Source organism: Mobula birostris, chromosome 8, assembly GCF_030028105.1.
Source record: "Mobula birostris isolate sMobBir1 chromosome 8, sMobBir1.hap1, whole genome shotgun sequence".
Classification (NCBI taxonomy): domain Eukaryota; kingdom Metazoa; phylum Chordata; class Chondrichthyes; order Myliobatiformes; family Myliobatidae; genus Mobula; species Mobula birostris.
The window spans coordinates 141,759,215-141,903,393 of NC_092377.1; the positions used below are offsets into that span (position 1 = coordinate 141,759,215).

At 42.6% G+C, this 144,179-nt stretch overlaps 1 protein-coding gene and 1 long non-coding RNA gene across 2 annotated transcripts; both read left to right on the top strand.

Moving 5' to 3' along the window:
* The first annotated feature begins 12,936 nt into the window (after positions 1 to 12,936).
* Positions 12,937 to 101,332, top strand: LOC140202074 (scavenger receptor cysteine-rich domain-containing protein DMBT1-like). The gene is made up of 16 exons (XM_072266934.1): positions 12,937 to 13,131; positions 30,154 to 30,286; positions 52,197 to 52,229; positions 52,861 to 53,175; positions 75,882 to 76,196; positions 77,506 to 77,799; positions 78,202 to 78,346; positions 84,407 to 84,594; positions 92,787 to 93,104; positions 93,516 to 93,715; positions 94,642 to 95,023; positions 95,111 to 95,176; positions 95,273 to 95,584; positions 99,400 to 99,489; positions 99,909 to 100,016; positions 101,241 to 101,332. Exons 1-16 carry the CDS (start codon positions 12,937 to 12,939, stop codon positions 101,330 to 101,332), a joined length of 3,186 nt encoding a protein of 1,061 aa, XP_072123035.1.
* A 5,306-nt stretch (positions 101,333 to 106,638) lies between these two features.
* On the top strand, positions 106,639 to 108,155 carry LOC140201793 (uncharacterized). Its single transcript, XR_011886962.1, has 3 exons — positions 106,639 to 106,790; positions 107,226 to 107,357; positions 107,939 to 108,155. It is a non-coding gene; the product is annotated as an uncharacterized lncRNA (long non-coding RNA).
* Positions 108,156 to 144,179: the final 36,024 nt, after the last annotated feature.

Genomic DNA, 144,179 nt, shown 5'->3' on the forward strand with positions numbered 1-144,179 from the left:
TTGAACTAATTGAGGCACCTGATGCTCGTTGGGGCTGGCTGCACAAATACCTTCAGAGACCCAGGCGTGGCTGCTGGATTGTTCTTGTCCTTACTCCTTGTATTCCTTCCTCTGCCTTCTGTTTCCTCGCCTGAAGCCCTGCCTTGTCTTGCCAGTAACTCTTGCCTCGCCTGAAGTTCTCGTCTCGCCTTGCTTTGCTAGAAGCCTTGCCTTGTCTTTCCGGTAACTCTCACCCCTCATCTCGCCTGCCGTCTTGTCCTAGAGCCACCTTGTACCTAGCTCCCTTCCTGTCCCTTACCTCTGTCCAGGTAAGCCAGGCCGTCTTGCCCTAATCCGGGGTTGATTCTGTCCCTTCCTGTCCCTTGCCTCCGCCCAGTTAAGCCAGGCTGTCTTGCCGTTACGTGGGGTTGGTTCTGTCCCTTCCTGTCCCTTGCCTCTGTCGGGTGTTGATCTGTGCGCTGCCCAGGTGATCCGTGCCCCGCCCAGGTGTAACACACTCTGCCCAGGTGAACCGCGCCCTGCCCAGAAGGAGCCCAAGGCTTGCCTCAAGTCTCCTGCCTCCAGCCTCTAGCTTCGCCTCGTCTCAAATCTCCAGCCTCCAGCCTCGCCTCGCCTCAAATCTCCTGCCTCCAGCCTCGCCTCGCCTCAGGTCTCCTGCCTCCAGCCTCCAGCCTCGCCTCAAGTCTCCCGCCTCCAGCCTCGCCTCGCCTCAAATCTCCTGCCTCCAGCCTCCAGCCTCGCCTCAAGTCTCAAGCCTCCAGCCTCGCATCGCCTCATCTCCTGCCTAACCTCGAGCCTGAAGACTCCAGCCTCCTGCCTAGCCTCAAGCCTGAAGACTCCAGCCTCTAGACTGTAGCCTCTTGCCAGACAAAGCCAAGTCTCTAGCTCTAGCCTCTAGCCTCAAGCCTCCTACCTCCTGCCTCCTGCCAAGACAAGTCTCTAGTCTCTAGCCTCAAGCCTGAAGATTCCAACCTCGTCCTGCCTGCCTGCCAAGCCTCGTCCTTGCCTAGTTCTGGGGTCCGAGCCAGAGGCAAAACCGAAGTACTGGGTTCTTGTCCAGTCTCTGGCTCGGAGTCCAAGCCCGGGCTTCTAGCTCACTTGTCCAGTCCTGTTCCAGGTTCCTGGTTTTCCTGTCCATGTCATTGCCATCGCCCTGTATCCTAGTCCTGTCCCTACTATTTCAGTGTCTGTGTCTTGCACCTGGGTCCGTTCCCAGCCACCGTCCATATGACAGAAAGATCCAGCCAATCATGGACCCAGCGACACAGACACTGTCATTTTCCTCTTGCCACTGGGGTTCCTTTCTGTTACATACCCTCCCACCCGCCCGGATTGTCCATAGTCTGGATACCCTGTTTGGTCGCCAGGAGGCTTCCGTAGTGGGGGCGGGAGGGGGGGGGGCGTGGTGTTGGTGGTACTATCATGGTCCGGTCCGTGAAGGCCATATTCCGGTTCACGATCCGGTCCATCAACCCTTGCTCCAGGTTTTCCTATCTATCCTGTATCAGTTCTTGTTGAGCTAATTGAGGCAGCTGATGCTCGTTGGGGCTGGCTGCATAAATACCTTCAGAGACTCAGGCTTGGCTGCTGGATTGTTCCTGTCCTTGCTCCTTGTATCCTTTCCTCTGCCTTCTGTTTCCTCGCCTGAAGCCCTGCCTTGTCTTGCCGGTAACTCTTCCCTCGCCTGAAGTTGTCGTCTCGCCTTGCTTTGCCAGAAGCCTTGTCTTGTCTTGCTGGTAACTCTCACTTCGTCTCGCCTGCAGTCTTGTCCTGGAGCCACCCTGTACCTAGCTCCATTCCTGTCCCTTGCCTCTGCCGAGGTAAGCCAGGCCGTCTTGCCGTTACCTGGGGTTGGTTCTGTCCTTCCTGTCCCTTGCCTCCGCCCAGGTAAGCCAGGCTGTCTTGCCATTACCTGAGATTGTTTCTGTCCCGTCCTGTCCCTTACCTCCGTCGGGTGGTGATCCGTGCCCTGCCTAGGAGTGCCACCCCCTGCCCAGAGGAGCCTGCCAAACCTTGCCTCAAGTCTCCTGCTTCCAGCCTCCAGCCTCCACCCGCGCCTCAAGTCTCCTGCCTCCAGCCTCCATCCTCGCCTCAAGTCTCCTGCCTCCAGCCTCCAGCCTCACCTAAAGTCTCTAGCCTCCAACCTCCAGCCTCGCCTCGCCCCAAGTCTCCTGCCTCCTGCCTCCAGCCTCGCCTCGTCTCAAGCCTCCAGCCTCGCCTCACCTCAAGTCTCAAACCTCCAGCCTCGCCTAGCCTCGTCTCAAGTCTCCAGCCTCCTGACAAGACTCGCCTCGTCTCTTGCCTAGCCTCACGCCTAAAGACTCCATCCTCCTGCCTAGCCTGTAGCCTGAAGACTCCATCCTCCAGCCCAGCCTCTAGCCTGAAGACTTCAGCCTCCTGCCTTGCCTCTAGCCAGAAGACTCCACCATCCTGCCTAGCCTCTAGCCTGAAGACTTCAGCCTCCTGCCTTGCCTCTAGCCTGAAAACTCCACCATCCTGCCTAGCCTCTAGCCTGAAGACTCCAGCTTCCTGCCTAGCCTCTAGCCTGAAGACTCCAGCCTCCTGCCTAGCCTCTAGACTGAAGACTCCAGCCTCCTGCCTAGCCTCTAGCCTGAAGACTCCCGCCTCCTGCCTAGCCTCTAGCCTGAAGACTCCAGCCTCCTGCCTAGCCTCTAGCCTGAAGACTCCCGCCTCCTGCCTAGCATCTAGCCTGAAGACTCCCGCCTCCTGCCTAGCCTCTAGCCTGAAGACTCCCGCCTCCTGCCTAGCCTCTAGCCTGAAGACTCCCGCCTCCTGCCTAGCCTCTAGCCTGAAGAAACCGCCTCCTGCCTAGCCTCTAGCCTGAAGACTCCCGCCTCCTGCCTAGCCTCTAGCCTGAAGACTCCAGCCTCCTGCCTAGCCTCTAGCCTGAAGACTCCAGCCTCCTGCCTAGCCTCTAGCCTGAAGACTCCAGCCTCCTGCCTAGTCTCTATCCTGAATACTCCAGCCTCCTGCCTAGCCTCTAGGCTGAAGACTCCAGCCTCCTGCCTAGCCTCTTGCCTGAAGACTCCAGCCTCCTGCCTAGCCTCTAGCCTGAAGACTCCAGCCTCCTGCCTAGCCTCTAGCCTGAAGACTCCAGCCTCCTGCCTAGCCTCTAGCCTGAAGACTCCAGCCTCCCGCCTAGCCTCTAGCCTGAAGACTCCAACCTCCGGCCTAACCACTAGCCTGAAGACTCCAGCCTCCGGCCTAGCCACTAGCCTGAAGACTCCAGCCTCCTGCCTAGCCTCTAGTCTGAAGAGTCCCGCCTCCCGCCTAGCCTCTAGCCTGAAGACTCCAGCCTACGGCCTAGCCTCTAGCCTGAAGACTCCAGCCTCCTTCCTAGCCTCTAGCCTGAAGACTCCAGCCTCCGGCCTAGCCTCTAGCCTGAAGACTCCAGCCTCCTGCCTAGCCTCTAGCCTGAAGACTCCCGCCTTCTGCCTAGCCTCTAGGTTGAAGACTCCAGCCTCCTGCCTAGTCTCTGGCCTGAAGACTCCAGCTTCTTGCCTAGTCTCTAGCCTGAAGACTCCAGTCTCCAGCCTGAAGACTCCAGTCTCCTGCCTAGTCTCTAGCCTCAAAACTCCAGTCTGTTGCCTCTACCCTCTTGCCAAGCCAAGCCAAGTCTATAGCCTCTAGCCTCATGCCAAGCCAAGCCATGTTTCTAGCCTCCTGCCTCCTGCTAAGGCAAGTCTCTAGTCCCTAGCCTCAAGCCCGAAGATTCCAGCCTCATCCTGCCTGCCTGCCGAGCCTCGTCCTTGCCTAGTTCTGGGGTCCCAGCCAGAGGCAATACCCAGGTACTGGGCTCTTGTCCAGTCTCTGGCTCGGAGTCCAAGCCCGGGCTCCTCGCTCTCTTGTCCAGTCCTGCTCCAGGTTCCTGGTTTTCCTGACCTTGTCCTTGCCATCGCCCTGTATCCTAGTCTTGTCCCTAGTACTTCAGGGTCTGTGTCTTGCACTTGGGTCCGTTCCCAGCCACCGCCCGTATGACAAGAAAATATCAAGAGAATCCAGAAAAAATGCCGCACATTGCAGGATTCTACAACAATTTAGTTCATTCTTATTAGTTACACAGGCACAAACAGGTGGCAAACATTATTCACCGAAATATGCTTTGATATTCAAACTCTAAACAGAAGTCATACCTTACTATAAATACAAACTTGGTACTCTTTTTCAGCAAGAGTCCAACAAATTATATTACAACTGATCTGCCATGAAAGAGAAGACAATCATCAATAGTATTTGAAAGTCATTGAGCAAAGTTTACACTGTCTTTTGACTCTTTGAAGTGAATGCAGTTACATAATTAGATTTCAAGTGGGCCAGACTATTATAGCAATATCTTCTGTTGCTTTTTTTTTTAAATGGGGAAACTGGAAGTTCAGCAGAATTTCCTATTTTGCCTTTATATTCAAATCACATTCATAATCAAAGAATGTATAAATTATATACCTTGAAATTTCTCTGCTTACAGTTGTCCACAAAGTAAGAAACCCGAATAAGCATTTTTTTTTTTAATAGACCAAACGTCTTTACGCAGAAAAAGAGAAAGTGATGGTAGCGGTGGGGGTGGGGTGGGAACATGCATGATGCAGATAATAGATGCAAGTGAACGGCATCCCGCACCAGATTGAGTCCTAGGTCTGCTCCTGGAGCAGGGAGAAGCTTCGATCCCCTGTCATCGGAAAAGTGGGCAAAAACGCGCAGGAAAGCAAGCGAAATCATCCCTACCCTCGACTGCGTACTTGACCGTCGGGGTTCCAGTCCATCTAGGCTGTTGTTTCAATTGTCAACACAAAATAATCTGCAGATCCTGGGGTCAAAGCAACACGCAATACACGCTGGAGCAACTCAGCGGCTCGGGCAGCATCTGTGGAAACGAACAGTCCACGTTTCGGGCCGAGACCCTTCGTCAGGCCTGAAGTGGGAGGGGGCAGGTGCCCTATAAAGAAGGTGTGGGGGTGTGGGAAGGGGAAAGCTGGTAGGTTCCAGGTGAAAAACCAGTAAGGGGAAATATCTAGGGGTGGGGGAGGGGAATCAGAAAGGTGAAGAAGAAATAAGGGAAAACACAATTGGTAGGAAAAGGAGGCGGACCATGAGGGAGGTGATAAGCAGCTGGAGGAGGGGGCAGAGTGAAACTGGGATGAGGGAAGGGAGGGGGAGGGAATTAAAGGAAGTTGGAGAATACAATGTTCATGCCAAGGGGCTGGAGAATACCCAGACGATATATGAGGTGTTGCTCCTCCAACCTGAGTTTGGATCCGCCTTCTTTATAGGGGCCCTGCCCCCTCCCTCTTCTGTCTTGACGAAGGTTCTCGGCCCGAAACGTTGATTGTTCGTTTCCACGGATGCTGCCCGACCTGCTGAGTTCCTTTTGCGTGTTGTGCATGTTTCAATTGTCCAAACTCCGAGTAGTGCCACGTTGGAGTACATGGATCCCGGCCTCCCGATACGTTCACGCCGCGCAGCCGGGAGACGTTCTGCATCTCACCAGATCGGCTCTGCGCTTGGAGCAATCCAACCACCCACCCGCGTTCGGTGTCCGGGTATGGAAACTCTCCCGGATCAACTCTTTTCCAAATCGCTCACTCCATCTCCGGTGCGATACGATCTGCGTCTGCCACCCCCGGCGGCTCGAAAGCGTTGCTCGAACTCGCAATGCCCCAGCACGGCTCATCCCCCAAACCTACCTCCTCGTCTTTTGCGACGATAGTTCACCAAATTTTGTTTCTGAAATGATGTTATAAGTAATGTTTTGGTCGAATCTCTTGCCTTATGTTTTACAAGCCTGCTGTCGCCCATCTGTGGAAGCGCCATCTTAACATATAAAAGCTTATATATTCATAATTTTTCAGTTTTACAAGGAAATTCACCACTGGCACCTTCACTGAGTTCAAGATTATGGTGCAGACTAACTTATTTTCACTAATATTCATTTTTTCCAAATTTGATTAGCAACAGCTGTTGAGGTCTGTGTTGAAAGTCCACATCTATCCTCATCTTGCGAAGAATTAAACGGCATTTGTGTTCTTGTGGGTCAAGATCAGCTGCTGGGGTTTGACACTGATTACCGTCCACCTACCAGACTACGTAATTTGGATAAGGAATTGAACTGTCCAGGACAACCGAATAGCAAAATGAAACATGAGTTGAATTATTTGTATTGAGTACAAATGCCTAGATTTACGATTTCAAGCAATTCTGCATATTTATGAATTGTGAGTGGCAAGTGAATTCTTTCACCTGCAGTCTTAATGTGCATAACATAGGGCATGAATAGCATCTTGCTTCACAAACAGAAGACATGTTCACTAAGAAACACACAAGACGCTGAAGTCACCCAGCAGATCTGGAGGCTTCAGTCAATCCAAATTTTAATGGCTCACGGTATGTAATACACCTGTAAAATCACCACATCTTTCAAAGTGTACACATAATCTCACCTCCTTATTGTGTTTCTGCTAATTATTTTAGTCTCCATCCAATACTAAATGATCTCTTGCTGTAGGAATAACGTCCCATTTTCATTCTACGAATGATCTTGCGGGTTAATTATACCTTGGATTATGGTACTCAAAACCGAACAGTTCCCATTCTGACATACCCATCCAGGGGGTCCTCTACTGTTGCATTGAGGTCACATTCCGGTTGGAGGTGCAACATCTTATATTCCGTAGGGTAGCCTCCAACCTGGTAACATGAACACTGGTTTCTCGAACTTCCGCTCGTGTCCCTCTTTCACAATGTCCCATATCCTTTTGCCCTCTCACCCGATCTCCTTGCCTGCCCATCGGCTCCTCTGGTGCTCCTCCCCTTTTCGTTCTTCCTTCTTTCCTCTTATATTAGATTCCCCCTTCTCCAGCCATTTACTCTTTCACCAAACAAATTCCCAACTCATTACTTCACGATTACGCCACCCTCCCGAATTCACAAATCATCCTGTGTTTCTTCCTCCCTTCTGACCCTGTTTCCTCATCTTTTCTCTCCAGTCTTGCTGAACAGTCAAGGCCCAAAACGTTGAATGTACTCTTTTGATAGATGCTGCCTGGCCTGCTGAGTTCCTCCAGCATTTTGTGTGTGTTGCTTGAATTTCCAGCCTCTGCGGTTTTTCTCTTGTTTATGTCATTCTGATGAATATTCTCTGCAGTATTTTCCGTGTCTTCATATTGGAGCAGAAGAGTTTCAAGGACACTTTATCTCATGTTCTCAGTATTTTTCCATTGCTACTTTACTATTATTGCAATTTATTTTTGTTCTCAGCCAAAGCTTGTGAAACCTGAAGTAAGTGCATCGCCAGACACACTGATTTCCCAGCTTCTGGAAATCCTCAGACTAATCTAGTGGTGATTATTATTGCAGTTTTCTAATATAAGCCTATAGACATTGTTGTGTAGCTTTAATAACCATATAACAATTACCGCACGAAAACAGGCCATCTCGGCCCTTCTAGTCTGTGCCGAACTCGTAACTCACCTAGTCCCACCGACCTGCACTCGGTACATAACCCTCCATTCCATTCCTGTCCATATATCTATCCAATTTAACTTTAAACGTCAACATCGAACCTGCCTCAACCACTGCTGCTGGAAATTGGTTTTACACCGCTACCACTCTCTGAGTAAAAAAGTTCCCCCTCATGTTACACCTGAACTTTTGCCCTTTAACTCTCAACTCATGTCCTCTTGTTTAAATCTCACCCACTCTCTATGGAAAAAGCCTATCCACGTCAACTGTATCAAGCCCCCTCATAACTTTAAACACCTCTCTCAAGTCCCCTCTCAACCTTCTACGCTCCAAAAAATAAAGACCTAACTTGTTCAACCTAATGTTTAATGCTATGACTTGAAATTTGACCAGCTGTAGATATTACTTTCAGGAAAACGTATAGCCTGTTCATGTTCCAAAGCCTTTCAATTTCTTTTTTTTTTTTAAATTCAGCATATTGGTGGTGTTTTTCACTTGTTAATTTTGTAAGTTATGTGTGTTTGGAATGGCTACATCCATTAAGTAAGTTTTCCTTGTTTGCTTATCCCATGTTATTATCTCCGGATGTTTGTTTTATTTTCTAATATCTGTTATATTGGATTTGAGGAAATATAATCTGTGGTGTTCTGACTCTAAAAGTGGATCAGACTTGTATTTATAGGACCAGATGATTTATTTTATGAGCTTGTACTTTGAAGCAAGATTTTGGTGAATAATGATTGCCAGTTGATTGTGCCCATGTAAAAAAAAAACAGATTGCATAAACTGCAATATGTTGGATTGTTAATCATTTCCCTTGACATTTACTACATTTATCATATTGAATTGTTGGAGTTTTATTACGATTTTTGTTATTTTTGTGTTAACCTCCTGGTCCTGTATTGCTACAAGGAACCCTTCCGTCTTTGGGAAGAAGTCTCCAACTCCTACCCAGGTGAACGACACTTCCATGTCATTATCTAGTCTGCTCAGATTGTCGGGATATCTTTCATGGAGGGCATACTCGTTTCTTTTGGTTAACTTTATTTTTTTTTTCTCTCCGCGTAAGCTGATAAAACATGAGATAGATGCATAACCAAGCAGACACATTTGTCAAATGCTAGGAATTTTCGGACTATTCCAGTCGTGTTTAGTATTGTGGCTTTCTGCAGATTTACAAAGACTTTAGTTTATAGCCCAAATTATTTAATGCTATTGTGTAGTGCCTTTGGGATGACAACATCTGTAGTTATCACTATATAGACAATATATACATTGTTAATGTTACAAAGTGTATCATTTTCCTCTTTTAATTCAGCATATTTCTGCTGTGTTCTCATTTATTGATTTCTGTAAGTTGTGTGTGTGTTTGGAATGGTGATATCTATTAAATAAATAGTCAATCCTTGGTTATCATTTGTATTTCGAGTAAGGTGTCATCAATAGATGTATGTACACAGCTTACACCCTGAGTTCATCAGTGACAACCAGGAAAGACTGGGTGACAACCACGAAAAGAGTGGTGATGACCGGAGAGTTAGTGACAGCCCGGAGAGATGGCAACCGGGGCAGAACGGGCTGGCAACCCAATCTGCGTCCTCTAAGAGGAGGACCCCGACAAAAGCTACAATGAATCTAAGGGAAAGATACCCCCAGGGGTGCCCGAGAGGGGCGGGGGAGGATGAGCACCCCTGTCGGATGGACACAACGACATCAGACCCAGGCAATGAACAAACGACGATGAGGAAGCAGTGTGCATGTGGCAAAATCTGCAAGAACGATCGCGGCTTGAAAATCCACCAAGCGAGGATGAAGTGTTTGGCGGGAGCAGGAGCAGCACAACGCGCAAGTGTCCAACCTGGTGAGATGAAGGAGGGGCCAGGCCCGGAGTCACCCCATAGTTCCAGGAACCTCCAAGTGTTGCAAACTAATCTCTCTAACATGAAGTCTAACAGGAGGTGGATCAAATGGCCTGCAGCTCACATGTCTTCACTGTGGAAGCCGTTTGATGTAGATGTTAACCAAATTCTGGAGGCAACGGCGAAAGGATGGGTTGATAGGAAGCTGCAAGCCATGACAACAATTATTGTCAGTATCACAGCTGAACGGTTCGGAGAAGAGGAGAAGGAAGGCTCCAAAACATCTTACTCAATGAACCAAAGAGCTGACAGTCCCATGGGAAGATAGCTTGGAAGAGGCCTTTGAAAGGAAGCTCTCCAAATACGCAGGACTGGTCAGCAACTGTCAGCAGTCTGGATGGAGAGAGAGGTGTCTCCCAGTGGAGGTTGGTTGTAGTGGATTCGTAGCCCAATCTTCAGTTAGAGCCTTCGGCATTTTGGGCATCAAGGGAGAGAGGAAGAGGAAAGCCATCCACAGTACCATCGATGCGGCAGAGAGGGCCTCAAGATGGCTGTGGCTCAAAAGAGGGGAGCCATGGAGTCATAAGTAGCTAACCATCTGGACACAAGCTGGGGTCTGATCAGCCCCGGCTGGGTCACCTGGAGGAGGTTGTATGATGTTGAAAAACCCGAAAGACCCGATGATTCCAGGAACATCACTGAAGATGTGTCCATAAGCATCAATAGATGTATGTACACAGTGACTGTTCAGTTAGAATGGATAGGACAATCCTTAATGGCCGACCGAATATAATGATACCGGATAAACAAGCGAGACCATCTTAGTTAATAGATATAACCATTCCAAACGCACATAACTGAGATATAAATCAATGTAAAGCACGAGAAATGTGCTGAATTAAAAGAGGAAATTGATATACTTTGGAACATGAACAAGATATACGTTGGCCCGATAGTAATATCTGCGACTGGTGTCACGCCAAAGGCTCTCCACAACAGCATTAAATAATTAGGGCAACACAGTGATATCTGTGTCAATGTTCCGAAAGCTACAAGACTAAACACCAATTGAATAGTCAAAAGTTCCTAGCAATTGACAAATGAGCGTACTTGGCTATACCCGTCACTCAGCTTTTACCAGCTTGAGCTGAGAAAAAATAACGAGAGAAACCGGAGGCAATCCAACGCATTGCAGGATCCTGTAGCAGTTTAACACAATGTGATTACCTGTACTTATACAGACACCATCAAGTGGCAAACATCATTCAACAAAATCTTGCTGTACAATACAAATTCATAAATGGAATCACACCTTACTCGAAATACACGGGACAACCAAGCATGGATAATTTATTTAATAGATATCACCATTAAAAACACACACAACTTACAGAAATCAATGAATGAGAACACAGCAGAAATATGCTGAATTCAAAGAGGAAAATGATACACCTTGTAACATGGAAAATGTATACATTGTCTACAGAGTAATATCTACAGCTGTTATCATCCCAAAGGGACTGCACAAGAGCATCAAACAATTTGGTCTATAAACTAATATCTTTGTAAATCTACAGAAAGCCACAATACTAAACATGACTGGAATATTCCGAAAATTCCTCGCAATTGACAAATGTGTCTGCTTGGTTATGCACGTACCTCAGGTTTTATCGGCATAAGCGGAGAGAAAAAAAAAGTTAACCAAAAGAAACAATACCTTTTTAGTTATTGATTTTGTTACATGTGTTTGGAATGGCTAAATCCAATAAGTAAGTTTTTCTTGTTTGCTTATCCCATGTTATTATCTCCAGATGTTTGTTTTATTTTCTAATATCTGTTATATTGGATTTGAGGAAATATAATCTGTGGTGTTCTGACTCTAAAAGTGGATCAGACTTGTATTTGTAGGACTAGATGATTTATTTTATGAGCTTGTATTTTGAAGCAAGATTTTGGTGAATAATATTTGCCAGTTGAATGTGCCCATGTAAGTAACCAGATTGTGTTAAACTGCAATCGCACTATGCAGTATCTACAATATGTTGGATCGTTTATAATCCCTTGACATTTTCTACATTTATCATCTTGAATTTGTTGGACTTTTATTACGATTTTTGTTATTTTTGTGTTAACTTCCTGGTTCTGTATTACCAGAAGGAACCCTTCCGTCTTTAGGAAGAATTCTCCAACTCCAACCCAGGTGAACAACGCTTCCATGTCAATATCTAGTCTGCCCAGATTGTGGGGATATCTTTCATGGAGGGCATACGCGTTTCTTTTTGTTAACTTTATTTTTTTCCCCCTCTCCGTTTAAGCTGATAAAACCTGAGATACTAGTATAACCAAGCAGACATTTGTCAATTGCTAGGAATTTTCGGACCATTCCAGTCGTGTTTAGTATTGTGGCTTTCTGAGGATTTACAAAGACATTAGTTTATAGCCCAAATTGTTTAATGCTATTACATAGTGCCTTTTGGATAACAACAGCTGTAGATATTGCTGTCTAGACAATATATACATTGTTCATGTTACAAAGTGAATAATTTTCCTCTTTTAATTCAGCATATTTCTGCTGTGTTCTCATTTATTGATTTCTGTAACTTGTGTTTGTTGGAATGGTGATATCTATTAAATAAATTGTCCATGCTTGGTTATCCTGTGTGTTTCGAGTAAGGTGTGGTTCCATTTAAGAATTTGTATTTTAATGCAAGATTTTGTTGAATGATGTTTGACACTTGATGATGTCTGTGTAAGTACAGGTAATCACATTGTGTTAAACTGCTACAGGTTCCTGCAATGCGTTGGATTGCTTCTGGTTTCTCTCTTGTTATTCTTTCTCAGCACAAGCTGGTAAAACCTGAGTGACGGGTATAGTCAAGCACACTCATTTGTCAATTGCTAGGAACTTTTGACCTTTCAATTGGTGTTTAGTATTGTAGCTTTCAGAACATTGACACAAATATCACTGTGTTGCCATAATTATTTAATGCTGTTGTGGAGAGCCTTTAGTGTGACACCAGTCGCAGATATTACTATCGGGCCAACGTATATCTTGTTCATGTTCCAAAGTATATCAATTTCCTCTTTTAATTCAGCACATTTCTCGTGCTTATAATTGATTTACATCTCGGTTACGTGCGTTTGGAATGGTTATATCTATTAACTAAGATGCTCTCGCTTGTTTGTCCGGTATTATTATATTCAGTCGGTCATTGAGGATTGTCCTATCCGTAATAACCGAACAGTCATAATATGTGATATTCTGACTCTAAAACTGTATTTGTAATTGTAGTAAGCTATGACTTCAATCATAAATTTGTATTTTAAAGCAAGATTTGATGACTAATATTTGACAGTTCATTGCGCCCGTGTAAATATACTGAAATGAGTTGGTTTGTTTCTGTGCTTTTTCGGCATTTTTTCCTTCCTTCCGACATGATGGCGGCGCAACTCGTCGCGGCGGCTTCTACGGGGTTAGAAGAAGAGCTGCCGCAGTACGTAAAAAAAAAATACGTGTAACCATCGCAAGACCCTGCTGTACATGAAGAACACAAAGGACTGCAGGTTTCCACCATCAGCGAGTCGTTCGCTGCCGGAGATAATGACGGGGCTGCGCAACGTGCTGCCGCATCAGTCGATGGAGGCTCAATGTCAAACAGCGAGTGGCCGACTCGTTCACTTTTCTTGTGATCGCAAGAACCATTTGAACATTGTTCATCTGGTCCGCCGCAAGTTCGATTCGCTGATTTATTGGATGCGATCAGGGGCGGATGGAGGGGCCTTGTCCTCGGTCGAGGTGAGAATTAGGCCTGAAACCACGGTGTCGCCTGTTTACAGCCACCGGGAGTGAGAGGTGAAGCCGTTGCCGTCCTCGGGTTTCGTTTGGCAGAAGGCAATCCCTGTTGTGGCCAACTGCAGATATTTTAGAGACATTCAATCGACACGGGCCTCAAGCTGCGATGTCGCTTGCTTTCAGCTACCGAAGGTGAGTCGTCAGGGAGGGGTGGGACGCGGTTGAAGCGACTGAGGGTTTAAAATGGACTGAAAGGACTGGACTGTTGTCTGGTTGTGTTTTTACTAAAATTCTGTATGTGCTTGTGTATGCGAGGACTGGGCCTTAAAGTTACGGATTCACCTGGCGGGTGTCAGGGCGTGGACTGGGCCTCAAAGCCACAGTGTCGTCTAGAGATCGTAAACACAAAATACGCTGCAGATGCTGGGGTCAAAGCAACACTCTGGAGGAACTCAGCAGGTCGGGCAGAATCCGTGGAAACGATGAGTCGACGTTTCGGGCCGAGACCCTTCGTCAGGACTGTAGAGGGAAGGGGCAGAGGCCCTATAAAGAAAGTGGGGGGAGGGTGGGAAGGAGAAGGCTGGTAGGTTCCAGGTGAAAAACCAGCAATGGGAAAGGTAAAGGGGTGGGGGAGGGGAAGCAAGGAGGGGATTGGCAGGAAAGGTGAAGAAGGCATAGGGGAAAACACAATGGGTAGTAGAAGAGACGAAACCATGAGGGAGGTGATGGGCAGCTGGGGGAGGGGGCAGAGTGAAATAGGGATAGAGGAAGGGAGGGGGAGGGAATTACTGGAAGTTGGAGAATTCTATGTTCATACCATCGGGCTGGAGACTACCTAGATGGTATATGAGGTGTTGCGCCTCCAACTTGAGTTTAGTCTCATCATGGTAGTAGAGGAGGCCATGTATGGACATATCTGAATGGGAATGGGAAGCAGAGTTGAAGTGGATGGCTACTGGGAGATCCTGTCTGTTGTGGCGGACGGAGTGGAGGTGCTTGACGAAGCGGTCCCCCAATCTGCGTCGGGTTTCACCGATGTAGAGGAGGCTGCAACGGGACCACCGGATGCAGTCGATGACCCCAATAGACTCACAAGTGAAGTGTTGCCTCACCTGGAGCGATTCTTTGGGGCCGTGAATGATGGCAGGAGACAAGGTGTAGGAACAGGTGTAGCATGTACGCTTACAGGGATAAGTGCGGGGTGGGAGATCCGTGGGGAGGGACGTGTGGATCAGGGAGTGGCGGAGGGACCGTTCCCTGCGGAAAGTGGTGAGTGGTGGAGAGGGAAAGATGTGCTTAGTGGTGGGGCCCTGTTGAAGGTGGCGGAAGTTGCGGAGGATAATGTGCTGGATCCGGAGGCTGGTGGGCTGGTAGGTGAGGACAAGGGGAACTCTGTCCCTGTTGTGGTGGCGGGGGGATGGGGCAAGGGCCGAAGTGCGGGAAATGGAGAAGATGCGGGTGATGGCATCATTGATGACGGCAGAAGGAAAACCACGATCCTTAAAGAAAGAGAACATTTGAGACATCCTGGAACGGAAAGCCTCATCCTGGGAGCAGATGCTGCGGAGGCTTAGGAACTGGGAATAGGAAAAGGCATTTTTGCATGTAGCGGGGTGGGAAGAGGTATAGTCGAAGTAGTTATAAGAGTCAGTGGTCTTGTAGAAGATGTCAGTGGACAGTCTGTCTCCAGAGATGGAGACCGAGAGATCGAGAAAGAGGAGGGAAGTGTCCGAGATAGACCAAGTAAATTTGAGGGCTGGGTGGAAGTTTGAAGTAATGTCGATGAAATTGACGAGCTCAGCATGGGTGCAGGAAGCAGCACCAATGTAGTCGTCAATGTCCCGAAGGAAAAGTTGGGGAGCAGTACGAGAATAGGTTTGGAGCACAGATTGTTCCACATAACCAACAAAGAGGCAGGCATAGCTGGGAACCATGCGAGTTCCCATAGCTGCACCCTTATCTGAAGAAAGTGGGAAGAGGCAAAAGAGAAGTTATTAAGTGTGAGAACCAGTTCCGCCAACAGGCTATCATCGTCCAGGCTATCCCTCGAGGTCGAGGATGATGGTCTTCATTCTGAAGAAATGGCCCACAGAGTGAAGATGCCTGTGCATGTATTTGTTTAACGTGTACTTGATGTTGCACTCCAAGAACCACACGATAGTTCACAAATCAACCAACTGATTCCAATAGCATGGAAACCACGACGATTGGAGTTGATGCATTTGTTACAGCCTTCATCCGCCTTCACAGCCATTGAGTTCAAAGTAACTTTGTTCGCCTGTTCCACCGTTTGAGGTCCTGGTTGGATTGTTCTTTGTCAGGGACCTCACCCTCGACCTTTCCGCCATGGGTGAGCCTCCCAGGAGTATAGCTCCAGCCTGCATTGCTCCCGGGATCGTAGGACCACACAAGCTTCTCCACCATGATAAGGTGACAATCCACAGAGAAGACACATTAATATAATTACAGTGAAAGTGTTTATTGCCTTTGCAATAATTTTATTGTTGAGCTCTGCTTGGCAGATTTTCTTACCTTGAAGTGAATTCTGTCAAAAGATTTTCCTTTATCATGCTATGCTGTGATATAATTTCTTCTTGATATCCCAGATACCTTATTTCATATTCATCCATCAGTTCCATTGTATCGTGCTATTCATTTTTACTTTAATTCTATTAGCTTTATTGCATCTTTCTTTGTGTTGAATGTTCTGCATTCATCCTGTCCAAAGTTCATCTTTCTCTTTTGAAAATAGTTCTAGTATTTGAATTAATTGCTTTAACTCAACTGATGGAGCATATCAATTCAAATCATCCAAATTAGATCAGCAAATTTGCTGATGATACAAAGATTGTAGGTTTAGTGTACAGTGAGGAAGGTTTTCAAAGCTTGCAGATGGATTTGGACCAGTTGGGAAAATGGGCTGAAAAATGGCAGATGTAATTTAATACAGACAAGTGTGAGGTATTGCACTTTGGAAGGACAAACCAAATTAGAACATAGAAGGTAAATGGTAGGGCACTGAGGAGTGCAGTAGAACAGAGGGATCTGGGAATACAGATACAAAATTCCCTAAAAGTGGCGTCACAGGTAGATAGGGTCGTAAATGGAGCTTTTGGTACATTGGTCTTCATAAGTAAAAGTATTGAGTATAAGAGTTGGAATGTTACAATGAGGTTGTATAAGACATTGTTGAGGCTGAATTTGCAGTATTGTGTGTGGTTTTAATCGACAAATTACAGGAAGGATATTAATAAGATTTAAAGAGCGCAGAGAAAGTTTACACTAACGTTGCCGGGACTTCAGAAACTGAGTTACAGAGAAAGGTTGAATAGGTTAGTACTTTATTCGCTGGAGGCTAGCAGAATGAGGGGAGATTTGATAGAGGTATATAAAATTATGATGGGTGTTGATGGAGTGAATGCAAGCATGCTTTTTCCACTGAGGGTGGGGGAGAGAGAGAAAAAACAGAGCACATGGTTTAAGGTTGAAGGGGGGAAAGTTTAAGTGAATGTTAGGTGGGGGCTTCTTCACACAGAGAGTGGTGGGAGTGTGGAATGAGCTGCCTGAAGAAGTGGTGAATGTGGGCTCACTTTTAACATTGAAGAAAAACTTAGACAGGTGCACCAATTGAATTTAAGGACAGGATTGAAGTTGGAGGCAAAGTTGTTCAGATTGACAAGCTCAGCATGGGTGCATGAGGCTGTGCGAATGCAATCGTCAATGTAGTGGAGGAAAAAGAACATGATATAATGAGATAAACAGCCTTAAAGTGAGATCTTTGGTTGTAGGGACATTGCAATGATGGGGCATGTGAGTGAGGATACCCCGTTTAGTTTAAGTGCCTGATGGTTGAGGGGTGGAAATGGTTGTTGAAACTGAGGTAGGTACCCCTTCTACCTGATTGCAGCAGTGACAACAGACCATGATATGAGTTCTGGGGATCTCGGATGATAGATGCTGCATTCTTCTGACAGCATTTCATGTACATGTGCAAATGGATGGATGATTTTTACCCATGATGTACTGGGCTGAATCCATTACCTTTTGTGTTGTTTTGCATTCAAAGGCGATGTTGTTTCCATACCAGGCAAAGGTACCACCAGACAATAATCTCTCCACTACACTACACTACTTTAAAAAGGGTTCTAAGAGTAAACCTAGCAATTATCAGCCTGTGAGTTTGATGTCAGTGATGGGTAAATTGATGGAAAGTATTATTAGAGATGGTATATAATCTGTATAGACAGGGTGTGATCAGGAACAGTAAACATGAATTTTTGCATGGAAGGTCATGTTTGACAAATGTTACTGAATTTTTTGATGCGGTTACTAGGAAAGTTGACGGGGGTAAAGCGGTGGATGTTGTTTATATGGACTTCACTAAGGCCTTTGACAAGGTTCCACACGGAATGTTAGTTTGGAAGGTTCAATCGTTAGATATTAATATCGAAGTAGTAAAATGGATTCAGCAGTGGCTGGATGGGAGACGCCAGAGAGTAGTGGTGGATAACTGTGTGTCATATTAGAGGATAGTGTCTAGTGGTGTGCCTCAGGGATCTGTACTGGGTCCAGTTTTGTTTGTCATATATATTAATGATCTGGATGATGGTCTGGTAAATTTGATTAGTAAGTATGCAGATGATACTAAGATAGGTGGAGTTGTGGATAATGAAGTAGGTTTTCAAAGCTTGCAGAGAGATTTAGACCACTGAGAAGAGTGGGCTGAAAGATATCAGAGGGAGTTTAATGCTGATAAATATGAGGCGCTACATTTTGGTCGGACTAATCAAAATAGGACATATACGGTAAATGGTAGGGCATTGAAGAATGCAGTAGAACAGATGGATCTGAGAATAATGGTGCATAGTTCCCTGCAGGTGGAATCTCATGTGGATAGGGTGGTGAAGAAAACTTTTGGTATGCTGGCCTTTATTCATCAGAGCAATCCAGAGTTCTTGGATTTTCAGAAGGCCTCTGTACTGGGAACAAACTGCCGCTGTAAGAATAGATGGAGAAGTGAGTCAGTTTACGAAAATCAAGAGAGGCATTAGACAAGGGTGTGTTTTCTCCCCTGATTTATTTAGTGTGTACAGTGAAAAAATATGTCAAAAAGTAAGAGACATCTTGGGAATCAAAGTTGGCGGTGAAAACATCAATAATTTCAGATATGCAGATGACACTGTGTTATTTGCAAGTACGCAGCAAGAACTACAAAACTTAATAGATATAATTGTTGAAGAAAATGCAAAAATTAGTCTATCTATCAATCGCAAAAAGTCAGAATGTATGGTGATATCCAAAAGGAACGAGAATCCTATCTGCAGGCTGAGAATAAGCAAGGAGGACATAAAACAAGTACAGATCTTTTGCTACTTAAGAGGCTGGGTGACATCAGATGGCAGGTGCAACATGGACATCAAAAGAAGAACAGGGATTGCAAAAGATAACTTTACGAGAATGAAGAGTTTTCTGACCAATACTGAACTAGGCATGATAACCTGCCTCAGTACTGAAATGTTATGTTTATCCAGTTATGTTATATGGCTTAGAATGTTGGACAATAATAAGTAACATGAGGAAATGAATTGCAGCAGCAGAGATGTGTTTTTAGAGGACGAAGCAAAGAATATTATGGACAAAACAAATATCGAATGAGGATGTCATGAACAGAGCAAACACAAAAAGAAAAATAATGTATCAGATCAGGAAAATGCAACGTAACTTCATTAGATATTTGATTTGGAAAGAAGAGTTAGAATGCACGGTAATTATACCTTTGGGAATCCAACTGCTATTCCAATGCTGACGACTGGAGGGCAGATGTGAGCCATGAATGCAATGCTGATAACATGGTCTGAAGCAAAGATTGATTCTTCCAGAAGATGTTATATTAAACTACAATATATGCTTTGATGGCACAGCCTCCCCAGCCCCACATTGTACATGTTCAATCCATGTGTTCCAGATGATACAACTGTTCCTCAGGAGTTCTCGCATTGATCATACGTTTCATGGTTGCAGACTCTTAACAGAATTTGCGGAAGCTCCGTTTGCCATGGGTAGAAGATCTCATCAATAAGACTCATATTAATGACAATTCTGTCATGTTCCCTCTGACACTGCTGTGCTACAAGGAAGATAAGTACCACCTGTATACCCTCTGTTACAACAGAAATATTCTAACCCATGTAACATCATGGTGAGGCTCATCTTCATCCCCTCCAGTGCATTTATATTCTTCCCACTGTGTGGTACCAGGCTGTAAACAAACTTCCAGCTCTACTGCGAATTTCAAGACATTGGAAATTCAAACCAAGGTCCCTTTGTTCCTCCATACTTCCCATTGCCTGACAATTAATGTGTTTCAATGTCATTGAACCTCACAACATGTATCAGTCAGTCCGAACAATTTTCTGCCAAAATTACCAGGTGACTTATACTTTTCTGTAAGCAAAGATTAGACTCTACAATTTCAACAACACCAAGCATTTCGGAATATCCTCAAAACATTAACAATGTATCTTTCCTCTTACACAAGCTGTATGTACATGATTCAGTGTAGGGTGAGAGGAAATAGAGGCAAGTGGGACTAACGTTCTGCTGTGTATCTATTGAATACTGCCATGGAATTTGTGACAGGGCTTGAATGCTGTCACTTCCGCCAAAGTGAAACCAAGTGACATACTGTAGGTCACAATGAGGCTGCACCCCTAGATGAACTTAATACCTTCTATCCTTGCTTTGTCCATCAGAAAATGGAGGCACTTTCATGAACTCACAGAGCCCTGAATGACTCAGTGGATTGAGTCTCCGAGGCTGACGTTAGAGCATCCTTCAGGAGGGTGAATCCATGGAAAGCATCTGGCCTAGGTGTTGTACTTGGCAGACTGCTAAAGACTTGTGCTGATAAACTGGCGGGTGTATTCTTCGATATCTTTAACCTCTTGCTTTGGCCTGAAGTACCCATCTGCTTCAAGCAGCCTTCAGTTATACGGGTGCCTAAGAAGAATGTAGTAATCTGCGTCAATGAATATTGTCCAGTCTGTCTATTATCCACTGTGATGAAGTGCTTTGTGAGGCTGGAGGTGAATTACACAGTATCAAATCCTTCCTGAGAACTGACTTTGACTACTCCAATTTGCCTATCATCACAACAGGTAAGCAGCAGATGCCATTTAATTGGCTCTTCACACAACCTCGAACATCTGGACAACGAAGATACATAAATCATGATGCTCTTCATTTACTGCAGCTCAACATACTATGATCCTCTCAAACTAATTAATAAGGATCAAGTCCTCGACATCTGTGTCTACTTCTGCAATTGGAGTCTTGATTTCTTCATTTGCAGGCACCAGGCAGTCGGAATGGAAAGAATGTTTCCTCCACAATCTCCCTCAACACAGGGGAACCACAAGGCTGGGTGCTTAGATCCTGTTCTGGTTGCTGTATGCTTTTGACAATGAAGCTAACTACAGCTCCGATGCCATAGTTAAGTTTGCCTATGACTCTACCCTTATTGGCAGAATCAAAAGTTGAGACGAATCGCTATATAGGAGGGAAATTGTAAATGTGACTGCGAGACACCACGGCAGCAACTTATTACTCAATGTGAGCTAGATTGAGGTGGAGAGGGTCAGTGACTTTAAATTCCTCGGTGTTATCATTTCAGAGATCTGTCGTGGGTCTAGCACATAAGTGCAATTGCCAAGGAAGCAAGGCAGTGTCTCTACTTTCTTCGTAGTTTATGAAAGTTTGGCATGTCAACTAAAACTTTGATGAACTTCCACAGATGTGTGCTGGAGAGTATACTGACTGGTAACATCATGGTCTGGTATGGAAACATCAATGCACGTATTGAAAAACCTATGAAATGTAGTTAATATGGCCCTTTCCATCAAGGGTAAAGCCCTCATCACCATTCAACATATCTGTATGTATCACCATCGCAGGAAAGCAGCATCCATCATCAAGGACTGCCACCATCTAGGCCCTGCAGCCTTCACACTGATGCCACCAGGAAGAAGGTACAGGAGCCTCAGAACCTGAAAGACCAGGTTCAGGAATAGTTATTACCCCTCAACCATAAGGCTCTTGAACCAGAGGGGATAACTTCATTGAAGTTCACTCACCAAGTCACTGAATTAAAAATTCCAGATTTAAAAAGGGCAGAAATCCTGCTTCGGGTTTGATTCGAAGAAGGAAGTCTGAGAGTCGGAGCGGGAGTGCGGAGGAAGACATTTTTGAAATTGTCGTTTTTTTTTCCTCCATCGGCATTCAGAGAGGCGGGACTGCACAGACGTGTGACGTCGGGCAGTGCAGCGCGGCAGATTTAAAAGGAACAGAGCCTCATACAGCGGGCAGCGGAGTGAGCCGGGAGCAGAGTGAAGGCTTAAGGGCTTCAGCTCACCGGGCTTAGGTGAAAACGGGCAAGGGGAGGAAGGATTGGCATTCATTTTATGTTGTTATTTGAGGAGAGGGGCAGTATGAGTGTGAGGGCAGTTTGTTGTTCTCGGTGTCGGATGTGGGAGGCCCTGGAGTCTCCAAGCCTCCCAGACGTCCACATCTGCGCCAAGTGCATCGAGATGCAGCTCCTAAGGGACCGCGTTACGGAACTGGAGCTGCAGCTCGAGGACCTTCGTCTGGTCAGGGAGAGTGAGGAGTTTATAGAGAGGAGTTATAGGCAGGTGGTCACACCGGGGCCATGGGAGTCAGACCAGTGGGTCACGGTTAGGAGGGGGAAGGGGAGGTGTCAGGTAATAGAGAGTACCCCGGTGGCTGTGCCCCTTAACAATAGGTACTCCTGTTTGAGTACTGTTGGGGGTGACAGCTTACCCGGGGGAAGTGACAGTGGCCGTGCCTCCGGCACAGAGTCCGGCCCTGTAGCTCAGAAGGGTAGGGAAAGAAAGAGGAGGGCAGTTGTGATAGGGGACTCGATAGTAAGGGGGTCAGATAGGCGATTCTGTGGACGCAGTCCAGAGACCCAGATGGTAGTTTGCCTCCCTGGTGCCAGGGTCCGGGATATCTCTGATCGTGTCCAAGATATCCTGAAGTGGGAGGGTGAGGAGCCAGAGGTTGTGGTACATATAGGTACCAATGACACAGGTAGGAAAAGGGAAGAGGTCCTGAAAGGAGAATATAGGGAGCTAGGAAGGGAGTTGAGAAAAAGGACCGCAAAGGTAGTAATCTCGAGATTACTGCCTGTGCCATGTGACAGTGAGAGTAGGAATGCGATGAGGTGGAGGATAAATGCGTGGCTGAGGGATTGGAGCAGGAGGCAGGGATTCAAGTTTTTGGATCATTGGGACCTCTTTTGGCGCAGGCGTGACCTGTACAAAAAGGACGGGTTACACTTGAATCCTAGGGGGACCAATATCCTGGCAGGGAGATTAGCGAGTGCTGCTGAGGTGACTTTAAACTAGAATGGTTGCGGGGTGGGTATCAAATTAAAGAGGCTAGGCGAAAGGAGGTTAGTTCACAACAGGGGGATGGGAACCAGTGAAGAGAGACAGGGGTGTAAAGTGAGGGTAGAAGCAAAAAGTAGTAAGGGGAAAAGTAAAAGTGGCAGGCCGACAAATCCAGGGCAAGCATCAAAAAGGGCCACATTTCAACATAGTTGCATAAGGGCTAAGAGAGTTGTAAAAGAGCGCCTGAAGGCTTTGTGTGTCAATGCCAGGAGCATTCGTAACAAGGTGTATGAATTGAAAGTGCAGATTGTTAGTAATGATTATGATATAGTTGGGATCACAGAGACATGGCTCCAGGGTGACCAAGGATGGGAGCTCAACGTTCAGGGATATTCAATATTCAGGAGGGATAGACATGAAAGAAAAGGAGGTGGGGTGGCGTAGGTGGTTAAAGAGGAGATTAACGCAATAGAAAGGGAGGACATAAGCCGGGAAGATGTAGAATCGATATGGGTAGAGCTGCATAACACTAAGGGGCAGAAAACGCTGGTGGGAGTTGTGTACAGGCCACCTAACAGTAGTAGTGAGGTCGGGGATGGTATTAAACAGGAAATTAGAAATTTCCTAATGTGTGCAATAAAGGAACAGCAGTTATAATGGGTGACTTCAATCTACATGTAGATTGGGTGAACCAAATTGGTAAAGGTGCTGAGGAAGAGGATTTCTTGGAATGTTTGCAGGATGGTTTTTTGAACCAACATGTCGAGGAACCAACTAGAGAACGGGCTATTCTAGACTGGGTTTTGAGCAATGAGGAAGGGTTAATTAGCAATCTTGTCGTGAGAGGCCCCTTGGGTAAGAGTGACCATAATATGGTGGAATTCTTCATTAAGATGGAGAGTGACATAGTTAATTCAGAAACAAAGGTTCTGAACTTAAAGAGGGGTCACTTTGAAGGTATGAGACGTGAATTAGCTAAGATAGACTGGCAAATGACACTTAAAGGATTGACGGTGGATATGCAATGGCAAGCATTTAAAGAATGCATGGGTGAACTACAACAATTGTTCATCCGAGTTTGGCAGAAGAATAAATCAAGGAAGGTAGTGCACCCGTGGCTGACAAGAGAAATTAGGAATAGTATCAATTCCAAAGAAGTAGCATACAAATTAGCCAGAAAAAGTGGCTCACCTGAGGAGTGGGAGAAATTCAGAGTTCAGCAGAGGAGGACAAAGGGCTTAATTAGGAAGGGGAAAAAAGATTATGAGAGAAAACTGGCAGGGAACATAAACGCTGACTGTAAAAACTTTTATAGATATGTAAAAAGGAAAACGCTGGTAAAGACAAATGTAGGTCCCCTACAGACAGAAACAGGTGAATTGATTATGGGGAGCAAGGACATGGCAGACCAATTGAATAATTACTTTGGTTCTGTCTTCACTAAGGAGGACATAAATAATCTTCCAGAAATAGTAGGGGACAGAGGGTCCAGTGAGATGGAGGAACTGAGCGGAATACATGTTAGTAGGGAAGTGGTGTTAGGTAAATCGAAGGGATTAAAGGCAGATAAATCCCCAGGGCTAGATGGTCTGCATCCCAGAGCGCTTAAGGAAGTAGCCCAAGAAATAGTGGATGTATTAGTGATAATTTTTCAAAACTCGTTAGATTCTGGACTAGTTCCTGAGGATTGGAGGGTGGCTAATGTAACCCCACTTTTTAAAAAAGGAGGGAGAGAGAAACCGGGGAATTATAGACCGGTTAGCCTAATGTCAGTGGTGGGGAAACTGCTGGAGTCAGTTATCAAAGATGTGATAACAGCACATTTGGAAAGCGGTGAAATCATCGGACAAAGTCAGCATGGATTTGTGAAAGGAAGATCATGTCTGACGAATCTCATAGAGTTTTTTGAGGATGTAACTAGTAGAGTGGATAGGGGAGAACCAGTGCATGTGGTATATTTGGATTTTCAAAAGGCTTTTGACAAGGTCCCACACAGGAGATTAGTGTGCAAACTTAAAGCACGCGGTATTGGGGGTAAGGTATTGATGTGGATAGAGAATTGGTTAGCAGACAGGAAGCAAAGAGTGGGAATAAACGGGACCTTTTCAAAATGGCAGGCAGTGACTAGTGGGGTACCGCAAGGCTCAGTGCTGGGACCCCAGTTGTTTACAATATATATTAATGACTTGGATGAGGGAATTAAATGCAGCTTCTCCAAGATTGCGGATGACACGAAGCTGGGTGGCAGTGTTAGCTGTGAAGAGGATGCTAAGAGGATGCAGGGTGACTTGGATAGGTTGGGTGAGTGGGCAAATTCATGGCAGATGCACCTTAATGTGGATAAATGTGAAGTTATCCACTTTGGTGACAAAAATGGGAAAACAGATTATTATCTGAATGGTGGCCGATTAGGAAAAGGGAAGGTGCAACGAGACCTGGGTGTCATTATACACCAGTCATTGAAAGTGGGCATGCAGGTACAGCAGGCGGTGAAAAAGGCGAATGGTATGCTGGCATTTATAGCAAGGGGATTCGAGTACAGGAGCAGGGAGGTACTACTGCAGTTGTACAAGGCCTTGGAGTATTGTGTGCAGTTTTGGTCCCCTAATCTGAGGAAAGACATCCTTGCCATAGAGGGAGTACAAAGAAGGTTCACCAGATTGATTCCGAGGATGGCAGGACTTTCATATGAAGAAAGACTGGATGAACTAGGCTTGTACTCATTGGAATTTAGAAGATTGAGGGGGGATCTGATTGAAACGTATAAAATCCTAAAGGGATTGGACAGGCTAGATGCAGGAAGATTGTCCCAATGTTGGGGAAGTCCAGAACGAGGGGTCACGGTTTGAGGATAAAGGCGGAGCCTTTTAGGACTGAGATTAAGAAAAACTTCTTCACACAGAGAGTGGTGAATCTGTGGAATTCTCTGCCACAGGAAACAGTTGAGGCCAGTTCATTGGCTATATTTAAGAGGGAGTAAGATATGGCCCTTGTGGCTCGGGGGATCAGAGGGTATGGAGGGAAGGCTGGTGCAGGGTTCTGAGTTGGATGATCAGCCATGATCATAATAAATGGCGGTGCAGGCTCTCTGTTTTCTATGAATAGTTTCCAAAACCTGTGGAGTTACATTTGATGTTTCTTCATCGCTTCATCTCATGTTCTCAATATGTATTGCTAAGCTATCTATTTATTTGCATAATTATTTTTATTTATTTTTCTTTTTCTTTATTTTCTCCTCAGGCTGGTAAAACCTGAGGTACGGGCAGAGTGAAAAGCACTCATTTCCCAATTGTGAGGAACTTCTGGTCTATTGTAGTGGTGTTTAGTTTTGTGGCTTTCTAAAGGTTTATATAAATATTGCTGTATGGACTTAATTGTTTAATGCTATTGTGCAGTGCCTTTGCGATGATGCCAGTTCTATATAATACTAGCGGGACAATGTTTACTCTGTTCACGTTCCAAAGTCCTTCAATTTTCTCTTATAATTCAGCCTATTTCTGGTGTTTTTCACCTGCTGGTTTCTATATGTTGTAAATTTGGAATGGCTATATCTATGAAATAAGTTGCTTTTACTTGTTTATCTTGTGACAGTTTATCTGGATGGTTATTATTTAATCTCTAATAGTGGATTGTTCGTAATATCATTTGAAGGACTCTGCCTCTAATACTGGGTCAGGTTTGTATTTATAGTAAGGTAGGTTGTCATTTCCCGAGTTTGTATTTATTGTAAGGTAGGGTGCCTTTTCTGAGTTAGTATTTTAAAGCAAGATTCTGTTAAATGATTTTTACCTCTTGATTGTCCCCATGTAACTGCTGCAGGATCCTGTAATGTGTAGGATTGTTCCTGTTTTCTCTTGGTATTTTCTGCATTCATCATCTTGATTTGTTGTTCTTTTAGTATGTATTTTTGATATGTTTTTGTGTTAACTACCTGGTCCTGTATTGCCACACTGACCTACTCTTGTTTCTGGGAAGCAGTATCCAACAGGTGTTCAGTGCTTCCCTGTTGATATCTATTACTATTAACAACTATTATTGTTATATATTTTTTCTCAGCTTAATCTGAGAAAACCTGAATTGCAGACATAACCAAGCACACTCATTTTTTAATTGCAGGTACATTTTGCAGTATTCTAGTGGTGTTTAGGATTGTGGTTTCTGAAGATTTACAGAGAATTCCTTTGTCACCGTAATTGCTTAATACTGTTGTGTAGTGCCTTTGGGATGATAGCAGTTGTAATATTACATTTTTGACAATGCATACCCTGCTCATTTTACAAAGGCTTTCAAATTCATCTTTTAATTCAGCATATTTCTCGTGTTTTTCACTTACTGATTTCTATAAGTAATGTATGCTTGTAGTGGCTATTTCTATTAAATAAGTTGTGTTTGCTAGTTTATCCTGATTTTTTATTTCCAGACAGTTAGTATAATTTGTCCTATCTGTAATAATCAATCAGGCAAAGGTAATTTTCTAATTTGATTATCTTGAATTTGTTGGTCTTTTATTCTGTATTTTTGAATTTTTTATGCTAACTGGTCCTGCATTGCCACAAGGAACCTCCTGTCCCTGGGAAGAGGTCTCCAACTCTGAGCCAGGCATTCTATGCTTCCTTGTCAACATCGAGTCTGCTCAGATTGTGGGGATGTCTTCCGTGGAGTGTCATGCTCTTCCATTGCTGAATGTTTCCTTCAATAGTGATAGCTTCTTCATTTTTCTGGGTGGTGTTCTCATTTAACTTTAGAACTGTACACTTATCAGAATTGCATTTGCTCACATGGAGTGCTGAATCCACTTTTCGTTCATTAAAATAGCCTTAGAAGTTTAATATGACTGTTTTGTAGATTTTTAATTTCTACAATTCCTCTTCCGCTCCTAGGTAGTGTTAATCTATGAGCATTCGAGTGTACATAATGTTTCCTGAAATTCATCATTTCAGTTTTTATTTTTCTTTGCAAATGTTCCAAATCAGTTTCAGACCAAGATATTATGCCCAAAGAATTTGATAATATAGAGTAGGTATAGGGAAAGTATTTATTGTCTTTGTAATATCATTACTGTTGAGCTCTCTTTAGCTGATTTAATTAAGTCTTTAAATAAATTCTGTCAAAGTTTTTTTCCTTTATCACACTCTGATTTATTTTCATTGCTTCTTGATATCCCAGATATCATATGTTTCAAATTCATTTCTCGGTTGTACTGTATTCTGCTGCTGTTCTTTTTGTTCTATTAGCTCTTTTGCTCCTAAATAAATGTTAGTATTCAGCATTTATCCAGACCAAAGATTATGTTTGCATCTTTTGAAAATAGTTCCACTATTTGAATTTATTACTTTAGCTTTACTGATGAAGGGGCTTCAATTGACTGTGGTGATCTAAAATACTTTAGCATTTAGATCTCCCATGACAATAACAATATCTTGAGATTTGCATCCATTCTTTGCTTGTTCAAGCTCTTCATAGAATTTATCTATATCCTTATTTGTTCTATCTGTCGTTGGTGCATATACCTGTATAATTGCTAAATCAAATAGTTGTCCTGTGAATCTAACAAGGAGCACTCTATCTGATATTACCCAATGTCCTAAAACACTTTTTGCCATGTTTTCATCCATAAGAATTCCTGCTCCATTAGTATAGGATGTTCCACAAGAATAAATTAGTGTTTTATTTCTATTCTGACAGGTTCAAGCAGCTATCCAATGAACTTTGCTAATTCCCATGATGTTGATCTTTAGTCTTTCCATTTCATTTATCATATTGTCCAGTCTTCCTGCTTGATATAGGGTTCTTACATTCCATGTGGCAATAATTTTCTTTTGTGTTAGTTGAATTTTATGAGCAGTAGCTTGATGATGGTCGGGGATCCCCTGCTGACCAGAATCAACCCTACTGAGCGAGGCATCTTCAGAATTGTCTTGATGCATTTGATAAAGTGAAGCACAATAAGTTATTTGAAATATTACAGAAAACTCCAGATCTAGATTCGAAGGACCTCTGCCTAATCAGAAATCTGTACTAGGAACAAACAGCGGCTGTAAGAATAGATGGAGAAGTGAGTCTTTTTAAGAAAATCAAGAGAACTTTAGACAAGGGTGTATTTTCTCCCCTGATTTATTTAATGTGTACAGTGAAATAATTTTATAAAAAAAATAAGAGACATCTTGGGAATCAAAGCTGGCGGTGAAAACATCAATAATTTCAGATATGCGGATGAGTCTGTGTTAATCGCAAGTATGGAGGATGAACTACAAAACTTAATTGATATAGTTGTCGAAGAAAGTGGAAAAATGGGTCTATCTATCAATTGCAAAAAAAGACAGAATGCATGATGATATCCAAAAGGAAGGAGATTCCTATCTGCAGGCTGAGAATAAACAGGGATGACATAAAACAAGTACAGAACTTTTGCTACTTAGGAAGCTGGGTTACATCAGATGGCAAGTGCGACATGAACATCAAAAGAAGAATAGGGATGGCAAAAAACACCTTTATGAGAATTAAGAGTATACTGACCAATTCTAAACTAGGCATGACAACCCGCCACAGAGTACTGAAATGTTACGTTTATCCTGTTATGTTATATGGCTCAGAATGTTGGACAATATCTAGTAACAGGAGGAAACAAATTGAAGCACCAGAGATAGAGTTTTTGAGGAGGATGCAAAGAATATCATGGATGAAACGAATATCTAACGAGGATGTCATGAACAGAGCAAACACAAAAAGAGAAATATATATGAGATCATGAAAAGGCAACGTAGCTTCATTGGATGTGTGATTGGGAAAGAGGAGTTATAATGCACGGTAAATATTGGAAAGATTGGAGGGAAGAAAGCAAGAGGAAGGCAAAGACCAATGATGTTGGAGACAGCAGCCAGAAAACTGGAAATGAATACCAATGAATTGATCCACTTGACCCAAAACAGGAGTGTGGGGGCCACGGCAGTCATAACTCAAACTAGGCACAGTGCCTGATGAAGATGATGATGATGATCTTAAATACAACACGCAATCAACCTTTAGATAAAAAAAAACACATGGAAGGCACCAAGATTTTCTTGGCTGTTATCCGTACAGCTAAACTGTTCTAGTGTTACCCAGAGAAGGAATACTGTGCTCTCTCATATTCTTGAGTTATGGGGCTCCTAACAGGCCACATATCTATGCATCTGTGACACAGCTAGTAGAGTGTGCATCAACATAAATGGAGCAAATATCATCTTGCACTCCACCGAATTGTCACCAGGTGCAGGCATGACCCAGGTGTGAGTGAGAGAATGAAGCACATCGATATTTCACAGACTTGAATGCAAACAATGTAAAAGGAAAAAGAAAACAATAAACTCTAGGCCAAACAGGACCACAACCTAAAAGTCTCAAATGGTGAACAAAGCCTAAACTGTGCTGAAAAGAACAACTGAGAATAAAACAAACACCAGTCACCTTCAGAGACAGTTGACCTGACTATCCAGTCTCTCAGGCAATGCGGAATGCAGGCATCAAAGTGTTGCTCTGTCTGTGTCCAAGTCTCGACACAATACGACAAAATGAATGGAGTTAAATGCTATCAGAATGAAGTAATAATCAGTTGACACGTGCATATTCACAAGCACAGTTGCCGTACCTGCTGCGCTGCCGAATCCGTGGTTGTGACAACAACCCCCTCCCAGCCCCTGAGGCACCACAGATCTGTGTCCTCTGGAAGTCCCGAATGAGGGACCTGTCCAAGATGTCCTTCAGTGGTGCTGGTAGGTAAGTGCCATGGCATGCCCTGCCAATATCGGAGCCAAAGACTTCCATGTAGAGACAAGAGCATAGACAGAGGTAGCTCGACCAACTGACACCATGAGACAAATCATTCTGAAAATGAGGATCCTCTGATTGGGGCTAATCCGGCATCTCCTTCAAGAAGAAAATGGACACAGAATCTGAATTTATTAAAGTAAACTGAAAGCACCAGCAAACCACTTAACATAGAGCGAATCGCTCAAGAAAATTACAAGAAACTCTAAAACCATTAATAACAATTAATCAAAAATTAACCATTTCAGCTGCTCTAAAAACCTCAGAGCCCAAAAGCTGTCTGAAGCCCTGCACAGCCCTGAAGGAGTCACTGCAGGACCATCCCTCTCTGACACTGGATGGCCCTGGAAGACCTGAAATCTCGAGATCCAGGGAAGACTTGAGACACATGGGGAACTTAAGAGGGAGGGAAGGAGAACTTGAGAGGGATGGAGACTTGGGGATCCAGAGAGGCTGAGACCTGTGAACCCCAACACTGATATCAAGAAACCTCAGATAGGGCCAGGAGGGAGGCTTGGAAGTCCGAGATGGGGAGGACATTGAAGTACCCTAAACACATTGAATAAGCCTTGGAAACAATCAGAAAAATAAATACCCTGGGACATATAGAAAAGTCCTTGGGAAACATTGACACCATAAAACTTGAAACCTAGAGAATCCGTGGTTATGACAGAACCAATTAGTTTATATTTGCATCTCAGTTTAGTTAACGCTGCCTGGCCTTCTGAGTTCATCCAGCATTTTGTGTGCATTGCCTAATGATTGATGTGGTTCTTTCCATTGCAGTTAAATTAATGTTAATTATGATCCTGTGTTGGGAAAAGTGTGGTGATTAAACAATATCCACTACTTTTCTGACATGGCTGATCTGCTAGAAATGATTAAATGCTGAAGTCGGCACTTATTGGACATTGTGAATGAATGTACTCCATATGTTTTTGCAATATGCATCATAACCTACTGGATGCAAACACAAATATTTCTCCTTTTTCAAAGTAAGGTGTTTCCCTTCCTCCACCATCAACTGTCCTCAACTGAATCTCTTCCATTTCACGCATGTTTGCTCCTACCCCATCCTCCCAACCTACCAGGGATAGGGATTTTCTTGGGCTCACTTACCACCCCACCAGCCTCTGCACCCAGCAGATAATTCTCTGAAACTTCTACCACCTTCAATGGGATCCCACCATCAAGCATGTCTTTTTAGCATCCGCATTTTCTGCTTTTTGCAGTGATTGCTCCCTGCACGACACCCTTGTCCATCATCACTCCCACTGACCTACCTACTGGCAGTTATTCTTGCAAGTGGAAGAAGTGCTACACCTGCCCCGACACATACACCTTCACCATCATCCAGAGCCCTAAACAGTCCGTCCAGGTGAGGTGACCCTTCATCTGTAATTCTGTTGAGGTGACTTACTGTGTTCGGTGCTCCAGGTGTGGTCTCCTCTTCATCGGTGAGACGCAATGTAGAGTCAGAGCCAGCTTTGCTGAGCATCCCACAACAAGTGAGATCTCCCAGTGGCCACCCATTTTAATTCCACTTCCCATTCCTGTTCCGATATGTCCACTCATCTCCTCGTCCACTGTTGCGATGAGGCAACACTTAAGTCGGAAGAACAATACCTTATATTTCATTTGGTTGGCCTCCAACGTGATGGCATGAAAAATATTTCTCAAACTTCCGGTAATGCCCCCCACTACATCCCCACCCCAACACTCCATTTCCTATCCCCTTTTCCCTCTTTCATCTCATCCCCTTGCCTGCCTTTTGTCTCCCTCTGGGGCTCCTTCTCCCTTTCTTTCCTCCATGGCCTTCTGTCTCTTTCACCAATCTGCTTTCCAGTTCATTACTCCATAATTCCTATCCAGGTTTCATCTATCACCTGGTGGTACTCCTACCCCTCTCCCACCTCTTAAATCCACTCTTCAGCTATTCTTCTCTGGTCCTGCCGAACGGGTTTCGGCCCCAAATGTTGACAGAACCTTTTTCACTGATGCTGTCAGGTTTGCTGAATTCCTCCAGTATATTGTATGTGTTGCTTGGATTTCCAATATCTGCAAATTTTCTCTTTTTGGTGCTTCTAACTTGTTCAGACTTGTTTTCAACTTAAGTAGCCGTATTGGTGTTTGTTGTCAGATATGTAAAGTTCTAAAATTCACAGAGAAAACAGTAATTAGACCTCAAACAAAAGTAACTGTACTGTCTTTCCTTCAAGTACATGAATGGCATTTTATGCGAAGGAGTGGTAATATGTTTCAGAACATTCTATTCCTTGCTTCTATGAGGGAGTTACCCATCAATTCACTGGCATTAAAAGCAATTCAGCTTTGCATTTCTTTCCAGCAGCAGTAGTTCCATTGAATATAATAGTTATGCTCAATGGTTTATCTCTTGGACTTAAAAGTGGCAATACAAGTGGATTTTGAGTCAATGTTGGAGTAAGGTGGTGAACAAGGAAAACGGCATGCCTTCCTGTAACAGATGGCACAATGAGTATAATAATTGGGAATTCATATTGCGGCTGTATATGTAAGACGCCACATGTGGAATACTCTGTGTGTTCATGCTTGATGGATTGCAAGATGTATATGGAGGCACTGAACGGGGTGTCAGAAGAGGTACAGCAGGATATTGCCTGTACTGTGCAGTATATCTTCTGGTGAAAAGTAGGGGAAAAATAAATTGTTTTCATTGCAGCCTGTGAGGCCGAGGGGTGACCTAATGGAACATCATGAGCGACTTGAACAGAGTAGATGGTCAAAGGTTCAAACACTGGAAAGTTCAAAATTCAAAGTAAAAATTATCATCAGAGTGCGTACATGCCACCACATATAAAACTTCTTTTGCAGGCATATTTAGAGAAATGTATAGAACAGTAACTTTGTAGATTCAAAATTCTTATTGCTGTGCCCAGGATTTTATTCCATGTTTATTTGTTTTCTTGAACTACAATAGCACAAATGCAGGAATACGATATAAAACAACATTCTAGGCATGTGGACAGCAGCCACACGATTTAACGAATCAAAGAGTAAGGCTGGGCAAAACTTATTTTCCAAGGATGGAAAGATTCCAGAGTCTGGACTAAACATATCTGCTACGAAGCATCAATGCCAGCTGAGGAAGTACTGCACGAGATACTTGAAATCACCCAATATAATTTTATTATGTTGATCAAGTTTCAACTTTAGCTTCGACAGCTGAGTAACTATTCTTTTCAAATATGAAATCATATGGGGGTGGGGGGGTAGGGGTTACATCATTATTAAAGAATGCAGAGCTGGGATGGGCAGATCTTTCTTTCAGTTCAGCATTTGAAGCTTGTCACAATTTACAACACACCATTCTTTTCACAACAAACTTAAATTTCCAACATTGGCCTTTTGGATTTAGTGTCTGGATTAGAAATTAGACCCATAAATTTCTTAGTCAGAACACAGCCAGCTGCGAAGTATAGAGTTGGCATATCAATGCAGCAGAGGAAATGATAAAATGGATGATATTTTTCAGCATACGCCATGATAGCAGGTGTTTCCTGCCAGCTCAACAGATAAACAATGTTTGCAGAGACCTTCTTGTATCAATGCAGAATGTGGCAAGAGATTTTCATATACATGGAAGAAAATATTCAAAGCATTTAATGGTCACTGTCTCAAAATCCCCTTTCTAATTGTTTGTAAGAAAAACAAGATGCAGCTCACTTACATTGAGTGTGAGTTTATATTCTCTAAAATCTGTGGCAAGTCACCCTGAATACTCAAAAAGAACATGATTGGTTTGTTGCTCTGTAACAGTTGAAGGTGTTGACAACTGGGAAAAATCTATTGCAATGTCAAATTGTATAATTCATACAATATTGGCAAACAGCCAGAGCACACGGCACTCAAAGGTTGAAAGGTCCCAAGGTCAAATTTAATGTCAGAGAAATGTAAACAATATACATCCTGAAATGCTTTTTTTTTGCAAACACCTACGAAAACAACCCCGAAGAATGAAGAACAGTTAAACGTGAGAACCCCAAAGTACCCTCAGCTCCCCCTCCCGTGCGTACTCGAGTATAAAATCCAACAATAAACGAAGAGCTCTCTCCAAATGAATAATTGCAGCTCAACTGTCTGAGTTGTTATATTTCATCAACAGAAAAAGCCTGCTTCTTCTTGAAGTGTTATTAATACCATAAAAGCTGGTAGCATTATTTGAATTTTGAGCAACACACACAAAATGCTCGATGTACTCAGCAGATCAGGCAACATGGATGGAAATAAACAGACAGTTGATGTTTTGTGCTGATACTCTTGTCATCTGTTGCTGTGTGAAATATATCTAGACGTTCCATTTATGTGCAAATTAACGAGTATATGGTGTAGAAAAGAAAAGCTATGATATCCAGAAGTTGTAAATATAACTATAACAGGTGTTTCAGAAATGGAGTTGTGTGATAATTTTCATTATGAACAGCGGTGATGTGGAAAGTGTGTATAAGAGGCATGCTGAGATCTGGGACATGAGGTGGGGAAGTCTCCAAAAAAAGAAACGTCAGGATCAGCGCCTGATCTATTTGTTTGGCTCGTTGCAGTTTAATATGTAAATCAAAATCAAATTTACAAATGTCAGTTTGCAAATGCAGCTCAACTTTTCAGATAAAAGATGATGTTCATAATTCTATAGGTTCTGATCTGTCTTTGTTTGCCCATTCCTGAACTTATGTTTACTCTTCACTTTTCATTTTCCATTTACTTTATATTAGCACTTATTTAGAACCTTTTCACATTGGTCATTTTTTTGTGGTGGAAGCAGAAAGTCATCGGACAAATGCAACATTAGTTCTAAGCCAACAACTGCGATATGGCCTATTGAGTGCTTCTAGTACTTGTCACGTGATGTGGTTTCCTTTTACATTGGAATGACGTTCAGTTAGGCTCCGCACATCTCTCTTTTCAATTTTTGGATTTGACTCTGCAGCTAGCACTGTGACTCTATATTACCCAATTCTAATTTCCAGAGAAATGGTAATGTCTATAATATTGTTTTATACCCCATCCCTGCAGCAGGAATTAACAAGATGAAGAGTCCTTCAAGTGAGATATTTGGTTGTGAAAACACCAGAAACAGATGTTTTGTTCTAGAACCTGGTGGAGCGAGTCCTGAGGCACTTATACCTACCTGATGGCAGCAGTGAGAAAAGAGCCTAGCCTGGTTGGTAAGTACCTTTGATGATGCCAGTGCCTGAGAAGAATAATGTGGGCAACCTTAATGACTGTTGCCTGGTGGCACTCACATCGACAGTGATAAAATGCTTTGAGACGTTGGTCATGACCAGACTGAACTCCCGCCTCAGCAAGGACCTAGACCCATTGCAACTTGCCTGTCGCCACAATAGGTCAACGGCAGATGTAACCTCAATGACTCTCCATACGGCTTTACACCACCTGGACAACACAAACACTTACGTCAGTATGCTGTTCATCGATTATAGCTCAGCATTTAATACTATCATTCCCACAATCCTGATTGAGAAGTTGCAGAACTTGGCCCTCTGTACCTCCTTCTGCAATTGGATCCTCAACTTCCTAACAGGAAGACCACAATCTGCAGATTGGTGATAACATGTTCTCCTCGCTGACGATCAACACTGTCACACCTCAGGGGTGTACGCTTAGCCCACTACTCTATTCTCTTTATACACATGACTGTGTGGCTAGGCATAGCTCAAATACCATCTGTACATTTGCTGACGATACAACAATTGTTGGTAGAATCTCAGGTGGTGACTCTAGGGCTTACAGAAGTGAGATATGCCAACTACTGAAGGGAAAGATGAAAGAACACATCCCAATCCTCACAGAGAGATCAGAAGTGGAGAGACTGAGCAGTTTCAAGATCCTTGGTGTCTAGATCTCTGAGGATCTAATCTGCTCTCAACAGTTATAAAGAAGGCAAGACAGCAGCTCTACTTTATTTGGTGTTTGAAGGGATTTGTCATGTCAACAAATACACTCAAAAACTTCTACAGTTGTCCCCGTGGCAAGCATTCTGATCTACTGCATCACTGTTTGGTATGGAGGGGCTACTGCACAGGACTGAAAGAAGCTGCAGAAGGTTGTAAATCCAGTCAGCTGCATTTTGGATACTTGCATAAAAAGTACCCAGGACTTCTTCAGCGAGCGGTCTGTCAGAAAGGCAGTGTCCATTATTAAGGATCTCCAGCACCCAGGTCATGCCATTTTCTCACTTTTCTAATTTTCTCATCAGATAGGAGGTACAGAAGCCTGAAGGGACAGACTCAGCGATTCAGGAACAGCTTCATCCCCTCTGCCATCTGATTCCTAAATGGATATTGAATCTTTGGACACTGCGTCACTTTTTTTTCATATACAGTATTTCTGTTTTTGCACTTCTTAAAAAATCTATTCAATATACGTATACTGTAATTCATTTACATATTTATTAATGTTTGTTTTATTTTATTTTTTTCTCTCTGCTAGATTATATATTGTATTGAACTGCTGCTGCTAAGTTCACAAATTCCACGTCACATGCTGGTGATAATAAACCTGATTATGATTCTGATTTTCGTGTCAATGAGCTCAATGGTTGGAAGGTGTTTGCCCGTAATGTACGATTACCTTTTGTAGGATTTTCCACGCAAACATATTGGTATTCTCATACAGGCCATATTGAAGCCTTTCCACCACAAATCTACATATGTTTTCTGGAGATTTGATGCCATGTCGAGCCTCCGCAGGCTCCTGAGAAGGGAGTTACTGCCATGCTTTCATTGCAATTATATTTACATGATTTGTCCAGGAGAGCTCCTCTGAAGTAGTGGACCTACTGAAATTGAGCTAGAGGTTGTTGCTATTAAACTACTCAGCCAACTTTTCAAGCTCTGCCCTGTATGTCAATTCATCACAATTTGGAGGTAATCCGATCTAACAAAGACAGCAAACTGGTGAATCTATTCTGTACCCTGTATAAAATACCCACATCTTCATAATGGAACCTAGTGCTCCAGATACCAAGCAAATGTTCTGTACAACTGCATCATTAATTCCTGTATCATGAAAGTCATGGGTGCCAAGCGCTATCCTTTGATGTCCTTCTCCATTCTTCATGCTTCCTCAGTAACTGTGACATGAACAAACTTACAAGAGAACCCATGTGTTATATCACATACAACTGAGCTCTCAGCACCAATCACTGTGGAACACCACAGAATACTCTCTTCCTGCGAGACTATTACCTTTCAATCACAACCCTCTGTCATTTAGGGGCAAGTCAGCTCTGAATCCATTCCTGACCAACCCACCAGAGGGACATTATTAAACAGGTTACTAAAGTCCATGTGTACAACATCCACTGTTCTACTGTTATCAACAACTTTGATCACATTCGGAACAGCTATGTGCCGTTGGTGAAAGCTAACTTGTCCTGCAAAAAACCATGTAGTCTGTCCTTACCATATTATTTTGATTTTTAATTCCATCATATTAATCCTAACCCTTCGAAAGTGAAGAAAAAAATCTCTACCACAGATGTAAGGCTCACCAACCTCGAGTTTCTTTGATTAACCTATTTGCTTGTTTTTGGGTAGACAAGATCTTCATCAAAGTCCCAACAATCTTCACCTTTGCCTCTCTCCCTAAACTGGGATAAATCACATCAATCTCTGGAGATTTATTCACATGAATGCTCTTCAAAAATACTCAACATTATCCACTTCTTGAACTAAAAATGTCCATTTGTATTGGAGTTACTCATACTGATCCTATGTTCCTCTATGAATTCCTCATTTGTGAATAGAGATGCAAAATACCAGTTGTCTCCTGAGTCACCCTCTTGATCTGATTTGATGATTCTGACCCAGATAAGGATCCTCCCTTACTGATTGCCTGCCAATATTGGTACATTCAAGACATCCACTGTAGCAATATTGGATCATATAGATCTTTCCATGGGGATTTTAATTTTCCATACATTGATTGGGACTCCCATACTGTTAGGGGTCTAGATGGTTAGAGTTTGTAAAATATGTTCAGGAAAGTTTTCTAAATCAGTATATAGAGGGACCAACTAGAGGGGATGCAATATTGGATCTCCTGTTAGGAAACGAATTAGGGCAAGTGACGGAAGTCTGTGTAGGGGAGCACTTTGGTTCCAGTGATCATAACACCATTAGTTTTAATTTGATCATGGACAAGGATAGATCTGGTCCTAGGGTTGAGGTTCTGAACTGCAAGAAGGCCAAATTTGAAGAAATGAGAAAGGATCTAAAAAGCGTGGATTGGGACAAGTTGTTCTCTGGCAAAGATGTGATTGGTAGGTGAGAAGCCTTCAAGGGGGAAATTTTGAGAGTGCAGAGTTTGTATGTTCCAGTCAGGATCAAAGGCAAATTGAATAGGAATAAGGAACCTTGGTTCTCAAGGGATATTGCAACTCTGTTAAAGAAGAAGAGGGAGTTGTATGAAATGTATAGGAAACAGGGGGTAAATCAGGTGCTTGAGTATAAGTAGTGCAAGAAAATACTTAAGAAAGAAATCAGGAGGGCAAAAAGAAGACATGAGGTTGCCTTGGCAGTCAAATTGAAGGATAATCCAAAGAGCTTTTACAAGTATATTAAGAGCAAAAGGATTGTAAGGGATAAAATTGGTCCTCTTGAAGATCAGAGTGGTCGGCTTTGTGCAGAACCAAAGGAAATGGGGGAGATCTTAAATAGGTTTTTTGCGTCTGTATTTACTAAGGAAGCTGGCATGAAATCTATGGAATTGAGGGAATCAAGTAGTGAGATAATGGAAACTGTACAGATTGAAAAGGAGGAGGTGCTTGCTGTCTTGAGGAAAATTAAAGTGGATAAATCCCTGGGACCTGACAGGGTGTTCCCTCGGACCTTGAAGGAGACTAATGTTGAAATTGCGGGGGCCCTGGCAGAAATATTTAAAATGTCGCTGTCTACGGGTGAAGTGACGGAGGATTGGAGAGTGGCTCATGTTGTTCCGTTGTTTAAAAAAGGATCAAAAAGTAATCTGGGAAATTATAGGCCGGTGAGTTTAACGTCAGTAGTAGGTAAGTTATTGGAGGGAGTACTAAGAGACAGAATCTACAAGCATTTGGATAGACAGGGGCTTATTAGGGAGAGTCAACACGGCTTCGTGTGTGGTAGGTCATGTTTGACTGATCTGTTGGAGTTTTTCGAGGAGGTTACCAGGAAAGTGGATGAAGGGAAGGCAGTGGATATTGTCTACATGGACTTGAGTAAGGCCTTTGACAAGGTCCCACATGGGAGGTTAGTTAGGAAAATTCAGTTGCTAGGTATACATGGAGAGGTGGTAAATTGGATTAGACATTGGCTCGATGGAAGAAGCCAGAGAGTGGTGGTAGAGAATTGCTTCTCTGAGTGGAGGCCTGTGATAGTGGTGTGCCACAGGGATCAGTGCTGGGTCCATTATTATTTGTCATCAATATCAATGATCTGGATGATAATGTGGTAAATTGGATCAGCAAGTTTGCTGATGATACAAAGATTGGAGGTGTAGTAGACAGTGAGGAAGGTTTTCAGAGCCTGCAGAGGGACTTGGACCAGCTGGAAAAATGGGCTGAAAAATGGCAGATGGAGTTTAATACTTGCAAGTGTGAGGTATTGCACATTGGAAGGACAAACCAACATAGAACATACAGGATTAATGGTAAGGCACTGAGGAGTGCAGTGGAACAGAGGGATCTGGGAATACAGATACAAAATTCCCTAGAAGTGTCGTCACAGGTAGATCGGGTCGTAAAGAGAGCTCTTGATACATTGGCCTTTATTAATCGAAGTATTGAGTATAAGAGCTGGAATGTTATGATGAGGTTGTATAAGGCATTGGTGAGGCCGAATCTGGAGTATTGTGTTCACTTTTGGTCACCAAATTACAGGAAGGATATAAATAAGGTTGAAAGAGTGCAGAGAAGGTTTACAAGGATGTTGCCCGGACTTGAGAAACTCAGTTACAGAGAAAGGTTGAATAGGTTAGGACTTTATTCCCTGGAGCGTAGAAGAATGAGGGGCGATTTGATAGAGGTATATAAAATTATGATGGGTATAGATAGAGTGAACGCAAGCAGGCTTTTTCCACTGAGGCAAGGAGAGAAAAAAACCAGAGGACATGGGTTAAGGGTGAGGGGGGGAAAGTTTAAAGGGAACATTAGGGGGGGGGCTTCTTCACACAGAGAGTGGTGGGATTGTGGAATTAGCTGCCAGACGAGGTGGTAAATGTGGGTTCTTTTTTAACATTTAAGAATAAATTGGACAGATACATGGATGGGAGGTGTATGGAGGGATATGGTCCGTGTGCAGGTCAGCGGGACTAGGCAGAAACTGGTTCGGCACAGCCAAGAAGAGCCAAAGGGCCTGTTTCTGTCCTGTAGTTTCTATGGTTCTATGGTTCTGCCTTTGTATCTGTTCAGAGGTCCCACTGATTATTGAGAGGCCAATTATACACTCCTCTAGAGTGACTGCAGCTTTTGTCGTTCTTCAATCTACCCATATTACCTCAGTGGATAAGCCCTCCAGTTTGGCACCCTGTGATGTCAGCTGTTGCATTCTCTCTCATTAGTAATGCAAGTCCTCCACCTTTTTTACTCCTTTTTCTATCACGTTTGCAATATTGAAATCCCAGAAAGTTGAGCTGTTAGTCCATTCCCTCAGACAACCATATTTCTATCATGGAGACAACATCACAGATAATGAATTGATCCGGGCTCTGTTCACCAGCTTTACATCTAATATACCTTGTTTTGGAATGCACACACTTCAGTCTGTCTGTAACAGAATATGCCTTAACCTCTCTTTTTTTGTCTTTTAGATATAAATTTTGTGAACTCTACCTTCAATCTCCACAACTTCTGATATCAGATTTATTTCCATACTACTTCCACTACGATCTCTGGAGATTCACCCTCCCTATTATAATGTTACATGACCACCCAGAGACTTTGTTGACCTTGGCACCATGGAACAAGTTTCTCATCCCAGAATTAATTTTGAGCCACAGAATTACCTCTCTGTATCTCTGATTTTAGAATCTCATATCATTTTCACTCAACTGAAATACATATACTCTGCCAGCAGTTGTTACAGTGTTCTGGCAAGCTCTACCATTTACCCTCTGGAGAGGAACCCACATCTCAAACACACAAAGTTGTATATTTGAGAGGTGCATAGGCACAAGAGTTTGGTGCGACCATCTCCCTGAAACTGCTATTTAAAACCATCTCTGCCTTCTGTCTGCACGTTAGCATGTGCAACTGCTGCTTCAACTGAATCACGATGTCTGAGATGAGATGAAACAGGAAAAACCTCACCAAACATAGTCTACAGGGACTCCTGACCGCTGATCTCTTTCATCTGATGGCAGGTGCATTTCACTCCATTACTGCCATTACTACCTGTCCAATGAAACAAATGGAGTAGAGTTAAGGAAAAGCAAACTTAGCTTGTGCTTACTTTGCTGTTGGTTGTTTTTAAGGAAGCCTTGTAGTCAAAAATGAACCAGCAGTACATGGGATCTTTCACCATAATATCACTACCTTGTGTTCTCTCCAAACAAGAACTTACCTGCAAACTTTCACGAGCTGAGTCTCCTCGTCTCAGCTGCAGATTGTTCTGTCACTCATCGTTATACATCGCTTTGGAGAATCTGACTCCTTGCAGCTGGATTTCTATCCATGAACATTAATATATTTTGTAAAGAAAACTTGACTGTAGTAGAATTTTGTCACTCACGTAAAAACAAGAAGAAGGAAGGTCTTTGTGAAGTGGGGCATATCAGAATCTTTAACGCAGGGTTTGCGACAGTGTGAGGGAGAAATCGTATCGGTGAAAGAAATACATTACAGTCAAGGAGGTGACGATCCCAGCGAAATATATGGAGAGATGCTGAAAGCTCAAAATAATAACTTAAAATACATTTTAAGACCCATTAAGATGATCATGGGTGCTGGAGAATATTATTCCCTTCTAGGGGATTGAGAAATTTCTGCAAAGTGACTTTTATTGCCCGGGAAAATGACATCCTTTTTCTTTAGTCATTTCATGTGGAAATAACATAGAATATCTGGTGTGACATCGAGAGACGGAGATGAATAAGGATGTATGATGAGATTTTTTTTGTTCTTTGGTTCCATGAATATTGGTCACACAGGAAAAATAATTAAAAATAATTAAAGGGCATTCAGCACGGAGAAGCGTTTTCAAGCGTTTGCTGATAGTGTGCGTCGGGACGGGATCTCGGAATCATTTGTTAAAGTGGTAAACTGTGCCGTGGGTAGATGACAAATGAGAAACATGATCACAGACAGCGACCACTTACACGAAAACACAGTCTTTGCAATGGGCTCGACAATCCTCTCGGCGCCAGTAAATGTGTATGACCAAATGCTGTTAGAGTGCAAACATTGGGTCAATGACTTTACTCAGTTCATTGGTTTCTTAGGAGGAAGTGAAAATGAATCCGAGACGTCCATGAAAGAACATGTCCTTTCTCATTGGCGCATTTTAGTAAACTGTCGTTCATGCCTACATGTTGTGAAAATCTATTGGTAGATTTGTTTTACCATAAAGAGTGGCTGTCAAAGAGTTAGCTTTCAGATCAATCGGAATGTTAAAACATTTTAGAAAGTTTAACTCAAGAGCCACCGCTGTCACTGACTACTACGAGAATGCTGTGGTGGTTGTCGGCACTGCTTATGTTGCCGATCTGGAAATGTGAGTTTATTGAGATTATTCTGTTACTAGCGTGTTGTTTGTTATTAATGTCCAGAGTACTTTCGTGTAATGTTATCGCTCTGTTACCAATAGATGTGGAGTGTGGAATACATAAACAAATGTGATTCTCTCTCAAGTTTGATATTCTGATGAAAAGAAATGTGGATATTTTTAAACAGTGGAAGACGTCTTTCTCCTGTGAATTGCTCACTTATTCAAATCAAATCTTAATGTGACTTCATTATCAGAGACAAATGGCAAAAGAGATCAGAAAACGGTCTGATTTATTTCTAAATCGAGATGATAAAAATGGAGCACTAAAATTTAGTATTGACGTTGTAGTTAAATTGAATACATATTTTGAAAGTTTTTTTCGCCTCTCTTTCTCTTTTGTTAGTATGGTTTCATATCTTTTTGGCCCATTATAAGTGTTTCCATTAAATCATGCACTTCAGATTTTGCCAACTTATCATTGAGATGTCTATCAAACAGTCCATAGTGAAATTGCACCTAAACAACGTCGTCGTGTATCTTAATGTTATGAACACTTACTAAAACCCATCAGACCTACTGAGGTATAGGCTGCCGACATGCTCGAGTAGCTCGTTAGACCCCTGAGCCAGAAATGAGGTTTTCAGAGCTTCTGTTGTCGTTTCTGTCACACTGGATTTCTTTGGGATTGGGTTGCTCGCCCCGTGCCGAACTCTCCTCTTTTCGCTGCCTGGCTTGAGACCGTCCATGGGGATGTTTCTTATAAACACCACATCCGCAGGATCTGTGAATTGACATGCTAAATTCGTTATCAGTTTGAGTTTATCAGACCTGGTGAGCAAGAACTGTTGGGACGCAGCGCATTAGAATTCGGTGTATATAACCCACTGAGCTTGAACAGACGCCGAAACTGTAGCCGTTAAGAGCCTCAACGCTCGCACACATTCTTATCACTGGAAATTATGCATTACACCACTCTCCTCAACATGTGAACCCGTGAAGTGAATAAAATTTTTAAAAATGCAGTTATTTCAGATTTTGAAAAGCCTTTTCAACTTTATCATGGTGTACAGCGAACACTGTTAAACTTAACACTGTTGGTATTATTCTTTTATACAACAGTTGAAAGCTGGTAACAGTGGAACTTCCAGACAGTGCTGCAGATTAATTATTCTTCAAATTTCGTATCTTCAAATATGCGATATTATTTAATTCTGCATTTTATTTCAGCATTTTTGTACGCCCCGGGGAAAACAAACACATGCTTTTCTTAGTGTATTTTCCCGAGTTCTAATCTATAGATGTGAAGAGTCGCAGATGTTATGATTTTGAACTTTCTTCCACTTTCGTGGTCTCTCTGTCCGGGTTAAAGTTACCGTGCAGAGTTTTGTGAAAATGGCGACTGTATTCTTTATCTCCTTTCAGTACAGTATTTGTTCGTCTCATAAAATCCCCATGTACAAACTAACGAGTAATCTGAACCGATATTACAAACGGAATACTCATCGGAGTTTTTCAGAACTGAAGAGTAGTCACTGTTCCGAAACAACACACCGGAGTGTAGTGTGTATAACTCAGTGAACGTGAGCAGCAGCCAGCGCTGGAGCTGTCCCTGGTTGAACGCTCGCACCCGTTCCTATCACTGGTAATTATCAGTTACCGCTCTTTCTACCACCGCGCGGCACAGTGAAGGAAACGAACTTGAACAATGTATTTTAGATCAGGTTTTGGACACGTTTTTCATTAATAAAATCATTCTGTTATGCCGAGAACACTTAATATTGAGAACAAGAGAAAATCCGCAATTGCTGGAAATTAAAGCAATATACACAAAAATGTCCTGATGAAGGGTCTCGGCCCGAAACGTCGACTGTTTACGTTTTTCCACAGATGCTGCCAGATGCATGTTCCTCCAGCATTTTGTGAGTACGCAGAACACTATTTTTGTTATTGTTCGTAAATTATTTGAAGGATGCTAACACTGAAACTTGCATACAGATGATTATGTGTTGGAATTCAATTAGTTATCAAATATCTTCGTTTATTTGTGATTATATATCAAATTGATTTTAAAAGATAAATGCTGTACGTTTATGCGTCCTGAGAAGAGCAACCAATCTTTTTGACAATGCACTTTCCCATGTTCCATTATATGCACGCGTGGAATCGCATTTCTTGAGCCGTTGAACTTTATTCCACATTCCGTTTTCTTCTGTCCAAGTTAAACGATGGGGCAGATTTTAGTAAAATAAACACGCGACTGTATTCTTTATTTTCTTCCGAATATTTTATTCAGAACTTTTATTGCTTGACTGTCAAATAGCGGAAACCTTTTGGAGGACAGCACCATCAAATAAATGGGAAATTGAGTTAACATTAAGTTGCCTGCTTAAAATTTATTGAAAAGAAGGGAGTAAAATACTTCCCTCTTATTCGGCAGACACAAACTAATTTATCGAGTGTTACTATGTATATTGTTTACTTTTAGCTTATCTGTTGCATTTTTCTGTGGTTGGCTGCTGCTTTTAAAATAGAATATGGCATCTGTATACTTTGAATCGCAGATGTATTTCACAAACGTTTCACTCCAAGGAATAGGGGTACACAAATTATAAAGTTTTTGACTTCTTCCTCGGGATTGTGATATCCAAGGGGATAAAAATTCTGTGTATTTAAGGATAACTAAAGCTAGTCAGAATACAAAAACATAGCTATTTTATCCATAAGACATACGTAGAAATTGGACCCTGACAGACACTATTTCACCCTGCAATTATTGTTCAGAACTTCTCATTAAGTGAAAATCTAAGAAACTCCAAAGTTAATTTGTAATATACGGTAGCATTTAAATATACGTACACCTGCGGAACTTTAAATAGCAACATTTTGTTTCGTTATATTTGCCGTTGCAAATAAAGATAACTTAAATTCACCGTCCGAAAACAGAGTTATATCGTCATGCAAACAAGCAACATGCAAAGATCCGCGTCCACTCAGCGAGTCTGCTCTGATCAGCAACAACCCCTTTATAAGTTTTTCTTCTTTCAATATCCTTCTTTCTCAATCTACTGGCGTGATTTTACCATTCACCCATTTAAAAGAGATAATTTATAGTGGTGATTCAGCTTATCATAAAGCCGGTCCATGCGTATATTTAAGGCGGAAGGTGATCGTTTTATTATCGGTCAGGGTATCAAAAAATATGGCGAGAAGGCAGGTGTATGGACTTCAGTGTAAAACAGGACAAAATCTGCAGATGGTGTAAATCCAAGCAAAATGCAGAGAATGCTGGAGGAAGTCAGCAGGCAAGGCAGCATCTATGGACAAGTGTACAGCATTCGTCCTGTCGAAGGGTCGCTGCCCGAAACCTCGAGTGTTCCCTTTCCATAGATGCTGACCGGCCTGCTGAGTTCCTCCAGCATTTCGTGTGTGTTTATGGGGGTGAGTAGGATCCCAGAACAGTAAAGATGCAATGGCGGAACAGACTTGATGGGCTGAATGGCCTTATCCGGCTCCTATGTCTTATGGTCCAAAGCTGCACACAATTTTCCAATTTGAGCCTCACCAATGTTTTATAGAATTTCAACATAACAGCCCAACTCCTGTACTCAATATATTGTTTTGTGAAGGTTTTCTTTACGACCCTATCCACCTGTGACGCCACTTTCACCAAACGATGGATTTGTATTACTAGATCCCGCTCGTCTACAGCACGCCTTTGTGCGCTATCGCTCACCTAACCAATCACCATGGCATGCCACAAGTCACAGGTCTCCAGTGTGACTGGCAATCATATACATCCTCACTGTGGATCCTTCTGAAAAAAACAATATCTAATCCAATTTACTACTTCTCCTTGAATGCCAAGCGACTGAACTATCTTGACCAATCTTTCATGAGGGACCTTGTCAAAGATCTTGCAACGTCAATGTGGACATCATCCACTGCTTTGCCTTCGTCGCCTTTCCACGGAACATAATTGAAAAGTTCTGTAACATTAGTTCCATACGACGTTCCACGGGCAAACTCATGTTGACTATCCCTAATCAATCGCTGTCTAGCCAAATACCTATATACACGGTCTCGTAGTATACTTTGCAATCGCCTTCCACTACTGACGGCAACCTCACCGGCCTACGATTTTCTGGCGTGTTCTTTCAGCTTTTATTGAACAACAGAACAACATCACCTATCAACACATCCTGCGGTATTTCATGCGTGGATAACAATCTTTTGAACATGTCTACCAAGGCCCCTGCAGTCTCTGCATTAGCCTCGTTCAGGTTTCGAGGGAATACCTTGTCAGAAACCGGGGATTTATCCAATCTAATTTGCCCCAAGACAACAAACACTGCCTGCTCTGTACATTGCGTCGGGTCCAAGACCTCGCTGCTGCATTGGTTCAAATATATAAAATCTTTAACTGCCCCAGGTAAATACAGATGCAAAAAACAAAAAATCAGTTTAAGATCACTGCCGATCTCTAATTGCTCCTCGCATAAATTAGTACTCTGATTTACCGAGGACAAATTTTGTCCATTGCTATCCGTTTGCTCTTAACATATCTTTAGAAGCTCTTAAGATTCTCCCTCACCTTCTCTGCAAGAAAACAAAACTCAAGCCTTCTTTTATAGTTCCTGATTTCCTTGTCCTGTATTCTTTATACTGCTCAAGTACCTCATTTGTGCCAGTCTGCCTTTCCCTGCTGTGCAACTCCTTATTTTCCTCAATCAGGGGCTCAATACCTCTCCGAATCTAAAGTATATTGAAACTGTTAATCTTGCCTTTTACTCAGGCAGAAACATGCAACCTGTATTTTCAAATTTTGACTTTTGAATACCTCATTCTTACTTTGTACACCTTTGCCAGAATAATAACGTGTCTGAGCCTACACAGCTAGATCCTTTCTGATACGATGGAAATTGGCCTTTCTCCAAATTAAAACCACACCTGGAGGATCAGACCTAACCTTTTTCATAATTACCTTGAATCTAATTGCATTATGATAGTTAGATGCAAAGTGTTGCCCTACACTAACGGCTGTCACCTGCCCTGTCTCCTGTCCTATCATGTGATCTGGTATTGCAGTATCTCTAGTTGGGACTTCGATGTACTGGTTTAGGAAACTTCTCTAAACACATTTGGCAACCTCAATCCTTTCCAGCCTATTAACAAAATGGGAGGATAAATCAATATGATGAAAGTTAAAACCACCTTCGATCACAACCTTATGCTTCCTCTGTGATCTCCTTCAATATTTTCTCCTTTAAATCACGTGGACGCTTGGGTGATAAATAATATATTCCCATTAAGATGGTATTACTTTCATATTCCTCAGTTCGACACAGCAAACCTCACTAGGCGAGATACCCAAACAGTTCTAACTGAGCACTCCCGTGACATATTCCTGAATAGGAATGTGATCACTCCTCCTTTAACCCCTCCCGCCTTTTCACGTCTAAAGCAACGAAACCTTGGAATAATGAGCTGCCAGTCCTCCCGCAACTAAGTCTCACTAATGGGTATAATGTCATAGTTCTGCCTGCTCATGCATGACCGAAACTTCTCAGCATTTCCAACAACAGTCCTTGCATTGGATTATACTATCTGCAACCTAGAAAAACAGTCCCACCCTTTAGTCATTCCTGACCTTTTGAGTAGGCAACAATCATTCTCCAGAACCACTTCACGATCTTTGTCATCTTCTAACACTATGGTGTCGCGGGAGCAAGTTGTTCCGAGCACTCAGACGTGGGGGCCTTTCATAACCTGTTGTTGCCAGATTACCCAAAATAAGGATGAAGCAACTTGTAAACGTTGCGATATCATCTCACATTATACACATAAAATAGGAATATGTAAGTAATGTTGCAGTGCCGAAGAGGAGATAATGGAAAGCATGTTATTTTGAAGCAGAGTCTTGGATCAGATCAATTGCCTTTTATGCAGTAGTAATGCTGGGAAAGAGAAGTGTTCTGCTGATACAGTGTGAGCAATATCATCTAGTCATTTCAAATAAAAATATATCAAAAATTCGCAGCAATCAGGGTATTGAGATAAGCAAATACGGCAAACAGATCATTTAACGGTGTTTCCGCCTTTGAAGACAAACATCATGAAAATCGGTGCTTACGCCAGACGAAGCACCAAAAATACCAGCAGTGCATGGGAACTAAGAGCGGAGGATTGGGCTGATGCACTCGCATGGCTTGCACAAAGCACCTTTGGTCCGGAATAAATAATTAGTGTGTCATCACAACCAATGTCCAGAGCTAAAACTCTCTGACCGCAACCTTGTAACCGGTGGTGTGCCGCAAGGATCAGTGCTGGGTCCATTGTTAGTATTGAAGTAAAACGGATTAGCAAATTTGTTGCTAACATCAGTATTGGCGGCATAGTGTACAGCGAGGAAGGCTGTCAAATCTTGCAGAGTTATCTGGACTAACTATGAGAATAGGCTAGGAAATGGCAATGTAATGCAAACAAATATTCGGTGTGCAGTTCAAAAAAAGAAACAGGGGTAACAAATGGTCGGGCTGAGGTGTAAGGTAAAACGAATGAATCTCAGAATAGAGATTCATACTTCCACGAATAAGACATCACAGGTAGATAGCATCGTAAAGAAAGCTTTTTGGCATATTGGCCGTTATAAATGAGAGCTTTGAGTATAGGGGTTGCGATGTTACGTCGAAGTTGTATAAGACCTTGGTGAGGGTGATTTTGATGTGTTGGTTGCCGTACTGGTCATCTGCCTACAGGAACGATATTAATAAACGTGAAGGAATGCAGGGGAAAATACAGTGGTGCTGGAATGTTTGTGAACCCTGTAGAATATTCTCTATTTCTGCTTATATATGACCTAAAATGTGATATCAGATCTTCACGTAAGTCCTAAGACTAGAGAAAGGGAAGCCAATCAAATAAGTAACACAAAACGTTGTACTTGTTCATTTACTTATTGAGAAAAATGGTCAAATATTGCATGCATTTGTTGGAAAAAGTATGTCAGCCTCTGGGGTAATGCCTTCCACAAATGCTCTTCGGAGTCAGGTGTTCCAATCAATGAGATTATATTGGAGTGTGTGTTGTACAGGCGCCCTGCCATGTAAAAATACAGACAAGGTCAGCTCTTCTGAAGAAAGATCTCTTTGTGTGCACCCTGCCTCGATCAAAATGTACAGATGTCCTCAGAGGAATTGTAGAAATGCATGAAGCTGGAGAATGCTACAAAGGCATTTCTAAACACCGGAGTGTTCATCAATCCACAGTAAGAGGAACTGTTTACCATTGGATGAAGTTCAACACTGTTGATAGTCTTCCTAGAAGTGTTACCCTGCAAAGGTCACACCAAGAACACAACGTGTAATGATGAAGGAGGTGAAAAAGAACCTAAGGGTAACAGCAAAAGACCTGCAATCATCTCTGCTCATGTATCCACCACGAAGGAAACCTCTGCTCTCCAAAAAAAAAATGCTGCAATTCTCCAGTTTGCAAAAGACCACGTGGATGTTCTCCAACACTCCCGGGACAGTGTTCTGTGGACAGATGAGATAAAAATTGAACTTTTTGGCAGAAATGCACATTGCTATGTTTGGAGGAAAAGAGGTACTGCACACCAACACCAAAACCTGATGTAAACTGTGAAGCATGATAGAAGGAACGTTATCGTTTGGGGCTGCTCTGCTGCCGCAGGGCCTGGGCAGTTTGCAATCGTGCAGGGAATATGAATTAGAAATTATATCAAGACATTTTACTGGAGAATGTCAGGGTAACAGTCCATCATCTGAAGCTTGAGAGAAATTCAATAATGCAAAAAGTCAACAAGCTGAAAGACAAGAGTAAATTAACACCAGAATGTTTAAGAAAGATGTTAATTCGAGTTTCGAATGGTCGAGTCAATATCCTGAACTTAATCCTACAGAAATATTGTGGAAGCACATGAAACTAGCAGTTCATTCGAAGAAGCTCACCAACATCCCACAGTTATTGCTGTGCAAGGGGGTCATACCAGTTGCTGAAAACAAAGGTTCACATACCTTTTTTTTAACAAATACATGTAATATTGGATCATTTTTCTGAATAAAGAAATGAACAAGTATTGTGTTTTTGTATTACTTATTTAATTGGGTTCCCTTCATCTAGTTTTAGCACATGCAAAGGTGTTATCACATTTTCAACAGGGTTCACAAACTTGCTCGCAGCACTGCTAAGGATGTTGCCAGGACTGGTGGAATTGAGTTACAGAGAAAGGTTAAATAGATGTGCGGTTTATTCCCCAGATCTTATTTGGGGGAGAGCTTTTAGAGCCATACAAAATTATGTCGAGTACAGATAGAGTAAATATATGCAGGACTTTTCCCTCAGATTTGGTGATGGGTTCAGGTAAAAGATGAAATATTTACTGGGAATCAGAGGGAGACTTCTACACTCAGAAGTTGGCGCGAGCGTAAAGAACCGTAAATTCTATTGGTGGATGCGGTGTCAGTTGCTACACTGAAAGACGTTTGAATAGGTACATAGGTCGTAGGGCTACGAAGGGCTATGGTTCGGGTGCTGGTAGATGGGAGGAGGCAAAATATTAGGTAAGAACGGAACAATGGGCTGAATGGCCTGTTTCTTTGTTGTACTGCTCTGTGACTTTTTTTTCTTGCTAAAGCCAGTTAATTTGGGCTAATTTGAGATATCGCGAGTGGGGTAGGGTAAATATCGGGGTCCTAAAGAACTATTTTTCTGTGACTCATTTGCCTTACACTCGGAAAGGCAGACTAATCGCCTACAGGTGTTATGGAGGAGAACTAAACAGATGTGACCTGTAACCTCACAATGTGAGGATGTGTCCAGATGTCAGCAGACCGAAAGTAATTTTCAATGCAAAAACACAATGTGAAGTAACAGCTGTCGACTCGGTATTACGCTGTCATGAAAGACAAATATATGAGAAAGTGAAACCACTCTTCTAAAGCAGTTCGGTTTCCACCGCCTCACATCATTAAGACATTTCCCGCTGATGGCTTTATAAGTTTGATAACCTTAAACCCGCCTCCCATGAACTCCACCACTTCTACGTCCCAACGCGACAGCTCCACAAATAAATCTAATAATTTATTTCTTGTTTTAGGGCGTCCAGGGGATTGTCAGCCTGACCGATCAGGTAATCTTTCTGAATTATCATTACGCGTAGGGCTGGGTCTGATTGTCACTGAAAATCAAGCTGAGAGGTGACTGCTGAAATCACGTTTAGTGATTCGGCAGAGAAGTGACTCCGCTGACATTGTCCAAAAGTTTAAAGGTGTTCACACAGTTTATTTTATTTTTCTGTGTTGAGAGTGATATCACGTTGAGACTCAATTTAACTCTTTCTCCTTTGGGCTCCAGTTAGAGGAATTTCTCCTCCCGTCCAAACAAGTTTGGGTTCTGTCACTGATTTGATTAAGGCTGAGTGCAGTGGGACACAGACCCGAGCAGTCTGGCAGCTGTTCTCCGAAAAGAGAAAACGATCCCTCAGCTCATCCTTTCTTTTCTCTGGGAAACGCGTTGTTCTCCGGAACAACCGGATGGCTCCTGGTTCACCGGATGATCACGAGCTTACTGTCTGTTTTTGTCACGTTTAGCAGTTCATAAGTTGTCTGCCACAGCCTGATTTTTCGTTGGATCATAACATGGACCTGCGGAGTTTAAATGCTTGGGGCGGGTGGGCAGAGGGAGCGGTTTACTGAGCATTGAGTAGCCGGAATCTTAAACTAACGTTAAAGATTGATCTTTCATTAACTGATATTTTTCAGAAAGCGTGAAGTTGAGGTTGATGAACGGAGGCAGTCGATGCGCCGGGAGACTGGAGGTTCACTACCGGGGAATCTGGGGGACTGTGTATGGTTATAATTGGGACCTACAAGACGCGACTGTGGTGTGCCGGGAGCTGGGTTGCGGCAAAGCGGTGGATGCCCCGGGCGGGGCTCACTTTGGAGCAGGTTCCGGACCCGTTATAACCTACGATGTTCAGTGCAACGGAAACGAAGCAACCCTGCGGGAGTGTAAATCTGGCACTTGGGATTATTATGGGGAATCTCACTCCAATGATGCTGGTGTCATCTGCTCAGGTAAAAATCAGAATTTTGTCCCTTCCATCCCGCCAGATTGATGACTCTATGATGTCCCGACTGTAAAATAATGCGGGCTGATAAACCGCCGCCAGTGACGTGAAACTAAATAGGGTTATGTCGAAATTATTCCCGTCGTGTTGTGATCGCAATTTGTGTTACCAAGCCGATTTTACCGATGTTAATTAGACACGTACATTGAGTACACAGTACTGGACACGACCCAGCATTTGAAAGGGCTCAGCAGTCAAGTAGCATCCATGGTGCAAGATAAAATGCTGTCAGAGTTGACAGTGATCCGGAAAGACATCAGCGAGAAATTTTATACCAGAAATAATGCACATTTCACTGAGTTCCTCCATAGTATGTTTTTAGTTGTTCCATTCCAGCATTTGCATCGACAGAGCCACGGAGTTCTCTTCCCTTGGGGGAAAGATTTGCGTATTCCTCTCATAATTTACTCACCTCAATAAAGATTTAACTCCTGGTTTCTCCATAATTATAGTGCACCCAAACAGATAGCATCTGTTAATATAGAATAACAATTTCCCAAAAGCCAGATGCTGGAAATGTGAAATAACGTAAAGAGATGTTGTAATCAGTGCAATCCCGTATCGCAACTGTGGAGCGGAAAGCAGAGTTAACACCTTCGTTGTATCACCATCTTTGCAAAGTATTTTCCTTCCGTATGTCCATGTAGATCCTGCTGCAAAATAAAGTTATAAAGAAGCAACAAAGCAACTCCAACTCCCTCCATACAAATGCTGCCTTACCTGAGGTATATTTCCAGGGTTTTTGGTTTAAGATCAGATTTATTGTATTTGCGTTTATTTTATGTTAACACGACACTGGTCACGGCATTGAATACTGACACGACGCTGCGTCAGTGTTAGGGTAGTATGAGACTCAACGGCAGATCTGTGCGTCCCGTGAGCCAGTTACCTCGTGGTACTTTTATTTGTGATGTTACCTTAAGTAACATGGAAATTAAGTGCAATGCACTTGGTCGAGACTGAATACTGTTATGTGCCGGTAATGGAGAAAACGAGTGCCCATCGTGGGAGAAAGGATGGTTAAGATTTTGGAAATGGACTCAGATGAGTTACTTTGTTCTGAATGATCTCAAACAGCTTGAGCATTATGGGAGCTGACCCATGTTAGCTTTGCCTGACATTCCTGAATTTTGATTCGTCAATAATAACATGATATTGGGGAGAATCAGAAGAGACACTTGCTGCCTGATAATTAAAGATTGCATATGTGTTGTCGCCGTAGCATTTGTACGTCCCGTCTAGTTCAGGTTCTGTTCATGTTTGACTGCTAAGTTACAGATGATGTGATGTACAATCTCAGAATGTCGAGGAGAGATAATGTGAGCTGCACTTGTATTCCTGACACTTGGTCAGTAGGAACACATTACATCGCGTATGAGCTCATACTCGATTAATATTTAGGCTTTGCACTACCTGGTCTGGAAATGAGGTCAAATGTTAAAAAAGCAGAAGAGAAATTCATTGTAAGGCGTCAAAATGCCCGACGCAGGCCTCTCATGGTCTGAGTCGACATTCCCTCCCCAATGCCTAACTTGAACAATAACTGTATAGCGATAAGCAGAATTAACACCTTCTTTGCTCCACTTCTTTACAAGTTACTTATTGTCTGTTTCTCCACACACTTTCTGCTGCAAAATGGGGTCTCGTATAAAGGTAAAAAAAAAAACAAATGCAACCCATTATGCACCTGACCTGAGATGTATTTCCAAAGATTCGGGTTTAGATCAGATTTCCATCTTTATTGAATACATTGACATAATATAGGATGGATGTCATGAATATTGACATGGCACTCTGTGAATTCCAGGGTAGCATCAGTCTTAAAGGCAAATCTGCGTGTGCAGTGAATCAATTCCTGCGTGGTAATTTTCTTTCTGTGAGGTCAATAGCTGTGTCTTCAATAACTGTGAGGTAATGTTGCAGCTATGTAGGACCCGGGCCAAATCCCACTTGGTCACCTCACGATAAGATGGACGTGTAAACCATACAAATACTGCAGAGAAGGTGTACAAGGCTGTTGCCTGGATTGGGGAGCCTGCCTTACAAGAATAGGTTGAGTCATTTCGACCTTTTCTCCTTGGAGTGACGGTGGATGAGACGTGACCTGACAGAGGTGTACAAGCTGATGATAGATATTGATCGTGCGGATAGTCAGATGCTTTGCCCCAGGGCTGAAATGGCTAGTATAAGAGCGCATATTTTTTAAAGTGTTTGGAAGTACTTACGGAGGAGATGTCAGGGGCAAGTTTTTTTTGAATGCAGAGAGTGGTGAGTGGGTGAAATGAGCTGCCGGCGGCGGTGGTGAAGGCGGAAACGATAGGGTCTTTTAAGAGACTCCTGGATGGCTACATGGAGCTAAGAAAAATAGATGGCTATGGGTAAAGCCTAGGAAGTTCTAAGGTAGGGACATGTTCGGCACAGCTCTGTGGGCCGATGGGCCTGTATTGTGCTGTATGTTTTCTATGTTTCTATGTTTCTAACATGTAGAGTATGTGCAATGCAAATGGCCCAAGGTAGCATACTGTCATGTTTCAGTGATGGAGACAGTGTGTACCTAGCGTGGTAGAAGGGACGTGGGAAATTGAGTCAGATAAGCTTGTTTATCCTGAATGATGTCAAGCTTCTTGATTATTATGGGAGCTCGTAAATGTAAACATCGTCAGATCTTCCTCAGTTTTGAGTTATCGAGGATAACATGATATTTGGGAGAAACAAATGAGACTGCTGATGAATGGTAATTAAAGACTGTAGAAGTGTTGTAGTGGTATCATTTATGTGTCTCATCTAGTCCAAGTTCACGTCATGTTTGTCTTCTATGTTACTGATGCCATGCTATAAAGGCTCAGAATGTCGAGGCGAGATAACGTGAGTTTTACTGGTATGTGCAGTCTGAATGCAGCGCACCAGTTATGAGCTCATGCCTAATTAATATTTCCGCCTTGCAATTCCTGCTCAGAAAATGAGGACGAATGTTTCATTGCTGAGTGTTTCATGCGTGAAGCTGATTTCCTTGTGTGAAAGCGAGAGAAAAAAAAAAAAGAACATCACTCCCAACTTATTCTAATGCTGGACGACCTGTACTGTAATGTTTCGGTCAGGACCGAAAGCTAATTTGCATATATCCATGGTTTGCAGAGTTACGGTCATGCCCGTCTTCCCAACGACATTAGATTCCACAAACAAACCAACAGAAGGTGCACATCTGATCTCAGACCAACTTTATTCCTTCTTATCTCAGCAACATGTTGTTGTTTTTCTTCTCGGTTCCACTGAAGAACATTGGACTTGAGAAGTTACGTTTTGTCTCTGTCTCCACGAAGCATCCTAACCTTTATGTTGTTGGTCTTCCAGCGTATTTTTGTTTAGTTCAAATGACTATAATTTGCATGGCTTTATTTGGCTTTCACATCCGATCAAATGTGCTTGTTATCTGTTTCCGAAAATCTTAAAAATGAAAAAGGCAGGGAAAATGTAAAAAGGTGAATACGGGATGAAAGGTGGTATATTTGAAATTTCGCCGTACACCGAATAATGCAGATGTTGTATCGCTGTTACTGGCTAGCATGTTTTTCGTCGTAGGCATCGCTGAATCGGAGCTGAAAGATTATAGATGGTAACTTAACGCCCAAATATTGTACATTGTACCGAAATGACGGACAGGTAGGCTGAGGGGGTGAGGTGGTACTGGTGCGGCCCTGTTCGTCAAAAGTGCAAGCAAGCTATTAGAGAGCGGTGCCAAAGAATAAGAAGGCCTTTGTTGAATTGTTGTAGGATGAGCTCAAGAACTGCAAGGGTAAAATGGTAAAATACAGTTCCCTAAACAGTAGTAGGGATGCTATCTACAAATTGCAACGGGTGATAGAAAGTGCATGTCAAAAGGGCAAAGTTACGAGAGTGGGTGATTTCAATATGCATGTAGATTGGCGAAAAAACATGTTGGCGCTTGATCCAACGAGGGGTGTGTGACAATGAGCAGCTAAACACGGATGTCTCAGTATTGCAGTGGAGTAAATGGAATTATAGACGTATAAGAGAGGAGCTGGACAAAATTAATTAGAAATGAACGGTAGCAGGGATGTCGACGTTCAGGGAGTAATGCCGAAGTTGCAGGAAGTATTCTAAAGACAACATTACACAACCATGGCTGACAAGGGAACAAAAATGAGTGGGAAGTTAGATGACTGGGAAGCTTTTAGAACTCATCAAAAGGCAGGTAAAAAGTCATTCAGCAGATAAAAAGATGGAATACAAAGTTGAGCTATCTAATAATATTAAAGAATACAGCAAATCTTTCTTCAACTACATAAGGTGTATAGCAGAGGCAAAGGTACATATGGAACTACTAGAAATTGATGCTGGAGAGGTAATAATGGTGGACAAGAAAATAGCGGACGAACTGAGTCTGGCAATAATCTTCGCTGTGGAAGACACTAACGGAACGATAAATGTTCGAGAGTGGACGTATGTGAAATGGCCATTGTTATGGGAATACTTTTGGGAAACTGAAAGGTCTGAAAATAAGTTATTCTCCTGGAACAGATATTATACACCGCAGAGTTTTGAGACAGGTGTTGAATACATTGAGAAGGAATTAGTAATGATCTTTCAATAATTACTTAATACTGACATGGCTTTCGAGGAATGGTAAATTGCAAATGTTACCCCCATCTTTAAGAAGGGAAACTGGCGGAAGAAAGTAATTTATAGGCCAGTTAGTTTGACCTAACTAGCTGGGAAGAATTTGTAATCCATTGTTAAGGGTGAGGTTCCGGGTTTCTGGGAGGCAGATGATTAAATAGACGGTAGTCAGCACGGTTTTCTTCAGAAAATTCCTTGAAGAAATAGGAAGCAGCATAGACAAATGAGGATCGGTAGATGTTATGCATCTGGATATACAGAAGGTCATTGCCAGGGTGCCTAACAAGTTATGATCCATACGGTTGCATTAAAGAAGCCAGCAGGGTAGCCTATTGGCCTATAGGCAGGAGGCAAACTGTAGGAAGAAAGTGACTGTTTTCTAGTTGGGTGCTGGTGAACTAGTCATGTTCCTAGGGGTGTGTGTTGGAACCAATTTGTTTTTCCTTATATTTAACTGATTTGGACGACGCAAGTCGTGGCTTTGTGACCACGTTTATAGAGAATATGAAAGTGGTTGAGGGGAAAGTAGTTTTTAGGAAGTAGATAAACTACAGGTTGACCTAGACATATTAGGAGAGTGCAATGTCAGCATTAATTTCAAGAATACTGAAGTATGAAAGCCACGATGCCATGTTGAGGCCTCGTACGCCACCGGCGAGTCGGGGCTGAGAGTATTATGGGTAGTTTGGGTCCTAATTTGAGAAAGGATGTTCTGATGTTGGAGCCGGTTCGCAGGAGGTTCACAAAAAATATCTGGGTTTGAAAACCTTGTCATATGAGGAGCGTTTGAACTACTTGTTTGAATTCAGAAGAATGATGGGTGACCTCATTGGAAACTGAAATGTTGAAAGATCTCGGGAGGGTGGAAGTGAAGAGGGTGCTTCCTCTGGTGAAGGACTCAAAGAAGAGAGGGCTCAACCTCAGAATGGAGGGGCGTCCCTTTAATACGGAGAGGAACGCGGATTTCTTGAGGCAGAGAGTGGAGAATTTGTGACATTCGTTGCCACGGGCGGCAGTGCAGTCTGAGTCATGGTGTGAGTTTAATGCAGTAGCTCAGGGATTTTTGATAAATCAAAGCACGATGAGATACACGGAAAAGGCGGTAGATTTGGGCTGAGAAGGAAAATGGATCACAGATGACGACAAGGTGAAGCAGACTCGATGGTCAAATAATTCTGCTCCAATATGTTACGTCGATATGGTCAAAAACCAGTAATCCAATGTGTGATCAATATTTGAATAAAATTCATGGTTCATAGAATTTGGAAAGTCTGTTTCGTGGAAACTGCATTGTCAACAATACAAGAGTCACTATAAAATATTTTGCCATGAACATCGTTAGGTTTTCTCTCGGGAAGAGTTGCGTCATGTTGCGAAAAGTTTTCAGGTTGAACTTTCTGCCTGTCGCCAAATGTTTTTTCCTCCAGCATTTTATATTGTAGCGCTCGAGGTGCTAAATCTTTGCTGCATTTTGAGTTGAAAACTGTGTGCCGCAGGGGTTTGTTAGTATTTGATGGACTAATACTTACTCATATTTTATATCCGGCAGAAAGAGTATATAGAGTCATGGAAAATACAGCTTATCAACAGGCCTGTCGTCCCATCTAGTCTCTGCCAGACCATATAAATTTCCTATTCCTATCGACGTGTATCAGTACACTTTCACTACCATCCATGTACCCAGCTAATCTCCTCTGAAACGATTATTCCAGTTCCAATGCACAGCTTGCTCTGGCAACCCAGTCCACACTCTCACGACTCTCCAACTGAAGAAGTTACCCCTCATGCTGCTCTTAAACTTTTCACATTTCAACTTTCACCCACAACCCATAACCTCCAGTCTCACCCAAACCCACTGGAAAAAGATTGTTAACATTTATCTTATCTATACACCTCATAATTTTGTATTCCTCTATGAAATCTCCACTCAATCATCTACGTTTCATAGACTAGAATCGGAATCTATTCATACTTTCTTTATGACTCACGTCCACCAGTCACGTCAAAAAACTTCTATTTTTTTTCCCCACACGCTTGCAAACTAGTTACAGCTGCCCTGCAGATCGGTGATCAAAACAGCACACAATACCGTAAATTAGACCTCACCAACGTTTTATACAACGTCAACATACCATCCGATCTCATTTATTCAAGTCTGTGTATTATGAAGGCCAATGTACCAAAAGATTTCTTTACGTCTCCTCTATCCGTAACGCAGGATTGAATGATTATGTAACTGTTTTCCCATTTTCTTTTTGTTCTACAGATCTCCACAGTGTGCTACCGTTCATGGTGTAAGAATTACCTGGTAGCATCTCGCACTTGTCTTTATTAAATGATGTCTGCCATTTTCAGACATTTTTTCTAGCTTTTCCAGATCCCACTCTAAGTTCTGATCAACATTATCACCGTCCACTACACCCTCTAACTTTGTGTCATCTGCAAGTGTGCTGATCAAGTTAACCACAGTGTCATCCAGATAACTAACATGGATGACAAACAACAACCGACCTATCACTGATTCCTGAAGCATTCCACTCGTCATAGATCTCCAATCAGAGAGGCAACCTACTTCCTTTCTCTGACTTCACCCACATTGCTGATATCTGGTCGAATTTACTACCTCATCTTGAATGGAGAGCGAGTGAACGTCAATGACCAAACTCTCATGCGTGACCTTGACATACGTCTTGCTAAAGGCAACGTATACAACTTCCACAACCTTGACTTCATGTATATTCCCGCTGATTACTTCGTAAACAAACTCCATAACTTTGATTAGACAGGATTTACCACGCTGGAAGACTTGCCGACTCTCCCTAATCAGTTCAAGTCTATTCAAACACTCATTTAACCGGTACCGTAGAGTACGTTGAATAACTTTCCCACTCCTGACATCCGGCTCATTGTCCTATAATTTCCAGGATTATTTTTAGTGCCTATTATAAATGCCAGAACAACATTACTGGTCCTCCAATCCTCCGGTACATCACCTACGGCTAAGGATATTTGAAATATCTCTAGTAGAACCTTGCAGCTTATTCACTTGCCACACAGAGGGTCCGAGGAAACACCTTTTCAGGCCCAAGATATCTGCGCAAATCAGCAAGCACTTTATTCTCTGTAATCTCAATCGGTTTCATTAAGTTGAAGCTGATTTGTATCTCATCTGCAGACTTTGTTTCCATCTTCTGAGGAAATAGGGATGCAAGCATCCGTTTAAGATCTCCCCCATTTCTTTTGGATTCATGTATCGGTTACCATTCCGAAAATCTACAGGTCCAATTTTGTCCTTTGCAATCCTCTTGCTCTGAACTTATCTGTAGATTGTCTTAGTATTCTCTTAACCTTGTCTGCTAGGGCAAACTAATGACTTCGTTCAGTCCTCCTAATTTCTTTCTTAAGTGTTGTCTTCACTCTCTTTAACACTATATCTACTTAATTTGTTCCTACCAGCCGGTCCCTGCTGTGCACCACTTTTTCTTTTTTTTTGCTTATATAGAGACTCAGTATTACTTTAAAAGCACGGTTTTCTAAGAAACCTTGCCAAAGAGTCTCGGCCCAAAACGTCGACTGTAATTTTTCCATAGATGCTGCCTGGCCGGATAAGTTTCTCCAGCATTTTGTGTTAGTTGCTTGTATTTCTAGCATCTTCACAGTTGATCTTTTTCCCTAAACCTTTTATAATTACCTTTTAATTTGAACGGCACGTACAGGTTTTGAACTCTGAAAATTTCACCTTTGAAGGCCTACCACTTAAATAGTACACATTTTCCAGATACCTGCATGTCCCAATCTACACATGCCTGGTCCTTCCTGATGACATCAAATGTGGCCTTTCTGTCAGTCAACTGAAGTGCCATTTTATGTGTTCAACATTAATTAGCCCATATTGATTGCCTTTCATGGCTCCAAAATATATAACACGTTTTACTAATGCGTTAATGTAAATGGATTTGATGGGCAACCATGCACTGGCTCCATCCCTGCAGATTGTCACAGTTTGCAAAAGGAGAAATTGGGGCAGCCAACATTTGAATTCACCTAGAGAAAGAATATTTGCTGATTAGGGATTTCCAGCATTGCTTTGTGTCGGGTAAGGTGTGTCACTACTTTTGGTATTTGAGGAGGTAGTGGTATATTGCTAAAGACAGAGTAGTAAGCCTCCGTAACATTTTTCACATGACTGTGCATTGTTACGTCGCTTCCAAGGCGAGCTGGCTAATTGCATCTATAATATGCTGTGCTAGAGGAGGCAGAGATTCTTAGAAGATGGAATGCTTTTCAATAGGATGATCTTGAGCTCCGCAGCATCATAATTCGATGAAATGGAACTGGAGGTTGAAGCGGGCTGGGAGAGGTCATATGGGACAATTTTCAAAAACAAAATAAAGCATAGAATAGTTGGCGAATTATGATAAAACTATAAGCAATGGTTAGGTCACAGTTGGAGCACAGACTGCAGTTCTACAGACATTTTGCTCTAGGAAGAGCAGAAGGGATGAGTAAGATTTTGTTTTCCTGAAATGTTGGATGTTTTTTATGGAGAAGGAATGGTAATTTGAAATTCGTTTACTCAAAGTATGCAAGGGATAACTGGAAACTAATGGAAGTATGCAATATATGTGATGGAATGAGAGTTAGATATCCTAAGTCTCTCAAGACCACGAAGACAGATATTAAAATTAAAATGGATTTCAGGATAAAATTGCCCTGATGGGAGTGGAGTACATCTACAACATGCTAGTAGAGACAAATCTTAGAATCCAACAGGTATTCCGCTTTACAGCATTAATTCCTCGCGCCATTGCCAAGGAAAATAGTTGCCCTCTACCCCTAATATGATTGTTATTAAAACATGTTTTGTAAGTCTTTGAATTCTATCCTTGCCCATTGTGGGTAACACGAAGAATCTGCACACTCCTGAGTGGCTGAAGACATGGTGCAGGAGGGAGGAATTCAGATTTATAGATAATTGGACAGTTTTCCAGGGAAGGTAGGACTTGTTCCGGCTGGAAGGTTTACATATGAACTGGAGGGGGACAAATATTATTGCAGCTATGTTTGCCAGAGAGGAACCAGTGGATTTAAACTAGATGCAGGGGGGCGGGGGTGGGGGGAACCAGAGTGCGGGAACAGATGTAGGAGAGAAGGGAGAAAAAGAAAATAGTAAAGTTGTTTGTACAAATAGTGATAAACAGAGAGTAAGAGAGGAAAGTTTCTGAAACGCTAGGAGAATTATGATGAAGGTGGATGAGCTTAAAACATGAATTGATACCTGGAAGTATGATGTGGTAGTTATTAGTGAAACATTGTTACAGGAGGGCTGTGATTGGCACTAAATATTCCTGGATTATTTTGCTTCAGGTGTGATAGAATCAGACGGACAAGAGGGGGAGGTGTTGCATTGCTTGTCAGAGAAAATATTACAGCTATGCTCTGGCAGGATAGATTAAAGTGCTGTCTAGGGAGACTATTTGGGTGGAATTGAGGAATGGGAAAGGTGTAGTAACACTTATAAGGGTGTATTATGGACCACCTAATGGGGAGTGAAAATTGAAGGAGCAAATTTGTAAGGAGATAGAAGGTATTTGTAGTAAGCACAAGGTTGTAATTGTGGGAGATTTTAATTTTCCACATATAGACTGGGAAGCGCATACTGTAAAAGGGCTGGATGGTTTAGAGTTTGAAAAATGTGTGCAGGATAGTTTTTTTTGCAGCATTACATAGAGGTACCAACTAGAGAAGGGGCAGTATTGGATCTCCTGTTAGGGAATGAGATAGGTCAGGTGACGGAGGTATGTGTTGGGGAGCACTTCGGGTCCAGTGATCATAATGACAGCAGTTTCAATATAATTATGGAGATGGATTGGTCTGGACCCATGGTTGAGATTTTTGGTTGTAGAAAGGCTAACACTGAGGAGATGCGAAATGATTTAGAAGGAGTGGATTGGGATAATTTGTTTTATGGGAAAGATGTAATAGAAAAATGGAGGTCGTTTAAAGGTGAAATTTTGAGGGTACAGAATCTTTATGTTCGATTTAGGTTGAAAGGAAAGCTTAAAATTTGGAGCGAGCCATGGTTGTCAAGGGATATTGGACAGTTAGTTCGGATAAAGGGAGATATCTACAATAAACATAGGCAGCATGAAGTAAATGAGGTACTCGAGGAATATGAAGAATGTAAAATTAACCTTAAGAAAGAAATTAGAAAAGCTAAAAGAAGATACGAGGTTGCTTTGGCAAGTGAGGTGAAAATAAATCCAAAGGTTTCTACAGTTACAATAAATAGCAAAAAGATAGTGAGGGATAAAATTGGTCCCTGAGAAAATCAAAGTGGACAGCTATGTGTGGAACCAAAAGAGATTGGGGAGATTTTGAAAAAAATTCTTTTCTTTGGTACTCACTAAGGAGAAGGATATTGGATTGTGTAAGGTAAGGGAAGCAGGTAGGGAGGTTATGGAAACTAGGAAGATTAAAGAAGAGGAAGTACTGGCGCTTTTAAGGAATATAGAAGTGGATAAGTCTCCGGGTCATGACAGGGTATTCCCTAGGACCTTGAAGGAGTTAGTGTAGAAATAGCCGGGGGTCTGACAGAAATATTTCAAATGTCATTAGAAACCGGGATGGTGTCGGAGCTTTTGCGTATTGTTCATTTCGTTCCATTGTTTAAAAAAGTTTCTAAGCGTAAACCAGCAATTATCGGCATGTAAGTTTGACGTCATTTGTGGGTAAATTGATAGAAAGTATTCTTCGAGATGGTATATATAATTATCTGGATAGACAGGGTCTGATTAGGAACAGTCAACATGGATTTGTGCGGGGAAGATCATGTTTGACAAATCTTATTGAGTTTTTTGAAGAGGTTACTTGGAGAGTTGACGAGGGTACAGCGGTGAATGTTGTCTATATGGACTTCAGTAAGGACTTTGACAAGTTTCCACACGGAAGGTTAGTTAGGAAGGTTCAATCGTTAGGTATTATTTTTGTCGTGGATAACTGCTTGTCACATTGGAGGCCAGTGACTAGTGGTGTGCCTCATGGATCTGTGCTGGTTCCAATGTTGTTTGTCATATGCATTAATGATTTGGATGATGGGGTGGTAAATTAGATTAGTAAGTATGTAGATGATACTAAGATAGGTGGCGTTGTGGATAATGAAGTAGGTTATCAAAGCTTGCAGAGAGATTTAAGCCAGTTAGAAGAGTGGGCTGAAATATGGCAGATGGAGTTCAATACTGATACATGTGAGGTGCTACATTTTGGTAGGACTAATCAAAATAGAATATGCATGATAAATGGTAGGGCATTGAGGTATGTAGTAGAACAGAGGGATGTAGGAATAAGGGTGCATAGTTGAAGAACATGGTGTTGAAGAAAGCTTTTGGTATGTTGGCCTTTATACATCAGAGAATTGTTCATAGGAGTTGGGATGTAATATTACAATTGTACAAGGCAGTGGTAAAGCCAAATTTGGAGTATTGTGTATAATTCTGTTCACCGAAATATACGGAAGATGTCAACAAAATAGAGAGAGTACAGAGAATATTTACAAGAATGCTACCTAGGTTTCAGCACCTAAGTTACAGAGAACTGTTGAACAGGTTGGGACTCTTTTCTTTGGAGCGTAGAAGTTTGAGGGGGTACCTAAGAGAGGTATTTAGAATTATGAACGCTATAGATAGATTTGACGTGGATAGGGTTTTTCCATTGAGAGTAGGGGAGATTCAAACAAGAGGACATGAGTTGAGAGGGGGCAAAAGTTTAGGGGTAACATGTGGAGGAACTTCTTTACTCAGAGAGTGGTAGTTGCGTGGAACGAGCTTCCAGCAGAAATGGTAGAGGTAGGTTTGATATTGTCATTTAAAGTAAAATTGGATAGCTATATGCATAGGAAAAGAATGAAGGGTTATGGGTTGAGTGCGGTTCAGTGGGACTACGTAAGAGTAAGCGTTCGGCACCAACTAGAAGTTCCAAGATAGCTTGTTTCCGTGCTATAATTGTTATATGGTTACATGGTTGTTATATGTGTGTACCTTCGTTTGTCTCTTCTGAGGAAGCAGAAGATCGCCAGGTGTCCAACAATATCTCCTTATTACAAAGGACTCAAGTATAAGTCAAGGAAATAAGTACTAATGATACTAATATCAGCGAGAGCACCACTACTATCATGCTCCTGGCCGTGAAGTCCGCATTCCAGTTCACGGTCCGGTCCGTGTACTCAGGTCTCCGGGTCTTCCAGCTGTCCCTTGCTTTGGTTGAGTTAATCATAGGCACCTGTTTCCCATCTTGGGCTTGGAATATATCTTGTGGCTGAGGAATTAATGCATGGAGCAGGGTTTCAGATTTTTGGATCAGTGAGATCTCTTCTCGGGAAGAGGACCTGTACAGATTGGATGGGTTGCACCTGAACTCGAGGGGGAGCAATATCCTAGCAGGTAGGTTTGCTAGCATGTTTCGGGAGTGTTTAAACTAATTTGCAAGGGGGATGGGACCCGGAGCGAAAGAGCAGTGAAAGAAGTGCATGGAGTAAAGCCTGATCTAACATATAGAGAGGCTTTGAGGAAAGAGAAGCAGAATAAACGGTGTAAAGGTAGTAAGGGAGAAGAGCTGAACTGTGTGTACCTCAATGCAAGAAGCATCAGGAACAAAGGTGATGAACTGAGGGCTTGGATACATACATGGAATTATGATGTACTGGCCATTACAGAGAGTTTGCTGGCACTAGGGTGGGAATGGATTCTCAACATTCCTGGATTTCAGTGCTATAAAAGCGATACGGTGGGGGAGGGTGGAGTGGAGGAGGGGTGGCATTACTGGTCAGTGATACTATTACGTTATAGAAAGGGTGTGTAATGTAGCAGGATCCTCCTTTGAGTCAATATGAGTGGAAGTCAGGAACAGGAATGGAGCAGTTACTCTATTGGGAGTATTCTATAGACCCCTGGTAGCAGCAGGGATACAGAGGAGCAGATTGAGAGGCAGATTTTGGGAAGGTGCAAAAATGACAGGGTTGTTATCATGGGTGACTTTAACTTCCCTAATATTGATTGGCACCTGATTAGTTCCAAGGGCTTAGATGGGGCAGAGTTTGTTAAGTGTGTCCAGGACGGATTCCTGTCACAGTATGTGAACAGACCGACTAGGGGGAATGCCATATTAGATCTAGCACCAGGTAATGAACCGGGTCAGGTCACAGATCTCTCAGTGGGTGAGCATCTGGGGGACAGTGACAACTGCTCCCTGGCCTTTAGCATTATCATGGAAAAGGATAGAATCAGAGAGGACAGGAACATTTTTAATTGGGGAAAGGCAAATTATGAGGCTATAAGGCTAGAACTTGCGGGTATGAATTGGGATGATGTTTTTGTAAGGAAAGGTACTATGGACACGTAGTCATTGTTTAGAGATCTCTTGCAGGATGTTAGGGATAAATTTGTCCCGGTGATGAAGATAAAGAACGGTAGGGTGAAGGAAACATCTGTGACAAGTGAGGTGGAAAATCTAGTCAGGTGGAAGAAGGCAACATACATGAGCTTTAGGAAACAAGGATCAGATGGGTCTATTGAGGAATATAGGAAGCAAGGAAGGAGCTTAAGAAGGGGCTTAGAAGAGCAAGAAAGGGGCATGAGAAGGCATTGGCGAGTAGGGTAAAGGAAAACCCCAAGGCATTCTTCAATTATGTGAAGAACAAATGTATGACAGGAGTGAAGGTAAGACCGATTAGAGATACAAGTGGGAAGATGTGCCTGAAGGCTGTGGAAGTGAGTGAGGTCCTCAATGAAACCTTCTCTTCGGTATTCACCAATGAGAGGGCACTTGATGATGGTGTAGACAATATGAGTGAACTTTGATCTTCTGGAGCATGTTGATATTAAGGGAGGGGAGGTGTTGGAGATGTTAAAACACATTAGGACGGATAAGACCCCGGGGCCTGACGGAATTTTCCTGAGGCCACTCCACGAGGCGAGGGAAGACATTGCGGAGACTCTGGCTAGGATCTCTATGTCCTCGTTGTCCTCGGGAATGGTACCGGAGGATTAGAGAAAGGCGAATGTTGTCCCTGTCACAATGGGAGCATTGGGAGCAAGGATGGACGCAAATGCAAGACACATCTAGTGAGGTTACTTAGTTCTAGTTTATTGTTCGACACCAGGAGAGCTAGGCAGGAGCAGGAGTACCGAATTGGACAAAGACTTACGACTACTACTAGGCTGGGACTAGGGGTCTGGGCTAGGACTCGGAATTGGATCCCAGAAATAGAGGAGACATAAAGAGGCTAGGGTATGGACTCCGAGAAAGAGACTGGGCAAGGCCCCAGTACCTGGGTCTTGCCTCTGGCTCGGACCCCAGAACCAGGCAAGGACATGACATGGGCTAGGGAGAGGAGGAACATGGGAACACAGAGCCTCGGTCTCGGGAGAGCAGGTACATGGAACTATGGGCACATACACAGAACACAAAGCCGGGACCCCTCCTTGGGTTCAGGACATAGGGCCAGAACTCACACAGAGAACAGAGCCGGGACCCCTCCTTGGGAGCAGGACATAGGGCCGGGACTCACACATAGGATAGAGAGCCGGGACCCATCCTTGGGTACAGGACATAGGGCCGGGACTCACACACAGAACAGAGAGCCGAGACTCCTCCTTGGGTACAGGACATAGGGCCAGGACTCACACACAGAACAGAGAGCCGGAACCCCTCCTTGGGTACAGGACATAGGGCCGGGACTCATGACCCCCGCGGGGCAATGGCAAGACAGCTTGACTTTCCCCACGGAGCCGAGACCAAGGCAAGACATGACTCCCCGCGGAGCAACGGCAAGACGACCTGACTGACCCCACGGAGGCGAGGACAAGACAAGACCAACACGAAAGAACACCAGACATTACCTATCTAACTCCGGCGATAGAACTAGACCGAAGTGCAGGCGAGGGCTGCAGATGAGGGCGAGAGGCAAGAGGGGCAGTGAAGAGATTCAGACAGTGGGGATAGGACAGGAATCACAGACCACCAGGATCAGGACTCGACTCGGAACTTGGAAGCCGCCGGGGCCAGGACTCGATTCGGAACTTGGAAGCCGCCAGGGACAGGACTAGACTCAGAACTTGGAAGCAGCTAGGCACAGGACTCGACTCGGAACTTGGAAGCCGCCAGGTCCAGGACTTGACTTGGAGCCTCCGGGTAGTGGCGAGCTCTCGACTCGGCCAGGTAACAGTAGACAGCGGTTCTTGATTCCCTCCAGTGGTTTAACTGACAGACCCACCTCGGTGAGGAAACTTTGCGGCTCACTTTGGCGAAGTAAATTGACAGGGTTGCTGCGTTTAGGAAAGGCGAATTACTGGCTCTCACTTTGGCCGGAGACCAGGCTTGCTACGGCCAAATGACACTGGCACGCCGTACCTTTGGTGACTTTGCAGACGCTCTCACGCTGAACAGCTGAAGCGGAGGGTGTAAACTCCCGGTTCAGTCGAGAGTAAATTGCCTCCAATCACCAAAGCCGAGGGACACGGGAAAGCAGGGAACCAAAGGGAAACAGGGAGTCAACAGTCTGGATCGTAATGTAAACAAACTAAATTCAAAGGGACCCCGATAAATAGGTACTGTCTGGTGTCCATTTGTGTTGTTCTTGTCTTGTCTTGTCCTCGCCTCCGTTGGGTAAGTCAGGCCGACTTGCCATTGCTCCGCGGGGGGTCTTGTCTTGTCCTCGCCTCCGTGGGGTAAGTCAGGCCGTCTTGCCGTTTCCCCGCGGGGGTCATGAGTCCCAGCCCTACGTCCTGTACCCAAGGAGGGGTTCTGGCTCTCTGTTCTGTGTGTGAGTCCTGGCCCTATGGCCTGTACCCAAGGAGGAGTCCCGGCTCTCTATTCTATGTGTGAGTCCTGACCCTATGTCCTGAACCCAAGGAGGGGTCCCGGCTTTGTGTTCTGTGTATGTGTCCATGGTTCCATGTACCTGCGCTCCCGAGACCGAGGCTCTGTGTTCCCATGTTCCTCCTCTCCCTAGCCCATGTCATGTCCTTGCCTGGTTCTGGGGTCCGATCCGAACCATGACAGTCCCCTGGCTCAAAAAAGGTACTCGGGATAGTCCGGGTAATTATAGAACAGTGAGCCTTACATCTGCGGTAGGAAAGCTGTTGGAAAAGATTCTTAGAGATAGGGTCTATGGGCATTCTTATAATCATGGTCTGATCAGGGACAGACAGCATGACTTTGTGAAAGACAGATCGTGTCAAACAAGCCTGATAGAGTTCTTTGAGTTGGCGACCAGGCATATAGATGAGGGTAGGATAGTGGATGTGATTATATGGATTTTAGTAAGGCATTTGACAAGGTTCCACATGGTAGGCTTATTCAGAAAGTCAGAAGGCATGGGATCCAGGGAAGTTTGGCCAGGTGGATTCGGAATTGGCTTGCTTGCAGAACGCAGAGGGTCTTGGTGGTGGGAGTACATTCAGATTGGAGGATTGTGACTAGTGGTAACCCACAAGGATCTGTTCTGGGACCTCTACTTTTCATGATTTTTATTAACGACCTGGATGTGGGGCTACTCATTTTATCATGAGTTGATCCATTATCCCACTTTGTCCCACTCCCCCGCCTTCTTACCATAACCTTCCATGCCCTGGCTACTCCGATACCTATCAGTCTCTGCTTTAAATACACCCCATGACTTGGCCTCCACTGTGGCCCGTGACAACAAATTCCATAGATTCACCACCCTTTGGCTAAAAACAAAAATCTTCGCATCTCTGTTCTGAATGGGCGCCCTTCAATCCTTAAGTCATGCCCTCTCGTACTAGACTCCCACAGCATGGGAAACAACTTTGACACATCCTCTCTGTGTCAAAGCTGGCGGAAGTTCCAGAGAACTAAGTGCCGATTCCGAGATTGTTGGGCTCCTTGATGAGGACAAGAGAACCCTATCCCTGGACAGGTGGCCGAAGGATGGAGTATGAGCATAGTTGAGTGAAATGGAAGAGATGCAGTTGAGGGCAGTTTTGATGGCAGAGAAAGGGTAGCACCTTTCTTTGGAAAAGGAAGACATCTCCTTCATTCCAGAATGGAAAGCCTAACCCTGAGAGTAGATGCGGCGGATTTGGAGGAATTGAGAGAAGGGGGTATTTTGTTTGACAAGTAACAGGTTTGGAAGAGGTATTGCCCAGGTAGCTATGAATGACCATGTGTTTATAATAGACATCAGTAGATTCGCAGTTTCCAGAGATACACTGAGTTTGAAACAGGGCAGGAAATTTTTGGAAATGGTCCAGGTCATTTTGGGGGCAGGGTGGAAGTGCGAGGCATAGTTTATGAAGTTGACGAGCTCCGCATTTGTGAAGGGAGCAGCACCAATGCAGTCATCGATTTTGCGTAGAAAAAATGGGCTAAGGACCCACGTGGAGGCTTAGATTTTTCAATGTATCCGACAATAATGCAGGCACAGCTGGAACCCATGCGATGGCCCATAGCTACACTCTTTCTTTGAAGGAAGTATGAGGAAGCAAAGAAGCAATTATTAACTGTGAACACATGTTCCACTAGATGGAGGAGAGTGGTGGGGGAGTGGAACTGTTTGGGTTTGGTGTCCAGAAAGAAATGAAGAACTTTTATGCCTTCCTGAAAGAGGATGGAGTTACTGGACATCCCCAGTGCGGGACAGGGAACTTGAAAGGATCCGGAATGTTTGAAGTGTCATAGATGTTGGTAGGAAGGGAGTGAATTGTGGATATAAAACAGAGCCGCGATACGCACTTATGAGTTCAGTTGCTCCGGAAAAAGCTCTTACAAAACTTTGAGATGTAGTGCATCTGGTGCAACTGACGTATCTACCTTAAGATGTTTCAGTTTGCCTAGCTTATTTTTCCTTTTAAGAAAAATGTACTCATTCCTGCTCCCTGTCATTCACGGACCACTGTCGCGCTGTTAAGATCTTCCACAGCGAAACCTGATGCAAAGAAATTGTTAACAACATAGTTTCTTTGCCCCCATTACTACCTCATCAGCATAACTTTCCAGTGTTCAGTGTTCCACTATCAACTCTTATCTCCCTTTTGCTGTGCATATAACTGAAAAAAAGCTTCCTATTTTATACTATTGTCCAGTTTGCCCTCCTATTTCAGATTTTCCCTTCTTATGGCTTTTTCGTTGCCTTTGTTGGATTTTAAAAACTTCCCAAGCATCCAACTTCCCACTCACTTTTGCTACATTAAATTACCCTTTCCTTGTTTTTTTTTTGTGCAGTCCTTAACTCCTCTAGTCAGCCACGGTTTCATACCACTGCCATTTGAGAACTTCTTCCTCTGCAGGCCATATCCACCCTGCAACTTGTGGACTATTCTCAGAAATTTCAGCCATTTCAACTCTGCCATCATTCCCGACAGTAATTTTCTCCAATCCATCTGGGTAAGCTCCTTTCTCATGTTTCTCTAATTTCCTTTATTTCATTGCGATACTAAAACGTGTGAGCTTCTCATACTCAAATTGGTGTATGAATTCAATCATATTATGACCATTGCGTCCTAATGATTTCTTTACCTGAAGTTCCCCAACAAAATCTAGATTATTGCATGACACCCTTTCTAAGATTGTTTTTCAATGAGGAGGCTCAAACACAGTCTGATCTAAAAAAGCCACCTCTTAGGCATTTAACAAATTCCCTTTCTTGTGATCTGACACCAAGATAATTTTCCCAATACCATTTCATATTGGATTTCACCATTACAATTGCAACATTGCACATATTGCATGCCCTTTCCTGCTCCCTTTGCAATCTCAACCCCGTATCTTGGCAACTAATATATGATTCCCATAATGTTTTTCTTTTACCTTCTCCATTTCCGAACGACGCTCACAAAGATTTAACATTCTCTGACCCTATGGCACATCATTTTGATGTTGTAATTGCATCTCTTTCCGACACTGCTTATGCATTCCTGCCCGTATTTTCGATATAAAGTATATTGTTTGATATTTTGCTTCCAACTATCACCTTCTTTCAGCTACGGCTCAGTAATGCCAGCAACGCAACACTAATAAATCACTAATTGTGCCACAAATTCACCCACCCAATTTCGAATACTTCATGTATTTAAATACAGCGCATTCAGTCCTGCCTTCTTCGCTCTTTCTGATTTTCGCCTTTCTGGTACAATTTATCTCTTTGACAGATAAAGAGATTAAAATCTTTGTGCATATATCTACGACTGGGGAAGAGGGTTGTGGAGAATACCGTGAACAAAATACTAGGGATATTCGTAACGGCCCACAGAAGGGCTTGATAACATTTCAGAACGAACGAAACTCACGATCATATTAGAGCAATGTGCATCATGCAGATTTCCCACAAAGAAACAGAACGCGGAATATCCGATTCACTCTGAGATTCGCATAGTCATTCCTGAGAAGGAACTTCACAGACACCGTCAACAATCTTTGCTTCAAAGAGGGAACCAAAGCACGGGATTGATAGAATATACATGAACATTAAATTTCAAATTTAAAGTGGATTTGTTACCGAACTACACATATATCACAATTAATATATATGAATTTTCTACTTATGCTGCCGTTAATGGTAAAAAAAAATCTACCCCTGCTACTACTACGTTAACAAAATAAACCGTGGCATTTTCCAAGGCAACTCTTGAAGTCCACAAAGGTTCTGTCTCGCTGCAAACTGTCTCTAATTTATTGAATGGGCCGAAAATTTGTTATCAAAACAGAAAAAATGAAACAAGCTTTACCTTAACACACTTTTTATACATGGATGAAATTAGAAATTCTTTCATCAGTTAAGCTAAAGCTACTAACTGAAATCGTAGATGTATTTTGTAAAGATATAAACGATGAACTTTGGACTGAATAAATATTTAACATAAAGAAATGTGCACTGGAGTTTATGGAATACAAAGCAGAACAACACAACACGATACAACTGATGGGTGATTATGAAACATGTAAGTATCTGGGATATCAACAAGGAAAGAAAATAGATCATAATATGGTAAAGGCAAAATAATAATACAGAATTTACTTCAAGGCGTCAGAAAATCTGCCAAATTGAGATTAAGAGAAAAATTATAACAACGACAATAAACACTTTCGCAATACCAATATTAATGTATTTATTTTTGCGTGATTTTTTTTCCAACACCGATCTGGAATATTTACAAAGAAAGTAATAACTGAGATGACAAATTCATGTTCATCCGAATGATCTTAGATTATATCTACCTGTGGCAGAAGGGGAAAGCAGAAAAACAGACATTTCAAAGCTACAAAATAGCCAGATGAAACTTCGGGGATATAATTTCATCAACGAAAACGGTAATCAGTACTCCATGCAAGCATATTCCATTCTGATAAGAAGTATACACTACTACACGTTATTAAGACCATAGGTAAGGAAAGGTACGTCGCATCCAGCATATCTCCCGTTAGCGGACGACTTCCTCCCACGCTGCTCTGACGTAGTGGGAAATCGCGTACGAGACATTTTACAGCAGTGGTTTGCCATTGCCTTCTGCTGGGTGAGTTGTTTTTTTTTTTTCTTCAAAGAGATCTTAACGCAGCACTGAAGAAAAGCGTGCAGGGGAGCTGGCTGGATTCGACCTCGTGACCTCCAGCCCCACAGTCCAGCGCTGATAAATAAGACCATAGCCAGAAAAATAGAGACATTACAACTATTTAAGAAAACGATAGCCAATGGGACAGCATTAGGAAGAAATCGATAGAAGACATCCGCACGAACTGACCAAATTAGACGTCGAACACCTGGCTCAGAGTTTGAGACCTCTTCCCAGAAACAGAAGGGTTTCTTGTGGCAAGACAGGATCCGGAGCTTAACAAAAAAAAAAAAAAAAAAAAAAATCAAAGATATATAATAATAGACCAACAGTTACAAGATGGCAAATGTAGAAAATACAGAGAAAACACAGACATAATGCAACATATAACAGGATCATGTAGCTGTATAACACAAACTGTTTACTTATACTGGCACAATCAAGTGGCAAATGTCAAACATCAAAATCTTGATTTAATATGCAAATTTAAAAATAAAATCACACCTTAGTACATATCCCAGCCTGGTCCAGTTTTAAGTCAGAATCCACAAACTACGTTCAATAGAAAAGTATATACGAGGGTTGATTGATAAGTTCGTAGCCTGAGGTAGAAGGAGTCAATTTTAGTAAACATAGCATCTTTATTTTTCAACATAGTCCCCTCATACATTTACACGCTTAGTTCACTGGTCGTGGAGCATACTGATCCCCTCTTTGTAGAAGTCGGCGTCTAGGAACTCCAGAGGTGGTCTACAGCAGGGGTGATTGATAAGGTCTTGCCCTAAGGTAGAAGGAGATGAGTTCTTAACTTCAAACTTTCTGCCTAATCACTCAAAGAGTTGACTTGCACGAACATGTAACGAGAACTCATCTCCTGATGTCGATCACTCTTGATGGTCAAAGACGCCGACTTCAACAAAGAAGGGATTCGTATGTCCACGACAGCTGGACTAAGTGTGGAAATGTAGGAGGGGAATATGTTGAACAATAAACGTGCTAGGTTTTCCAAAATTGACTCCTTCTACCTAAGACTACAGACTTATCAATCACCCTTCGTACATACATATCGAGGATCGTAAAATTAGGGACCATCAATTAAAGGAATGTGCGACATAAAATACATGTAAGGACCCGTTCTTGTCACGGACATAACCTAATGTTCGCAGCAATGGTCGTTATGTGTTAAGGCGTTCAAAAGGAACACATTCCAGCCAGAACACCGGCAGATTTTCAGAACAATCAATGTTCAATTATTGGAAATAAATGATCCAGAGCTAACGAGGTGAAAAAACAAGGTTGCATGAACGTCCGTTCACTTATACTGCACAGCCACGTTTAGAAGGGTGTTCATTCATGAATAAGGTGAAACAGGAAGCACCTTCTCCGTTGTATTAGTGTACTCTGCTGTGCTATTGGGTGAAATTAACTGTCTTCAAATATTTCCCCACAGGGATGGGTGAACTACGACTGGTTGGCGGGGAGAACAGATGCGCTGGCCGTGTGGAAGTCCTGCATGGAGGACAGTGGGGAACACTTTGTGATGAATACTTCAGCCTGGAAGATGCAAGCGTGGTCTGCGAACAGTTACAGTGCGGTGCAGTAAAACCAAATCGCAAAGATGCTTATTTTGGCGAAGGCAAAGGTCCGTTGTGGAAGGATAACTACCGCTGTCTGGGAAACGAGTCACGATTAGCTGATTGTCCAGTCTCAACTTGGGGTCAGATTAGCTGTTCACATGCGAATGACGCCAGTGTCATCTGCACCAGTGAGTCACAGAAAATATATGACTGAAATAAAATGCCTTTTGGTCGAAGATATATTCAAAACAGTAACCTTTTAATCAATTGAATGTCTCTGCCTTTTAGTGGCGATTATGTTGAATTGTGATTTGAAGCAGATGGTTGGCGTGCCTTTGTTTTCCATCGATAGTCCAGCAGGCCATTTCCGTTATCTCACAAATATACCATACTTGAGTACAGAGAAAACGTGTTCTGATGTTTAGAGAATAATTGCATAAAAGGAAGAAGGGTGATGACAATTGATATAGCAGGATAGTAGCTTTGGCACGATGTAGATATCCCCACATACAGAAATGTAATATTTGCGTAGATACTACTGAAGTCATAGATTTTATTGAAGATCTGATAGGAGGCAATATGAAAGGAAGGGCCGCATTTAAGCTGGCTGAGTAAGAAGAAAATCTGATATTGTTACCTAAAACATCGAACACTGCGGCCCGGCACTCTCCCTTCCCACAATATTTCCCCGACCTTTTTAACCTATTCTAAAATCAGTCTAATCTTTCCTTGCTGCACAAACGTCCGTTTTGTTTCTGTCGTCCATGTGCCTATTTAAGGGTTTCTTAAACGTCCCTAATATATCGGCCTCTATCAACACCACTAACAGGACGATCCAAGCACACGCCAACCTCTGCGTGAAGGATTTAACTCTGAAACCCCAGCGATGCGTTATTCAAACCACTTTAAAATTAAACTTGCTTGTACTTGCCATTTTTCCCTTGTGGGAAGTCCCTATGTATCGACTTTATAAAATGCCATTACTATCCTGTACACCTCTATCGATTAACACCTTATTCTACTTCGCTTCAAAGAGAAACTCCGTGGCATATTTATTTCTCGGTGTGATCTTTTTTTTCTTCTGTAACACCCCAAACCACCCAAACCGAAAGCAGGGAGAAGCAGCAAATCCCTCAAATCCCGTCTGCGGTACTTGGCTTTGCTGTCAGGTAACAAAGTGAAGAAACTTGCGAAAGACCCCGCTCGCGTCAACGGAGAATTGTCGGTCAGGTATTAGAATACGGAGTGCATTCAGCATTTATCAGTACATTCAAAGTTTAACTAGTCTTTCACACGTTTTCAGTCCAATTTCCTGCGATAAACTACAGAAGTTATTCTTATAGATTTATTATTGACTGATGAACTTTATTGATGCTGCTCGCATTCGAAGTGACATGTGGAATATTCATGTGTAAAACATACTTTACAGGTAATAGTTGGTAATGTGCAGAATAGCTTGAAATAATATCTTTTTACCCCATTTTTTCGATATCGTAGATGAAAGTTGGTCCTTGAGACTGAACGATGGGGGCAGCCGCTGCGATGGCCGAGTGGAGATGTATGATAAAGGTACTTGGCGTAGAGTGCAAGACAAATTTTGGACCATCAATGAAGCAAGAGTTGTCTGCAGACAACTGCGTTGCGGCTCGGCGATAGCTGCCTATAACTGCTCAAAGTACAGAGAGAATAAACGGCCCGTGTTGTTGATCGAACTTCAATGTGAAGGAGACGAGTCGCACCTCCGAAACTGCAAGAGCTCCATGTGGAAGCGGTCTTCCTCTGACATCACGGGTATTGGTGTCCTGTGTTCAGGTGAATATCGTTAAAAGGTGTGCAATGGAAATTTCTAAACTGGTGTCGCCATTAATAATAAGTTGAGATATGCAGAGCCATTGAGTCATCTAGATATTTATTGGGCTAGCTGGTCATGAGGGCACTGACAATCAACTCACCTTTTGTAGGATTTCGATCTTATACCACACACTTCAACCTGCTACAAAAATTCGTCACCCTACTGCTTCGCAGACTCTAAAATTTATTTGGATATCAGAGGGAATTTACAATGCACAACTTTGGGAGGTGAATCAAAACCTAAGTACAGATGAAAGTCACATCTTTAGGGGCAAAATATGTAAAATTCGCACAACCTGGCATTGAATCTGCTTCACTGGATCTGTGATGCAACCGCTTCAGATGCTGCGTACACGATAGCGCTCTTTCATTCACCATTGGGTTGTGCGGCAGCAGTGCGACAGAATGAGCGATTTGATTTACCTCCTACCTTAGGTGTAATCAATCATCGCTACGAGATTTATATTAACTCTCGCAGAGCTTTCAAGTAAAGTCTTACTACACAATGTCGAAATGACAGGATATGCACGTTGAAATTGAAAGCGGAAATCAAGCATTTTAGCGAACACAGTAGGACTTCAGATATGCGAGTTTGCAAAGTGGTGATTGGAACGGGAAGAGATTGTGAGTCTCAGAGAACTGTTGATTATTCACTGTTATGACAGCTGAAATATCAGAGTCAGGAGAATACATGCTGGAGTTCGCTGGAATATGTCAAAATGTGACATTTTTTAAAAGTACTGAAGCACGGTAAATCTCTGCTGAGTTGTCAAAACTAGGGAGTCAGACAGATTTCAGACTGATGCAAGGGGAATTTATTTTTCAATTTTTTTAATTGATTTATAAGAATAAGGATAAATACAAACCAGAGGAGAGGTGATCTCAAATACATATTTCAATAATAGTAGAAACAAAGAAAGGGATATACACTGTCAAAATCATATATATTATTAAGCTAATATAAAGAATGAAAAGAACCACTTCTCCTCTTAACAGTTCATAGCTAAAAAACATACTCAAGGTTTCTAGTTATTGATTAAAAAAACACTAAACTAAACCTGAAACAAAAGAAGTGTGTGTGTGTGGGGGGGCGGGGTAGTGGTCGTGGGACTGGTCAGTCCGTATTGAGGATACAATTAAAAAAAAGGGAACAAATTCTTCTGGTCAAATCTAAAACTTCGCGGAGAAGAAAAAGAAAATAACTGAAAAAGTAAGAAGAATTAGATCGTATGAAAATATTGAATAAAAGGTCGCCACTTTTGTTCAAATTTAAAAGTTGTATCAAGCGTCCGACTCCATGTTTTCTCCAAACTTAAACAAGGCATTATGGAGGAGAGCCAAAAAGCGAAAAATTAGTCGGTGGATTGGGATCCTTCCAGTACAATAGAATAGCTTTCCTAGGCAATAATGTTGAGAAAGCTATCATGCGTTGAGCGGAAGCAGGAACTTTTCCAGATTATGTTGGAATAATCCCAAAGATTGCCATAAATTAATTAGGTTGTACGTCCAAACCTATGACTTTTGATAACGTTCTAAAAACATCTCTCCAAAAACTATTTAACTTTATGCAGGACCAAAGCATATGAGTTAAGGTAGCCACCTCATTGTTGCATCTGTCACATGTAGGATTTACATTAGAAACAATATGCGCTAGTTTATCTTTGGACGTATACTCAATCAAGGAGGGACGAGCACAGATAAATGAATTATTAACTAAATGACAAATTTTATTCCACTGATTATTTGAAAGTGACTCTTGAAGTTCCAATTCCCAAGCACGTTTAACTTTATCATTAGACATCATTCGTAAATTCAATAGTCGTTTATATAAAGTGGCTATCAATCCTTTTTAAATGGTTTAAACTGAAAGATAGCATCTATCATAGTTGGTAAATGAGCAACTGGGTAATTCAGTAACAAATCGCTTAAAAGAAAAAAAAAAACTCCTGACTTGTAAATGTCTAAGAAATTGTGCTTTAACTAAATCATATTTGTCCACTTGCTGGGAAAAAGACATTAAACAATCTTCTAAAAACAAATCGAGAAAAGTTTTCTTTCCTCTTAGTTTCCCATGGTAAAAAGGCCTTATCTAAAATTGATGGTTTAAAAAAATAGTTAAAATGGATATTACTAGAAAGAACAAAGTTTCTTAAGATAAAAAATCTGCGAAACTGAAACAAAATTTTTAATGTATGTCTAACAATGGGACTAAGATCTTGTCTACCAATCTTAGAAAATAAACAGGGAAGAGGAGCTCCCAGTAAAGAAGCTAAAGAAATCCCCTTTCCGGAGTTCTCCTCCAAATTTAACCATGAAGGACGGGCCTGGTTGAGTAGTGGACAGCTCTTTCTATGGGGCAGGTTTTGTCTACACAAACTTACAGAGTTTTTTTTTCCCTAGAGGTGACCAGAACGTTGATGAATGGCAGATAGTGAATGTATGCTAGATGGACTTTAGCAAGGCGATTGATAAAGTTCGCATGGGAGCTCATCAAGATAGTTGAATCTCTTGACATTTGGGGTGAGGAAGTAATTTGGATGTGACATTGGATTCGCGAGAAAAGCCAGAAAGTAACAGTTGCCACTCCAACTGAAGGCCCGTGGTTAGTGTTGAGCCGCAGAAATCATTACTTAATGCATTGTTATTTGTTGTATATGTATGTTCTATGTATATAAATCAATGACCTGCAGGATAATGTAGTAACTGGATCTACAAATTTCCAGATTGAGGATCAGTGGACAGCGTTGGAGGCTATCAAATCTTGCAGAGAAATATAGAGCAGCTGAGAAAAAAAATGGGCTGACAATGTCATGAAATTTGCTGCAGGATAGTTTGAAGTGTTGCACTTTTGGAAGAAAACCAGGGAAGGACTAACATAGTGAGCGGCAGGTAATGCGGTGTGCTGTAGAACGAGTGATCTGGGAATACAGATATGTAATTCCTTGAAAGTGGTGTCACAGTTATTTAGGGTCATAAAGTGAGATTTGGGCACTTTGGGTTCATAAATCAAAGAATTAAGCACAGCAGTTGTGATGTTACATTGAAGTCGGATAAAAGTTATTTTATATGGCAAAGTTATTTCCCACGGTAGGGGATTCTAGGACATGAGAGCACAAATTCAGGATTAAAGGACGGCCTTTTCGATGCGGAAAATTACTTCAGAGGGTGGTACATCTGTGGAATATATTCCCACGAGCAGCCGTGGAGATCATTGGGTGTATATAAGGAAGAGCTAGATTGGTTACGGATTAGCCAGGGCATCAAAGAGTAAGGGGTGAAGGTACATTAGTGCGGATGTCTGGAAGAATTGGATCAGCACATGATGGAATGGGGTAGCAGAGTCGATGGGCCGAATGACCTATTTCTGCTCCTATATCTTATGGTCTTATGGGCTTATAAAGTTTGAAAATAGATTTATTATCAAAACCTGTATCGAGAATACCGTTCCCCGATTCATCCAACCACAGGCAGTTACGAAATTTTAATACAGAATAATATCCTTGGAGGCTTCCTGCAATATGGATTACAGATTATTTTTGGATAAACCAGCCTGAGTTTCATACATCCTCATCGTCTTCATCTGAATTACATGCCTCCGCACAATCTGAAACTCAGGCAGGGGAGGGGTAGAGGTCCTGTTCAGTACGTTTAGGGAATGAGGAAGGAGGATGATGAGCAGGACCTCGAAAGTGGTAATCTCCGGATTAATCCCAGTTCCACGAGCTATTGAAGGTCAGCCAGCACAGGAAGATAGCGCAGATGAATGAGTGGCTGAGGAGATGGTGCAGGGGTCAGGGTTTCAATTTCTTTGATTATTAGAATCTATTCCGGGCGAGGGACGATGTGTACAAGTGGAGAGGATTGCACCTGAACTTGAGGGGAACCAAAACTCTGGGAGGCAGATTTGCTAATACTACTGGAGAGGGTTTGAACTAGGTTTGCAGGGTGGGGGGGGGGCGGGAACCGCAGTGCAGAGGCAGAGGTTGAGGTGGATGGTGCACAAGTAATGAGGAAGGACAGGTAGTTGATGGACAAAGAAGCACTCATCCAGGTAGTTTGAGTTGAGTCGATCTTAATGCAAGGTGTATAATACGCAAGGCGGACCAGTTTAGAAAATGGATCAATACGTGAATACGTGGAACTATTACAGCGATATGGGTGTCTCAGTGGCAGGAATGGCTACCGAGTGTGCTGAGCTTCAGATGTTTGGAAAAATGACAGGGAGGGAGGCAAAAGAGGCAGTGGTGTGTCACGACTAATCAAGGATAGTATCATGGCTACAGAAAAGGAGGAAGTCATGGAGGAATTGCCTACTGAGTCATTATTGGTGGAAGACAGTAACAGGTAGGGGTAAAGACACCACTGGGTGTTTCTTTATAGACCACCCCAATAGTAACAAAGACATCGAAGAGCAGATATGATGGTCATTTCTGGAATGGTGTAATAATAATAGGGTTGTTGTGATAGGTGACTTGAAGTTTGCTAATATTGACTGGCATCTCTTTAAAGCAGGGGGTTTAGATCGGGTGAAGTTTGTTAAGTGTATTCAGGAAGTGTTCCCGACAAAATATGTAGATACTCCAACTAGAGGAGATGCTGTATCTGATCTAGTTTTGGGAAATGAACCTGATATGGTGTCAGATCTACTGGTCGGAGAGCTTTCTGGAGGCAGTGATCACAACTCTATATCTTTTACAATGGCACTGAAGAAGGATAGGAATCGAGAATTTGAAAAAAAGAAAACAAACATTTAATTGGTGTAGGGGGAAGTACGATTCTATTAGGCAGAAACGTGGTACCATAAATTGGGAGCAGATGTTCTCAGGGAAATCCACTGCAGAAATGTAGCAAATTTTCAGGGAACATTTGCATGCGTTCTGCATTGGCATGTTCAAATAAGGCACAGAAAGGATGATAAGGTGAAACAACCATGGAGCACAAATGAAGTAGAAAATCTAGTTAAGAAGAAAAGAAAAGCTTACGAGAGTTTCAAGAAACTGGGTACTATTTGAGCTGTAGAAGCTTACAGAGGTGTCACTAAGGGGCTCAAGAATGAAATTAGGAGCTAGAAGGGGCCATGAGAAGGCCTTGGCGAGCAGGATTAAGGAAAAACCCAAGGAATTCTGCAAGTATGTGAAGAAAAAGGGAATGAGCCGTGAGAAAATAAGGCCAATCAGAAATGAGAGGGAAACGTGTGCACAGTGCTGAGGAGGTAACCGCGGAACTTAATGAATACTTTGCTTCAGTTTTCACAAGTGAAAAGGAAGTTGGCAATTGTGGAAATGACTCACAGCAGAGTTAAACTTTTAATTGTAGAAATACTTCTCAGCAGGGCTTTGTCAAGTGCAGGTTATGCCTTCCGAGCCTGATGAATTTTTGAGACTCATGCAGAAAGTACTGAGGCATGGGATCTAAGGAGACATTGCTTTCTGGATCCAGAAATGGCTTGCCCACAGAAGGGAAAGTGAGGTTGTAGACGGTTCGCTTTCTGCATGGAGGACGGTGCCATTGCTGTTTCACATTGGATCCGTTCTAAGATCCCACCACTTTCTGAGTTTTATAATTGATCTGGATGAGGAGCTAGAATGGTACGTTAGTAAGTTTGCTGATGACAGAAATAATGGGGGAGTTGTGGGTATTCTGAAGGGTTGTCAGAGGTTACAGGGCGACACCGATAGGATGCAGAACTGAGCTGAAAAATGGCAGATGGGGTTAAACCCAGGTAAATGTGAAGTGGTTCATTTTAGGAGGTCAAATTTGAAGACAGAGTATAATGTTAAAGGTAATTCTCTTGTCAGTGTGGAGGGTGAGCGAAATCTTTGCTCCATGTCCATAGGACACTCAAGATTGTCCGCAGATGGGCAGTACTATTCAGAGAGTATGATGTGCTGCCTTCATCAACGGTGGGATTGAATTCAAAAGCCGTGAGGTAACGTTGCAGACATATAAAAGCGTTGTTAGATCCCACTCCGAGTACTGTGTTTTGTTCTCGGCATCTCACTACAGGAAAGATGTGAATACTATAGAGACAGTGCAACGGAGATTTACAAGAATGTTATCTGGAATGCAGAGATTTCCCTTGGAGAATAAGTTGAGTGAAGGAGACGTTTCCCCTTGTAGGGACGGAAAATGGGAGGTGAACTGATAGAGGTGTATAAGATGATGATGAGACGCATTCATCGTGCTGATAGCCAGAGGCTTTATCCCAGCGCTGGAATGGCTAACATTAGGGGCCATAGTTTTATGGAGCTTGAAAGTAAGTACAAGGGGGATGGCACAAGTAAGTTTTTCAAACAGAGAGTGATGGGTACGTGGAATACACTGCTAGCGATGGTGGCAGAAACGGATACAATAGCGTTTTTTTAAAGAAACTCTTCGATTGGTACGTGAATCTTAGAAAAGGGGATGCGTTAGGGAAATCCAGCCAGTTTCTAGAGTGGATCACATAGTCGGCACAACATTGTGGTCCGAAGAGCTTGTGATGTGCTGTACATTTCTTTGCTTCCATGTTTCTATTAAACTCCTTCTTTGAAGTCTTAACAACTAGCTGTTCAAAGTCCGGCCTTGACCAGGTTTCTGTCGCCGTTATTGCCGTTGGACTCGGTCTGAATCCCCGGCCGCCGTTCCTCTGCCATCTCCTCCTTTTCCGACAGTCAGATGGCGAACTGGGCCAGATCAGCAGGTCAGTGCCCGAGCACCTCCTCGCCGAAGGCTGTAAGAGGTCGATGAGGACGGGTAGGATCTCATAATTCAACCTAGCTCATTATCAGCGACTGATTAATCGGCGTGTTCTGGCAGACAGGTGGTCAGAACGTTGATGAGATAAGACATTGATGAGAATTGATTTCCTGTATGAAGTCCATTTCTGGCCACCCGCTGACAGGAAATATGTTAACAAGACTGGAAAAATACAGCGAAAATCTGCAATAATGTTGTCAAGACTTGAGGCGTTTTAGGGAAACGTTAAGTATGTCAGAACTTCAGGACCTGGACCGCTGGGGAATGGCAAGAGACTGTATAAAGCCAAACGAAATTATGAGGATTATAGATAGCCTAAATGCAAGCAGTAGGTTGTCACTGACATTTGGTGAGACTAAAACAATACGCCAGAGATTAACGGCAAATGATGAAATAGTTAAGCGGACTCGGAGGTGTGGCTTCTACACTCAGAAGGTGCTGACACTGTGGGAAAACTGTCTATGGTAGACACGGGTTCGATTTTAGCATTTAAAAGAAATTTGAATACATATCCGGAAAAAGCGGGTATGGAGGGCAAATTCCGAATGCAATTCCATATGAATTAGCATAATAATAGTTAGGCTACTAGTTGATGGGCTGAAGAGCCTCTTTCTATGCTATAGATCTCCAGGAATATTTGACTCTGTAATAGATCGGGCAGAGTAGGCAAACCACGTTTGAACTGAGGACGTAGACATGATTGTTCACCGGGGAACAACGAGAAGCCCTACAAAAAATGTTTCCCATTTGTGTGATGTTCACTCTGTAATATTCTCTTATCTGAACTGATGACTATAAAGGCGACGGTATAAAATTTATACTTCAACATCTTCTTCACAACAATTGAATAAATCTCTACAACATCTCTTCTCAGGAGAAGTCCAGTAACAATCTGTACTAACTGGCTGCACAGATTGAGATTTTCTTGGAGATGTAAAATGCCGTGATTATTCAAACATACAACATCCAGTGAGAACCAACCACAGTCACTGCGGTTTCCTTTTCACTAATAAGAATCAAGCATCAATGGACATGGCTAAAAGACATGGAACAGTGAACTATTGCTGGGATCAGATAAGTTCTTCGAAATTAAGGCATCGATCTCACTGATACATAGGGTGAATGAGTTTATGTGATTAAATATATTTAATGTGGAAGTACATAAGTGTTTTATCTGGAGGTAATTATATATTTGATTTGAGGGTTAAAGGGAACAGGAACAGGTGAAATCAACATATAATTCTCCGTAACATCCGCCACCTCCAACGGGATCTCACCACTAAGCACATCTTTCACTCCACCCCTCTCTCTGCTTTCCGCATGGATCGCTTCCTACGGGACTCCCTTGTCCATTCGTTCTCCCCCCCACCCCAACAATCTCTCCCCACCGATCTCCCTCCTGGCACTTATCCTTGTAAGCGGAACAGGTGCTACACATGCCCTTACACTTCCTCCCTCACCACCATTCAGGGCCCCAGACAATCCTTCCAGCTGAGGTGACACTTCACCTGTGAGTCGGCTGGGGTGATATACTGCGTCCGGTGCTCCAGAGGTGGCCTTCTATAAGTTGACGAGACCTGACGCAGACTGGGAGATCATTTCGCTGAACACCTACGCTCTGACCGCCAGAGAAAGGAGGATCTCCCAGCGGCCATGCATTTTAATTTTACGTCCCATTCCCATTCTGATATGTCTATCCACAGTCTCCTCTACTGTAAAGATGAAGCCACACTCAGGTTGGAGGAAGAACACTTCATACTCCGTCTGGGTAGCCTCCAATTTGATGGCATCAACATTGACTTCTCAAACGTCCGCTAATGCCATACGTTATTTATTTATATACACACATTCTTTTTCTTTCTCTCCTTTTCTCCCTCTGTCCCTCTCACTGTACCCTTGCCCATCCTCTGGCTTCACTCACCCTCCCATTTTCTTTCTCCCTAGGCCTCCCGTTCCATGATCCTCTCATATCCCTTTTGCCAATCAACTGTCGAGCTCTTGGTTCCATCCCTCCCCCTCCTGTCTTCTCCTATCATTTCGGATCTCCACCTCCCCCTCCCACTTTCAAATCTCTTACTCGCTCTTCTTTCAGTTAGTCCTGACCTCGGCCCGAAACGTCGACTGTACCTCTTCCCAGAGATGCTGCCTGGCCTGCTGCTTTCACCAGCAGCTTTTATGTGTGTTGCAACAGATGAAATGTTGAGTCATGTATAGATTAGTCATCATCGTGTTTTGTAGAAGAACAGTCTTGAGGTGCAAGGTGACATAATTTCACGCCTTTTTAATTGTGCGTTATGTTCAATGTCAACCGTCTTAATGTCAGAAAAGAGAAAAAGTGGGCATCCTAAATCACCGCATTCTACGTTTATTTTAAATAAATATGAAGGACGATGGCAAGTAAAGTAAAAGCCAGAGTATTTGTTTGGTTGAAGTTGCTGCATCCATGAGGTCCTTCTAGGGCATAGTTCTTGCTTTTTTTGTGAGATACATATCAAGGGCATCCTGATCCACGATATCTGCCACTAGTGCATAAGGGGAAGAGACAAATAGAGCCATAGTCAATTTCATGGAAGCAGGAGATGGAAAATGGAGTGAGAGTCGAGCGAGAACAGGTGGGTTCATTTCGGAGAGCACACATATGCCACGTTTAATTCCAATTTTGCCTGCTGTATCATCACAGTGTGCATCATCCCAGGATGAGAAACTAACAAACAAAAAAAAATCCTCATACCTGTATGTTTCACGTTGATCTCTCAATTTCTTGTCCTCAGTGATAGTGATGTACCATGCTTTCTGTGCTAACGAAACATTCCCGTATTGTGGAACTGTAGCTCTGTTTTAGCGGATTCTTACTGCAGCATTTAAACCAGAATCTTTGAAAATTTATTGTGTATGGCAGTGCAGTAATGATGCTGCGGTGTCAAGACATTGTATTAGTTTGGCTTTGAAACTGCAAGCTTTCAACTCTGTGCACATCACCGCAGTAAATAGATGAGTGCTTATCACCCCAGAAAATGGATGTCTGCTTGACTATAGCTGAAAAGTATGTGAAGAAAGGACATCCATTTGTCTATTCATTAAAGAAACACATTCAATGCCAGAGTACTTCTCTAGCAGGGTGGAACACTCCTGGTTTGTGTTACCAGTTGGAACTTACAACATTCGCGCTCCAACTCTCATTTATACAGTATCGTATTTTTACTTCTTTGACAGTATCACGTTACTTTTTTCCTCATATTTCCCTGTTTATTTGACACACAGCTTCGGGGGACAGTACTGGTGTGTAAGTGTGTACGTGTTGGATAATGACGCTAGGGCATAGAAATGCAAGCTGAAATACGTAATGGGTTGAAGGTGAATAAAACTGATATGACTTTGAAATCTGACCATACACCATCGAAGAAGTGGAAGCAGGAGTTCCCCAGATAATGATGATTATTGGCAGAGGATGAGAGAGGGGATCCTGTAGGAGAAGTGGAGAAAGAGAGAATAAGACCGGTATGGTGTAGATATTGCCAGAAGGGAGATGTGCTTGTTCCAGATACTGCCATACGGAATTTTGATCGTGATAAAGTTAGTGATGAGTGCAGCTCATGAAGCAGTCAGGAATACGTTCAGATATTTACGTCTGGTATGGTAAATGCAGGATTGTACATGTGATGAGAAATGAAAGAATAAATAGAAGCAGAGATATTGAGTTCTTGAGTTACGTTTATCAAAAATATTTAAGGCTGGTTACTCAAGACATGGGTGAAATACGATAAAAAGTGGTTTCACTGCTTATCCAACAATTACTATCGGATGTACTAGCGAAATGCTCTGGGAGTGTGTGTTTTCTTTTTTTCTGGTTTGTCGTTGTGTGCACTAATGTTTGAACATGAAATAATTTCAAATAAAATTTGTTCATCAGAATCTATGTTAATTAATAATGGTGGAACGAGTTCAAATGTCTTAATTTATGCAGCATAAGTATTATTTTTACAATTGATTTTTTGTGCAGTCATACAATGGTGATAGGGAAGAATGAGCAACTTTGCCTGCTGGCAAATACAGGGTATTTTTTTTAATCAAGTGAAGGATGTTGTGTTCGTATATATCTTGTGCAGATATAAATCCTGTTAAAAGAATCTTAATTTGGAATTAATTATACTTCGCAGGAACAAAATAAAACAAGGAAAATGGAATTCCAAGTGGAACTTCCGTTTTCCCACGTTTCCACAAGCGCGATTTATTTTTTGCTCTGTAATAGATTGGGAGTGGGACATGGAGAAACATTAACCGGAAACCATAATAAGCAATGTGTTCATAATTCAGCGTCTAGCCCGGTATGTTGTTGAAGCCTGCGAGCTGACTGTCAGCATCTGATTTCTATATGCATTACTTCGTCCTCTTAAGCTCCATCAATCCTTCTGGAGCATAGGCCGCTGGTAGCAACACGCCAGTGTTCGCTATCCTAGATCAATCTGGTGTGGGTCTCATGATCGAAATTGGACCGTCCCTGTGGACTTCACCACATGACGTCCTATGTCTGAACATCCAAGGATACACGGTGAATCGGAAGGATAGGAAGGTAGGCAGAGGGAGAGGCGTGTCTTTATTGGTAAGAAATGATATTAAATCATTAGAAAAAGATGATATAGGATCAGAAGGTGCAGAATCTATATGGGTTGGGCTAAGAAACCGCAGGGGTAAAAGGGCTCTGATGGCAGTTACATATAGCCCTCCAGGCTGCAGTGATGTGGACTACAAATTACAACAGGAAATAGAAAAGGTTTGTCAGAAGGGCAGTGTTATGATAATTCTGGGGGATTTTAACAAACGAGTGGATTGGGAAAATCAGGTCGGCACTGGATCTCAAGAGAGAGAATTTGTAGAATGTCTGCGAGATGGCTTTTTAGAACAGCTTGTTGTTGAGCCAACTAAGGGATCGGCTGTATTGGATTGGGTATTGTGTAATGAACCGGAGGTGATAGAGAATTTGAGGTGAAGGAACCCTTAGGAGCCAGTGATCATAACATGATTGAATTCACTGTGAAATTTGAAAAAGAGAAGTCGAAATCTGATGTGTCGGTATTTCAGTGGAGTAAAGGAAATTACAGTGGCATGAGAGAGGAAGTGGCCACAGTTGACTGGAAAGGGACACAGGCGGAAAAGACGGCAGAGCAGCAGTGGCTGGAGTTTATGTGAGAAGTGAAGAAGGTGCAAGACAGGTATATTCCGAAATAGAATAATCTTTCGAATGGAAAAAGGAGGCAACCGTGGTTGACAAGAGAAGTCAAAGCCAAAATTAAAGCAAAAATGAGGGCATACAAGGAAGAAAAATAGTGCAAAGACAGATGATTGGGAAGTTTTTTAAGGAAACTAAGAAGGTCATTAAGAGGGAAAAGATTAACTATGAAAGGAAGCTAGCAATTAATATCAAAGAGGATACTAAAAGATTTTTCAAGTATATAAAGAGTAAAAGACAGCTAACAGTAGATATAGGATCGATGGAAAATGATGCTGGAGGAAATGTAATGGGAGATAGGGATATTGCGGAGGAACTGACGAGTATTTTGCATCAGTTTTCACTGAGGAAGACATCAGCAGTATATTGGACACTCAAGGGTGGCAGGGAAGAGAAGTGTGTGCAGTCACAATTACGACAGAGAAACTACTCCGGAAGCTGAATAGTCTAAAAGTAGATTAATCTCCCGCACCAGATAGAATGCACCCTCGTGTTCTAAAGGAAGTAGCTGTGGAGATTGTGGAGGCATTAGCGATGATCCATTAGGAATGGATGGTTGCAAATGTCACTCCGCTATTTAAGAAGGGGGCAATGAAGCAAAATGGAAGTTATAGACCTGTTAGCTTGACATCAGTGGTTGGGAAGTTTTTGGAGTCGATTGTCTAGAATGAGGTTACAGAGTACCTGGACGCATATCACAAGATAGGCAGAATTCAACATGGATTCCTTAAAGGAAAATCCTGCCTGACAGACCTATTACAATTTTTTTGAGGAAATTACAAGTAGGTTAAATAAGGGAGATGCAGTGGATGTTGTATATTTGGATTTTCAGAAGGCCTTTGACAAGTTGCCACACATGAGGCTACTTAACAAGATAAGGGCCCATGGAACTACGGGAAAGATACACATGAGGATAGAACGTTGGCTGATTGGCAGGAAACAGAGAGTGTGAATAAAGGGATCCTATTCTGGTTGGCTGCCGGTTACCAGTGGTGGGCCACCGGGGTCCGTGTTGGGACCGCTTTTTTTTTTACATTGTACACAAACGATTTGGATTATGGAATAGATGGCTTTGTGGTTAAGTTTGCTGACGTTATGAAGATAGGTGGAGGCGCCAGTAGTGCTGAGGAAGCGGAGAGTCTGCAGAGAGACTTGGATAGATTGGAAGAATGGGCAAAGAAGTGGCAAATAAAATACAATGTTGGAACGTGTATGGTGATGCACTTTGGCAGAAGAAATAAACGCCAGACCATTATGTAAATGGGGAAAAAAATCGAAATTCTGAGATGCAACGGGGCTTGGGAGTCCTCGTAGATATACCCTTCAGATTAACCTCCAGGTTGAGTCGGCGGTGAAGAAGGCGAATGCAATGTTGGCATTCATTTCTGGAGAAATAGAGTATAGGAGCAGGGATGTGATGTTGAGGCTCTATAAGGCACAGGTGAGACCTTACTTGGAGTACTGTGGGCAGTTTTAGTCTCCTTTTTTAAGAAAGGATGTGCTGACTTTAGAGGTGATGCAGAGAAGATTCACGAGAATCATTCTGGGAATGAGAGGGTTAACATATGAGGAACGTTTGTCCGCTCTTGGACTGTATTCCTTGGAGGTTAGAAGAATGAGGGGAGACCTCATAGAAACATTTCGAATGTTGAAAGGCATGGACAGAGTGGATGTGGCAAAGTTTTTTTCCCACGACGGGGGATGCTAGTACGAGAGGCCATGTCTTAAGAATTGAAGGGCGCCCATTCAGAACAGAAATGCGAGGTTTTTTTTTAGTCAGAGGGTGATGAAACTATGGAATGTGGTGCCACAGGCAGCAGTGGATGCCAAGTCATTGAGTATATTTATGGCAGAGATTGATAGGTATCTGAGTAGCCAGGGTATCAAAGGTTATGGTGAGAGCGCGGGGGAGGGGACTAAATGGGAGAATGGATCAGCTCATGATTTAATGGTGGAGTGACCCAACGAGCCGAATGGCCCGTTCTGCTCCTTTGTCTTATTTTTTTATGATCTTATGGTCTTCGGTGCGAAGATGATTCCTCTCCTAGGGATGAGGTCTTCTCTTGGCTTTTCTGTAACAATGTGTTTTTAACTCCCCCGCGGGATGTTGTGGCTAACCCTCCCACCTCCGATCAACGATACACACACGTATCTTCACCGTTAGAGGATTGCAGACGGCAAAGATACATCGCCATCTACAAAATAATATCGTCCCATTTTAAATCAGGTGTGGACGAAACTCGTGTGACTGTGGGAATGATGTATTTAGTAAGGACACATCTGCATATACATCAGTTCCTTATCAGTTGCTGGCAAAATGGATAATTGGATCATCCCACAATCTCACGATGTCCCGAAAGCCATAATAATTGGATCGCCGGGGGTTTTCGAACTGGAGCGACAGTGTCAGATAATCACTTCCCTGCAATCTGATCCACTGATCTTCTCGCTGCCCTGGATGGGGACCACTTTCGGCAAGCTGTACGGAAGCACTTGAGTGGGTGACTTGTGCTGCAGACAGTGAAAATATCCGGCTGGAAGATATGAAACCCCAGAACAGCATCGCAAATACTTGGCACCGTGATTAATGTATATTCCTGAAAACAGTGCCGTTGCTAAAGGAAATCGCACCTGGCAAATTCAATGCCTGCCTTTTCCTGCTGGGTTCGAAGGCAGCGTGCGATAATCTGGTTTAAATATAAAGAAGTGTCAGCTCGTACACCTTAGTAGAAAATTCACAACCCCGCTCTGTTACATACTGGATTCTTCCAGCCTTTTTGTTGTTGTTTTGCCATATATTAAAGCAAACTGATACTTAAGCAGCGGCAGCATTAAATATTCGGTGATATTATTGTACAATTATTTTCAAAACATAGTTTCTGAAAACTATGCAGAAATGCGAACGAGATGATTAGTTCAATTTGTTATGGAAATAATAATCTCATACATTTCTGTTCAACAGGCCACTTGCAATTAAGGTTGTCCGGAAGCGATGATGCATGTGCGGGAAGACTGGAAATTTATTACGACGGATCCTGGGGAACAGTTTGTGATGACTCCTGGGATCTGCTTGATGCTAATGTGGTCTGTAAGCAACTGGGTTGTGGATATGCTTTGAAGGAAAAACCAATTCATGGTCATTGTGGACGAGGCACTGGAGTAGTTTGGCTGGATGAAGTAAATTGTTCTGGTAATGAGTCGCATCTCTGGGAATGTCCTTCAGCTCCGTGGGGCCAACATGACTGCAGCCATAAAGGAGACGTGACAGTTCAGTGTTCCGGTAAGGCTACTTCCATTGTGCTGATTTTCTACCGTGCGTTTTGATAGTCATCATTTTAAAGATGTGAGGAACATTTTATGGCATATAGATGGAGTATTGGCAAACGATTGTCTGTGTAACATTTCCCTCCACATTTAGGGAATTAAACAATTAACTTTTTGCCTCCGAGTACCTTCACCAGGGCCTCAAAAACGAAAAAGACGTACAATTTTGAGCAGCAAAGAAGCTAAAGGGGTTGATGTGTAAAACAATGGCAGCCCTCTGATAGCGTGAAGACGTATAAATTAATATATCAGTTCGAATAACCAGATCGGATTATGGCATGTTGTTTGCCTGATCTGTTCCTTATGATGAGGCCGTGAGCTATACACACTCGGCCAGTATATTTTATTTGTATTTATTTTTATTCAGAGAACGAGTTCTGTATCATACCTTTCCGGCCCAACGAATTAAGTGACCACTTCAGCTACAAACTATGTCCTGGAATGTGGAAGGAGACTGGCGCAGCCGGATCAAACCAGGTGGTCATGGGGAAAACGTGCAAAATCCTCACAGACATCCGCGGTATCACGGCTTGCTGGTTCAGAAACAGCATTACGCAAATAGCTATGGTACTGAAAGAAAAACAATGAAGAAAATCGATAAACATAAGGGATCAATTCTTTTACAGCTAGACGCGAACATTTAAATACCTAACTCTGGACAATACGATACTGCTTTTTGAAGAATAAGTGACATTTCGGAGAAGATTAAGGAGTTATTTTTTTTCCCGCTTCTCTTGCACTTGATCGTTCAACTGAAGGAACACACGGGGTCGAAAAATAATTTCAGGGCCAGATCGGCGATGTTAATAACGAACAAAGAGCGCACCTGACAGACAATTTTGCGAACTGAACGCAGGAGCTGTTCAGAACGATTAACCTGCTGAGTAGAGATCAAATCGTGAACATAGACGATAATATCTGCAAGATATATAGAATTATAGAAGTGCAGGAGAATATTGGCTTAAAATTTGAAGACTGTTTGAGTCCTGGAAGGAAGGAAGATAATAGTCACATCGAATAACCTTGCATCAAAAAGTGATCTGGAAATTAATAGACTGGGTCTGATGAACGGGCAGAGGGTACACCGAGAGAACGATTCGTACGGAAATCGTACGATTCGTCATTATTCATAAACTTTTCAATGGACCTTTATTGTTTTCTTTTTCCGTCCATTTATTTCCAGCTCCTTCTTCACTCTCCTCATCATGTTCGGACAAAAATAATATAAAACTTGTTCCTCATATTTCATCAAAACAAGACCCAGATACAGTGCAGAATCCTTCGTAAATCCCGGGAAATCCAACACAATTTCACCAAAAAAACACTTCCCCTTCTCCACATTCCGCAATTCCTTGGAATATTTCTCTATCTTATTTCTTATTCGATCATCCTTCCATACCTTACACTATCTTATCAGTGTTTCACGGGATTTATATTCGTTTATGTATTTCTGATATATATATCTCGCATGTAATTTTCTATTTTACAAATAGAATTTCAGTGTTTTACTGTATGGAAACATTGTGACGAGCTTTGCATTAACTGCTTTGTTCTCAGAACACAAAAAAATGCGCCTGATGAGCAGAGATCGGCGATGTGAAGGGAGAGTGGAAGTGTTCTACAATGGGACATGGGGAACAGTTTGTTCCGAGAAGTTGGATGAAAAAGCTGCAAACGTGATCTGTAAACAAATGAAATGCGGATCCCTAATATCAATTGAATATTACTTCTATAGATATGGAAAAGGATCTGGTCCAATATGGCTGGATGAGATAAAATGTTATTCGTACGAGTCGACCCTTTGGCAGTGTCATGCTGACCCGTGGGGCAAACACAACTGTGACCACAAGGAGGATGCAGGAGTTGAATGTGAAGGTGACAAAAAAATGTATTACCTGATGATTTGCATTTTAAGCAAACATGTTAAAATTATATAGTTAACATGTTTTCTCCTATCTTCAGAACCCATAATACAGGAGAATTACAGCGTAGAGACCCGCGATTCACGAAATTTATTTGGTTCTCAAGGTTAGCAGCTGTTCCATGCTACAAGTTGAATATCAGTTTCAAGTTAGTTTCGAAGTTGTGATTGATAGAATATAATGGTTTTCTTGTTTCACTAAGAATTGCAGTTGCGTCTTTCTGGCGGCAACACCAATTGTTCGGGACGGTTGGAGATCTGGTACAATAACACCTGGGGCACCGTATGTGATGATTCCTGGGATATGGCCGATGCCAATGTTGTCTGCAGGCAATTGGGCTGCGGCTCTGCCCTTCGGACACCAGTGCCGGATAAAAATATTCAGAGCGTTGACGACATGTGGCTGGATGAAGTGAAGTGCAAAGGAAGTGAATCCCTTCTGTCCAATTGTCCTTCTTCTCCAATCGGTCAGCATGACTGTGATCACAAGGAAGATGTCTTTGTCGTGTGTTCCAGTATGTATCTTTGCACAAATTTGATGTTATCTTCAACTGATTTTTTGAATTTGGAATTAAGAACCTCTGAAAAGTAAAATCCTAAAAAGATGAAGTTGCTGAAATTTGTCCAATAATTGTCTTCACAGCAATGCTCAGACGTCCCGACAGTTCCACCTATTCAGGTATTTGATATGAACGGTATTTTTTTATTACTCGTGTTTCAGTCTAGAATGATAGCTGTGATATCCCTTTGGTACTTTTTGTCAAATACAAAGGTAGCCCTGAGTGCTTAACATACTGTCTGCAATTATTATTTTTTTCATCCGGTATTTGAACCAGGATGTTGCAAAATTCTTTAAAATAATATATCCAACTCCAGTCAAAAGTTTCGACGAGATTAAGGGATCTGGTCACTGGGGTCATTGTCTCATTATTGACCACCCAGAAAGGGCTGTGAAAAGATGTTCTTGCTGAAACTTTGAAGAATTTTGATGAAGGGTTGCTGATCTTTGACCGAGTAATAGTAATTAATTCAGGTCTTGTGCTGGAACCAATATTATCGCTGATTTGAAGAAAAAGTGCAAGATGTTAGTTATTTGATATGTTAATACTGAACCATTTGCTGATTGGGAAGTTAGTATCGAAGTCATATTAATGAGTCCAATTTAGCTTATTTTGTGCATCAGTATTGTACTTCAAAGCAAACCCTTCACGATATGCCGGACACCATCGGATAATGCTCTGCCGCTACACCTGTCACCTGTCGATCAATGTATCGCAACTTAACCACCGACACCCCACAAGATTGGGTCCTCTGTCCCTATCTGGTTACATGAGCATTCAAGGTCTGTGTGACCATATTCCCTTCTCTCTCCATCCACAAGTCTGTAGGTGATATCACTTTAGTTAGCCATATCACGAGAACTCAGGGAGATTTAAAAAAGATCCCCAGTACAACACAATGTTCTCTTGACCCGACATTTTACTTCGTTATGATCTTGCCCTCTATTGTTTATTACTTTGTTTTCTATCTGTAGCTGTTATAGTTTCGTCTGCATTCTATATTGTGTTAGCTTGTTCATCCTCACAATTTAATGACATGAGCTGTATGCACAATATGCAAAAGACATATTTCAACATACTGTATGGTTCCAAAATGGTTACTGTTGTGCCAGTGTGCACCAGTGCAGGAACAATTGAATATTTGGTTTATGTCTTTCCACATCCCAACAGTTACTCTGATTTAATATTCATAGCAACTATGGTGTGCGTCTGACTCTGTTGCAAGCATATTACCCATAAGTGCAGTTTTGTGCTGCTTTTGGTCGGGTGTCATTGGTGGTGAAACTGCTGATAGCTTATGCTTTCACCCCATTCCACATAACACGGTGAAGAGTGCCATGGTTTTCACAATGTACCTTTAGCACGTAATTGCACCGAGGTACTTATGGGGCAATGGAGAACATCGGAACATAAGAAATAGGGACAGGAGAAGGTCATCTGGCCCGTCGAGCCGGCTCCATCATTTAATAAGATCCTGGTTGATCTGGCCATGCACTCATCTCCACCTACCTGAATTTTACCTAAAACCTTTAACTCCCGTACTACCTAAACTCCTACCCAACCTTGTCATGACGCCTGCACTGTTTCATTCAGCAGAGAATTCCACAGATTCACCACTCTCTGGGAAAAGAAGTTTCTCTTCATCTCCATCTTAAATCTGCTCTCCCGAATCTTGAGGCTATGTCCCCTAGATCTAATCTCAACTACCAAAGGAAACAACGTTCCTTCCACTATCTTATCTAGCCCTTTCATAGTTTTATATATTTCTCCAAGACCTCCTTTCATTCTTCTGAATTCTAGTGTGTACAGTCCCAGGCGACTCAACGTTTCCTCGTAGTCTAACACCCTCCCCCAACTCTGGAATTAACCTGCTGAACCTCCTCTGCACCTCCCCCAAAGCCAGTATCCCCTTCCTCGAGACCAGAGCTGCACGCGGTACTCCAGGTGCGCGCTCGACAGTTCCGCATACAGTTGCAGCATAACCTCTCTGTTTTTAAATTCAATCCCACTAGCAATGAAGGCTAACATTTCTTTTGCCTTCTTGATAGCCTGCTGCAATTGCAAACCACCGTTTTGTGATTCATGCACAAGCATTTCCAATTCACTCTGCATGCTGATTTTTTTTTTTACAATTTAAATAATAATCTGCTCTCTCATTTTTCCTTCTAAAGTGCATTTACCAACATTGTATTCCATCTGCCGGAACCTTGCACGCTCGTGTAACTTATCTATATCTTTCTGCAGTCTCTTCATATCTTCTACACAATTTGATTTTCCACTCAATTTACTATCAACAGCAAACGTAGATACACTGCAGTCGGTCCCCTCTTCCAGATCATTAATGTATATCGTGAACATTTGCGGGCCCAGCATTAACCCCTGCGGCACACCACTCACCACTGATTACCAGTCAGATTAACACCCAACTCTCTGCATGCTATTGGTTAACTAATCGTTTATCTATGCTAATACATCACCCCTAAATCAATGTATCTTTATCTTATGGGTGTCTTTTATGTGTCGCCTTATCGAACAACTTTTGGAAAGCCAAGTAGATAACGCCTATCGTGTTCCCTCCATCCACTGCTCGTTATATCCTCAAAATCTCCAGTAAGTTTGTCAAACAGGACCTTCATTTGTTGAATCCACGTTGTACCTGCCTGATGGACCATTTTTTTTTCCTGATACTTCGCTACTTCTTCGTCAATGATTACTTCAAGCATTTTCCCAACTACAGATGTTAAACTAATTTGCCTAAAGTTGCCTGCATTTTGCCTAATTGCTTTATTGAACACTGGCATGATATTTGACATCTTCCAATCCACCCGGACCTACCCAGAGTCCAGAAAATGTTGGTAAATTATTAGCGAAGTATCTAGTATAACTTCTGCCATTTCTTTCAGTACCCTAGAATGCATTCGATCAGGACCAAGAGACTTATCTATCTTCGGGCCCATAAGTTTGCTCAGCACTACCTCTTTAGTGATAGCTATTGTATCGAGGTCCTCACCTGCACTAGCATCCATAACATCTCTCTTTGCCATGTTAGATGTGTCCTCCACCGTGAGGACCGACACAAGTTAGTCATTCAAAGCCTCTGGTATTACCTCATTACCAAATACCAATTCCCCCTCCTCGTCCTCCAAGCCATACGTTCCCTTTCGCCACACTTTTCCGCTTTATATGATTCTGAAAACTTTTGTTATCCATTTACAGATTCTGTGCTAGTTTATTTTCATAATCTAGCCCCAACTTTCTTTATTGGTCGCTTACTGGTTCTTTGTTGCTTGAAGTTTTCCCAATATTCTGGTTTCACACTATTGACTTTATATTCACAAGCTTTTAGTTTGACACCTTCTTTTATTTTCTTAGTTATGGAAGGCAGGCATTCCCCACTGTTATTGTCCTTGTTTTAATTGGAATATACTGATGCCTTCTTTTATTTTATTAGTTATCGAAGGTGGGCTCTCCCCACCGTTATTGTCCTTGTTTTAATTGGAATATACTTTTGATGAGTACCGTGAAAAAATCTCTTTGAATGTATTTCACTGTTCCTCAACTGCCCCACCCTACAGCGTACGTTAACATATTATTCACCACTGGTGCTTTCGGCGAAACATTTCTCATCTTTCTACATTTCCTGTTCTACGGGTAATTCGGTATTATGCAGACTTTCCTTCGGACTAAAATTTTGCTATTTGTCTTTCTAAATGTCAGGACCTAAAAATTGTCACGCCAGTTTTAAATGTGTCTAATAATTTGCATTTCAGTGGTCGTTGTTGTCTGCATTACCCTTGGTATCGTCCTCGTGGCTGAGTTATTTGCACTGACGGCGATAAGGATACGTCCAGCAAGAGGAGGTAAGATTCAACACTTATGCTTTACTATTTTTCAGAATATTATGTCATATCTTGGAAGAGCAACGACTGTTTTTTTCCCCAGAAGTTCGCATTATTATCGGTTACAAGACGGATGATATTCACACCTATCTAATAATGATAACCCATCATTATTTCTAATGTAATCAATCCAATGCAGTGGAACGACAATCAGCAATTATTTCTGTATATGCAGATGCACCTTGTATATAAACTGTCTGATTTTGCAGTAAATTGCCCATGTCTGCAGATATGAACTATGCTGGGGGGATCCTCCAAACTCTTGTTCACCAACAGTAGCATATAATTTATTACCCATTGTTAATTTCAATGGCAAAGGGGTTATTCTTTAATTAGAAACTCGTGAATGAACTTGATATTCCCAACTTCTACTTCAACAGGCGCATTGTTAAGAGGTGGAGACTCACCTGGTATCTTTTCCCAAGCAATTTACGAAGAAATTGAGAGTATCCCTCGGATCACAAAGTTGGATAATACAGAAGATTCAGGTGTGTTTTAGAAACATTGACTTCTCAAACGACATACAGTACACTTTTTCCATCTATAAGGTATTAGAGATCAGCAAATACCATGAAAAGGAAACAAAACAAACTTCCAGGTTGAAATTAAAATTTGGAGATGGTTACTTATAGAATGCCCAATGATAACATCTGTAAGTGTGAACAGAGTGAGAAGTTAATCCTTAGCTCATAAAGTTTTCTGCAAAGAGCTTTGGAGGATGTACGTAGATGTTTTCTGTTGTTTAAACTTTCTGCTTTTCTTTATTATTGCACATTTAAAGCAGTGATTAAGCCAGGCAGGATAGCGCAAGGCTCCTGTTGCGGGATGGGAGATTTCAGAGAGTTATCCATTGTACCTGATGACTACACCTGTAAAAGGTACAGCTTACTTCAGAACGTGTTAAGGAATTAGAGCTCGAACTGGATGATTATTCGGAAGACTGAAGGGTTTATCGACAGCACTCTCATGGAGGTAGTTGCACACCAGGCACAGGACGCAATCTACTGACTTCGGGATGGGGATTTGTTGGGGTGGCGAGCAATGCAGAGTACGGCTGTAGCTGTTCCCATTAACGGCAGGTGTACGGCGTGGGATACTGTTGGGGGCTGTCCTTGCAGCAAAAAGCCAGAATAGTTAGGTCTGTTTCACTGAGACCGTCTTCTGACTCAGAAAAGATAAGGAAAAGAAGAGGCGAGCTGTAGTGATAGACGACCCATTGGTTAGGGGAACGGACAGGACGGTGCGTCTATGTGAATGGAATTCAGCGATAGTATGTTGCCTCACCGTTGCCAGGGTGAAGAACATGATGTCCAAAGCACTCTTAATTGGGAGGGAGAGCAGCCAGTTATTATGTTACACGTCAGCAGCAATGATATAGATAGGACGGGCAATGAGCTTCAAAAAAGTGAGCTTAGAGAACTATATGTTAGGTTGAAGGATGCGGTCTCCATGATTGTGATCGCAGGATTGCTATCCGAGGCACGTTCATGGATCGGTTTCTTTTGCTGCTCGGTGGGGCGGGGACAGCTGTTGGTGGTTGTGGTTTAAACTGTAGTTGCAGGGGGATGGGAACAAGCGAACAAATGTAGATTTTGGAGTGGTTGTGGGAGAGCAGTTGTGAACCCAACAAGCAAAGTCAACAAATCGAAAGCTTGAGCATGGTGCAACAAATATTCTGAGTTGCATATACTGAAATGCAAAACTCTTTTTAGGAAAGATGTATGAGCTTCGGTCATGGATGAGCACACAGGATGGTGGCATTGGAGCCATCAGTGAGACGTGGTTGCAGCAGTCATCGTCATAGAAATGTACAGCACAGAATCGGCCGATCGGCCCATTGAGTTAATGCCCAACCGTTTAAACTGGCTTTTACAAGCAACCTGCACCAAACCATAACTCACTATACCCCTACCATCCACGTACATATCCAATCTTCTGTTAAACATTGAAATCGAGCATGAGTGCATCACTTGCCCTGACAAATCATTTCACACATTCAGGATCATCTGAGTGAAGACGGTTCCCTTCATATTCCCCTTATGTTTTCCCTTTCAAACTGAACTCATGCCCTCTATTTGAAGTCCACATATCCTATGTGGAAGCGCTTGCTTACATTTACCCTTTCTATATCCTCATAATACTGTATGTCTATTAAATATCCACTGGATATTCTATATTCCAAGGAATAACGTCCGAATCTATCCAATCTTTCCTTACAACTCAGGGCTTCCGGTCCCGCCAATATTGTTGTAAATATTCTCTGTACTCATTCAATCTAATTTACATATTTTCTGTAGGTTAGTGACCACAATTGCACACAATACTTCAATTTAGGCCTCATCGATGCCTTTTGCACCTTCTATATATCATCCCATGTACTACACACAATAATTTTATATATGAGGCCCAATGTGTGAAAAGCTGTCTTTAAGAGCGCATCCAACTGTGACGCCATTTTCAATTTATTTTGTACCTGTATTTTCCGATATCTTTGTTCCACAGCACTCCTTAATGTTCTGCCGTTCACTGTTTAAGACATGCCCTGGGTGTTCCTCCCACAGTTCAACACCTCGAACACACAGAATACCATCTGCCATTTTGCAGCCCATTTTCCGAGCTGGGCCGGATCCCGCTACAATTTATGATAGCGTTCCTTGCTGCTGCTACACCCCAAACTTGCTGTCATCCGCTAATTTGCTGAAGCAGTTAACCACATTTCCATCCAGGTCATTGATAAAGACGACAAACAAGAACAGGCCCAGCACTGATCCCTGAGGCACCCTGCTCGTCACAGGAGTCCAGTCAGACAGCCAGCCATCTTTGGCCACTCTCTGGCTTCTTCCACAAAGAAGCCTAATCCAGTTTACTACCTTATCTTGAATGCCGTGAGGCTGATCCATCTTGACCAATCTACCGTGCGGGACCTTGCCAAATGTATTTCTAATTCAGTCATTGATTTCAGTGATTTTCCTAGTAACGTCTACGAAATTCTATTTAAGGTAGATTGCAGTTGTCTTACCATGCGCAAAATCATGAAGACTATCCCTATTCTGCTAATGTCTATGCAAATACTCATATACCGGGTCGCTTATAATACCTTCCAATAACTATCCCACGACTGATGGCAGGTTCACTGGCCTATAATTTTGTAATATTATCCTTAGAGCCCTTCTTAAGCTGGAATAAGAGTAGCTATCTTCCAAGCCGGTACCTCATCTGCCTATTTGAATATCTCTTCTCGCGCTCCGAACTTGTCAGCCATATGATCTGAGGGAACACTTTGTCAGGCTCTCAGGTGAATCCACCTTAATTTGTCTCAAGAGAGCAGACGACCCCTCCTCTGTGATCTGTGATTCCACGAAATCAACGCTGCTTTTCCTCATTTCTATAGACTCTGTTTTCGTCTCCTCTGTAAATGCGGGTGATAAAACTCAGTTTACATCTGTACGATCTCTTTTTGCACTACGCACGGATTGCTAATCTGACCTTCAAGAAGGCCGATTTTGTCCCTTGCAACTTTTGTTTTTCTTTACATATCCGTTAAATCTCTTCAGGTGCCCCTTCACCTTGTCTGCTTGGGCAATTTCATGCCTTCTCTTAGCACTTCATTTTCATTGTTCAGTGTTCTCTTCGATTCCTTACACGCCATAAGTACTTAGTTTATTCGTCACTCCCTTTACTTGCGAAAAACCTCTTTTTTCTTAACTAGGGCTGAATATCCCTTGAAAGGTTAGGTTCCCTAGTTCTTTTATTCTGCATGCACACACAAACTTTGTATTCTTAAAATTTGACTCTTGAAGGCATTCTAGCGACCAAGTACATCTATGCCAGAAAACAGCCTTTCCCAATCCATACTGCTCAGGTCCTTTCTGATATACAAACTTCTGTCAGTTGCCCTGTCTCTTCCGCTAATAAAACATCATGTATCGCACGCTCTATCACTGGCACTTCTAGGTACTGATGAAGGAAACTTTCCTGAATACAATTGTCAATCTCTATATTTTGTTGTTCTTTTGGAGTATCAGAATCCTGGTCAGTCTGTTGGGAGTTAAAATCACCCACTGCAACGACCTACTGTTTCTGGCGGCAGTCTTTAATGTCTGTACAATTTTGTTCTTCTAAGTCCAGCGGACTGCCGGGTAGTCTGTAACATAGTCCCAATAACGAGGTCAAACTTTTCCCGTTTCTCAGTTCCATTAATAACGCCTCAGGAGATTCTCCAATCTGTCATGACAGCACGAAGTGACATTTTGTCTGACTTGTAAAGCTAGCTTTCCTCTTTAATCGCTCCCGCTCTGACCTATTTGAAGCTATGTAACCACAGTCCTGCCCCCTTCAACTAAGTCTTACGAATGCCTACAATGGTATAGCACGATGTGCTAATCCATGTTGTGAGCTAATTTGCCTTCACTATGATACTTCTTGTCTTGAAATATGCGCAATTCAGAGCATTAATTATACTATGCTCAAGGTTTTGTTTCCTGACTTTGTCAAAGGTTTTACCACATCTGACATACATTAATTTTGTCTGCCAATTAATCCAAACTGCTGATTATCCACTATTCTACATGCTGAGCAGCACGAGTCGCTGCCTGAGGCCAACTTGAGTGAACTTTGTCTTCTCAAGATTCCGATCTGCAATTTGACATTGTTCTAAGGAAGAAAGTAGGGCAGGACTGGCAGCTTAATTCCAGGGTTCCGTTGTCTTAGACGTGAATGAGCATGAGGAATTATATTCAGAGACAAAGCTCGGACTGCAGAGGATATCTACTGAGGCGTTGTGGGTGGAAATGTGGAATAAGAAAGGAATGAAGACTTTAAGGAGAATTTTCAGACTACCCCACAGTCCGCAGGATTTAGAGGGCCACATTTTTGAAAAAGGAACACAGACTCTTTCATGAAACATAAGTTGTGAATCTTACTTTCCATCTATTGGCTGAGATTCCCATACTTCAACGTTTGGGACAGAGTTTATCAGAAGTGTTTATGAGAGTTTTCCTAATCAGTACATTGAATGCCCAGCGAGAAAGAGCATGATACTAAATCTCCTATTAGGGAATGAAACAGGGCGAGCGGCAGAAGTTTTTGTAAGGGAAAACTTTGCAGTTTTTCATCTAGTGCATGTTATGCCACTAGTTTCAAGATCATTGTGGAGAAGGATATATCTGGTCCTCCGATTAACATTCTTAATTGGAGAAAGGACACATTCGACAGTATCAGAAAGGATCGGGCAAGTGTGGACTGGGACAAGCTGTTTCTGGCAAAGGTGAACTTGGTAAGTAAAAAGCATTCAAAAGTGAAATGCTGAGCAGCATAAAATTTGCATGTTGCTGTCAGAATAAAAAGCGGGAATAACATTGTTAGGAAACTTTGCTTTCGAAAGTAATTGAGACCCTGTTTAAAAAGAGAGAGATGCATAAAAGGAATAATCAGGATGGAGCAAATGAGGTGAGGTGTACTGGAGATGTATAGGACATACGAGAAAGCACACAAAAAGGAAATGAAGAGGGCTAAAAGAAGGCACGAGGTTGCTCAGGTAGAAAAGTTGAAGGCAATCCCAACACTGTTACAGGTATGCTCGGAGCAAAGGTATAGGAATGCACACTTTATTTTCTTGAAGATCAGAGTGTTCGCATGGAGCTGAGAGGGATGATGGAGGTCTTTAATGATTTTTTGCATCAGTGTGCACTCCGGACATGGAAGGATTTTTTAGATGTTCAGCAAAGCAGACTTCAAGTCTACATTACATAGGAGCACGCGATGCTGCCCTGAGTCAATAAATTTACAAGGCCTGACAGGGTCTTCCTTGAGACATCCGGGCATTCGAAATAAGGTGGTAATTTTGAATAGACATTGGCTTCACGGGGGAAGCCATAAACTGGTCCGAGATTATTACTTTTCTGATTGTAGGCCTATCCATCATGGTGCCACAGATGTCGTTTCTGGATGTCTTGGTGTTTGTCATTATTACTGACGATCTCGACGATAGTTTGGTCAAATGGAATTTGGAAATCTGAGCGTTAGAGCAAGATTGGGGTGTCGTGAACAGCGAGGAACACTGTCAGAACTTGCAGGAATTCCTGGCCCAGATGGAAAAGTTGGCTGTAAATGATACATGGAATTTAATACAGACAAATGTAAAGTGTTACAGTTTGGTAGAACTTACACCTTGAGCGGTGGATCATCGAGCAGTGCAGTAGGGCAGAGTGATCCCGGAAAACAGATGCATTATACTTTGGAAGGGGTGTCACAGGTAGAATAGGTCATAAAGGAAGCTTGTGACACATTGGACTTCATAAGTCAAAGTACTAATTAGCGGAGATGGGATGATGCGTTCAAGTTCTGTAAGACGTTATTGAAACCTAATTTAAAGTATTATCAGCAGCTATCTTCACCTACCCTCACGAAAGATGTCAAGGAGAATGAAAGAGTGCAGATGCAAAATACAAGGATGCTGCAGGACTTGAGAAATAGGAAAAGGTTAAATAAATTACCTCTTCTTGACATAAAGTATTTAAGAATGAAGGAGATTTGTCAGCGACATGAAATGGTGGAAATATTTATCTAACAAAGAAAGGCAGACAATCCCTGAAGAGTATTGATAATGGCTCGGGTGAACCTTCTTATTAAGACACAGTGCAGAAAAAGGCAAAGGCAAACAACATCCGAAGAAAAAAAAATGCCGAGAACAATCGTGGTGATGGATAAAGACCATGATTGCACATGTCATACGGCAGAGCACAAAATGACAATAATGAGGAGGAGGATTTTAAATTAAGACCAGTGTGTAGCGTAATGCAGTCAGATTGTTTCCATTGAGGTTGGTTGAGACGAGAACTACAGTTAATGTGCTAAGTGTGAATGGTCAAATGTTCAAGGACAACACAAAAGATTTTTTTTTTCACTCAGAAGTTGTCGAAGTTGTGGAATGAAAGCTAAAGTGGTGGAATATGAACTGAGCAAAGAAATTACTGTAATGGAGAGAAAACAGATGTTTGTTTTGCTACAATAGAGAATGGAGGCTGTGCCCGCATCCGGTTTTAAACATCCACCATACTCTATGGTATGGTCACTGAGATGACGAACAGTTTATGACTTCTGTGCCAAAGTTAAAATAAGTCTTTCCATCACCTATCTTTTTCACTGTCTCCCAGACTCTGGTTCCATTGATTCCTTCAATCAAATCGACTATTACACCAGTGACCCATTGAATGTCACCTTTCATGGACTAGAATATAATGAAGAAAACCACTGTGTTCCCGGTTGGTGCATGTTTTGTTTCTGCTTTTGTTTTCTACCTCTACCTCATGCTGGCCGCGAATAGAAACTGACAAAGGAAGTTGTACAGGCATGCACAATATAAACTGATCTGAGATCTAACACTTTTGTGATAGATTTGGGTTATTTAATGTGCGTGACAAAAAAAAAAAAATCCTCTGTAGCTAAGCGAGTAATTGACCGAAAAGTTATTTCATTGTTCATTGCGTTTTACTCATTTCCGTGTGGAGGCTTTGAGGAATAATTCGTGGCTGGAGTTCGTGTGCAATACGTTGTTAATAGCCAGAGCATAGATAAATGTCCGTCCTTCATCGAAATGCCCATCGCACAAAGAACAAAAAGAATATCTCTCATTCAGCAGATTCCGCTGTACAACATGTGGTTTTGGGAATATCAGTTTCATTTATTCTTCCTTCTAGATCTGCTTCCGAGAAAATATGGCGGCCCGGAAAGTAAAACTGTTGATTCTCCTGATGATCTGGTCCTGATGGCCGACAAAGCCGGCGATCTGCTGATGCTTTCAGTTGCCCAAGATGGTCACGTAAATTAAGGTAAATGCAGTCTCTTTCACATGCGCAGTAGCTGAAACTCTGGGTAACTAATTAGTGACCGGCTTATGATTTCGATAAATGCAATCTTTATTGGAATTTCTTAAAAATACGTGTCCTGGGAAAGTGATTCACAAGTAGTTCTGTTCTCACGCAGACAAAATTGTCATCCCGGAGGCTTATCCGAAACACGTGACCCTACGATTGTGCATACCCCACGCCGATTTCTCTTTATACACTGTATTTCCAGGGATTGAACTTATTTCCGACCTTATCTCCCCAGCAGCTGGTCCTCCTACACAGATGAGATGCACTAAATCCGTGCTGCTGATTAAATCGCTTCCGGTGATCTTCCATAATTTATGTTTGCCGTGCCAATTTCTCACTCGCATATTGAATTTGGTGTTTTTGTATTAAATGTCACATAATAAAGACTACTTAATTTGAAAACACGAATACTTTCACTGAGAATAGACAATACCTTACAATTCCATCAGTGCAATAAAAAAAAACGAGCAATATTTCAAGTGTTATTTATTTCCAGTCTACTCTTAGCCGGCATAATATGTGAACTTTGTTTTCAGTCTCAGGTAGATTAGCAGCCACTCCACGATCCCATATTCCAATGCCAGTCTTGAAGAGAATGGAAATGCTCTGACTTCGATCGAGAAGCTATCCTTTCATCTATCAAGGAAAATGAGCATGCAGATCCACATCTTTTTGACTTCTATTGCAAAATTACCTGTGAGAGAAACATTGACTTATGTGGAGTATACTTCTGTCGACTCTTGTCCTGTTAGTTGCAAGAAATAAAAAAAATCTTTGTTTATTTGTATGCAAATGTCCGGAGATATATAAAAAAAAGAATATATTTCGAAAAGAAAGATCATACCATTTTTGTCGATTGATTATTAAATGTAATTTGCCTCTATTAGCCTTTCCAATATCCTATGAAGTCGTTTAAAGATAAATGGATTTACGGCTTTATCACGCTTTATTTTGTTATCGATGTTGGCAGTTGGAGATTCATTTTTGCATTGTTCTGCAAAGTTTCAGGCAAATTAAATAAATATATCATCGTATTAATGTGTTCACATTTTTCTCAAAACGCAAGCCAGATCAGGGGCACAGAAAGACCGCCACACTGTTTCCACATGAATTCCTGTATGCACCAGAGATACGTACCATGAGCATTAGGTTGTTCCTCCAACCTGAGTGTTTGAGGTGTGGGCGAAGAGGGACAAAGGTGAGGCCCTTACTGAAGACAGAGCGTTCTGCCTCAGACAGTTGAAGGTTGGAGGGGATGGTAAAGACACGGCATGGATGAGAGCTGGGATCAAAGGTGGGAGGGGGGAGGCTGAGGGTGTCAGTGGAGAGGGGAGGGTTGGGGTGAGCGGACGATGGAGCCTCTGAGTACCCAGGAACTGATGGGATGTGAGGGAGACGGGATTGCAGAGAATTGGTGGGGGAAAGGGGGACGGGAGTCACAATAGCAGCACATAAAGACCAGGCCTGGACTTGTTCCGGTCGAATGGATCAGGTTGTTCCTCCAACCTGACCCACTCAAGCTGGAAGAACAGCAACTTGTATTCCGTCTGGGTAGCCTCCAACCTGATGGCATGAACATCGACTTCTCTAACTTCCGCTAATGCCCCACCTCCCCCTCGTACCCCATCCGTTATTTATTTATATACACACATTCTTTCTCTTTCTCTTTCTCTCCTTTTTCTCCCTCTGTTCCTCTGACTATACCCCTTGACCATCCTCTGGGTTCCCCCCCTCCCCACGCCGCCTCGTCTTTTTCCCCGGACCTCCTGTCCCATGATCCTCTCATATCCCCTTTGTCAATCACCTGTCCAGCTCTTGGCTCCATCCCTCCCACTCCTGTCTTCTCCTATCATTTTGGATCTCCCCCTCCCCCTCCCACTTTCAAATCTCTTACTAACTCTTCCTTCAGTTAGTCCTGACGAAGGGTCACGGCCTGAAACGTCGACTGTACCTCTTCCTAGAGATACTGCCTGGCCTGCTGCGTACACCAGCAACTTTGATGTGTGTTGGTTGAATGTCTTCTATTTCGTCAGTGTGCTTCATCTACGGACATTCGATTAAAGATTACTTCCACAACCAGTCACTTAATTCCACTCTGATGTACTCCAAAATTGAGGATTTGTTTGGATGAAATTTAAGTGGAGTTGTTATAAGCGTAAATTTTGAAGTGCATTAGTTACTGCATTCTCAGAATACAGTCCAGCTTCAGCAGGACGTGGAGATCGTTGTTGCTTTGTGACGAGTTTAGCAGCAAAATCACGGAATGAGAATCGAAGGACAGAATATATAATTCACTATTGCTGCTGCAGTACTGCATTTATTTAATAAACTTGTAAGCGGAACTCCAGTCGATAACACCATTCGTCTCCTGTCCTATAAATTCACATCGTTGCGTCTTAAACTTTAGTGGAGAAGTCTCATCAGCTGAGAACTGATGTCGCTTCAGGTCTATCATTTTGATAAATTTCTTGTAGGCTAACGCCTTATACCTTAATTGTTCATATAAGTCTGAACGGTTTACACAATTCAAGGGTATTCGTAGGTCAGTAATATACGTGCGTCCGGACAATGACATCGAGATTTTATGAAATTATGAAAGAAATAAAAATGGAAGAAGATAAATGTCAGTGTCACTCATGTTATGAGTAGAAATTATATGATGCAGTTGAAAAGGGTTTTCTGTGATTTTTCTTGTGCGGGAAGTTTTTTCGATCTTTGAATATCAGAATAATTTCATCTTTTAGCTGTTGATTGATTGAAGAGGTAATTTATCCAAAATTGGTGTTCTATATTCCAAAGCCTTTCTATTCCTTTAGACAGAACATTTTTAATGCAATGAAGCTTCAGGCAATGAAGTGCAGATCAGAACATTAGCTACTAGTGCAGAAAGAAATCGTCCCTCTTTCTGGTTCTTTCTGTATAATGCCAGAAGTCCATAATATCTGGCAGAATTTGGCAATTTGATCCACACAGTCTCTCTGCCATTTAATAATGTAAGATCTGTTTCCATCTCAGCCCCAATCTGCTGCCTTCACTGCATTTCCCTTTATTCTCTGACTAATAAAGACTCTATAACATACACCTTAAATATACCGAAGGACTTCGCCTCCACAGCCGCCTGTAGAAAGTAATTACAGTGACTCACCACTCTCCGACTAAGGAAATTCCTCCTCACCGACATTCTAAGTGAACATCCATTTTTTGAGGTTGTGTTCTCTAGTCTTCGACTCCTGCAGCATATGAAACGTCATGCTGAACCATCTAATCCTTCTTGCAAATGACATATAATGTAAAAAGGTAACGGCCACAAACAGACCACTGTGGAACGCCTGAAGTGACTGGTAGCAAATCAGAAAATGCTCTCTTCATTCTAACACTTTATCAATCAGCCAATGCTCTGTCCATGTTCGTATATTTCCTGAAATACCATTGTCACTTAACGTTGAAACGTGCCTTGTGTGTGGCACCTTGTAAATGGGCTTCTGAAAATCCAAGTACACAAAACGCAAGAATTATATTCCGATTATCCTGCTTATTATTTCTTCAAAGAATTCCAACAGGTCTATGAGACATTGGTTTCTTTTAAAGAAGCCACGCTGACTTTGGCCTACTTTACCCTGTGCTTCTAATTACCCGGAGCCATATTATTATCAATGTATAGGTCAGACTAACTGGCCTATATTTTCCTCTGTTCTGCATCTCTTCCTCTCTGGAGAGTGGAGTGGATTTTTCAATTTGCCAGTCCTCAGGATTCATGGTAGAATCCACTGATTCTTGGAAGATCATTACTAATGCCTCCGCAATCACCTGAACCACCACCTTCCGAATCCTGGCGTTACAGCATCTTGTACAGGTGACTTATCTACCTTCAGACCTTTCAGCCGATCACAAAAACTCCTCCCTGGTAATGGCAAAGTCACTCACTTCTGCCCCCTCAAACTTTTGAAATGTTGGCTTACTGCTAATGGCTTCCACATTAAGGACTGATGGAAAGTACTTACTCAGTTCGTCAGCCATTTTATTGTTTCCCCATTATTATCTCTCCGGCATTATTTCATAACGTTCTGTATCTACTCGCGCTTCTCATTTGTATATTTCTGAAGAAATGTTTGGTATCAACTTTAGTATAATAGGCAAACTAACATTCGTATTGCATATGTTCCTTTGTGACTTTTTATTGCTCTTGTTGGTGTTTCAGAGCTTCCCAATTTTCCAACTGTAAACTAATTTTTGCTCAATAATATGCCCTCCCCTTGGCTTTTATGTTGACTTTGACTCTCTTTTCAGTTATGTTTGTGTCATCCTGCATGTAGGATGTATATATCCTGCACCTTCCCTATTGCTGCCAGAAATTCCAGCAGTTGCTGTTATGCCACCCGTGTCAGTGTTCCCTTCTAATCAATTTTGGCTGGCTCCTAACTCATACCTCTGTAATTCCATTAATTCCACTGTAATACTGATTCATCTGAACTTAACATGTACATTTCAAACGGTATTCATATATATTCTATCATATGTGACTACTGTCTCATTGCTGTTGTTGTACCTATTGCTCTCGAATCGTCGCCGATTGCTTGCACAGCATTCAATCCAAAATAGGTGATCCCCAGTGGGCTCATTCACGGGCTGTTATAAAACCATCGACGAGACATTCTACATTTTTTTTTCTCTCAGGATTTTGCCAAACTAGCTGCGTATTGAAATCCCCTATTACAGTCATAACATTGCGTTTTTGATATGCTTTCCATCCCCCATTGTAATTCTATACCACACCTTTGCTACCTTTCAGAGGTTTTCTTACATTTTGCATCAGCGTATTTTATCACTGGCAGTTTTTTTTTTTTTAGCTCAATCCACAACGACTCCATAGATTCGGATTCTCTGCCAACTCTTTCCAATGATTTGATTGCACTTTTTTTTTTCACCAGTGCAGCAACCCGACCCCATCGGTCTACTTGTCTGTCCTTTCGCACTGTCCTTGAAAGTTAAGCTCTCCCCAGCAGTATTCTTCTTTTAGTCACGATTGTGATGCCCATAGCGTCATATATTCCAAACTGTAACTTTACTCTAATTGATTTATCTTATGTATTAGCATTACGTCCAGTCGAATAGTACACATTCAGTCCTGTATTCGTTGGCCTTTTTCCTTTGGCCTCTATCCACATTACAACTCTACTAGTTGACTGCTGTTTGGCCCTATCATCAGCCTCGCGTTGCTAGTTGTCTCACTACATTCTGCTTTGGTTTGAAAAACGATGACTCAGTCCTTAGCCCTATCATTCAGGTCATCATTCACCCAACAGGTTGTTTCTTATCCTCCGGATCAGCTCTAGGAAACCAGTCTACAATGTTATGTTTAAACGCGCAAACACGAGGAAATCTGTAGATGCTGGCATTTCAAGCAACACACATAAAAGTTGCTGGTGACCGCAGCAGGCCGGGTATGATTTCTAGGAAGAGGTACCGTCGACGTTTCAGGCCGAGACCCTTCGTCAGGACTAACTGAAAGAAGAGCTAGTGGAAGATCTGAAAGTGGGAGTGAGAGGGGGAGATCCGAAATGATACGAAGACGTGGGGGGCGGGGGTGGATGATGGAGCCAAGAGCTGGACAGTTGATTGGCAAAAGGGATATGAGAGGATCATGGGACAGGAGGCCTAGAGAGAAAGAAAAGTGGCGGGGGGGGGTGAGAGCAGAGGATCGGCAAGGGGTGTAGTGACAGGGACAGAGGGAGAAAAAGGAGACAAAGAGAAATAGAATGTGTGCATATAAATAAATAACGGAGGGGGTACGAGGGGGAGGTGGGGCATTTGCGGAAGTTTGAGAAGTCAATATCCATGCCCTCCGGTTGGAGGGTACCCAGACGGAATGTAAGGTGTTGTTGCTCCAACCTGAGTGTAGCTTCATCTTTACAGTAGAGGAGGCCGTGGATAGACATATCAAAATGGGAATAGGATGTTGGATGAAAACGTGTGGCCACTGGGAGATCCTGCTTTCTCTGGTGGACAGTGCGTAGGTGTTCAGCGAAACGATCTCCTAGTCTGCGTCGAGTCTCGCCAATATATAGAATGCGGCTTCGGGAGAACCGGACGCAGTATATCACCCCAGTCGACTCACAGGTGAAGTATCACAACACCTCGAAGGACTGTCTGGAGCCCTAAATGGCAGTGAGGGACGAAGTGTATGGGCATGTGTAGCACTTGTTCCGCTTAAGGATAAGTGCCAGGAGGGAGATCGGTGGGGAGAGATGGTGGGGGGCGAATGGACAAGGGAGTCGCGTAGGAAGCGATCCCTGCCGAAAGCGGGGGGGTGCGGGGGATGGTTTTGCGAAAGATGTGCTTCGTGGTTGGATTTAACAAGGGGGATAAAACAGTGTCGAGCTATGCAGAAATGAGTTCGGTGGGGCAGGAGCAAGCTGAGAAAATACGTCTACCAGTACAGGCAAGTTTGTGGATCTTGGGTAGGAGGTAGAAACAGAAAGTGCGGGGTGGGGGAACTATAAGGTTGGTAGCAGTGGATGGGAGATGTCTCAGGGGATAAAGTCGGTGATGGTGTGAGAGACAATGGCCAGATGCTCCTTAGTGGGGTCGCGATCTAGGGGTAAATAAGAGGAGGTATCCGCGAGTTGTCGCTGTGTCTCGGCAAGGTAGAGGTCAGTACGCCAGACTACAACAGCACCCCCCTTATCGGCGGGTTTTATAGTAAGGTTAGGAATAGTGCGGAGGGAGCGGAGAGCAGAGCGTTCGGAAGGAGTGAGGTTGGCATCGGAACAAGGTGCGGTGAATTAGAGTCGGTTGATGTCCCGTCGGCAGTTAGCAATAAAGAGATCCGGAGCAGGCAGAAGACCAGAGCGGGGTGTCCATGAAGAGGAGGAGGGTTGAAGACTGGAGAAAGGGTCATCAGTGGGGGGTGGGAGAGTCCTTGCCGAAGAAGTAGGCTCGGAGACGGAGCCAGCAGAACTCGCTGAGGTGTGGGCGAAGGGGTACAAAGGTAAAGACCTTACTGAAGACAGAGTATTCTGCCTCAGACAGTGGAAGGCCAGAGGGGATGGTAAAGATCCAGCACGGATGAGAACTTGGATCAGAGCGGGGAGGGGGAGGGAGGCCGGTGCTAATGCCAGTACCCCATCTGTGATTTATTTATATACACACATTCTTTTTCTCTCGCTCCTTTTTCTCCGTCTGTCCCTCTCCCTATATCCCTTGTCCATCATCTGGGATTTCTACCTCTCCCCCTTTTCTTTCTCCCTCGGCCTCCTGTCCCATGATCTTCTCATATCCCTTTTGCCAATCAACTATCCAGCTCTTAGCTCCATCCCTCCACCTCCAGTCTTCTCCTATCATTTCGGATCTCCCCCTCCCCCTCCCACTTTCAAATCTCTTACTATCTCTTCTTTCAGTTAGTCCTGCCGAATGGTCTCGGCCTGAAACGACGACCTGTATGTGGCGAGCCGTTTTCAAAAATTATTATACATTGTGTAGGCCCATTGCCAAAAACCAAAACTGCACATCAATTTTGCTGACCATTATATGCACAGAGTCTACGTTTCCAGAGGCAATGCCACTCAGGAATATAACAGCTAAAACTATAATAAAGGCTCTGATAAAATTATTTCCTTTTTTTGGGTTGCCTAAGTAAATACAATCAGATCATGTGTTTTACATTCATTCATTCCTCAAATAATGTATGCTACCTGTGCAATGTTTCTGATGTTTTTGCAGATGACCAGCCCAGCGCTGCTGCGGGTAGTGAATAAAATTGGAGAATCCACCAATTCTGAAAAAAAATCCTGAACATAACAAATCTACTGTAAGTCTGGATCTTCCTGCGTTACTGATGTCCGAAGCTCCCTCAGCCAGTGAGGCCCATTCACTTTCTTCTAGGGGTGGTGGGATTTGTGGAAAATGTACATTTGCAGCTGAACTAGTGTGAGACCAATAATGTTACAGGAGGTTTTGCTTGTGATGCCCCGGGAGATTCAAACTAGAATTACAGTGTGTTGGGAGAGACAGCGCTGGGACAGTTGGTGCTGTTGTGGTGGGGAAAGTGGATGTTAGGACTGGACAGCAACTGAATAGTTGAGCACTTTGGGCCTAATTTTCGACGCTGCTTCCATTTCTGTGCAAGAGGTATTTTAACTAACGCAGATGACTGGGCTGAGATCATAACTTGCAATTATGACATTGTGGCATATTACTGAAACTTGGCTACAGGCAGGACAAGCCTAACAGCTCAGTATTCCGGGACTCCGCTGTTTTAGGTATGACGAAATGTGCGGTATTAGAGGAAGAATTTCAGCGTCATTCGTCTGGAAAAGATACCAGACAGCATTGCCGGGATGGCTCATCAACGAAAGGCACATGTGTACAACTGAGAAATGAAAAAAAAAAGGTATGACTACGTTAGTGTGATTATTTTCTCGATTTTCCAGATGTCAATGAGATTTAGAGCGGCGGATTGGTAGAGAAATAGCAGAACGTTACAAGAAAAACAAGGTGGTGATACTACGTAATTGTATCTTCTTCGTATTATCTGAGACAAGCAGACTGTGAAATGCCTGGATGGGATAAATCTGTCACAAGTGTTGAGGAGTCTTTCCGAACTCAACATAAAAAAGATTCAATAAAAGAGTGCGCACGAGATCTCCTGTTAGAAACGAGAAACGGCAAAGGACAGATCTACGAGAATGGGAAAATATTGGGCGATCACAAATACATTAATTTTGAAGTAATGAATCAAACATATAGAAGTGGTTCTCTCTTGGAGATTCTTAATTTGACAAAGACATTTTTACATCATCAGAAAGGATCGTACAAATGTGGATTGGCAATGGATGTTTATCAGCAAAGTGATGCTTGGTAGGCAATTGCAGAGGCTCTGCAGCTGTCTTCAAAGCATAAATAGTCAGGAAATAATAGGCCAGTGAGCCCGAAGCCAGTAATGCGTAAATTATTGGAAGGCATTCCAAGAGATCGAATATTTAAAAATCCTGATAGACAGGGTCTGGTTAGGGATAGTTTACATGTCTTTGTTTTTGGTAGGTCGTATCTAACCAGTCCTGTCGAGACTTTCGAGGAGGTTAGCAGGGAAGTTGATGAAGCAAAGAAAGTGGACGCTTTCCAATTGGAGCCTTCCAAGAACTTTGACAAAGTCCATCATCGGAGACTAATCCAGAAGCTTCAGTCGTTTGGATTTCAGACAGAATGAATAAATTGGGTTAAGCCCTGGCCTCGCCAGCGAAGTACGTTTTCTTATTGAATGCCTGTTCGTTGTGGTGTGCCAAAAAAAAAAACGATTGTGGGTCCGTTGTTGATTGTGAACAACAGTAGGATTTGGATAACAATGTCATAAATTTACTTAGCAAATTTGAGAATGCGGCTATGTAGTAGTTATCGAGGAATGTGATCAAAATTTCAAGCGTTGACGTGGCCCCTAGAAAAATTCGACTGAAATATGGCAGATGGAATTCCATGCGGACGTGTGTGCTGTTGCAGTCTGACCATGAGACCATAAAATATAGGAACAGAGGTCGACCATTCAAAATATAGGAACAGAGGTCGACCATTCAGCCCATCGAGTATGCTCCGTCATTCAATCATGGGCTGATCCAATTCTTCCAGTCATCCCCACTCCCCTGTTTTCAGCCCATACCCTTTGATGCCCTGGCTAATCGAGAACCTATATATCTCTGCCTGAACTGCACCCAATGACGTGGTCTCTACAGCCGCTTGTGGCAACAAATTCCAAATATTTACCACTCTCTTACGAAAGTAATTTCTCCGTATCTCAGTTCTAAAAGGACGTCCGTCAATCCTGAACGTGACTTCTTGCCCGAGAACCCTGACCATGGGAAATAATTTTTCCATATCTAATTTATTCAGGCCTTTTAAATTTCTGAGTATTTCAAGGAGATCATCCCCCCACCCCCTTCATTCTCCTAAACTGCAGAGAATACAGCCCAAGAGCTGACAGACGATCCTAATATAGTAACATTTCATTCCTGGAATGATTCTGGTGAATATCTTCTGAACCGTCTGCAATGTCAGTATACCCTTTGTAAAATAACAAGCCCAAAATTGCACTCAATACTCGAAGTGTGGTCTCACAGGTGTCTTCTAGAGTCTCAACATCACGTCCCTGCTCTTATTGTTTATACCTCCGAAGATGAATGCCAGCAGTGTATTCGCCTTCTTCACAAGCGACTCAGCCTGGAGGTTAACCTTCAGGGTATATCGCACAAGGGCTCCCAAGTCCCTTTGTATCTCTACATTTTGAAATATCTCTCCATCTAAATATAGTCTGCTCGTTTGTTTCTTCCACCAAAGTGCATGACCATACACATTCCAATATTCTTTTTCAATTGCCGTGTCTTTGCCTATTCTCCTAAACTATCTAAGTCTCTCTGCAGGCTGTCTGTTTCTTTGACAGTGCCCGCTCCTCCACCAGTCTTTGTATCATCGGCAAATTTAGACACATATCCATTAACACCATAGTCCAAATCATTGACATACTCGTGAAAAGCAGTGGTCCCAACATAGACCCCTGTGGAATTCCACTGGTGACCGGCAGCCATCCAGAATAGGATCCCCTTATTCCCACTTGCTATTTTCTACTGACCAGCCAATGCACCGCCCACGCTAGTAACTTCCATGGGCTCTTATATTGCTAACCAGCGTCTTGTGCAGCGCCCTGTCAAAGACCTTCTTAAAATCCAAGTACACCACGTCCGCTGCATCTCTTTTGTCTACCCTGAATGTAATTTCCTCACAGAATTGCATTAGACTTGTCAGGAGGAATTTTCCTTTCAGGAAACCATGCTGGCTTTGGCCCACCTTGCCATGTGCCGCCGGTTACTCCATAAACTCATTCCTAAAAATCGATTCCAACAACTTCCCAACCACTGATGTCAGGCTAACAGGTCCATGGTTTCCTTTCTGCTGCCTCCCACTCTTCTTAAATAGCGGAGTAAAATTTGCAATTGTCCAGTCATCCGATACGATGCCAGAATCTGTCGATTCTTGAAAGATCACCGTTAATGTCTCCGCTATTTCTCCAGCTACTTCCTTCAGAGCCCGACGGTGCATTTCATCAGATACGGGAAATTTATCCACGCTCAGACCATTAAGCTTACTGACCATATTCTCAGTCGTAATTCTCACTGCATAAACCTCACTTGCCTGACACTCTTAAATGTCGGTTATACTGCAGACGTCTTCCACTATGATGCAAGAATACGCATTCAGTTCCTCCTCCGCCAGCACTGCATCTCTCATTATAATATCTCCGACGTCATTTTGCATTGTTCCTATATCTACCCTTGACCCTCTTTTACCCTTCATGTACTTAAAACAGTTTCGTCTCATAATTCTTTTTTTTCCCCTTCCGAACGAACGACCTCCTCAGTTTCCTTCTGCTAATTTTCAAAATCTCCCCAATCCTCTATTTTCTCACTAGTTCTGGCTTCCTTCTATGCCGTCTCTTTCACTTTTACTTTGGCTCTGATGTCACTTGTCAGCCACAACAGTGTTCGTCTACCCTTTGAAAATGTATTCTTATTTGGAATATATCTGTCTTGTATATCCCTCATTTTCGCAGAAATTCCAGCTGCTCTGCTGTCTTTCCTGCATATGGCCCTTTCCAGTCAACTTCGGCCAGTTCCCCTGTCATGTCATTGTAATTTCTTTTATTCCACTGAAAAACCGACAGGTCGGATTTTATTTTTTCCCCTCTCAAATTTCAGTGTGAACCCGATCATATTGTCATCGCTATTTCCTAAGGTTTCGTTAACCTTAAGGTCATTTGTCACCTCCAGTTATTGCACAACCCTCAATCCAGCACAGCCGATCCCCTCGTGGGCTCAAAAACAAACTGTTCTAAAAAAAAAATTCCTTAGACATGTTACTAAATCTCTCTCTTGAGGTCCAGTAATGACCTGGTTTACCCAGTCCACTTTCAATGTTAAAATCCCCAGCGATTATCATGATATTGCTTTTCTGACACGCCTTTGCTATCTCCTGCTGTAATTTGTAATCCACATTCCAACTTCTGTTTAGAACCCTGCAGGCAACTGTTATTAGGCTCCTTTAACCCTTGCCATTTCTTAACTCAACTAATTTAGGCTCTGCATCTTCCAGTCCTATGTCATCTCTTTCCACTGATTTAATATTATTTCTTATACACAAAGCCACAGCACCTACCCTGCCTAGTAACCTGCCTTTACCCTATGCCGTATATCCTTGGAAGCTGAGCTCCCAATGGCACTCATCCTTTTGTCAAGTTTCAGAGATGGCCACAATGTCATATTTGCCAATCTGTAGCTGAATTTCAAGATCGTCCATTTTATTCCTTGTGCTGCGTTCATTCAAATACAACACTCTCAGTCCAGTGTTTGTTGCTTTCTGTTTTAACTGCACCACGCCTCTACTGCGCTGTAACTCATGCCACTGGCTTTGACTATGCCTCAGCTCCTGCCTTTTTTTTTTTTGTAATCTCTGTTGCACGCTATTTTTGCTTTCCCCTTCCTCAGTCTTATCACTCCGGTTCCCATCACCCTGCAAAGTTAGTTTAAATCCTCCCTAACAGCTCTCTTAAATGTGCCCGCTAGTATATTGGACCCCTTTGGGTTCAGGTGTAATCCATTCCTTCTTGTACAGGTCGTACCTCCCCCAAAAGAGGACCCAATGATCCAGGAATCTGAATTACTTCTCCCTACACCTGTCTCTCAGCCACACATTAATACGCCTGATCATGTTAATCTTTAATTCGATAGCACGTGGCACAGGCAACAATCCTGAGATTACTACCCTAGAGGTTCTGCCTTTCAGTTTCCTAGCTAAATCCCTGACTTCTCTCTTCAGGACCTCTCCCCTTTTCTACCTACATAGTTTGTACCAACGTGTACCAAGACTTTTGGCTGGTCATACTCTCCTTTCAGAATATTGTGCACCCGCTCCAAGACATCCCGTACCCTGGCAGCTGGGAGGCAACACACCATGCGGGTATCTCTATCAGGCTGACAGAGCCTCCTGTCTGTACCCCTCACGATGGCATACCCTGTGTTTACAGCATTTCTCATCTTCCTTTTTCCATTCTTCACCACGGAATCAGGCTCAGGGCCAGAGACCCGATCGCCGTGGCGTCCTCTGTCAGGTTACCACCCTCAACCGCATCCAAAACGAGATAACGATTACTGAGGGGATGGCCACTGGGTGTTCTCTGCTATCTGAGCTCCTTCCATCCCTTCCCTGATCGTCACCCACTTATCAGTCTCACGGTGACTAACAGCCTGTGGCTCCTCTCCATCTTCTGTTCACTCTCCCTAATAAGTTGTAAGTCATCGAGCTGCAGCTCCAGTTCCCTAACACGGTTTCTCAGGAGCTGCATCTCGGTGCACCTGGCGCAGATGTGACCATCTGGGAGACGGGAAGATTCCCAGGATTCCCACATTCGACACCAAGAGAGGAATACTAACCCTACCGACATACTCGCTATTCCTCAAAAAAAAAAGCAAAGGAAAACCAAACACGAATTCCACATACCCACTTACCCCACTGAAGCCCGCTTTCGCCGAAGCCTGAATGAGAAACACCCGTCGATTCTAGTCTCGCCACTGGCCTACTCCCGACAATAGCTGCTCCGCTTATCCCTTCCTTACATTTATTTAGTTCGTCGAGATCAGTTGCCGTCGCGGACAGGCCCCGCACAATGCACTAATGCCCGCGAAGCTCTCGTCTTAAATCACTGACTTTGACCTGCGAGAAGTATTCCTCTGTCGAGCTCAGCTGCCGCCGCTAAAAGGCCTGTAGCAGTTTAACACAATGTGATTACCTGTACTTACACAGACACCATCAAGTGGCAAACATCATTCAACAAAACCTTGTTTTAAAATACAAGTTCATAAATGGAACCACACCTTACTCGAAATACAAAGGATAACCAAGCATGGACAATTCATTTAATAGATATCACCTTTCCAAACACATACAACTTACACAAATCAACAAATGAGAACACAGCTGAAATATGCTGATTGAAAACAGGAAAATGATACACTTTGTAACATGAACGATGTGTATATTGTCTATATAGTAATAACTACAGATGTTGTCATCCCAAAGGCACTACACAATAGCATTAAATAATTTTGGCTATAAACTAATATCTTTGTAAATCTACATAAAGCCACAATGCTAAACACGACTGGAATAGCCCGAAAATTCAAAGCAATTGACAAATGTGTCTGCTTGGTTATGCATTTATCTCAGGTTTTATCAGCTTCAGCGGAGAAAAAAAAAAATAAAGTTAACCAAAAGAAACGAGTATGCCCTCCATGAAAGATATCCCCACAATCTGAACAGACTGGATATTGACATGGAAGTGTCGTTCACCTGGGTCGGAGTTGGAGACTTCTTCCCAAAGACAGAAGGGTTCCTTGTGGCAATACAGGACCAGGAGGTTAACACAAAAATAACAAAAATCATAAATAAAGTCCAACAAATTCAAGATGATAAATATAGAAAATGTCAAGGGAAATGATAAACAATCCAACATATTGTAGTTACTGCATAGTGCGATTGCAGTTTAACACAATCTGGTTACTTACATGGCAAACATTATTCACCAAAATCTTGCTTCAAAGTACAAACTCATAAAATAAATCATCTGATCCTAGAAATACAAGTCTGATCCAGTTTTAGAGTCAGAACACCAAAGATTATTTTTCCTCAAATCCAATATAACAGATAGCACAAAATAAAACAAACATCCGGAGATAATAACATGGGATACGCAAACAAGAAAAACTTACTTAATGGATTTAGCCATTCCAAACACATAAATTACAAACTCAATAAGTAAAAAAACACCACCAATATGCTGAATTAAAAAAAAAAACAAAACAAATTGAAAGGCTTTGGAACATGAACAGGCTATACATTTTCCCGAAAGTCATATACACAACTGGTCACATTTCAAGTCACGGCATTAAACATTAGAGTTACACAACAATGTCTATGAACTTATTTAAGAAAACTGCAATAATAATCACCATTACAATAGTCTGAAGATTTCCAGAAGCTGGGAAATGTTTGGCGATGCACATACTTCAGGTTTCACAAGCTTGGGCTGAGAACAAAACTAAATTGCAATAATAGTAAAGTAACTATGGAAAAATACTGAGAACATGAGATAAAGTGTTCTTGAAACCCTTCTGCTCCAATATGAAGACATGGAAAATACTGCAGAGAAGATTCAGCAGAACGGCATGAACAAGAGAAAACCCGCAGAGGCTGGAAATCCAAGCAACACACACAAAATGCTGGAGGAACTCAGCAGGCCAGGCAGCATCTATGGAAAAGTGTACAGTCGACGTTTTGGACCCTGACCGTTCAGCAGGATTGGAGAGAAAAGATGAGGGTTAGAAGGTGGGTAGAGGGGTGGAAGAAACAGAGGACGATTTGTGAATTCGGGAGGGGGGTAGAATCGTGAGTAATGAGTTGGGAATTTGTTTGATGAAAGAGCAAATGGCTGGAGAAGGAGGAATCTAATGTGAGAGGAAAGAAGGAAGAAAGAAAAGATGGAGGAGCACCAGAGGAGGCGCAGGCAAGGAGATCGGGTGGGAGAGGAAAAGGATCTGGGAAATTTGAAAGAGGGACACGCGCGGAAGTTCGAGAAACCAGTGTTCATGTTATCAGTTTGGAGGTTACCCAGACGGAATATAAATGTTGTACTTCCAACCTGAGTGTGACCTTATTGCAAAAGTGGAGGACCCCCTGGATAGATATGTCAGAATGGGAACTGTTCTGTTTTCAGCACCATAATCTAAGGTATAACTAACCCTGCAAGACCATTTCTGGAATAAAAATGGAACGTTATTGCCACTGCAGAAGATCATTTAGTGTCGGATGGAGACTAAAAATAATTGGCAGAAAAGCAATAAGGGGATGATATGTGTACACTTTGAAAGATGTGGTGATTTTACTGGTGTAGTACATACCGTGAACTGTTAAAATTTGGATTGACTGAAGCCTCCAGATCTGCTGGGTGACTTCAGCGTCTTGTGTGTTTCTTAGTGAACATGTCTTCTGTTTGTGAAGCAAGATGCTATTCATGTCCTATGTTATGCACATTAGGATTGCAGGGTGAAAGAAATCACTTGCCCCTCACAATTCACAAATATGCAGAATTACTTGAAATCGTAAATCCAGGCATTTGTACTTAATATAAATAATTCAACTCATGTTTCATTTTGCTATTCGGCGGTCCTGGACAGTTTCCTTATCCAAATTACGTAGTCTGGTACGTAGACGGTAATCAGTGTTAAACCCCAGCAGTTGATCTTGACCCACAAGAACACAAATGCCATTTAATTGTGGGCAAGATGAGGATAGATGTGGACTTTCAACACAGACCTCAACAGGCTGTTGTTGATTATGTTTGGAAAAATATGGATATTAGTGAAAATAAGTTATTCTGCTCCATAATCTTGAACTCAGTGAAGGTGGCAGTAGTGAATCTCCTTGTAAAATTGAATAATTATGAATATATAAGCTTCTATATGTTCAGATGGCGCTTCCGAAGATGGGCGACAGCAGGCCGGTAAAACATAAAACAAGAGATTCGACTTAAACATTACTAAAATCATCATTCCTGAAGCAAATTTTGGTGAACTATCGTCGCAAGTGGCGAGTTGGCAGGTTCGGGCGATGAGCTGTGCTGGGGAATTGCGAGTTCGAGCAACGTTTCCGAGCCGCCGGGGGTGGCAGACGCAGATCGTATCGCGCCGGAGGTGGAGTGAGCGATTTGTAAAGGAGTCGATCCGGGAGAGTTTCGATACCCGGACATCGAAACCGGGTGGGTGGTTGGATCGCTCCAAGAGCAGAGCCGATCCGGTGAGATGCAGAACGTCTCCCGGCTGCGCTTGCCTGAAAGGTACCGGGAAGCCGGATCCATGTCCTCCAACATGGCACTACTCGGAGTTTGGACAATTGAAATGCGCACAACACGCTAGAGGAAATCAGCAATTCGGGCAGCATCCATGGAAACGAACAGTCAACGTTTTGCGCCGAGACCCTTCGTCGGGACTGAAGAGGGAGGGTCCAAACTCAGGTTGGAGGAGCAACACCTCATATACCGTCTGGGTACTCTCCAGCCCCTTGGCATGAACATTGAATTCTCCAGCTTCCCGTAATTCACTCCCGCTCCCTTTCTCCATCCCAGTTTCACTCTGCCCCCTCCTCCAGCTGCCTATCACCTCCTTCATGGTTCCGCCTCCTTCTACTACCCATTGTGTCTTCCCCTATTCCTTCTTCACCTTTTCTGCCTATTCCTTCCCTGCTTCCCCTTCCCCACACCCTGATCTTCCCCCTTACTGGTTTTTCACCTGGTACCTACCAGCCTTCACCTTCCCACCCTCCCCCCACCTTCTTTATAGGGCCCCTTCCCTCTTCCTCTTCAGTCCTGACGAAGGGTCTCGGCCCGAAACGTTGACTGTTCGTTTTCACTGATGCTGCCCGAGCTGCCGTGTTCCTCCAGCGTGTTGTGCGTGTTGCTTTGACCCCAGCATCTGCAGATTATTTTGTGGGGACAATTGAAACAACAGCCTAGATGGACTGAAAGCCCAACGGTCAAGTACGCAATCGAGGGTAGGAAAGATTTCGCTCGCTTTCCAGCGCGTTTTTGGCCCGCTTTCCCGATGATAGGGGATAGAGGCTTCTGCCTGCTCCGGGAGCGGATCCGGGTCTCAATCCGGTGTTCGCTTGCTTCTATTATCTGCATGATGCATGTTCCCCACACCACCTGCCGCCCCCAATCTCTTTCTCTCTTTTTCTGCAGTGTTGTTTGGTCTTTTTTTAAAAAAAAAATGGTTATTCCGGTTTTCTACTTTGTAGATAACTGTAACCAGAGAGATTTCAAAGTATATAATTTACACATTCTTTGATTATGAATGTGATTTGAATATAAAGGCAAAATAGGAAATTCTGCTGAACTTCCAGTTTCCCCATTTTACGGAAAGCAACAGAAGATATCGCAATAATAGTCTGGCCCATTTGGTATCTAATTATTTAACTTCAAAGAGTCATGAGACAGTGTAAACTTTGCTCAATGACTTTCAAGGACTATTGAGGATAGTCTTCTGTGACATGACAGATCAGTTTAATATAATTTGTTCGAGTCTTGCTGAAAAAGAACAGTACCAGGTTTGTATTTATAGTAAGGTACGACTTCTGTTTAGCGTTTGCATATTAAAGCAATATTTCGGTGAACATTGTTTGCCACCTGTTTGTGCCTGTGCAACGAATAAGAATGAACTAAATTGTTGTAGAATCCTGTAATGTGCTGCATTTTTTCCGGATTCTTTTGACATTTTTTGTATTTTTGATTTCTTGTTTTGCGTGTTAATCTCCTGGTCCTGTATCACCACAAGGAATCATTCCTTTTTGGATGAGGGATCCAAATTTAAGTCAAACATTCTAAAGCCATGTATCATCTGGTCTGCACAGATCTTGGGGTTGTCCATGAAAGATCATTCTCTTTCACTGGTTAACTCCGTCTTCAGTTTTCCGAGTTATGCTTTCAGTTAAGTTTAGTGGTGTTTAATTCTTATCAGATTTGCATATGCTTGAGTGGAGTCCCTAATGCTGTTTTCGTTAATGAAAATACGTCCACAGAAAATTTATGTGACTATTATATATTTTGATATCTGCTATTCCTCTTCTTCATTCTTCTCCAAGTAGTCTTAATCTAAGTGCGTTCAAATGCAGATAGTATTTTCTGAAAATTTGACATTTCAATTCTTATTTTTCTTTGTAAAATATCCGGATTGGTTTCTGAATAAGATATTATGGCAAAATAAAACAATGTAAGTACAGTGAAAGTGTTACTATCTTTGTAATATTTTTACTATTGATATCTCTTGGGCAGATTTTCTTAAGTCTTGAAGTACATTCTGTCAAAAGTTTTCCTTTAATTGCATTATGATGTATTTACTTTGCTTGTTGTTATCACAGGTAGTTATATGCTTCATGATCATCTTTCGGTTATATTGTATCCTACTACTCTATTGTGCATTCTATTAAATCTAGTGCATGTGTCTTTATGTTTAATATTCTGCACTTATCTAGTCCAAACATTGTGCTTATATCTTTCAAAAAAAGTTCTACAGCCAGACTATAGGCTTGAGGCAGCAGATGTGTGGCCAGCAGGGGAGGTAAGTGGTTAAGACAGTCATTGCAATGCGTTGGGTTGTTTCTGGTTTTTCTCGTCATTCTTTCTCAGCTCAAGCTGGTAAAACCTGAGTGAGGATTATAGCCAAGCACGCTCATTTGTCAATTGCTAGGAACTTTTGACTATTCAATTAGTGTTTGGTATTGTAGCTTTCAGAGCATTGACACGGATATCACTATGTTGCCCTAATTATTTAATGCAGTTGTGGAGAGCCTTTGGTGTGACACCAGTGGCAGATATTACTATCGGGCCAACGTATATCTTGTTCATGTTCCAAAGTATATCAATTTCCTCTTTTAATTCAGTACATTTCTCGTGCTTTTCATTGATTTATATCTCGGTTATGTGCGTTTGGAATGGTTATATCTATTAACTAAGATGTTCTCGCTTGTTTATCCGGTATTATTATATTCCGTCGGTCATTAAGGATCGTCCTATCCGTAATAACTGAACAGTCATAATATAATATGCGATATTCTGACTCTAAAACTGTATCTGGATTGTATTTGTAGTAAGCTGTGATTTCATTCATAAATTTGTATTTTAAAGCAAGATTTAATGAATAATATTTGACACTTCATTGCGCCCGTGTAAATATCCTGACATGAGTTGGTTTGTTTATGTGTTTTTTCTGCAATTTCTTCTCCTTCAGACATGGTGGCGGCGCAACTCGTCGCAGCGGCTTCTACGGGGTCAAAATAAGTGCTGCGGTAGTACTTAAAAAATACGTGTAACCATCGCAAGATCCTGCTGTACATGAAGAACACAGAGGACTGCAGGTCTCCACCATCAGCGAGTTGTTCGCTGCCGGAGATAATGAAGGGGCTGCGCAACGTGCTGCCGCCTCAGTCGATGGAGGCTCACTGTCAAACAGCGAGTGGCCGACTCGTTCGCTTTTCTTGTGATCGCAAGAACCATTTGAACATTGTTCATCTGGTCCGCCGCAAGTTCGATTCGCTGATGTATTGGATGCGATCAGGGGCGGATGGAAGGGCCTTGTCCTCGGTCGAGGTGAGGATTAGGCCTGAAACCACGGTGTCGCCTGTTTACAGCCACCGGGAGTGAGGGGTGAAGCCGTTGCGGTCCTCGGGTTTCGTTTGGCAGAAGGCAATCTCTGTTGTGGCCGACTGCAGACATTTTAGAGACATTCAATCGACACGGGCCTCAAGCTGTGATGTCGCTTGCTTTCAGCTACCGAAGGTGAGGCGTCAAGGAGCGGTGGGGCGCTGTTGAAGCGACTGAAGGTTTAAAATGGACTTAAGGGACTGGACTGTTGTCTGGTTGTGTTTTTACTAAAATTCTATATGTGCTTGTGTATGCGAGGACTGGGCCTCAAAGCCACGTATTCATCTGGCGGGAGTCGGGCGTCGTGGCGTGGACTGGGCCTCAAAGCCGCGGTGTCGCCTAGAGATCGTAAACACAAAATAATCTGCAGATGCTGGGGTCAAAGCAACACTCACAACACGCTGGAGGAACTCAGCAGGTCCGGCAGCATCCGTGGAAACGATCAGTCGACGTTTCGGGCCGAGACCCTTCGTCAGGTCTGTAGAGTGAAGGGGCAGAGGCCCTATAAAGAAGGTGGGGGGAGGGTGGGAAGGAGAAGGCTGGTAGGTTCCAGGTGAAAAACCAGCAATGGGAAAGATAAAGGGGTGGGGAAGGGGAAGCAAGGAGGGGATAGGCAGGAAAGGTGAAGAAGGCATAGTGGAAAACACAATGGGTAGTAGAAGGAGGTGGAAGCATGAGGGAGCTGATAGGCAGCTGGGGGAGGGGGTAGAGTGAAATAGGGATAGAGGAAGAGAGGGGGAGGGAATTACCGAAGTTGGAGAAATCTATGTTCATACCAAGCGGCTGGAGGCTACCCAGATGGTGTATGAGGTGTTGCTCCTCCAACCTGAGATTAGCCTCATCATGGCAGTAGTGGAGGCCATGTATGGACATATCTGAATGGAAATGGGAAGCAGAGTTGAAGTGGGTGGCTATGGGGAGATCCTGTCTGTTGTGGCAGAAGGAGTGGAGGTGCTCGACAAAGCGGTCCCACAATCTGCGTCGAGTTTCACTGATGTAGAGGAGGCCGCAACTGGAGCACCGGATGCAATAGATGACCCCAACAGTCTCACAAGTAAAGTGTTGCCTCACCTGGAAGGACTTTTTGGGGCCCTGAATAGTGGCAAGAGAGGAGCTGTAGGGACAGGTGCAGCACTTACGCTGACAGGGATAAGTGCCGGGTTGGAGATCCGTGGGGAGGGACGTGTGGATCAGGGAGTGGCGGAGGGACCGATCCCTGCGGAAAGCGGAGAGGGGTGGAGAGGGAAAGGTGTGCTTGGTGGAGGGGTCCTGTTGAAGGTGGCAGAAGTTGCGGAGGATAATGTGCCGGATCCGGAGGCTGGTGGGGTCGTAGGTCAGGGCAAGGGGAACTCTGCCTCTGTTGTGGTGGCGGGAGGATGGGGTGAGGGCTGAAGTGCGGGAAATGGAGGAGATGCGGGTGAGGGCATCACTGATGACGGCAGAAGGGAAACCATGATCCTTAAAGAAAGAGGACATTTGAGATGTTCTGGAAGGGAAAGCCTCATCCTGGGAGCAGATGTGGCGGAGATGGAGGAACTGGGAATAGGGAATGGCATTTTTGCATGTAGCGGGGTGGGAAGGGGTATAGTTGAGGTAGTTATGAGAGTCAGTGGGCTCGTAGGAGATGTCAGTGGACAGTCTTGTCTCCAGCGATGGAGACCGAGAAATGGAGAAAGGGGAGAGAAGTGTCCGAGATAGACCAAGTGAATTTGAGGGCTGGGTGGAAGTTTGAAGTAAAGTCGATGAAATTGACGAGCTCAGCATGGGTGAAGGAAGCAGCACCAATGTAGTTGTCGACGTACCAAAGGAAAAGTTGGGGAGCAGTACCAGAATAGGTTTGGAGCACAGACAGTTCCACATAACCAATGAAGAGGCAGGCATAGCTGGGGCACATGCGAGTTGCCATAGCTTCGCCCTTAGTCTGAAAAAAAGTGGGAAGAGCCAAACGAGAAGTTATTAAGTGTGAGAACCAGTTCTGTCAACTGGAGGAGCGTAGTGGTGGTGGGGAACTGGTGAAGTCTATTAACCAGAAAGTAGCGCAGGGCTTTGAGGCCTTCTTGATGGGGAATGGATATAAGGCTTGGACATCCACAGTGAAAATGAAGTGGTCGGGACCGGGGAACTGGAAGTTATTGAAGAGGTGGAGGGCATGGGATGTATCCCGGATGTAGGTGGGGAGGGATTGAACTGGGTGACAAAATGGAGTCCAGGTAGGCAGATACCAGTTCGGTGGGACAGGAGCAGGCAGAAACTATGGGTCTACCGGGACAGTCAGGTTTGTGGATCTTGGGAAGGAGGTAAAACCGAGTGGTATAGGGCTTGGGAATTATGAGCTTAGCGGCTGAGGATGGAAGGTCTCCAGAGTGATAAAGGCGGTGATGGTACGGGAGACAATGGTTTGATGTTTTTTTGGTGGGGTCCTGTTCCTGGGGTAAGTAAGAGGAGCTGTCAGAGAGCTGCCATTTGGCCTCAGTGAGGTAGAGGTGCGTCCGCCAGAGAACTACGGTACCACCTTTGTCAGCGGGTTTGATGGTGAGGTTGGGATTAGTGCAGAGAGAGTAGAGGACAGTGCGTTCAGAGGGAGTGAGGTTGGAACAGAAGAGAGGAGTGGTGAAGTTGAGACGCTTGATGTCTCGGCAACAGATGGAGATAAAAAGATCGAGTGCAGGTAGAAGGCCTGGGCGGAGTGTCAGGAGGAGGAGCCACCTACTTCAACTCTGCTTCCCATTCCCGTTCAGATATGTCCATACATGGCCTTCTCTACTGCCATGATGAGGCTAAACTCAGGTTGGAGGAGTAACACCTCAAATACCGTCCAGGAAATCTCCAGCCCTTTGGTATGAACATAAAATTCTCCAACTTCCGGTAATTCCCTCCCCCTCCATTCCTCTATCCTTATTTCACTCTGCCCCCTTCCCCAGCTGCCTATCACCTCCCTCATGGTTCCGCCTCCTTCTACTCCCCATTGCGTTTTCTCGTATTCCTTCTTCACCTTTCCTGCCGATCACCTCCCTGCTTCCCCTCCCCCACCCCTTTATCTTTCCTCTTACTGGTTTTTCACCTGGAACCTACCAACCTTCTCCTTCCTACCCTTCCCCCACCTTATTTATAGGGCCTCTGCCCCTTCCCACTACGTTCCTGGCGAAGGGTTCTGGCCGTCAAAGCCACGGTGTTGCCTAGAGGGCGTCGGAGGCTAGTCGACAGGCGATATCAGTGGGCTGGGCTCTGGAGTTTATATATACATGCATATGTTTTTTGTCGTTTTTATTGATATTTTATATGGGCTAGTTAACTTGAATACATCGAGCCGGGGTGGGGCGGGGGAGTGCCGAGGGGGGCTTCGGGACTCTCTTTACATGATTGTGATCTGAAGTGCGTGACTGTGGGTAATGTGTTTTTGCATCTTGACCCCGGAGTAACGTTGTCTCTTTTGGCTGTATTCGTATGAGTTTAAATGACAATTAAATGAATTAAATTGAATTTTGCATTTTGACTTTGTTAGTCTTTTATGGTATTTAGATTTTTTTTTGTGTTGTTCACCTGGCCCTGGATTACCACAGGAAACCTTATGATTCTACGAGGAGGTTTGACAACTCTGTACCAGGTCTTTGATGCTTTCTTGTCGACATCCAGTTTGTATAGATAATGGGGATGTCTTCCATGGAGGGTCGTGCTTTTCTATTGGTTAACTTTTACTTCAATAATGATAATGTCTTCATTTTTCTGGGTTGTGCTCTCATTTAATGGTGTTTAGTTCTTATTAGAATTGCATGTGCTTGTGTGGAGTGCTAATTCATGTCTTTATTGATGAAAATATGTCCTCAGAAGTTTTAGCTGACTGCTGTGTGGACTTCTAGTATCTGTGTTTCCTCTTTCCTCTCTTCTGTCCCAGGAGGTGGTTCTCTAAGTGCATTTGAATGTGCATAATGTTTTCTGAAATTTGTCATTTTATTTCTTATTTTTCTTATAAATTTTCCTGATTGGTTTCGGATGAGGATATTATGCGAAATGATTACATTAATCGTCATCGTCGTGGTTATCCCTTGAAGTTGAGGATGATGGTCTTCGTTCTGAAGAAGTGGCCCACAGAGTAAAGACTCTTGTGCATGTATTTGTTTAATGTGTTCTTGATGTTGCACTCCAAGAAGCATGCGATACTTCACAAATCAACCGATTCCAGTGGCATGGAAACCACGACGATTGGAGCTGATGGATTTGTTGCAGCCTTCATCTGCCTTCAAAGCCATTGACTTCGAAGTAACTTTGTCTGCCTATTCCACCGTTAAAGTCTTGGTTGGATTGTTCTTTGTCGGGGACCTCACCCTGGAGCTTACCGCCATGGGTGACCCTACCAGGAGCATAGCTCCAGACGGCATTGCTCTCGGGATCACAGGACCACACAGGCTTCTCCACCACGACAAGGTGACAATCCACGGAGAAGATACATTCATATAATTACAGTGAAAGTGTTTATTGCCTTTGCTATAATTTTATTGTTGAGCTCTGCTTGGCAGATTTTCTTACCTTGAAGTGAATTCTGTGAAAAGATTTTCCTTTATCACGCTATGCTATGATCTAATTTCTTCTTGATATCCCAGATACTTATGTTCATTTTCGTCCATCAGTTATTGTATCGTGCTGTCCTGTTTTACTTTAATTCTATTAGCTTTATTGCACCTTTCTTTATGTTGAATGTTCTGCATTTATCCTGTCCAAAGTTAATCTATCTCTTTCGAAAGTAGTTCTAGTATTTGAATTAATTGCTTTAGCTTAACTGATAGAGCATATCAATTCAAATCATCCAAATTGGATCAGCAAATTTGCTGATGATACAAAGATTGTAGGTGTAGTAGACAGTGAGAAAGGTTTTCAAAGCTTGCAGACGGATTTGGACCAGTTGGGAAAATGGGCTGAAAAATGGCAGATGGAATTTAATACAGACAATTGTGAGGTATTGCACTTTAGAAGGACAAACCAAATTAGAACACAGAAGGTGTAGGGCACTGAGGAGTGCATTAGAACAGAGGGATCTTAGAATACAGATATAAAATTCCCTGAAAGTTGCGTCACATGTTGATAGGGTCGTAAAGAGAGCTTTTGGTAAATTGGCTTTCATAAATCGAAGTATAAGAGTTGGAATGTTATGATGAGGTTGTATAAGACATTGGTGAGGCCAAATTTGGAGTATTGTGTGTGGTTTTGGTCAATAGTTTACAGGAAGGATTTAATAAGTTTTAAAGAATGCAGAGAAGGTTTACAACGATGTTGCCTGGACTTGAGAAACTGAGTTACAGAGAAAGGTTGCATAGGTTAGGACCTTATTCGCTGGAGCATAGAAAAATGAGGGGAGATTTGACAGAGGTATATATAATTATGATGGGTATAAAGAGGGTGAATGTGAGCAGGCTTTTTCCACTGAGGCTGTGGGAGAAAAAAAAAACAGAGGACTGGGTTAAGGATGAAGGGGGAAAAGTTTATAGGGAATGTTAGGTGGGGGCTTCTTCACACAGAGAGAAGTGGGAGTGTGGAGTGGGCTGCCAGAAGAAGAGGTGAATGCGTGCTCACTTTTAGCATTTAAGAAAAGCTTAGACAGGTGCACCAATTGAATTTAAGGACAGGATTGAAGTTGGAGGCAAAATTGATCAAATTGACAAGCTCAGCATGGGTGCATGAGGCTATGTGTATGCACTCATCAATGTAGCAGAGGAAAAAGAACATGATATAATGAGATAAACAGCCTTAAAGTGAGATCTTTGGTTGTAGGGACATTGCAGTGATGGGGCAAGTGAATGTAGTTGCCCCCTTTATTTTAAGAGCCTGATAGTTGAGGTGTAGAAATGGTTGTTGAAACTGAGGTAGGTACCCCTTCTACCTGATTGCAGCAGTGACAATAGACCATGATATGAGTTCTGGGGATCTCGGATGATAGATGCTGCATTCTTCTGACAGCATTTTGTGTACATGTGCAAATGGATGGATGATTTTTACCCATGATGTACTGGGCTGAATCCATTACCTTTTGTGGTGTTTTACTTTCAAAGGCAATGGTGTTTCAATACCAGGCAAAAGTACCATCCAGGCAATAATCTCTCCACGACAATACACTACTTTCAAAAGGGTTCTAAGAGTAAACCTAGCAATTATCGGCCGGGGAGTTTGATGCCAGTGGTGAGTAAAGTGATGGAAAGTATTCTTAGAGATGGGAAGAATCTAATTATCTGGTTAGACAGGGTGTGATTTGGACAGTCAACATGAATTTGCGCCTGGAAGGTCATGTTTGACATTGAATTTTTTGATGACGTTACTAGGAAAGTTGACAAGGGTAAAGCGGTGGATGTTGTCTATATGGACTTCAGTAAGGCCTTTGACAAGGTTCGACATGGACAGTTAGTTTGGAAGGTTGAATTGTTAGGTATTAATATCGAAGTAGTAAAATGGATTCAGCAGTGGCTGGATGGGAGATGCCAGAGAGTACTGGTGGATAACTGTGTGTCAGATTAGAGGACAGTGTGTAGCGGTGTTCCTCAGGGATCTGTACTGGGTCCAATGTTGTTTGTCATATATTATAATGATCTAGATGATGGTCTGGTAAATGGGATTAATAAGTATGCAGATGGTACTAAGATAGGTGGAGTTGTGGATAATGAAGCAGTTTTTAAAAGCTTACAGAGATTTAGACCACTGAGAAGAGTGGGCTGAAAGATAGCAGAGGAAGTTTAATGCTGATAAATGTGAAGTGCTACATTTTGGTAGGACTAATCAAAATAGGACATACATGGTAAATGGTAGGGCATTGAAGAATGCAGTAGAACAGCGGGATCTTGGAATAATGGTGCATAGTTCCCTGAAGGTGGAACCTCATGTGGATAGGGTGGTGAAGAAAGCTTTTGGTATGCTGGCATTTATAAATCAGAGCACTGATATAGGAGTTGGGATGTAATGCTGAAATTGTATAAGGCATTGGTAATGCCACATTTGGAGTATTGTGTACAGTTCTGGTCACGGAATTATAGGAAAGATGTCAATAAAATTGAGAGAGTACAGAGGAGATTTACGAGAATGTCACCTGGGTTTCATCTCCTAAGTTACCGAGAAAGGTTGAACAAGTGGGGTCTTTATTCTTTGGAGCATAGAAGGTTGAGGGGGGACTTGACAGAGGTATTTAAAATTATGAGGGGTGTAGATAGAGTTGACGTGGCTGGGCTTTTTCCATTGAGAGTGGGGGGGAGATTCAAACAAGAGGACGTGATTTGAGAGTTAAAGGGCATAAGTTTAGGGGTAACATGAGGGGGAACTTCTTTCGTCAGAGAGTGGTAGCTGTGTGGAACGAGCTTCCAGCAGAAGCAGTTGAGGCAGGTTGGATGTTGTCATTTGAAGTTAAATTGGATAGATATATGGACAGGAAAGGAAGGGAGGGTTATGGGCTGAGTGCAGGTCAGTGGGACTAGGTGAGAGTAAGAGTTCCGCCTGGACTGGAAGGGCCGAGATGGCCTGTATCTATGCTGTAATTGTTACATGGTTATATGGTTACACATCTATAAAAGTTTATCGAAGTTTTAGATGTCATGCCAAATCTTCAGAGACACCCAAGGTAGTAGAAGTGCTCCTGTGCTTTCTTTGCAATTGTACGTATGTGCTGGGTCTAGGAAAAGTCCTCTGAAATAGTAACACCCAGGATCTGAAAAGTTGCTGACCCTCTCCACCTCTGAACCACCGGTAACAACAGGCTCATGGACCTCTGGCTTCCATCTTTGAAGTCTGCAATCAGTTTCTTGGTCTTGCGGATATTGAGTGAGGGGTTGTTTTTATGACATCACTCAGAGTAATTTTTAATCTCTCTCCTGTACGCTGATTCATCACCACTCTTGATTGGGTCCACAACAGAGCGTCATCAGCAAACTTGAATATGGTATTGGGGCTGTACTTAGCCACACAATCACGGATATAAAGATAGTAGAGCGGAGGGCTCAGCACACAGCCCTTTGGTGCACCTGGGCTGATGAAGATCATGGAGGAGATGTTGTTACCAGTCAGAACTGACTGGGGTCGACAAGTGAGGAAATCAAGGACACAAATGCACAAGATGGGGTTGAGGCAGGTCTTGGAGCTTATTGATTAGTTTTGAGGGGATGATGGTACTAAATGCTGAGCTGTAATCGATAAAGAGCATCCTGATGTATGTATCCTTGCAGCTGTCAAGATGTTCCAGCTCTGAGTGAAGAACCAATGAGATGACATCAGTTGTGAACCTGTTGCTCCGGTAGGCAAAGTGGAGCAGAACCAAGTCACCTCTCAGGCAGAAGTTGATATGTTTTTTTCACCAGCCTCACAAAACACTTCATCACTTTGGATGTAATTGCTACAGGGCGATGGTCATTGAGGCAGGTCACCATGCCCTTCATGGTTATTATTGCAGCCATTTGAAGCAGGTGGGTCACACACTGCTGAAGGAAGATGTTAATGATCTCAGTGAACACAACAGCCAGTGGGTCAGCATGGGTACTGAGTACATGGCCAGTTCCCTGGTCGGTATGGATGGTTTCCATGGATTCACCAACCTGAAAGCAGCCCACACGTCAGCTTCAGATACTGAGATCAAGGGATCATTGAGAGATGTGGAGTTATGTTATGGTTCGTCCATGTTCTTATGCTCAAAGCATTGAGCTTATCAGGAAGTGAAGCCCTTCTCTCTCCCATGTTGTTTAATTTAACTACATAGGAGGTGATATCATTCAAGCCTGCCTCAGCTGCCGAACATCCCTCATTGACTCAAGTCTGTCTGGAATCTCGACTTCGCCCGTGAGATGGCATTCTGGAGATCATACTTGCACTCTTGTCACTTCCTTGGTCTCCAGAATTGAATGCCTTTGATCTGCCCCTTAGCAAATTGTGGATCTCATGTTTCATCCAGGGCATCTGATTGGGGGCAACTCTGAGTGAGTTTGTGTGGACTCCGTTGGTAAGGGAGTCGAGGACAACAGCGCACGACTTCAGGTTTGAAGGACATCCTATTTAGAACAGAGATGTGCAGAAATTTATTTAGTCAGAATTTGGTAAATCTCTGGAATTCATTGCAATGAGCACCTAGGCCAAGTCATTGGATGCATTTCAGGCGGAAATAGATAGGCCAGGGCATCAAAGCATATGGGAAGAAGGCAGAGCAGTGGGGATGACTGGAAGAATTGTATCAGGCATGCTTGAATGGCAGAACAGACTCGATGCTCCAAATGGCCTACTTCTCCTATGTCTTATGGACCCACTCATTTACAGCTGTTTTTATAAAGTCAAATGCAACAATGCTATATTCATTCATATCTTTAGAAGAGTGCTTCAACGTGACCCAGTCCACTGACTCAAAGCCTCCCACGACAATCTGTTCCTTATCCTGATCGCTGGAGCTTTGCATTTAGGCTCTGCCTCTATGCAGGTAAGAGGAGGACAGCCAGGTGAATTGATTTACCAAAATGCAATCTGTGCAAGGAACGGTAGGCATTCCTCATCTTATGTAGCAGTTGTCCAGTATTGGGACCTCTGGTGCTACAGGTGATATGCTCTTAATAATTAGGTGGGGTTTGCTTCAAACAAGTCTGGTTGAAGTCTCCAACTATAATTTGAAATGCGTCAGGAGTTTTCTTGTCGGGAGTCAGCATTATGCAGCGTCATGCGTACTTGCTTATAGTCGGCTGCTGGTGAACTCCTCAGGAAAACTGAATGGATGGCTTTTGACCATCTAGATTCTATCATCTTATCTTATATTTGGAATAATAAAAATACTAGACTGAGTAAACATATATTACAGGAATTAAAAAAAAAGATGGTGGTATGGCTTTGCCAAATATGGAATGTATTATTGGGCAATTACTATTCAATATATTACTTTTTGGATTCGTTACCCAGACAGACATAACTGTCCTTCATGGTTGGATGTGGAGGAAAACTCAGTGAAGGGGTTCTCTTTGGCCTCTTTACTGGGAGCTCCTCTTCCCTTTTTGTTTTCTAAGATTATTAGACTTTAATCCTATTATTAAACATACTTTAAGAATTTGGTTTCAGTTTCGCAGATTGTTTGAGTTAAATAATTTTGTTCTTTCTGGTAATATCCATTTTAATTATTTTTTAAACCATCAATTTTAGATATGACCTTTGTAATTTGGAAAACCAGGGGAATAACAACTTTTTCAGATTTGTTTTTACGGGACTGTTTAATGTGTTTTTCTCGGTTCGTGGATAAATATGGTTTACCTAATTCACATTTCTTTAGATATTTACAAATTAGGAATTTTTACATGGTTTGCTACCAAATTACCCTTCTGCTTATCCACCTAATATGACAGATGCGCTTTTTTAGCTTAAACCACTTCAAAAATGGTTGAGAGCTATAATTTATAAACAAATATTGAATTTAGGAATGATACCTAAGGATAAATTTAAACGTGCCTGGGAATTAGAAGTTCAAGAGTCATTTTCAGATAATCAGTGGAGTAAAATTCTTCATTTGGTTAATAACTCATTTATTTGAGCCCGTCATTCCTTGACATGGTTCAAGGTAGTGCATCGGGTCCATATGTCAAAGGATAAACTAGCACATATTTTTTCCAACGTCAATCCCTATTTGTGACAAATGTAATAGTGAGGTGGCACTTTAACTCATATGTTTTGGTCTTGTATAAAGCTAGACAATTTTTGGAGAGATGTTTTTAAAACATTATCAGAAGTATTGGATCTGGACCTACAACTGAATTTACTTAATGGCAATATTTGGGATTACCCCATTGAAACCAGAAAATATTCCTGTTTCTGCTCGATGTATGGTGTCCTTTTGAACTTCTTTAGCTAGAAGAGCCACTTTACTGAAGTGGAAGGATTCTAATCCACCTACTGTCTTTTATTGGCTTTCCTCCATTATGTCCTGTTTAAGTTTAGGGAAAATAAGAAGTTGGACATTTGATACATCCTTTGAATTTGAGTAAATCTGGCGACCTTTTATTCAATATTTTTGTTTGACTTGTTTTACTACTCCTCCAATTTTTTGTAAGTTTTAGGTTTGATCAGAAATTCTTTCTTTCTTTTTATTTTGGTCGTATCCTCAGAATGGTCTGCCCAGTCCTTCTTTATTTTTACTTTTTTTTTGGAAAGTGTAGTGTTTTTTTTTTCTTCATTTAAAATTCGGAGTTTTTTCTTTCCCCCTCATGAGCTGATCAGAGGAGAATTGCTGTTTTCTTTTTTATTATATATTACATACTAGCTTAACACTATGTATGATTTTGATAATGTATATTTCAATCTTTGTATTGTTATTGATATATATATTTGAGATCATCTCTTGTTTATATTTATGTTCATTTTAAATCAATAAAAAGATTAATAAAGAAAGAAAAACTTGCTGAAGGAAAGTAAGAAGGTCATTCGGAAGGAAATGATGAATTATGAGAGGAAGCTGCCCACTAATATGGAAGAAGATATTAAAAGATTTTTGAGGTATATAACGGGTAAAAGAGAGTCGAGGGTAAATATAGGACGAATACAAAATGATGCTGGAGATATTGTAATGAGAGATGCAGCGATGGCAGTGGAACTGGATGCGTATTTTGCATCATTCTTCACAGAGGAAGACGTCTGCAATATACCGGATATTCAAGTGTGTCAGAGAAGTGAATGTTTGTGCAGTGAAAATTACGACCGAGAAGGTGCTCAGGAAGCTTAATGGTCTGAGGGTGGATAAATCTCCTGGACCTGATGGAATGCACCCTCGGGTTCTGAAGGAAGAAGCTGGAGAGATTGCGGAGGCATTCATGATGATCTTTCAAGAATCATAGATTCTGGCATTGTACCAGATGATTGGAAAATTACACATGTTAGTCCGCTATTTATGAAGGGTGGGAGGCAGCAGAAAGGAAACTATAGACCTGTTAGCCTGACATCGGTGGTTGGGAAGTTGTTGGAATAAATTGTTCGGGATGAGATGACGGAGTACCTGGGGGCGCTTGAGAAAATAGGCCAAAGCCAGCATGGTTTCCTGAAAGGAAAATCCTGCCTGACTAACCTAATGAATTTTTTGAGGAAATTGCAAGTAGTGTAGGCAAACGAGATGCACTAGGTGTGGAGTACTTGGATTTTCAGAAGGCCTCTGTTCTGGCAACAAACTGCCGCTGTAAGAATAGATGGAGGAGTGAGTCAGTTTACGAAAATCAAGAGAGGCATTAGACAAGGGTGTGCTTTCTCCCCTGATTTATTTAGTGTGTACAGTGAAAAATTATTACAAAAAATGAGAGACATCTTGGGAATCAAAGTTGCCGGTGAACACATCAATAATTTCAGATATGCAGATGACACTGTGTTAATTGCAAGTACGCAGTAAGAACTACAAAACTTAATTGATATAATTGTTGAAACAAATGCAAAAATTAATCTCTCTATCAATTGCAAAAAGTCAGAATGTATGGTGATATCCCAAAAGAAGGAGAATCCTATCTGCAGGCTAAGAATAAATGGGGAAGACATAAAACAAGTACAGAACTTTTGCTACTTAGGAAGCTGGGTGACATCAGGTGGCAGGTGTGACATGGACATCAACAGAAGAATAGGGATTGCAAAAGACAACTTTACGAGAATGAAGAGCTTTCTGACCAATACTAAAGGACAATAATAAGTAACATGAGGAAACGAATTGCAGCAGCAGAGATGTAGTTTTTGAGGACGAAGCAAAGAATATCATGGACAAAACAAATATCTAACGAGGATTTCATGAAAAGAGCAAACACAAAAAGAAAAATAATGTATGAGATCAGGAAAAGGAAACATAACTTCATTAGACATGTGATTCGGAAAGAGGAGTGAGAATGCACGGTAATTATGGGAAAGATTGAAGGGAAAAAAAAGCAAGACGAAGACAGACAAATGATGATGGAGACAGCAGCCAGAGAACTGGAAATGAATACTAATGAATTGATCCACTTGAGCCAAAACAGGAATGTGTAGGCCATGGCAGTCAAAGCTCAAACTGGGCATGGCACCTGATGATGATGATGATGATGATTTGACAAGGTGCCACACATGAAGCTGCTTAGCAAGATAAGAGCCCATGGAATTACAGGAAAGTTACTTGCTTGGTGGAGCATTGGCTGGTCGGCAGAAAGCAGAGAGTGGGAATAATGGGATCCTGTTCTGGCTGGCTGATGGTTACCAGTGTATTTCCATATGGGTTGGAGTTGGGACTGCTGCTTTTCACGATGTATGTCAATGATATGGACTACCGTATTAACAATTTTATGGCTAAAGTTGCCGATGATATAAAGACAGGTAGAGGAGTGGGTAGTGTTGAGGAAATGCAGAGCCTGCAGAGAGGGTACGATAGTTTAGGGGAATGAGCAAAGAATTGGCAAATGAAATACAATGTGGGAAAATGTGTGGTCATGCACTTAGGTGGAAGAAGTAAAACAACAGACTATTATTTAGGTGGGGACAGAATTCAAAATGCAGCGATGCAAAGGCGCTTGGAGTCCTTGTGCAAGACACCCGAAATGTTTACCTCCAGCTTGAGTTGGTGTGAAAAAGGTGAATGCAATGTTGGCATTCATTTCAAGAGGTATAGAATATAAAAGCAGGGATGTTGTGTTGAGGCTCTATAAGGCACTCGTGAGACCACACTTGGAGTATTTTGTGCAGTGTTGGGCTCCTTGTGTTAGGAAGGATATACTGACACTGGAGAGGTTTCAGAGAAGATTCGTGAGAATGAATCCAGGAATGAACAGGTTACCATATGAGGAACGTCTGGCAGCTCTTGGGCTGTATTCCCTGGATTTCAGGAGAATGGGGTCGTGGGGGATATCATAGAAACATTCGGAATATTAAAGGCCTGAACAAATGTGATATGGCAAAGTTATTTCCCATGTTAGAAGACCCTAAGACTAAAGGGCACGACTTCAGGCTTGAAGGACATCCTTTGCGAACTGGATGTGGAGAAATTACTTTAGTCAGAGGGTAGTAAATCTGTGGAATTTATTGCTATGAGCAGCTGTAGAGGCCAAGTCATTGGGTGTATTTAAGGCAGAGTTAGATAGGTTCTTGATTAGCCAGGGCATCATAGGGCATGGGGTGAAAGCACGGACTGGATGAATTGGATCAGCCCATGATTGAATGGCGGGGCAGACTCGATAGGCAGAGTGGCCTACTTCTGCTCCTATATCTTACGGTCTTATAGTGTGATGTATGGCAGCCTTTCTCCTAGTTGGCTCAATCGCAAGCTGATCTGAAAAGCCCTCTTGGTGGCTTTTCCAGATCCCTTTGCAATCTCAACCCCATAACTTGGCCAATATATGTTTCCAGAATGTTTTTTTAATGCTTGCAATTTCGTATCTCCACCTACAATGATTCAACATTCTCTGACCCTTTGTCACCTCTTTATGAAAAATGCAATTCCATCTCTTACTGACAGAGCCACACCACTGCCTATGCCTTTCTGCCTTTCCTTTTGAAACAAAGTATATTCTTTGAAGTTAAAGCTCCAAACTATGTCCTTCTTTCAGCCCACAACATCATACTGGCCAATCCCTAATTGCACCACCAGTTTCTCCACCTTATTCTGAATGCTGTGTGTATTTAAATACAGCACCTTCAATCCTGCGTTCTTCATCCTTTTGAACATTGTCTGTGTGGTGCAATTTACCTGTTTGTTCTGTCTACATTTGTACCGAATCACTGGCTTGTCATCAATCATTTTGGTGTCATCTGCAGACTGATGTACGATACCTTGCACATTCTCATCCAAATCTTTGACATTGATGACAAATAGCAATGAACTCAGCACCAAGCCCCAGTGAATAACAGTTTACATGGAGCTCCAGTCCAAAGTGCAAACTTCCACAGCAACCTTTGCTAATTCTTTAACCGATTAGTTAGCTCTTCCTGATTCCATGCAATCTAGCTTCCAAGAGCAGTCTGCCATGTGGAATCATATCTACTGTCCTGCCTTCTGCCATTTTGTTCACTGCTACTTCAAGAAAAAAACTCAGTCAAAATCATGAGACATGATCCTCCACAAAAACAAAGCCTTACTGCCTATCTGTAATCAACATCTCTCTTGTGAAATGCTTGCATATCTTTTACCTAAGAGTCATTCTAGTAACCTATCTGCCAAGCATAATAGGCATTTTGGTGTATAATTCTCAGGTTTTTCTTTTCTACATGTGTGGTAGAAATTGTTAAAACTACTGTATGATGGGATGGTTGACCATTCTGGAACAGCTGGACTAAAGATTGCTGATGTGTGTCAAGAATAATCTTGGATGATAAGCGCAGTACCAGGAACTCCAATAAATAAGATACTTGACCGCAGGAGCCAGGAGGGTGGATGCGTCTGGGGGTAAATTATGAGTCCGGATAACCGGAAGCAGGAAGAACTGTTAGACTCGCACTGAGAGATAATTGTTCTGTCTTTTAAACAATTGATCATCTACTGACCATGGGATGCGAAACAAATTTATGTGAAGTTGTATAAATATGAGCTTGGTATAACCTAAAAATCAAATTCCGGTGGCGGTGGAGACTGCTGCATTTTCTCCATGGTATCATGTTAATAAACTCTTGAAACAAAACTCGAAGTCACTCTCGGTGTTCTTAGTTAGTGTTTCCACAGCAACATGTTTTAAGTGAAGGCACAGCATTAGCCAACTGCAGTCTTCCAGAACTTCAGCCATCCTAATAATGAGTTGTATACATGAGCCTGAACTCCTTCAATTTTTCTCCAGCTTCCCAAAATGTTTTTGAATTCAGCTGAGTTATCTATCTTTGTATATTTTAAGACATTTAATAACTCCCCTCCCTTAATGTGGACAATCTGCAAACCTTCCTGGTAACTTTCTCTGGATTGGATGTGTTCTTATCTTTCTTTTCGGTAAAATGAAAGGAGGAAGATGCACTGAGGATATTGCCCATCTCTGTGAGTCTGCACGAGTATATGCACTTTGGTCTCTGAGTGGCATTACACTCTCCCTTATTGCTATTCGTAACATTGAAAGAGTTATAAAATCTCTCCTAATTATGCAAAATCTCCTCTGCCAAACCTATATCATGCATTCTTTTTGCCCATTCAATTTTCTTCCTGAGTATACTCCTGCAAGCCCATTGTTCAGAGATTGATAGATTCTTTATTAGAAGGGGAGTCAAAGGTTATGGGGGAAGGCAGGAGAATGGGGATGACAGGGATAATAAATTAACCATGAAGGAATGGTGGAACAGAACTGAATTGCCAAATGACCGAATTCTGTTCTGATGTCTTATGGTCCGATATACTTCCTTGTTGTCCCTGAAAAGAGTCTCAATCCCTCTCATCATTCAATGTTTCGTACATTTACCATCCATCATTTCACTCTTGCAGGAAACCTTGATGCGGAACCCTTGATATATTATTTTTAAAATCTTCCAATTTGCCAGATGTCCTCTTGCCTGCAACCAGCATATCCCAACCAAGCTTTGTACTTTTCACTCTCATA

Bases quoted from the DNA above. Each gene is read 5' to 3' on its own strand.
- LOC140202074 (XM_072266934.1), top strand. From the start codon at position 12,937: ATGACGGGGCTGCGCAACGTGCTGCCGCATCAGTCGATGGAGGCTCAA. The intron at 52,230-52,860 runs GTAATCTTTCTG...GATATTTTTCAG, and splicing joins TTGTCAGCCTGACCGATCAG to AAAGCGTGAAGTTGAGGTTG. The intron at 53,176-75,881 runs GTAAAAATCAGA...ATTTCCCCACAG, and splicing joins TGCTGGTGTCATCTGCTCAG to GGATGGGTGAACTACGACTG.